Genomic DNA, 144179 nt, shown 5'->3' on the forward strand with positions numbered 1-144179 from the left:
GCCTACATCATGAGGCGTAGCGGGATGCCTGATATGATGATGCAGCTGCGCAACGAACGAGCATGTGTTGTTGGTGGGTACAGTCTGTCTGTCCTGTATTCTGTTTGGCCGAGCAGCACTACCGCTTCGCCAGTTCTAACGATATCCATGTGCTTTCCATTTAGGGGACGCTGGCTATCCCAACATGCCTTGGCTGCTGACACCTCTCCGCAACCCCATCACGCCGGCCCAGCTCCGCTACAACACCGCCCATGGCCGGACAAGGCGAGTGATAGAGAGGACGTTTGGCATGCTGAAGAGCCGATTCCGGTGCCTCCACAAGACCGGCGGCGCACTCCCATATGCCCCGGCAAAGGTTTGCAAGATCTTCATGGTCTGCTGCATGCTGCACAACATGGCAGTTGAAAGAGCTGTGCCACTCATCCTGAATCAACATGACGAGGACCATCCACCCGTGGAGGACGAAGGGCTTGGCAATGGGGCTAGTGATGTGGAGGATGTGGAGCCGCAAGAGGACATCCGGACTCGGCTCATACGCGACTTCTTTGCTTAGTGGTGAGTACCAGTGTCTGAGTGTGCACGCCTTGGTCCCCGTGTGGCATGTGTTGTGATGCGTGTCTCCACCTGCATGTATGGCACGTGAGTCAGAGGTGTGCGTGGGTGTGTCACTGGAGTGATGGTGGCAGTGATGGTAGTATTTCCCCACTCATAATTGTGACCTAGCATTTTTTCATCCATACATGTGTCGAGTCAATGCACATGCAAGTGGCTGTGCTCTTTGTGGCTGACTTCTTGTGTGTCTCTCTTCCCCAGGTACCTGCGCATGCCGTCTTCTGGTTGCATTGTTGTGGCACTGCTATTCCTCATGGACATGGCATCGTGGGCTGACTCAGCGTTACAGGCACGGACACGTTTGGAAGTCTCCATGGGGTAAGGGATGCATCTGGGGTGTATTGGGTGTGGCAGTTGTTCACGATGTGTGCACACTGGCCCGGTCGGGGTTTGGTTCCTCTGCAGACATGTGGCATCCCCATGGGACACAACATGCAGCTGGGTACACCTGAATAGATGGGCTGCCTGGTTGTCAGTCATCAGTGATGGGATAGTGGATTGTGATGAAGGCATCGATGTGTGTGACACTGCCCTCGGACACATACGGTTAACATTGTCTTGACATGGCGTGGGACTTCCACATCAGCGGATGTATGGTGTATGGCAGTCTCTCCGTGAGCAGCTGTGGGTATTTAGCTGTTAGCCGACACTTGTGTGCCAGTTCCATGGCTATCACGCATTTGTGCTGCAGAAGGGGGGTGCCAGTGTTTGAGCCACATGTTACTCCACATGATGTGTTCATGTGTACTTCAAGTTGCCTCTGCAATCCCAAAAACATGACTATTAAAGGTGTCCCTATGCCTCCAAGGTGCCTCTTCTCAGTCAATGCTGGTGTGTTGGCACGGTGCATCCTGCATGTCTGGCATGGTATTCCCAGATTGTGGCTATGTGTCAATGTGTCGAGTGGCAAGATGCAAGCTGTGTGTGTGTGCTGAGACTGTGTATTGGGCATGATGTCCATGACTGTGTGGGTAGTGTGACATGTGCCATCCCCATGCATACAACGTTGTCCAGGCCCCCATTCTCTGCATCCACCGGACTCAAGCTTGCAGGACATGGTTCTGCCACCTGTCTACACGTACCTGGGTGCCCCCCAGGACACGGGCCAGGATCCCTGACCTCTGCGCATGACTGTTGCTGTACTCAATGTGTCTGTCAGCACGGTTGTTCGGCCACCCCCTCAGCTGGTTCTGACCATCACGGGTGTGTATGGTGCTCCATGTCTGTCTTGCCTAATAAACTGTGACCCATGTGTCCTGTGCCAGACTCAGGCCCCAGGGTTTGGATGGTTGAAGTGAACAGATGACTCAGGCATGTTTAGACTGTACAAGACACATGTTAGGTAATAATGCTACCAGCAGGCATCTACTCTTAATAGTGTGATTTATTATTGGGGGGGGGGGGGACAAAGTGAGGGGCTTTCCGGGATTAGGGAATCCAAAGTTCAGTAGGGGAGTTGGTGTCCTTGCCATTGGAAATCCTCAGAGTCCATGCCACAGTCTTTGTCAACATTGGTCAGCCAGTGACCAGCAGGGCCATGTGGCAGAGAATGTCTCTTGATGCTGTGATGCTGTTGCTCCAGTGGGCCAGGTGCCAGGCCAGGTGTCCTGGGAGATGGTGATGTAGCAGCCACCCTCACGGTCCTTTACGTGGACGACCCGGCTTCCTGCGGGGAACCTCAGCAGCAGGCCGTGACGACGTCTGGGATGCTCCGTCGGATGTTTCCTCCTCCTCCTCATGATCCCTCCCTGTGGGTGGTGATGTTCTCCGCCTTCTGGCACAGGGAGGGTCGGCCATGGTGTCAGCCATCCGACGGAGTTCAGCGTGAATCCCCTGGGACGCCGTCACTTGCTCAGCCTGTCTGTCCTCCATCCTCCATTGGTGTAGCTGTAGACAGGCTATTAGCTCCGCATGTTGCTGGGCCTGCTGGACCTTGATCCCCTCGAGGACGGACACAACCTGGGCCATGCCCGTGGTGTCCTGCCGGTATGAGTCCAGGATGTTACGGACATGGGAAAATACCGGATCCCCAGCCAACTGGTCAGGCTCGCGCCTCCGCCGTCCTCCACTCCCACCACCCCTGCCCACTTGCGTCTGGCCTGCACTTGTGGGCACATCGGGTCTCCGGGACCCCTGAGGGGTGGCATTGGCGTTGTCGCCTGCCTCCTCCTGGGTGCCCGGGACACCGTGTCCCTCCTGGCGAGCCTGGCTGCATTGTGGTGTTGGGGCAGGGATCCTGGGTGTCTCCTGGGATGTGGCAGGAGTGGGGGTGGTGGTTGGCACGGTTGTACCTGACGCAGGTGCTGCAGGTGGTTGGACACCAGAGGGGCCAGGTCGGTCGGGGTCGTCCGCAGAGTGGTGAGAGTGGTCGCTGCCGGTGGGATCGGTCTCCTGCAGATCCGGGTCCTGTGAGTGTTCCCCCCCAGTGTTGGGGGGTGCAGCACGACGTTGACCTGTGTGTGAGAGAGAAAATGTTAATTTTGATCCATGCAACATCCATGTTTCATCCGTTACAAAGTTGGCACATTTCCTCTTGGAATTAGGATCTGTCTTGCATTCCACTCACAGTGCACTTGTGCATGTGTGTGTCCCTTGGGCACCAATTTGGCCCCTTTAACTATGTGTGGCACAGTCTTACTTGCTGCGTCAAGTGTGACTGCAGTCAGCAGTGGAGTGTGCATGTGTGCCGAGCTATGCATTTGCGCCTTCCTTGTAGCACTGTACATGTGCACATGGAGTGGATCCACACACTTATATGATGCAGGTGGCTGTCCTTGTGCTCGTGTACAGGTTGTGACATGGCCCTGCGTTTTGCCATGATGAAGAGGGGGGGTTCTGGCACTGGCCACCCTTGTCTACATGCACGCAGTCCACCTGCTGACGAGCAGACATTCCCACACACCACAGGACTGATTTGCTCTCCCTGTGTCTCCCTCCTTCTCTGTCCCCCTCTCCCTCCCTCTCTGTCCCCCTCTCCCTCCCTCTGTGTGTCAGCCTCCTCCCTCTGTCCATCTTCCTGTGTCTCCCTCCCTCTCTGTCCCCCTCTCCCTCCCTCTCTGTCCCCCTCTCCCTCCCTCTGTGTGTCAGCCTCCTCCCTCTGTCCATCTTCCTGTGTCTCCCTCCCTCTCTGTCCCCCTCTCCCTCCCTCTCTGTCCCCCTCTCCCTCCCTCTGTGTGTCAGCCTCCTCCCTCTGTCCGTCTCCCTCCCTCTCAGTCCCCCTCTCCCTCCCGCTGTGTCCCCCTCTCCCTCCCTCTCTGTCCCCCTCTCCCTCCCTCTGTGTGTCAGCCTCCTCCCTCTGTCCATCTTCCTGTGTCTCCCTCCCTCTCTGTCCCCCTCTCCCTCCCTCTCTGTCCCCCTCTCCCTCCCTCTGTGTGTCAGCCTCCTCCCTCTGTCCGTCTCCCTCCCTCTCAGTCCCCCTCTCCCTCCCTCTGTGTCCCCCTCTCCCTCCCTCCGTGTGTCACCCTCTGTCACCTTGGCCCAGCTTCCTGGGCACACACTGTTAGCAGATCTTTGAGTGGCCCTTGGCCTGTTGATGTGAGTTTGTTTCTGATCTCCAGGCACCCATTTTGTCTGCTGTGTGTCTGTGCGCTGCTGCTGTGGTGGTGTGTGCTGCCACTCTTTCACACTGTTGGCTGTTCATTAGCTGCTGGCATGTGCAAAACAGTGCCTTCACCCCCATGTGTTGATGCAAGGCGTCCGCCATTTGCTGGCAAGTCATTCCTGTGTTGGGACACAGTGTTTGTCTGCCTGTGACCTAGACCATATGGGCAGAGGGCATTGTTGTCTGCTTTGGAGTCGCACTATGTGATTCTTGGTGCCCAGCCTCCCGACATCCGGGTTACCGTGTCATGTGTTGTTGTCTTCTGTGGCCTGTGACTTGACATTGTCCAGCTGGGTGCATGGGGCATGGTGGCAGCAGTGGCATGTGCCGGCTCATGGAGTGTGGTTGAGTAATGCGATGGCTTGTGGTGGTTGCGTGCCTGTTATTAATTTTGGTTGTGGTTGCAGTTCCCCCCATGTGAGGTGCGTTGTTTGTGTACTCACCCGGGTCTCGGAGTCCTTCTACTCCTTCAACTGCCTCCACCGGCAGTATGGCCATCACCCTCTCCTCCCAGGGATGGTACTGTACGGCTCTGCGGGAGGGCCCTCCTCCGGTGGCGTTGGCCTGGTCGTGTTCCTCCTGTCTCTTGGCTCTGACCCTCCTCCGCAGATCGTACCACCTGTTCTGGCAATCCTGCTTGGTCCTCCTGGTGTCCGCAACAGCATTCACAGCATCGACGATGGTCTGCCACATGGCTGTTTTGGCTGCCTGGCTGGTGCTTCTGACCAATGTTCCAAAGATCTGTGGCTCGACTCTGAGGATTTGATCAACAAGGACCTCCAACTCTCGGTGACTGAACTTTGGATTCTTGGTAGTGGGCATGGTGAGGGGTGTGGGTGGGGATGGTGTGGGTGTGGGGGGTGTGTGGATGTTGGGGGGGGGTGTGGATGGTTGTGTGTGTGTGTGAATGTGATGAGAGGGTGTTTGTGAGGGTGGTCGTGTGAAGGTGTGCAAGTGTAAGATGTGGTGTCGCTTGTAGTCTGGTTCTGTGGTGTCTGGCAGCAGTGGGTCTGTTGCAAAGGCTCATGGTTTGTGTGTGTGGGCCCTTTTTATTGGTCCATGGTTGGGTGTGGCAGTGTTTGAATTTTGGGTGGGTGTGTTATAAGGAGTGGTGGTGTATTGGGCCTCTGTTTGTTTTTGACAGTTGCAGGTCAGTGATTGTGTTATTTTAGTGGTTGTTGGCCATGTTTAGTGGCTGTGTGCCTTTCGAATGGTGTATTGTTGAGTTGTTTTGTTTTGTCCTTGTTGTGTACGTGCGTTTTGAGCGTGTGTACGGTGTGTACATGGGCCATTTGGTTGTACGATTTGGTCCTTGTGTGTGGCTTTGTACGACTCGTACATGCGGTTGTGATGTTGGGGCATGGGGTGCGCTCCGTACTTAGGAGGTTGTGTTGGGGGTGCGCCAGGAACGTACTGGGGTGGGGGTACGACTGGAACGTACTGGGGTGTGGGTGGACGGGGCTATGACACGTCCTGGGGTGGGGGTGTGGCTCGCACGTACTGGGGTGTAGGTACACGGGGGGTACGACACGTACAGGGGGGGGGGTGTACATGGACGGTGGTACGACACGTACTGGGGTGGGGGGGTGTACATTGACGGTGGTACGACACGTACTGGGGTGGGGGGGTGTACATTGACGGTGGTACGACACGTACTGGGGTGGGGGTACAACAGGAACGTACTGGGGTGTGGGTAGACGGGGCTATGACACGTCCTGGGGTGGGGGTGTGGCTCGCACGTACTGGGGTGTAGGTACACGGGGGGTACGACACGTACTGGGGTGGGGGTACGACTGGAACGTACTGGGGTGTGGGTAGACGGGGCTATGACACGTCCTGGGGTGGGGGTGTGGCTCGCACGTACTGGGGTGTAGGTACACGGGGGGTACGACACGTACTGGGGTGGGGGTACGACTGGAACGTACTGGGGTGTGGGTGGACGGGGCTATGACACGTCCTGGGGTGGGGGTGTGGCTCGCACGTACTGGGGTGTAGGTACACGGGGGTACGACACGTACAGGGGGGGGGGTTTACATGGACGGTGGTACGACACGTACTGGGGTGGGGGGGTGTACATTGACGGTGGTACGACACGTACTGGGGTGGGGGTACGACTGGAACGTACTGGGGTGTGGGTAGACGGGGCTATGACACGTCCTGGGGTGGGGGTGTGGCTCGCACGTACTGGGGTGTAGGTACACGGGGGGTACGACACGTACAGGGGTGGGGGGGTGTCCATGGACGATGGTACGACACGTACTGGGGTGGGGGGGTGTACATTGACGGTGGTACGACACGTACTGGGGTGGGGGTACGACTGGAACGTACTGGGGTGTGGGTGGACGGGACTATGACACGTCCTGGGGTGGGGGTGTGGCTCGCACGTACTGGGGTGTAGGTACACGGGGGGTACGACACGTACAGGGGGGGGGTGTACATGGACGATGGTACGACACGTACTGGGGTGGGGGGGTGTACATTGACGGTGGTACGACACGTACTGGGGTGGGGGTACGACTGGAACGTACTGGGGTGTGGGTAGACGGGGCTATGACACGTCCTGGGGTGGGGGTGTGGCTCGCACGTACTGGGGTGTAGGTACACGGGGGGTACGACACGTACAGGGGTGGGGGGGTGTCCATGGACGATGGTACGACACGTACTGGGGTGGGGGGGTGTACATTGACGGTGGTACGACACGTACTGGGGTGGGGGTACAACTGGAACGTACTGGGGTGTGGGTAGACGGGGCTATGACACGTCCTGGGGTGGGGGTGTGGCTCGCACGTACTGGGGTGTAGGTACACGGGGGGTACGACACGTACAGGGGGGGGGTGTACATGGACGGTGGTACGACACGTACTGGGGTGGGGGGTGTACATTGACGGTGGTACGACACGTACTGGGGTGGGGGTTCGACTGGAACGTACTGGGGTGTACCTAGACGGGTGGGGGTATACATATACGGGGGGTACGTGTCGGACGTACGGGGGCTGGGGGGAGTGTTGGGCGCGTATGCGGGCACATGTCTCCATGGTTGCTGTAGGAGTTCGGTGCGGACGGTGTTTTTTCCATACGGTTGTAACCTCGGACGCACGGGATGGATCGTGATTCCTAGGTCGGACTTGGTTTTTCACGTTTGTAAGGTAAATCGTCCGAGGACGTGTCGGACACATTTTCCGACCCGGGGACGTGTGGGGAATGATTCCCAGTGCGGTTCGTATGGACTTTTTACCATGCGATTCGTGATTGCCAGTTCGTACGGCACTTGTACGATTCGTACGGTAAAAAGACCCGATACGAGTCGCACGGGGGAATTTTTACCGGATCGTGATCGGCACCTAAGTGTGCTGCAGAATGCAGCAGGCATAGAAAAACGAAAAACAAGGAGAAATACAATGATTTCTTCTCGTTGCTCCTCCTTATGCCTCTCCTGGGGAAGCGTAGGATTCTGACATATTCCTAGGTTTACAAAATGTTGCAAATCTGGAAATGCGTCTAGTTCCATGGATGTTCAGTGGGAACAGCAACACCCATGGAATGCCCTTTTCATGCAGAGTTATGCGTATAAGGGAAACATAGTTACAAGGCTGTGAAAAGTCACGCAGGGTGACTCTACATGGCCTTGTAAATATGGGGAAACCCATTGTGCTGCTGGTGCATCAATAAAAGTGACACACCGTCGATGCAATGGGCTTGTAAATAACCCCCTCAGTTCCAAGAGGTGGGGATGGATACCTCTATTAATTCTCTTTGCCATTAAGTGTTAGCCATAGCCTAGTCTGGGATTTTCCTCATCCAGACTACTATTTCGATGAAAATCCTGGACTCTTTTCGAAATGACTAAAGAACCCTGGGAGGAGGATACAGGAGAAGACAAAACACTAATTGAGTTTGCTGCTTAATTTAGAATTAGTCTGGCTAAACCTAGAGAGTTAGTTGTAGTAAATGTGGGAAATGCCCAAAATATTCAACAGCACTACTATGATTTCAACATCAAACATAAAGAATTAAACCTGGGGGATTGAGTGTTACTTCTCATTTGCTCCAGTGGTCAAAAACAGTTAGCACACTGGCAGGCCCCATATAAGAGACGTAAGAGTTTCAATAAAATAATGTATCAACAAAAAAAATCACCTGGTAAGAGAAATGAAAATCAAATCTTTACCGTAAATCTTCTAAACAATTGAAGGGTCCTCCTCCTCCGCCAATCACTGTAGTAGCTATACTTCATTCTCCTCCCAATGTCCTAAAATAACTATCGGATAATTTTAGTCTTAGTAAAAGCAAGAGGTTGGCCTTAGAAAACCTATTTAACATCTTTTTACAACCACTTCTCAAAAAACCCGGTAGGACCTGGATGACACAGCACTTTAATCATACAGAACCAGGCATAATCATCAAACTCCTTATCATATTTCAGAGGCTAGTGAAAAGCAATTAAGGAAGAAGTTGCGAAGATGTTAAAACTATAGGTCATTGATGGAACCCTCCAAAAGAAATTGGCGTTCCCCCTATTGTTCTCTGACTTTTAGAAAGATAAATCAGATCTCAAAATTCAAGTCACTTCCTCTCCCAAAGTTTGATCGACTTATTGAGCAATTATGCGAGGCTAGGCATATCACCCCTTGGGACTTGACAAAGAAATGCTGGCAAATTCCCCCAAACGAGTCTGTTAAAGACAAAACTACCTTTATTACCTTTAGACGCAGGGTATATCAATTTACTTTTGTACCCTTCAGGATACATGGAGCCGCTGCAACATTTTACCATTTAATGATTCTATTGATTATTAAAACATTCAAATGTTGGAAGCTTCAATGAAAGCTATTGAGTGCTCCAGGCTTTTAATGGCCAGTAGAAGCCCGGAGTGCCAACATTCCAATGTTATCCTTTACAGCTGTTGCTGTTTGCAAAGACCTCACGGAGCCCGATGGGATTGAAATCCTCTCAGGCTCCCTGATGCCTTTGTTTTATTTGTTAGAACATGCTGCCCCCTAGTAGAGGAATGTTCTAATATCCTTATAGCCCTCCGTAGCTGGACTATACCGACATTAAAGTCCTGCTCCCTTGTTAAAGGTCCTCACCTTTGGCTCGGGCCTTTACAATGGAATGGGCCTTTAATGGCCGGTATAGCCCTCTACGGCGGGCTATAAGTCTATAGTAAACACCAAGGCGAAGCTTCTGCATAGCTTGATGATATTGCTAGTTACAGTAAAACATGGTCAGAGCTCTTAGAACATTTCCACACAATCCTCAATGAGTTGAAAAATGTGGGACTCAACATCAACCCATGGAAGAGTAGAAAAGCCAAAGGACTTAGCCAAAAATCAATTAAGGTATTTCTCTCTCTCTCAGGGAATGAACAGATAAAACCCCAAGAGGAGAAAGTTGTAGCATTAGAAGCAGTACCATTCCCAAAAACAAAACAAGCATTTACAATGCAATAGGTCTCGTATATGCAAGAGTTTAAGTTACTGGCATTGTAAATGACAATGCATTTTATTTATCGGTTTTGAAAAACAACACATAAATAAAAGGCATTGTCATATACAAGGCCAATAGCGCAAACATTTGCAAATACAAGACCTATTGCATCGCAAATTACTAATAACATGCCCAAGGATTTGATGAATACAAAAAGATCTTTTCTTTAGGTGCCTTCTCTAATGCTCACAGCTGACCGTGTGGGTATGTAGATTTGCACCATGCATGTAAAATCAAAAATTACAAAATGAGAAGTAAATACATTTAGCAGTACTCATTTTATTGAATGTATAAGAAAAACAAATTGAGTTTAATGCTGTAAGGATTCAAGCTAATGTCTTGTAGCTTATGTGTAGATGTGTCACCCACTGAGTTGTGTTATGGGGACTGGAACTTGTGATCTGCTGCATAAGCAAAGATGTCAGCAATAATACAATTATTTGACCATGCTTCCCTGTTAGAAACCAAACCTGTTGCCTATAGATTTCACACAATGCTTGTTTCCGGTCCAGGGAAGATCTGGCTTGGCAGTTTGGGCTGGACCGTTCCTATGAGGCACAGGGTCAAGACTGATTTGCATATGGCTGAGTCTGAACTGGGGTGGCGAAGTGAAGTAAAGAAAGATGATGGGTTCAACCCAGATCTGTAACTGTGATGAATGTCTGAAAAGTTTCAGCACTACATCCAGCATCTCTTTGTGTTTGCTTTGTTTGCCCTAAGTTGGCAGGGTGTGCCCAGACATGGGTCTCCTGCTCACTTTGCCTCAGGATTCAAGCTAGCCTGGTTGATGAGGGGTGTTACCCTAAAACTGGTTCCAGGATGCTTGTTTCTGATCCAGGGAAGACCTGGCTTCACAGTTCGGGCTGGATTGTTCCCATGATGCACAGGCTCAAGACTGATTTGCATATGACTGGATGAGAACTGAGGTGGTGAAGTGAGCTAAAGAACGATGATGGATTCAACCCGGATCTGTAACTGGGAGTGAGTGTCTGAAGAATTTTAGCGCTTCGTTCATCATCTTTTTATGTTTGATCTTTGATACAGGAAAAAACAGCTGACCAGAATTACACCACATTAGGCAGAAAGTTAGAACTTTACTAAGAAAGCATACTTTTTGTGATTTGCTATAATTCCATTCAGATGTTTTTGAAAAATTACCATTTAAAGAGAAGCTTGGATTGGCCATGAAGTGGTTAGTGCTTAGAAAAAGTGAGGACGGTTAAAGTGCATGGTACACACAGTACCAAGAAATTAAAAAAATAGGGCCTTCTGATTGTCCGCTGGACATTTTTTACCCTGCAGTACAGAGCGATCAGATTTCCAAACTACAACTGTGAACTTTTTTTACAAAACCATGCGACTCATTACCGGCGCCCTCAAAATCTTTTGGAAAGGGTCATGATAGGGTAGGTTAGGGACATCCTGACTACAAGGCAATTCAGGGCGTTGCCAGAAGGACGCCGACCCAAGACTAAAAATTTTTGTATTTTTTTCAGGCTTTGAGGTTTGCAGTACTTTTGCAGGGCCCAGAACAGCCCTCCCGCAAGGTACCACAGTACTTCAGCAGGAGCCACTGTTTAATCTTTGCCCCATGTTAAAGCAGCACCAATGTGTTGAAGCTTGTGTGTGGGGATCTGCAGATCTGTACCAAAAACAATTTAAAAGAAGAAGGAGAAGAGACTTCAGGTTGGGTATGCTTGGCTGAAGGATGTGGCCTTTCTCCTTTTCTTTCTTTTGGAAACTTGGTACAGGACTGTGCCCTTGTTTCATCAGCCTTTCCTTATTTTGCTTATATCTTCTCAAATAATCAAGATTAAATGCTCCTCTGTCCGGCTGGACACAGGAGGAAATCACATAGGTCTCACCGAAGTCTATGTTGAATTCTTACTTCCTAACTAAAAATAAGCTAGGGACTTTTGTTAACAAAATATGGCTGAAGGATGTGGGCAGCAGAGTTTTACTGTACTCTAGGTTGGCGCAGGCCTGGCCAAAAGACAAGCCCTGCAGTCAACCCCTGCTGCACTTTTCCAAAGGTGGTGCGCAGCAGAGGTTGATCATTGGCGGTAGGCTGGGCGTGGAGCCCTAAAGGTTTAGAAAGGGGTGACCACATTAAACTCTTTGGAGGCATGTTGTTTGTGAGGTGAGTGAATAACAGTAAAAAGAAGATTATCTTCATCAAATGTAGATGAATTGTCAATGTGCTGTGTGTCCAGCTCATTTTTTAACATATGTCCATTATCGTGTTATATGAGATGTCATTGGTAAAGTGATGTCATCAATAATGTCTCTTAACATGCCATGAGTGATGTAATATGTGAAGTCATAAGCAATGCAAGGTGGGGGTTCGCTCGGTAAACTATGACTTGCCGTCATTTTATTTTTTTAATTAAATATTTATTTTTTATTTCATAGCAACACATAACTATAACTAACCTCACTTTCACTTTTGAGTTATTCATTGAATTTCTATATTTGTTTTTTACTATGATCCTATTACCATACCTTACTACAACATCAGTTTAACCTTTATTTTTATTTTTGAAGTGATATATACATATATATATATATTACAGTGGGGTAGTTATATTTAGGTCTGCATTTCTATAGGAAGAGCATTTTTCGGTTTGCTAATAACTTTGGCAATGTTTGAGGAATCTTCATGAAACTTTCAAAAAAAGTCTCATCTACCTCAGTTTTATCCTATAAACAGCAGAAAAGTTATTAACAAATCAAAAAACAGTTTCCTAAGGAAATTTGATCCTAACTATTCAGGGTCCGATTCCGGCCGCAAAACGTACCGACCGACATGGACCCGGACCGGATACCGACCGACACGGACCAGCGCCATACGACCCGTGCAGTACGATGCAACGTGTGTGAATTTCAACCGACATGTACGGAATACAAGCCGTACGACCGAGCCGTAGGGAACATAGTGATCCGGCCGGAAAACCAAAGCAAATTTCACCGACCGACCCGAACCCGGAAAGAACCCGACCGACCCGTACCCGCGATGTCCGATCCGCGCAGTACGATGCAATGCGTGGAAACTCAGACCGACTCGCAAAGAGACCAAGCCGCATGACCGACACACACAGAAAACCGGGCCCACAAGCAATAGAGACCTTTGCGACCGACGCGTATGAAACACAGAAGATAGGCAGTGTGACCGAGGAGGAGAAGCCCGCACAAGACAACATCAGCATCCGTATCCGTCAGATGAACATCTCCTTCATGCCTACAAAACCCAAAGGAAAAAAGACAAAAAAAGGACCAAACAAGCAATGACAAAGCCAATAAATACCAAATAAAAAAACCTGGGACAAAGACACACCCACAACTCCAAATATATAAAGGACTACAATCACTACCATCATTCCTTGGGGGTGTAGCCAAGAGCATGATGGCAGTCGCAGTCACAGACAATCTACACCCACTCACATGGCCCAGCAAGCATACACTGAACCATGCTCGCTTCACAGAGAGTGGGAAGGGACTGACAAGATGTCTGACACTGGGCTCTGTTGTGGGGAGCACAAGGCCCTGCTGGGAACTGGGCTACAACAAACACCAGGACTTCACAGTCAGCCATCTTGCCATTGCTGTCACACCCCCTCACAGGGAAGCAGAGTCAAGAGGGAGGAAGTATGAGCATGTTGGGAAGGGGGGTGTAGCCAAGAGCATGATGGGAGTTGCAGTCATAGACAATCCACACCCACCCACATGGCCCAGCAAGTTCCAACTGAACCATACTCGCCCCACAGGGAGTGGGAAGGGACTGACAGGATGTCTGACACTGGCCTCTGTTGTGGGGAGCACAAGGCCATGCTGGGACATGGGCAACAACAATATCAAACTCTGTCTGTGACAAGCTGGGAAAAAGCAGTGTACAGGCAGGCATCTGTTCGTACAGTAGAAAATGTCATGTTTGTGAACCATCGATGCATGTAGAAATATAACTCACATTGTGTGTCTATTCCAAACACAGGTGGTGCTGGGGCCCCAGCCCCAAATGAAGAGGATTCCCAGGCCCAGACTCTGGTGGACACTGAGCTCTCTGGTTTGACTCTGTCTCTGTCCTCTTCGGATGACGACGACCAACCTGGCCCCTCCGGTGTGAGTCATCATGCAGCACCAGCAGAATCAACATCTGCACCCCCTGTACCCATGCTTCCAGCATCTGTAAACAGACAGGGCACCCCCGCCAACATGGAGAGACCAAGGCCACTGAACACCCACAGCACAGGGACACAGGACCCCCCAGAAGCTACAGTAACCACCACCAGCAAAACCACCCAAGGGGTCCCAGTGTCACCTGTGCGTCCGGCTGCTGGTCCTGCCCGTGTGGATAGGGGTGCTGGGAGGGGTGGGAGGCAGAGGGCGCGCCTTGCAGAGGGGTCTGGACTGCATGATGACCCCCAACTGGCAGGATAGCACCGGAGGATTTGGCCAGGTAGTGGGGATCCTTATGGACATGCAACAGGAGCAGGCTGCCCACCATGCCCGCATGGAGGCCTAGTGGGATGCCCTTACTGCGGTGCATCGGGACATACTCCAATGCCTCCGCCAGATCAACACAAACCTGTCCACACCTCCCTATGTGGCCACAACATCTGTTACAACACCATCTGCCAGCGCCACAGGGAGGGAGGAGGACTCTGGCGGAGAGTCCCCTGCGCCGCAGAGGCCTGCACCTGAGGATCCCCCCCCAGGAAGAAGAGGGGTCGTCCGAAGAAGGACATGTGAGAGGCAGATGTCCCAGCACATCCCCCAGGGCCTCTAAACCTATTCTGGACAATGTTCTTTGTGCGCACCCCGTTCACCTTGTTCAATCGCACACAACTCGCCCACATGACATGGATGGTTCTGTTGGGCCAATGTAGCAGATGACTGTGGACTTTACTCTGGACATTTCATCTACCAGCACTTCCAACTCTAATGTGAACTTTGGATTCCAAAACCAATGTACAGCACCCACCATCCTGTGCACTTTCCCCACACATGTTTGAAAATAAACCCACCAGTACACCATACTTGCCTCTATTGTGATTCCAAATTGTCATGTGTCATGGAGATGTCGATCTGCTACACAACACAGTGCATGCCAAATACTGCAACAATGTGACCACCGTTAGGTCAGTCATGGTGATGTGACACGTGAGAGAGACACACCACTATGGCACCATAACACATACTCACCATGGCCATGTTACTCATCCCACACAATGATGTTGACTTGAAACACATAGGTATGCACAACCACAGCACCTATCCACAGTCAGTGGTAACAAGTCCACAGGTGAGGTAAGCAAATGTCAGTCAGATGTGGGAAGATAGGCAACACACCTAACAATAGCATAGCACAGGTTCATTACACATCAGCAACATGTTTATTCAAAAATAGTTGCAAGGCAATTGTACGTTACGGTGGACACACGGTCACAGAGTGTCTGAGAATTGTAGTCCAGGGGTGTGTGGCACATCACTTGATGTCAATTGACTACTCCCACACTGGTGTCAGATTCTGGGTGTTGGCGGTCAGTGTTGAACATACAACAGGCAAATTACCCTGTGAAGGACAGACACAAGACACAGTCAAAAGCACAGCAGAACAGGAGAGAAATGCAATACACATGCACAAAACATGTCGCAAGAAACCTACACAAAAACAAGTTAGCAGTACTACCCTATTGTGGAGTACACACTACCTGAATGGACACATCACTGCACACATCCAGTCAAGTGGCACACAGACACACTCAGACAGCAACAGAGCAGCCACAACACATTCCAGGCTAAGTCCATACATTGACATAACAACCCCGGAAACTCACATTCAGGTGAAGAAGTTGTTGATGAGCTGTGAGCGGACGTCACCCTCATCCTCATCATCACTGGCATCTTGGCCCAGGCCTGGATCCTCCACAGGTGCCGGAGGTTGGTCATCGTCATCGTCATCCTGGATGAGAGGCACCTTCTTCCACACTTCCATGTTGTGTAGCATGCAGCATACAAGGATTATTTTGCACACCTTTGCAGGCTCATATGGGAGGGCCCCTCCGGTCTTGTCCAGGCAGCGAAAGCGGCTTTTCATAAGGCTGAATGTCCACTCAAGCACCCTCCTGCTCCGACCATGTGCCTCATTGTAGTGCATCTCGGCTGGTGTCACAGGGTTCCGGAGGGGTGTCAGCAACTACGGCATGTTGGGGTATCCGGAGTCACCTACACACACAAAAATGAACAAGTAGCTGAGTTTTATAGGAGTGCGGAATACAACATTGACAAACACACACAATGATACACAGACAGTACACACCGACAAGGCAGGCATGCTGAGCTGGCATCTGAGACATCAGCGTTGCAATACGACTACTCCTCATTATGTAGGCATCGTGCGCAGAACCAGGGAACCGTGCACACACAAGTGTGATAAGCATGTCTGCAAGACATACCACCAGAGCATTGATCGAGTGGATATGTTTCCTGTTCCGGTATGCCTGCTCATGTGCCTGTGGTGGTATCAGGGACACATGTGTCCCATCAATAGATCCAATGACGTTTGGCATCCTCCCCAGTGTATAAAAGGCATCCTTTATTTCAGGGAGTTCAGCTGGGCTCGGGAACTTGATGTACAGGTCTAGGAAATGCAACATCCCCTCCAAGACATCGCGTAGCACCCGCCTAAACATAGTTTGCGACATACCACCAGCAGTAGCCACAGTGTACTGGAAGGTACCAGTAGCAAAGAAGTGCAGGGCTGCCATCACCTTCACCTCTGGCGTCAGTGCTGTAGGGTATGTCCTGTCAGGTAGCAGATGTAGAGCCAACTGCTCCGCCAACTCCTCAATCAGTGGCCTGGTGAAGCGGTACCGTCTGATGCAGTTGCATTCCTGCATGGTTGCAAGGTCTGGGAACGGTCGATGGACAGCTGGTGCCCTGCAGAACAGAGATGAACAAAGGAAGATTGTCGGTTCATCCACCCATGTAGCCATGACCAGGCTCAATATCACATGATAGATCATGACATTACACAATGTACTGAGGTGGGTGCTGTTTGGCATGGACACATATGCACATGTCCACATGAGTCCCATGTAGTGCAATGGCCAATCATCTGGCTGTGTCACCCGACCTATGTACTGCTGTGACGTTACAAACACACACCACACTGACAACTGAGGCCTGATGTCTCCCAGGCATCACAGATCTTTGCCATGCAGAAACCCAGGGTCCCTGTATTGCCACATCGACACTGGCATGGACATAGCGTATCACGTACACACCACAAGGCAAGCGTGAGTCCCACAGGTAGTGGCCACTGTTGTCCCTGCAGGCCCTACATGTACGTCTCTTAGACACACACACACCATCAAGGTTGATGCATATACCACATGGATGTGGAGACTGTCACCCATTGGGCACATTTGATCAGACACATCTGAGACACAACATGCACACAGACTGTGGGTGTACATCAGTATTGTGGCTACAGGTCTCACTGTGACGTACATGTCATCACCCCCAGGACTCAGGGTGTATGTGACATGGTCCAAACATATCCAACATAAAACTATGTCCGTGAGTCATGCCCATTACTGTACATTTGCACATGACAGTGGTAATGTGCATGACACACAAAGGATTCTGCCCCCATGTACATGTGCACAGCCTGGGAGTGGCTGCACAAAAGTTCCACCCAACAAAGCAAATGTGCCCCCCCCGCAAACACCCAGGGAATGCAGCCTTACATGCCATGGGACACTGTGTGGCCAATGCTGTAGTGTGGTAGGTGTGCACAGGTGTCCCTGGCAAGTAATTGTGTGTTCAATCCGTCGAATAGTCACACCAATGAGGTCCGACGCGGGTGACAATGCGTACGCAGTGCACGATTCATGACCGAGCCATGCGTACGCTTTGCCATTGAATGCAATGAGGTCTGACGCGGTGACAATGCGTACACATTGCATGGTTCATGACCGAGCCGTGCGTACGCTTTGCCATTGAATGCAATGAGGTCCGACGCGGGTGACAATGTGTACGCATCGCACGGCTCATGACCGAACCGTGCGTACGCTTTGCCATTGAATGCAATGAGGTTCGAGGCGGGTGACAATACGTACGTATTGCACGGTTCATGACTGAGCCGTGCGTACGCTTTGCCATTGACTGCAATGAGGTCTGATGCGGGTGACTATCATGCATACATGTCGGGCAGGCATGGTCCGAGACAGGCGTACGCCTTGGCCATTGAATCGAATGGAGGCGGGTGCATGTGTATTTTCAAACTATGCGTTGTACAGTCAGTTGACCTAAACGACCCCCCACAAGCTCCGGATCCTGGCGGTGGTCTTCCCGGGCCTGGATAGGCAGCTGAAGGCCAGACAGCAGCAGGAAGGGGGTAAGTCCATGCCTAATCTGTGTACTATGTCTGACATGCTAATTGCAGTCTTTTGGCCTGGTTACACTTCCACCCCCAATGCCTGAGATCTGACATGTGATCTGTGTGTGCCCTTGAGATGTGTTCCAATTGCTGTTCTGACTCGCCACATGTGGCTGGGGTATTCCAAACAAACCCATGCAGCAGGGGACTCCAATTTTGGGGCCTCAGGAGTATGTATATCAAGTATGTCACATTTGCTTAGCCACCTGACTACTGTCCAGGGCCAAACACTGTTTCATGTAGACCTGGGAATCATGCCTCCTCAAGGGCATTTAGAAACACTCTGTAATCCCACTCCTGTGTATCAAATTACAGGTTGTGCTTAGTGACATGTGCCTTCAGGTGTCTGAGTCTGTGTCATTATGGTGTCGCTTGTTGTTACCTACAACTGGGGTGTCCATGATTCAGAGGGTCAGCAGGACATCTGAGATGTGACTGTGAGAGACAAGACCTGTGTGACATATAGGTGTGTGATCATCTGACAGCGCACAATGGTGTAAGCAACTGTGTCCTTCAGGCAGCTGGGTTACATGCATGGCAGACTGTGATGTGTTAATGTACAGGGAGTTGTGTTTGCAGAGACTCATATGTCTGATTTGCATGATGTGGGGTCTTCTGGGTCCTGGATATGCTGTTTGCAGAGGATGGGCAAGTGCACCGGTCATCTGCAGAGTTAGCTTTACCCCTGAGCTATGATTGTGAGACAGTGCATACTGTTGTTGTCTGGATGCCCTGCCCCTGTGGCAGGAGACTAGGTTGACTAACTTTCCAGGCATGCCAGTGCCATGGCATTTAACTTGCTATGAGTGATCCTGGATTGTGTTCAAGTGTGCACCATGCACCCCACTGTGGCATTGTCCATCAGGACATGAGAACATCATAGTGTGTGTTGCTGGCATGCATCACAAGCATGTGAAATGAGTCTCTGCCCATCCCTTCATCCAGGCACCTGTACTGAGTCAGTAGCAAGAGATGTGCTGTGTGTATAGTGACATACTCCTACATGTTCACTTGCATGTACAACTAATGTGTGGGTTGTGCATGTCGGGCCATTGGGGTATTAGCATCCAACATGCAACAGACATATGTGTGCAAGTCAAGGAGGGATATGTGTGCCATGGTTGAGAATGACAATTGGCTTATTCTAAACAGTGTTGGCACTTTGAGCTGTGTTCAGCTGATGATGCCAGGGCTTGCCCTGTGGTGTGATGTACTCACTGTGGTGTGTGCAGTCAGTGCAGCTGACTGATGTTGTTCTCTTACTTCCTATTCCTATCCAGATACATCCACGGCCACAGGAGGGAACAGCTCCACGGACCAGGATGAGCCACAGAGCCTGACAGGGACAGAAGGAGAGGAGTCGGGGGGACCCAGTGGCACGGAGGGTGAGTGGAGCCACACAGAGGAGTCGTCAGCACCATCCCCCCCAGCTGAGGGCCGCAGCAGCTCTGAGGATGACTCCCTTGTGGAGGTGGGTGTCAACAGCCACCAAACCCCAACTAGCGAGGCTGTCCCCGCCACTGCCACCGCCCCCACCACCACCATCACCACCCTCCCATCGGCTCCCATCCCAGAGGTCCCTGTAGGCTCCCGTGTTTGGGAGCATGTCTCCTTTGTGCCAGGCACCGCACCCCCTGCCCCTGTGTCCCCTGCTGCCCTGAGTGAGGAGTTTGTGGACTTACTTAGACGGATCCATGTAGGGCAGACGTCGATGCTGATGGTCCTCCATGCACACACAAGTCTGTTGACGCAACTGGTGTCGTTCATGGAGGGCATTTCCTCGGGCATGTCTGCCCTACAGAGGACCAATCAGTCCATGGCCTCCTCCCTGACGGCACCAGTGTCCCTCCTCCAACAGTCCCGCACCCCTCCTACCCCTGCACCACCCACGATTCCTAGCAGCCTACCTGTCCCAAGCACACACACACCTGCACTGTCTCACAAAGCCACAGACACGGGCAGCACACAAACACCCAAACCAAGGGCTAGACGTGCACACAAGCAAGCGCAGGGGACTGATACCACACTCACAGGGGCTGGTGTGCAGACACACACACAGTCCTAAATAACAGAGGTACCCCGCCACTCCCTGGTCTGGGTTCCCCCACCCACAGATACACCATCCCCAAAATACTGAGGCCCTCCCCCCCTGCCACTTGCTCCTCCACACCTGGTCAGACGATTAGTGCCACTGATGTGGGGACCGTGTCCCCCCTCTGTCCTGCCGACCTCACCTGCACCCCATTCCGCTCACATGGATTTAGGCACTGCAGTGGAGTCCACGGCCACCCCGTCTGACTTGGGCACTGCAGTGGGGACCCAATCCACTCCATCTGACCTGCCCACTGAAGTTGTGCCGGCACCCACCCCATCTGACTTGTGCCCCACAGTTGTGACTGCACCCACCACTTCAGTCAGCTCCACTGCAGTTGCAGGAGTCTCGCCTGCATCCACCACCTCTTCACTGCCTCCTTCTGCTGCGCCCTGATCCTGTCCCTGCGATGCCTGGCCTGCCCCCATGTATGCCCCTCCGAGGGGATGTCCCCTGTCCTTAGCAGTACAGGCAAGCAACATGTGACAGTTGTCACTCTAGTTCACTCCTTGGCATTTGGAAATGGACTGGCCATTGGCCTTTTGTTTGAATGAACGTTTAACTTTTAGTATGCTGAATAAAGCTTTTTTCTTTATCCCTGTGAACTTGATTTAGCTGTACATTATGTTTATGATGTTTAACATGCCCTTGCACCTGTAATGCTTGGTTTCAAATGTTGAATACTGATGTGTTGATGTGAAGTACTCCATGTGGTCCATGAGATATGTATCCTATTCTGGTGGGTATCCATGTCATCCTTTGCAGCTACCTGGGTGTGTCATGATCAACTATTTGTGGACATCTCTGTGAACATTTCATTTGCATGGTCACGTCTCTGGCTTGCACCCATGCACATATGATGTGCTTCCCATTGTCAATTTCCCTGACTTTGTGCGCATCACCCCTGGACCTACAGGAGTGGGTATCATTGGTATAGGAGCAACTGGGTCCTCTGTGCAACTTGCTGTACATATGTTTTGTGTATGTGCAGATGACTCCCGTACCCAGGCTGTTGTGACCAGAGCCTTCATTGTGTGGTAACTGATGTCTGACTGAACACGTGTTCTGCTGACACGAGTGAGACATGCTGTGAATATGTTTGGCACAGCTGGGATTCCACAGGAGTTGGGTCCCCTCAAGTAAGTGTGTTGTCCCGTGACATAGCATGGGCCCATGGTGTGTGTTGTATGAGAATGTGTGTGTGTCCACATCCCTTTTCATACACAGGCATTGTTCCCATGATATGTTCCTGTTGTTGATGCTTGCTGAGTGGTACTGTGTTCATCCCACTACTTTGCCATGGGCTACCAGATGTGTGGGTGCATGACACACTACTGTTAATTGGTGTTTCATCATTGGGATTTGTCAGTTCTGAGTGGTGATGATGTTGTCAGACACAGATGGGACACAGTCAGGGTTCCCCAAGGCACTTGTTTATTCGCAATATCATGTAGTTGTCCCTAGGTGGTACCTTTGAGTGATTGAGACATGTGTATGTGTGTGTGACTGCTCCCACTTGTCGGGTTCAGGGCTGCAATGTTGGCAGGTGTCAGCAAGTGTGCCTTGTGGTTCTCCTTGGCTTCTGCATTGTCCTGGGACTGTGGCAGGTATTCTGAAGGTTACGTGAGCTTTGACATCATGTACCGCATACTGTGCAGTATGTCTGTCATTCACCAGGGTAGTAAACTGTCCTTGTGTGATGAGTCTGTGCACCTTAGTTCCTCCCAACATTCCTGTGTTTGTCATGGGTGCATGTGCAATGTCACCTGTCCATGTGGGCTTCACAGATGCACATTGTTGCAGTTCAGGGTGTGTGGTGTTGAGGGTGGACTGATGTAAATGTTTGCATGGATGGTCCCCTAGCTCCCGTTTGTCCATGGATGAGGGGCCATGCTGAGGGATTTGTGTTTGTGTATGTGTGATGTACGTTTGTGGAACAGGACACAGTTCTGGGTTTCCCAGTTTGTACGACCTCTGCCTTTGTCATCACAGTGGAGGTGTCATGCATGCTTGTGTCACCCCAATGCCTAGTCCCTGGGGGTAGTGCTGTTGTGTGTCAGTCTCTTGCTGTGTTAGTTGGTGTTCATTCCAGCTTGTGTCACATGTGTCTGTTGTGCTCCCTCTCATCTCCCAATGCCTGATTGCCCACTAAGGGTGTCCCAATGATCGTTTACTTTTGTATGGCACTGTGTCCACATCTGTGTCACTGTGGTTCAGCCCCCCCTCATGTGTTGTGTAGTTGCCTGGGGATACTGACACACACACACACACACATGTTGTGTCAGATGTGCAGTGTGTGGTTGCCTGTTTGTGTTTGTGTATCTGCATCAGTGCATTGGTATTGCTGTTGTGGGCCTTTGTCGGGATGCTGTTTCTGTGATTTTTCCTGCTGACCCTGTGAGTCATATCACATCATTGTGCTCATTCATCCTGGTTGTTAGGTGCCATTGCTGGCATGGAATGGGAGTTTGTGAGCTGACACCTACAGTCTACACAGGTTGTTTTGATTAGTGTGTCTATTTTCGAGATGTATGTATGCTTTGTGATGGTCACTTCTGCTCTTGTGTCATTGTACAGTGTATGCATGGTCAGCCCCCATGGGTGGTGCTTGTCTGCACATGGCCAAGAGTGTGTTAGGTTTTCACAGCACTGTTAGCCTCACCACATCTCTGTGGGTATGGGACACAACCACTACTTCACCCCAGAATTGTTTAATGTGTTGGGAGCAGGGATCATACATGCTGTTTGTTATTTGCAGCTTTGACCATGATGACACTTACCTTTTGGTCACTGTGATGAGGGGGGGTTTAGACCCCATCACCACAATGCTCGACATCTGCTGCAGTTTGGAAGCCCACACTTAACTTTTGTTCTACACAGCGAGGGGTGTTCTTTTTACATTAACACAGTGCTATAGTGATGCTTGCCTTGTGTAGGGCACACTCATTTGTTGGTCACACATGTGCCGTTAGTTACATTGTATGTTCGAAGTCATAATCACTGTTGTGGGCATTTGTCACAGACTACACACTGTTGTCATGATGTTAGGGGGGATGTATTTTGCTCACATACCTAATGTTGGAGTATGATGGATGTGTGGTGCATCACCCATCCTATGAGTGGGGGTGGCAGGAGTGATGGGCAACATAAGCCCTATGAGTGGGGTGGCAGGGGTGATAGGCAACAGGCCCCCTATGGCTGGGGGTGGCAGGGGTGATGAGCAACATAAGCCCTATGGGTGGGGGTGGCAGGGGTGATAGGCAACAGGTCCCCTATGGCTGGGGGTGGCAGGGGTGATGGGCAACAGGTCCCCTATGGGTGGGGGTTGCAGGGGTGATGGGCAACATAAGCCCTATGAGTGGGGGTGGCAGGGGTGATAGGCAATAGGTCCCCTATGGCTGGGGGTGGCAGGGGTGATGGGCAACTTAAGCCCTATGGGTGGGGGTGGCAGGGGTGATAGGCAACAGGTCCCCTATGGCGGGGGTGGCAGGGGTGATAGGCAACAGGTCCCCTATGGCTGGGGGTGGCAGGGGTGATAGGCAACAGGTCCCCTATGGCTGGGGGTGGCAGGGGTGATAGGCAATAGGTCCCCTATGGCTGAGGGTGGCAGGGGTGATGGGCAACATAAGCCCTATGGGTGGGGGTGGCAGGGGTGATAGGCAACAGGTCCCCTATGGCTGGGGGTGGCAGGGGTGATGGGCAACATAAGCCCTATGGCTGGGGGTGGCAGGGGTGATGGGCAACATAAGCACTATGAGTGGGGCTGGCAGGGGTGATAGGCAACAGGTCCCCTATGGCTGGGGGTGGCAGGGGTGATGGGCAACATATGCCCTATGGGTGGGGGTGGTAGTGGTGCTGGCCATGCAACCCCTATGGTGGCCTGTTGTTGGTGTCCAGGATGTGGATCCCCTGTGTGTGTGTGTACCATTTTGCGGGTACGTGTCGTTTGTTTGTGTGGTAGTTGTCTGACTTACTGTCTGCTTTGGTTCCTGATCCGGTCATAGATGTAGAGTACTGGTATGACCTGCGCAATGGGATTCATGATGTGCTCATGTCGTACACGCTGCTTGTTGCTCCGTCTCATACCCGCTGCAAGCTGGTCCATCTCGTAGCCGTGAATTGAGTTGTGGCGCAAATCGTAGCTGATATGCTTCTTTTCCGGATGCTGTGACGTGACGTACGTGGTGGAAGTACGCATCGTACTTGTCAGGGCGGAAACTGCTATAGATACTGCTTCCGTGCGACTCGGTTCTGCATTCGGAGTTACGGCTCGGACAGAGAATGGAGCTTGAAACACAACCTACGTGTCGGTCGTGTTTTTGACAGTTATGCGCATAGTACTTCATCTACAGGACGGACCGGCTACGGGTACGTGTCGGTCACAAGGTAAGGCTACGGACAGCTCTCAGAGAGCTGTCCGACACAGATCCAAATCGACCCCTCAGTGGTGGCTGTCACTGGGTTACATATATATATTTATAGGAATGATTTCTGCTGGTGTTGATCGTGGAAATTTCTCTCCATTGCTGGTCAAAAATGAAAACATCAAAACATAGCTATTTAACACATAGCTGGTTTATCAGTCCCCACTGACTCGCCTTAGAGTAATTAAACCTCTTGAGTATGTGCTTTTCATTACATGACATGTACGCTTTCCCCTTGGGAAAAAATCCTATACTCTCTTTACTTTCATTCCTGAACCCCCATCTGTTATTTAGTACTTACAATAAGGCCTTAATTGTGAGTTACTATTTGATTTTAATGAGTCCGGTACCATTCCCTTATAAAAACACAATGGTCAATGGTAAATCTGTGGATTCAGCATCTTTGGCTATCTCGCAGCTGTTCGCTACACGTCACTGGCTTAAGATCGTCAAAAGGTCCACCAAAAAACTACTGCTACCAAGATCAAACATTACATTTTTGCTTGATGTCCAGTGGTAACATCAGAGGGTGGGATCAAACATCGGACTTACATGTTCTTCGCCTCTGATTTGGCCTACTTATTGGTGTGCTAAAGTTAGACGGTGGAACCTTGACAATGCTTAAAATAGGACCATAAATATGGATGCACAAGTTGTGTGTGAAATGACATTGGGAACGTTTATCTTTGTGGTTGTTTTCTACCACTCCTTCGGACAACCCAGCCATGTATCACACCAAACGACCAGTGGCTATCTGCCAAACACTCAACCTATAACAGCAGAAATCCGCTCTTAATGGTCATAAGTTCCAATTGCAACAGTAAGAAAGAAGAGAGTCTGATTGCTGAGAGCGACCCGACACTGCCTCTCTCCTCCTTCGCGCTACCTCCCTGATATTTGCTTTTTGCACTGACATTTTTAAAATCAAATTAGCTTTCTCTACTGCTCATCTATTTTTTAAACATAACTGTTGTAATCATTGTATTTTTGTGTGACATTGGGGGAATTGAACCGGGGGGTTGGAGTTTTTGGAATCTTGTGTGCCGCCATTTTTCCTCCAGTTAGCGCTCTAGACGCCCTGGAGACCTTAAAAAGGACGCTGTGCTAGCGCGCACGATCCTTGCTGAGAGCGACCCGACACTGCCTCTCTCCTCCTTCGCGCTACCTCCCTGATATTTGCTTTTTGCACTGACATTTTTAAAATCAAATTAGCTTTCTCTACTGCTCATCTATTTTTTAAACATAACTGTTGTATTCATTGTATTTTTGTGTGACATTGGGGGTATTGAACCGGGGGGTTGGAGTTTTTGGAATCTTGTGTGCTGCCATTTTTCCTCCAGATAGCGCTCTAGACGCCCTGGAGACCTTAAAAAGGACGCTGTGCTAGCGCGCACGATCCTTGCTGAGAGCGACCCGACACTGCCTCTCTCCTCCTTCGCGCTACCTCCCTGATATTTGCTTTTTGCACTGACATTTTTAAAATCAAATTAGCTTTCTCTGCTGCTCATCTATTTTTTAAACATAACTGTTGTATTCATTGTATTTTTGTGTGACATTGGGGGAATTGAACCGGGGGGTTAGAGTTTTTGGAATCTTGTGTGCCGCCATTTTTCCTCCAGTTAGCGCTCTTGACGCCCTGGAGGCCTTAAAAAAGGACGCTGCGCTAGCGCGCAGCGGACGCGCGCATCGGGCGCGTCCAAGGCAAGCCCGTCTGCGCCCATCAGCGTTCCTTCAGCGTCCGGTGCAGGGAACGCTGCATCTCCCACAGGAATTAATGAGGGTGAGAGTGCGAATAGGCTGAAATATAGTAAAGACTGCCGTACTAGGATTGGAAATCTAACACTATGCTGTGCTCCCATCAATCTAGCCACGGCATCGGATAACCTGTTTTGTAACGACTGTAACTGGGAGGCCGCACCTTTAAACGTTCAAAATACGACTGATGAAGGGAATGAATTCCCTCCCAGAATACATCCTCCACTGAGTAATATAACTAGAGAAAAACTTAAAGCTCTTCTTATTAACGTCAGATCCATGAATAGGCAGGAATTTCATTTATATGACCTTCTTGTGGAGGACAAGCCGGATCTTTTATTTATTACAGAAACATGGCTCCATGAAGGGTCTAACCCCACCCTTGCGAACGCCATACCCCCGGACTACAAAATTATTAGGAAAGACCGAATTGGTAATAGAGGTGGGGGGGTAGCTATTATTTACAAGAACTCCCTCCGGTGCTCTGTTATTCCAGTGAACGATCTTGAAGGAGCAGAGGGATTAGGGTTTTATCTCTCTATCTCTGCTCACCAGTCTGTCGCAGGAATGGTCATATACAGACCACCGGGGCTGGCGGGACGTTTTTTAGAGTCTATCGGCCAGGCCAGAGCACCCATTGCCACTAGATATAACCATTGCATGGTTCTAGGTGATTTCAATTTGCATTTTGACCGGAAAGAAGATCCGAAGGTCATAATGCTATGCGAATCTTTAAATATTCTTAGTATGGCCCCGCATGTGTTTACCCAAACTCATGACAAGGGTCATATTTTAGACCAGATCTTCTCCACACACAACATTGAGTGAGACAATCCTCAACCGATTGCTTGGTCTGACCATTTCCTGCTTACCTTTTGGTTAAACATAGAGCGTCACAAGTCCTGGTCTCTGAGTACCAAACCACACAAGGTAGTCAGATCTTTTAAGGCCATTACCCCCGACTCCCTAGCAGAAAGAATAATTCATCATCCCATCCCTGTGGAAGGATTACTAGAGGACGCAGCATCTGCGCTAGAAAACTGGCTTCACAATTGGACACTACACCTTGCCCCCCCTAAGGTTCATAGGGTCGCCCGGGGAAATCCCTCGGCTCCCTGGTTTTCCGAGGAACTGAGAAAGAGCAAAAGGGTTTGTAAATGTCTCGAGCGCTCATGGAGAAAAGCTATGACCCTCAGAGCAAACTCAATTACAAACAGGCACTTAAAACACACTATACGAAGGTCCGCAATGAGAAGAAAAGTTTTCTGGCTAAAAAAATTGACTCCGCCAATAACTGCAGCAAAGAACTATTTAAGATAGTGAAAGATTTTGTTTCCCCTAACGCTACCCAGAGTCCTTTTACCCCCACTCAGGAATGGACCGTTAGCGTTGCTAAGTTCATTCATGACAAGATTAAGTCCATTCAGGATTCTTTTGATCTATCCTCATGTCCAAACTGGGCTGACGTTCCGGACTCTATAGGTTGTTTCAGGGCGGACGCTCTTGTGGAGTTTCCATCGATATCTTTGGACACTTCACTTACCATCTTGAGTGCGCTTAAATCCGGGTCACCTTCAGATCAGTGCCCTGCCAAAATAATAGCATCTGTCGCCGAGGTTTTAAATCCCGCCGCCAACCAGGTTATGAATCTTTCATTAGCCACTGGAAAAGTTCCAGCTAGATGGAAACAGGGTAAAATCCTCCCTCTTCTGAAGAAGCCCTCTGCTGACCCTGCCGTTGTTAGCAATTATAGGCCTATAACACTGCTTCCTTTTTTTGCAAAGGCATTGGAAAAACATGCGAATGCAGTCATTACCAACTATATAGAAGCTACAAATGCCCTCCATCCCAGTCAATCGGGTTTCAGAGCCAATTATCGCACCGAAACAGCCTTGCTAGAAGTTACTGAAAGCATTAAAAACAGATAGAGGAGGAAAAGCAGTTTTAATACTGCTCGATCTCTCGGCCGCTTTCGATACCGTGCCCCATGATCGTCTCCTTCAGAGACTTAGGGAATGTGGTCTTGGGGGCACGGTTCTTAGCTGGTTTTCCTCCTTTCTGAACGATCGTCAACAATCTGTTTGGTCCCCACCTTTTTCTGCGGATATTACCTCAGGGCTCTGTGTTGAGCCCGACTCTCTTTAATATCTATATGGCTCCTCTGGCATCACTCACTGAAAAATTTGGTGCTAAGATTATAACCTAGTGGCAACAATAGGGGTTCTGGCTCCAACGCAGTAAGGCTGCGCCAATACAAGAGTCAACAAAAAAATGCCAGTACTGCACTTCAATTCAATAGTTTCTGCTAATTGAGTAACAATCCTCAATTCGGAAAGACCAATCTTTTAGTCTGGTTTCTTATGAACATTTCTTTTTATTTTGGATTTTATTCCTAAAGTTTTTTTCTATTTTTTGTTGGACCTTTTTTAAACAAAAATTATTTCACAACAAATAGAGACTTGAAAGGTATATACAAAAACATCCAATATATACAAAGACATCAAAAAATGTCACAACTCACATATAATGTATATCACTTTACAAAATATTTAGTGGACACATTAAACATTCAAAGGACAACATTAAGTGCACTTAGAGACATGAACATACAAGACTAAACAAATTGACGACACATTAACAAATACAGCCTGTTCAGAAACAAGTGTAAACGCCCTGTGTTAAATAAAGTTTTTTGAGAACAGGTGCGGATACTAGTGATTAGTACAAAATTTGTTTGTTCATATTTTCATATAATAGACCATCAGATAATTCAATTTTTAAGTTGTAATCCTGGGGAGATTGGTCTATTTGAGAGAACGGAGGTAAAGAGAACAGGGGTCGACGCGTTTCGAATCCCTTATGTAGCAGGGATTCTCATCAGGACCGTGAAGATTCAATCTACAGAAAAAATAATAAAAACATTCTGTCAGTCATACTCACAACACTCGACTTCAATCAATCACGCACACTCTCAGATCATACCTGTATTTATGATTCAGTGGTCGGTCTCCCAACAAAGTGTCTAATCGTGTAGCTGTAATGTTAAGAATTCAATGGGCATAATTAGTGTTGGTTAGCCAGTAAAAGGGAAACAATGATGACGTTCGTTAATCTGGGTACTTACATAGAGATGCGGTATGACCGCGTGGTCAGTTACTTATTGTCAGTTTCTTCAAACAATTCTGTAATGAAAAAAAGAAGAAATGTCCTATTTACTTTGGCGAAAAAAGGGGGCACGCAGATGCTCATATTTAAAATGACCGGCTTAGTGGGGCGGGTATAATCGAGCTCTTAAGTTTGTTAGCACGCAGCAAGCCTGATTTCTAGGTGAGGGTGTGCCAATAAATGGAGTGGTTTGGCGTTCGGTAGCGTTCATTTAGGAAGAATGTAGAATTCACTTAGGCACTTCTGCGTTCTGTAATTCGATGGTGTGTCTATGCTCGTGTTAAATGACAGATTTCGTCAGGCGGCATTCCAAGTGCACGGATGGGTTGAAGCTTTTCGGCTGCGCGCTAAGGAAATCTTACCGGTATTAGTTTCTCAAGTCTCCTCCATACGCGTCTACGTCCATCACTGAGGCGCGTTTGTGATTATCCCGGTTGACCCGGTTGTATAAGTGATTGGAGCCTGCTGCTAAGGCTTCTGGGAATCGTAGTTTTAAGTTTTGAACATGTTGTGCTGATTGCAATATTTGTTTAGAGGTATGTAAAAGTGTGGTTTAGTCCGTTTTTGGTGGCAGGATATGCCAATTCCGTAGGTCTGGAAGTTTTTTTTGAAAAAACTTGACAGCTGTTACTTAGCAACCCGTGTAAGTGCATTGTAGATCGATTGTCTAGTGGTGGAATATGTCATTGCTCTCCAATGTATCCATGAATTCTTGCCACAGTAGATGTAAAATGGAGGGAGAGAGAAAAAACCACTATGTTCATAAGTTATAAAGTTCCGACATTTCGTTCAAGCCCTGAGTGGCCGAGTTGAATTTTAGGATCAGCATTGCTTCTCGTTGCTTTAGTTTGGTCTCTAGATCTCCGCCCCTCTGGTCATGCTCTAACTTCGAAATGACGGTCCATCTGAAGTCAAGGTCTCCGTGTGACTCGTCAATCCAATGTTGTACAAGGGGTGCTGTGGTGATTTTTTTCTTTATTCTTGATTTATGTTGAGAGATTCTCTGTCTGATTTCCTGATTTGTTTTCCCTATGTACAATTTGGGGCATGGACATAGGATGGCGTAGATCAAGTTTTTTGATTTACAATTCGTAAAGGTGTTGTGTTTCCATGAGATTCCTTCATGTTGGAATACATTCCCCTCAATTGTGGAATTACAACACATGCATGTTCCGCACTTCTTATGTCCTGTAACAGGAGGTAAATTGACAAATTCACGTATTGTGGGGGTCTTCTTGACAGGGACGGCTGCCCTAATGATTTGGTTCGCAATGCTCTTATCTTTTTTGAAGGCGAAGAGTGGTTTGGCGTTCAACTGTATGTCAATATCCTTTATTAGATGCCAGTTCTGGTGGATGACCTTTTTGAGAAAATTAGATGATGCCCCAAAGGTAGTGACACATACTGTGCGCTCGAGTTTTTTCTTTTCTTTCTTTCTCAGGAGTTCTTCTCGTGGTGTCCACCTCGCGCGTTTGATTGCTTGTTTAACCAATTTAGATGGATATCCCCGGTCTAAAAGTCTCTCCATGAGCAAGTTTGCATGGTACATATACTCGTCTTTAAATGAACAATTTCGACGTATACGGAGAAATTGGCCTATTGGTAAATTTTCTTTCAGACTGCGCGGGTGGTTACTTGAGAAATGCAAGGATTTGTTGCGGTCAGTCTCTTTTCTGAAGAGGGTGGTCACCAACTGTCCATCTGTGCAATAAACTTCCACATCTAGAAAGGAAAGTCTTGTGGGTGATGACTGGATACTGAATTTGATGTCCATTGTGCGACTGTTGAGCCATCCATGAAAGTCAGTTAATTGTTCCATTGTGCCGGACCATGTGAAAAAAATGTCGTCAATGAAACGGACCCAGCCCCCTATCCATTGTGAGAAGGGGTTGTTATTGTGTACGTATCTGTCCTCATATACACTCATAAAGAGTATAGCCAGCTCCGGGGCAAAGGGACAGCCCATGGCTACTCCCTTTATTTGGAGAAAGAAGTCCTCATGGAATTTAAAGTAGTTTTTAGTTAAAGCCATTCTAGCCAATTCCAAAATGAAGTCCGTAGGAATTCTTGCTGGACGATCTCTTTTATCCAAGAAGATTTCCACCACTTCCAAGGCCTGATCTTGGGGAATTTGGGTATATAGTGAAACTATATCCATGCTTACTAGTAAATCCTGTCCTTCGGTAAATGGTAATTGTTGTAATTTACACAGAAAATCTGAGGTGTCTCTCAAGAAAGATTGTACTGTCAATGTGAAAGGTTTAAGGAAGAAGTCAATAAACTTGGAGATGGGTTCAAAAAGTGAATCGCACCCAGATATTATGGGGCGGCCTGGTGGTGTTTTGGCATTCTTATGTACCTTCGGAAGTACATAGAACAATGGTGTTCTTGGGTGTTTGTTGACTAGATAATTGAATTCTTGTTTGCCCAAAAAACCTTGTTCAAACCCATTCTGTAGAATTTTTTCAAGTTCTCTCTGAAATTCAGTCGTTGGATCTGATCGTATTTTCCGATAGCATTCTATGTCAAGTAGCTGTCGATTGGCTTCCGCTATATATTCGTTGGTACCCCAAATAACAATCGAACCGCCTTTGTCGGCTTGCTTGACTATAATATTCTCATCATTTCTGAGAGAAAAAAGTGCATCTTTTTCCTTTTTAGACAAGTTATGTTTGGTAAAAGATTTGTTCTTTTTTTCTTCTGAGGCAATAGCTGACAACACAGTTTTCTCAAAGTATATCACTTCTTTAGGTATTTTAAAAGCTGGTGGACAAAAGGTTGATTTCCTCTTTAGACCCGTGGTTTCTGCTTGCGACATTATTTCTTTGCCTGAAAAAAATGCAATCAGACGGATCTTCCTGCAGAACTCAATGAATTCCAGTTTGAGTCTAACAAAGTCTGGAGGTTTTGCAGGGACAAAAGAGAGTCCCTTTTCCAATACACTTACTTCCGACGAGGAAAGAACTTTGTTGGAGAGATTGATAACTGATGAGGTACCTAGTTTTTGTAATTTTGTCTCCTCGTGGACATCTCCCATGGCTGGTTGTATCTTGTCTTTCCGCGAGCTTTCTGTTGGCCTTGATCTAAAAAAGGCTGTTGTTGTTGTTGTTGTTTATTTTGTTGAAAATTTTGTTGATATTGCTGCTGTTGGTAACCTCCACGTCGATTAAATTGGGGTCTATATGTGCGTGATTGATTGAAGTCGAGTGTTGTGAGTATGACTGACAGAATGTTTTTATTATTTTTTCTGTAGATTGAATCTTCACGGTCCTGATGAGAATCCCTGCTACATAAGGGATTCGAAACGCGTCGACCCCTGTTCTCTTTACCTCCGTTCTCTCAAATAGACCAATCTCCCCAGGATTACAACTTAAAATTGAATTATCTGATGGTCTATTATATGAAAATATGAACAAACAAATTTTGTACTAATCACTAGTATCCGCACCTGTTCTCAAAAAACTTTATTTAACACAGGGCGTTTACACTTGTTTCTGAACAGGCTGTATTTGTTAATGTGTCGTCAATTTGTTTAGTCTTGTATGTTCATGTCTCTAAGTGCACTTAATGTTGTCCTTTGAATGTTTAATGTGTCCACTAAATATTTTGTAAAGTGATATACATTATATGTGAGTTGTGACATTTTTTGATGTCTTTGTATATATTGGATGTTTTTGTATATACCTTTCAAGTCTCTATTTGTTGTGAAATAATTTTTGTTTAAAAAAGGTCCAACAAAAAATAGAAAAAAACTTTAGGAATAAAATCCAAAATAAAAAGAAATGTTCATAAGAAACCAGACTAAAAGATTGGTCTTTCCGAATTGAGGATTGTTACTCAATTAGCAGAAACTATTGAATTGAAGTGCAGTACTGGCATTTTTTTGTTGACTCTTGTATTGGCGCAGCCTTACTGCGTTGGAGCCAGAACCCCTATTGTTGCCACTTATTATAGCGGGTATCCACCCGCGAGGTTCTCAAAACCGCTGTTTAAGCATTGAACATTTAAACAGGTGTTCTCAGGTTCACTGTCGGATTTTTCCTCCAGTTAGAACCCCCCCCTCCCCACTCTTTCTTCTTCTTTTTTGATTCTTTTTTGATTGTTCATTTATGTTCTACTAGTGTATGATTGGAGTACGTGTATGTGTGAATGATTGCATTTGGGGCCCCTACCAAACGACTGTTGACTGACTCAACCTTTGGACTGCTAACTTAACATGTCAGAAGAACAAACCTTTGCATACAGCGAAGATCATATAAAAAATCTTCTCAAGAACCCTCCTTCTTTTGGTTCCGCTACTCTCAGCAGCACCGCACAAACAAACAACGAATCGGACAAACTTATTCGGTTAAAGAAAAAACAAATTCGGACGGATTTACATGGTCACTATCTTCTCCAACACCTCAGGTCAGGCACAATACCTACAGGCTTGATTGTCAAAAACATACCCGTGATCTTTACGGAAGATAACATCTACAAAAAAGGCTTCAGTTACATTGAAACCAAATGTAGCAGAGACCTCATGGTCTTAACCATTGAAACCGCACAAAGGTTATCCATAGCTCAATTGGAAGAAATCGAAAAATTGGAAACGGAAATTAAAGCAAACCCCTTGATTCAAGACTCTAAGATTCTTCTTGAAAAAGTTGATAAGGAAATCCTGGAATTCAAGGATTATACTGTACAACAAAAAGAAAACAATTTTGATAGAGACAAACGGAATTTTTCTTTTGAAAAGGCCTATCCTTATCTGCAACAGGATTTTTATTCTCGCCCAGAAGCGAGACGCTTCTTATCGGACAACCAAGGTCGATCAAGAACAAAATATCTAACCTTCTCGGACACATCATCGTCAGGAGGAAGCGACTCTGAACCAGGCACATATAGATCCCAATTTAATCGACGTGGAGGTTACCAACAGCAGCAATATCAACAAAATTTTCAACAAAATAAACAACAACAACAACAACAGCCTTTTTTAGATCAAGGCCAACAGAAAGCTCGCGGAAAGACAAGATACAACCAGCCATGGGAGATGTCCACGAGGAGACAAAATTACAAAAACTAGGTACCTCATCAGTTATCAATCTCTCCAACAAAGTTCTTTCCTCGTCGGAAGTAAGTGTATTGGAAAAGGGACTCTCTTTTGTCCCTGCAAAACCTCCAGACTTTGTTAGACTCAAACTGGAATTCATTGAGTTCTGCAGGAAGATCCGTCTGATTGCATTTTTTTCAGGCAAAGAAATAATGTCGCAAGCAGAAACCACGGGTCTAAAGAGGAAATCAACCTTTTGTCCACCAGCTTTTAAAATACCTAAAGAAGTGATATACTTTGAGAAAACTGTGTTGTCAGCTATTGCCTCAGAAGAAAAAAAGAACAAATCTTTTACCAAACATAACTTGTCTAAAAAGGAAAAAGATGCACTTTTTTCTCTCAGAAATGATGAGAATATTATAGTCAAGCAAGCCGACAAAGGCGGTTCGATTGTTATTTGGGGTACCAACGAATATATAGCGGAAGCCAATCGACAGCTACTTGACATAGAATGCTATCGGAAAATACGATCAGATCCAACGACTGAATTTCAGAGAGAACTTGAAAAAGTTCTACAGAATGGGTTTGAACAAGGTTTTTTGGGCAAACAAGAATTCAATTATCTAGTCAACAAACACCCAAGAACACCATTGTTCTATGTACTTCCGAAGGTACATAAGAATGCCAAAACACCACCAGGCCGCCCCATAATATCTGGGTGCGATTCACTTTTTGAACCCATCTCCAAGTTTATTGACTTCTTCCTTAAACCTTTCACATTGACAGTACAATCTTTCTTGAGAGACACCTCAGATTTTCTGTGTAAATTACAACAATTACCATTTACCGAAGGACAGGATTTACTAGTAAGCATGGATATAGTTTCACTATATACCCAAATTCCCCAAGATCAGGCCTTGGAAGTGGTGGAAATCTTCTTGGATAAAAGAGATCGTCCAGCAAGAATTCCTACGGACTTCATTTTGGAATTGGCTAGAATGGCTTTAACTAAAAACTACTTTAAATTCCATGAGGACTTCTTTCTCCAAATAAAGGGAGTAGCCATGGACTGTCCCTTTGCCCTGGAGCTGGCTATACTCTTTATGAGTGTATATGAGGACAGATACGTACACAATAACAACCCCTTCTCACAATGGATAGGGGGCTGGGTCCGTTTCATTGACGACATTCTTTTCACATGGTCCGGCACAATGGAACAATTAACTGACTTTCATGGATGGCTCAACAGTCGCACAATGGACATCAAATTCAGTATCCAGTCATCACCCACAAGACTTTCCTTTCTAGATGTGGAATTTTATTGCACAGATGGACAGTTGGTGACCACCCTCTTCAGAAAAGAGACTGACCGCAACAAATCCTTGCATTTCTCAAGTAACCACCCGCGCAGTCTGAAAGAAAATTTACCAATAGGCCAATTTCTCCGTATACGTCGAAATTGTTCATTTAAAGACGAGTATATGTACCATGCAAACTTGCTCATGGAGAGACTTTTAGACCGGGGATATCCATCTAAATTGGTTAAACAAGCAATCAAACGCGCGAGGTGGACACCACGAGAAGAACTCCTGAGAAAGAAAGAAAAGAAAAAACTCGAGCGCACAGTATGTGTCACTACCTTTGGGGCATCATCTAATTTTCTCAAAAAGGTCATCCACCAGAACTGGCATCTAATAAAGGATATTGACATACAGTTGAACGCCAAACCACTCTTCGCCTTCAAAAAAGATAAGAGCATTGCGAACCAAATCATTAGGGCAGCCGTCCCTGTCAAGAAGACCCCCACAATACGTGAATTTGTCAATTTACCTCCTGTTACAGGACATAAGAAGTGCGGAACATGCATGTGTTGTAATTCCACAATTGAGGGGAATGTATTCCAACATGAAGGAATCTCATGGAAACACAACACCTTTACGAATTGTAAATCAAAAAACTTGATCTACGCCATCCTATGTCCATGCCCCAAATTGTACATAGGGAAAACAAATCAGGAAATCAGACAGAGAATCTCTCAACATAAATCAAGAATAAAGAAAAAAATCACCACAGCACCCCTTGTACAACATTGGATTGACGAGTCACACGGAGACCTTGACTTCAGATGGACCGTCATTTCGAAGTTAGAGCATGACCAGAGGGGCGGAGATCTAGAGACCAAACTAAAGCAACGAGAAGCAATGCTGATCCTAAAATTCAACTCGGCCACTCAGGGCTTGAACGAAATGTCGGAACTTTATAACTTATGAACATAGTGGTTTTTTCTCTCTCCCTCCATTTTACATCTACTGTGGCAAGAATTCATGGATACATTGGACAGCAATGACATATTCCACCACTAGACAATCGATCTACAATGCACTTACACGGGTTGCTAAGTAACAGCTGTCAAGTTTTTTCAAAAAAAACTTCCAGACCTACGGAATTGGCATATCCTGCCACCAAAAACGGACTAAACCACACTTTTACATACCCCTAAACAAATATTGCAATCAGCACAACATGTTCAAAACTTAAAACTACGATTCCCAGAAGCCTTAGCAGCAGGCTCCAATCACTTATACAACCGGGTCAACCGGGATAATCACAAACGCGCCTCAGTGATGGACGTAGACGCGTATGGAGGAGACTTGAGAAACTAATACCGGTAAGATTTCCTTAGCGCGCAGCCGAAAAGCTTCAACCCATCCGTGCACTTGGAATGCCGCCTGACGAAATCTGTCATTTAACACGAGCATAGACACACCATCGAATTACAGAACGCAGAAGTGCCTAAGTGAATTCTACATTCTTCCTAAATGAACGCTACCGAACGCCAAACCACTCCATTTATTGGCACACCCTCACCTAGAAATCAGGCTTGCTGCGTGCTAACAAACTTAAGAGCTCGATTATACCCGCCCCACTAAGCCGGTCATTTTAAATATGAGCATCTGCGTGCCCCCTTTTTTCGCCAAAGTAAATAGGACATTTCTTCTTTTTTTCATTACAGAATTGTTTGAAGAAACTGACAATAAGTAACTGACCACGCGGTCATACCGCATCTCTATGTAAGTACCCAGATTAACGAACGTCATCATTGTTTCCCTTTTACTGGCTAACCAACACTAATTATGCCCATTGAATTCTTAACATTACAGCTACACGATTAGACACTTTGTTGGGAGACCGACCACTGAATCATAAATACAGGTATGATCTGAGAGTGTGCGTGATTGATTGAAGTCGAGTGTTGTGAGTATGACTGACAGAATGTTTTTATTATTTTTTCTGTAGATTGAATCTTCACGGTCCTGATGAGAATCCCTGCTACATAAGGGATTCGAAACGCGTCGACCCCTGTTCTCTTTACCTCCGTTCTCTCAAATAGACCAATCTCCCCAGGATTACAACTTAAAAATTGAATTATCTGATGGTCTATTATATGAAAATATGAACAAACAAATTTTGTACTAATCACTAGTATCCGCACCTGTTCTCAAAAAACTTTATTTAACACAGGGCGTTTACACTTGTTTCTGAACAGGCTGTATTTGTTAATGTGTCGTCAATTTGTTTAGTCTTGTATGTTCATGTCTCTAAGTGCACTTAATGTTGTCCTTTGAATGTTTAATGTGTCCACTAAATATTTTGTAAAGTGATATACATTATATGTGAGTTGTGACATTTTTTGATGTCTTTGTATATATTGGATGTTTTTGTATATACCTTTCAAGTCTCTATTTGTTGTGAAATAATTTTTGTTTAAAAAAGGTCCAACAAAAAATAGAAAAAAACTTTAGGAATAAAATCCAAAATAAAAAGAAATGTTCATAAGAAACCAGACTAAAAGATTGGTCTTTCCGAATTGAGGATTGTTACTCAATTAGCAGAAGATTATAACCTACGCAGACGATTCACAACTCCTGTTCACATATGGAAAGGATGAACCTTTTAATGAAAGCGAAATTAATCAATGTTTGTCCAACATCTTTGGCTGGTTTCATCGGAATCAGCTGTCCTGTAACTAGGCTAAAACCGAAATTATCTTCTTTGGACATACTCCGGGGGATGAATGGAATAACTGGTGACCCCAGGACCAACCGTCTCCCCCTAGCCCTGTCACCACTGTGAAAAATCTTGGAGTCTTGTTAGACTCGGATCTTTCTATGAAGTCGCAGGTGAAATCTGTGACTGGTACGGGCTTCCGGCTCTTATAAATGCTGAGAAATTTTCTCTCACTTCTGCCTCTGCCCCACAGACAGACGATAGTTCAAGCCTTGATCACCTCTAGACTGGACTATGCGAATGTCCTTTACCTGGGCATTCCGAAATATTTAGTAAATCGCCTCCAGCTGGTACAAAATGCGGCGGCCAGGGCTATCTTGATGGTCGGGCCTAGGACCCATTTAGCTAGTCACCTAAAAACATTACACTGGCTCCAAGTAAAGAACAGAATTAACTTCAAGGCGTTGGTTCTAGCTTTCAAGGCCTTACACAACAGTGGAGCCTTGTATCTCAGAAAGAGAATCACTCCCTACTGTCCGGGCAGGACGCTAAGATCTTCAACCCAACACCTGCTAGTGGTGCCAAAATCTTTTTTAGCAAGGAAGGGAGGTCGGTCCTTCCAGGTGATCGTAAGTAGATTATGGAACTCGCTCCCTTATTCCCTCAGAAGTGATCCTGAACTTCTCCATTTCAGACGTCAACTTAAGACCTGGTTGTTCCATCAATAATCTTTGACTTGTAGGAATGATAGCATGTCGAATCTCTCTCTTCTCGAGGTATTACTTCAGCGACTGGACACTCTTTTTAAGTAGCCGTGCGCTCCATAAATCCCCCATAACATTGTATGGTTCATGAATCAGATCTACATTTGTGTCTTTGGATGACACTTTTTGAGCATCTGTGAACAACGTAGGCAGCAAAAAGAGTGATATACATGAGGGCATAATGTGTTAATTTGCTTCTTAATGGCAAGGAGAAAATAAAATACCATGAGATCATGTAGCAATCAATGTGAAATAAACTGGCTCTATAGAGGGCTTAGCATGTTCAAAACATTTAACCTCCTTTTATTGTAATTTCATAACAATAACATTAACTGCTTCCTTTCTGATGTAATTGTAATGGATGAAATTACTATTGTTCTTATTAACATGATATTCCTTTATGAACATCTTCTTGTATATTTATTTCATTTTTACATGAATTGTATTGGTCATATTGTCTCTACCTGCTTCGTGGGAGAATCCCGTTCAGAAGTGACGACACATATTCCTAAATGCACACAAATAATTAGAAATATCCAGATATTTAAATCAATCCGCACCAAATGTCAGTGTAGGAATACTAACGTGCACTCGCAGTTTTGCATAATAATTGTCATTTTTCTCCCAACTTCAAACACCGACTCATAGTAATCGTAAATTAAAACACACAGCATCTGAACAGTTTTCAATACATTGTGTACTCTATTGCTTTAAAAAAAATCCATCATGAAAACCTCTCCATGTTATCAAAGAATATATAATGACATTCATTGATGTCCTATTTTGGGATTATTTGGACTGTCCAACCTTGCTCAATTTTCGACCCATTTTCACATCACTCAAAGTATAAGCCGTTTATCTTTGTTCATTTGTATGCAATCACGATTAGTGAAGAGGATACCTTAATGATTGGTTAAGGCAAAGATACGTCACAGTGATGATAATTATGTGGTTGGGGTGGATCCTCATGATAATTGATATAAGGTTTTTGTTTGTGCTAAAATATGGAAACGAAAGAGCATGGGTATCCTGCTGGTAAGAATACCTCCATTTAAGACAAACGAATGCTATTGAATATGACAAATCAAGGTCCATAGATCTCTTTCCCAAATAAATTCAGGGAAGAGCAGACCTGGCTAAAAGAAGCAATGTAGCACTTATTTCTCCAGGGAAACTTCCCCCTAAATTAAAGAAATCCTATCTACCTGCCTTGTTTGTAGTCACTGACTTTTAAGCATTTATGTTTGACCATCTGTCTATTGTGCACCCTAGACTGATAGATTATCTGTAGTATCCCATAGATAACATATCCTGAAAAAATTTGACCAACAAACTAGTGTTAGAATCAGGTTCTCCTTTGTACTGTATCATGTCTAGTTCAATGTTTTTACTTAACATTTCTTAAATAACAGTGTGTACTGATGGTTCAACCTGCCATTGACCTGGCCAGTTAAATATATTTTTGCAGTTTTATTATTGGGGGTATCCAGAGACCTGGCTCAGTAATGTTTCACCACCAATTATGACCTCACTCCTTCAAACATAAAACGCCATTTTTATGGTTAATAAATGATATTTAAAAGGTGTTTCTGTTATCCACAGGCCCATTTACAACATGTACATGGTTTTAGTTCTTTAGCACCCTACTGTTGAAAAAGCAGCATGTTAAAGAATTGGTGAGTCCATAAAGCACATACTCCACTGTCATAATCCACAGTACCTTCTTTCACTACAGATACATTTCAAAACTCAACATGGTATGGAAAGTATCAAATTAGGTCACAGTCAACTCTACACTGAAGGAAGATATTGCTGTTAACTTCAAATGTTTGTAAAGAAAGTTCTGCAAGAATTACCAGTTTAATTCGAAACAAAATGGATTCTGTTTGAAAAAACTAAGATCCTCCCACTTTTTTCCAATTAGCACTGATAGAGTTTATATAACCCTTTCATTGCCTGCTATCACAAGAGAGGTATTGAACCCTTTTCCTTCTCATACACATCTATCCATGATTTGTATAGTATTCAGCTCTCATATACTGCATAATAAACTGTCTATATGGCAACATGACTGTTTTAGATTTTTTTATGTCATCCTTTTATAATTTTTGATGTCTGTTTAAGTGGTTTTTTTTTCAATCCCTTTTTATTCTTTTAATGTCTATAGAAATGTGATGTTCTTAACAGATTATTCAAGCTATGTTTTAGAATGGCCTTCTGCTAACATCGGACCCTTTCAGGCATTGTAGCTCCACAAAAATATAATAATCTGTGACTGACTGACTGCCAAGGCAAGGTGCCAGTTCTAAATGCCCCAAATCCTTATTGTCAAATCATATTTGCTCAGTGCTACAGACAATTGCCTGCTTGCTTAGTTCATGCCTTTTGATGTAATTTTTATATTTGATGTATTAAAACTTGTGCATAAGTACTTCCACATCTTGAGCAGAGTGTTTCTATTTTTAAATGATGATTGTTGTCCTGGTATGATGTTGTATGCTTGATATAAGGGTAAAAAGTGCTACTATTTCTATAAGGAATATGTTGAACTGTTCCAAAGGGAATCTTGTTTTTTAATTATTTTATTTGGCACTACTCCACCTATACGTTCACCATCGAATCCAGCATTGAAATAGGGCCGTAGCAATAGGGAGCCTCACAACTGCCCTTTTTAAACACTGGTACTATTATCACCGACCCACATGACTGAGGGACCCCTGCTGTACATGCAGAGTTAACAGTATTTGCCAAAACGGACACCCATAGATCAACCATGACCTTGTACAAGTCCACTGGGCCTCCTTCGATGCCAGGAACTTTATTTGAAGGACTTCTGTTAATAGCGTATACCACTTTATGTATATGGAATTCTATGGACAGTTGTCCCTGAGAGGTGGGTGCTGCAACACGTCTCAAAGCTGTTGTGAATTCTGGTCTTTTCATAAATGTGTTTTTTAGCAATTCACTATGTTCCTTTGGAGATAATTTACAAAGTTGTCACCTGTATGCAAATAATGTTTTTGTAGGATGAGGTGAGTTTGGAGACATGAGTACACCTAATGTGCAACACCATTTGTATTTGTAAAAGCAGTTTGTGAGGCTGCATCTTTTTCTGGGGGTGGGGATTTTTGTATGGCTGCATCGTCCATAGGCGCCTGATGGTTTTGTGGGGTTTTCAGCTTATGCAATTTGCAAAGTTTTTGACAACAGAGGATGTATTTTTGGGGTGCATTTTTTCCATTGCCGGGGCTGGTAATATGTACACAAGTTTTAAAAGGCCTAGTGGTTTGTAGATATATTTGTCACCAGTTTGAGTTTGGTGTATTCTGCTTCACTTTTGTTTTGAACAACTGAGATCTTTTGGTAATGGTCAAAACACTCTCCACTTCTGCATGTCTTGTGTTTCTATGCTGGTGATTGGAGAGAGAAAACATTGCCTTTGTGTTTTCTGCACTACACCATGCTGTGCCAGTTATCACGAGCCACACCTTTAGTTTTTCACTTGTTTGTTTATGTTTACAGTGACACATTAGGAACCTCTGCATGTCATGTTCATAATGGCGCATGTTTACAAGGCTGTTCTTCTGAGCATGCTGGGTTCAAGAAAACTCTTAGCAAAATAGAATTATATATGGGATAGTGGACCCCTGCCATACATTATAAGGATATTGCATGTCACTGAGGAATTCCATAACCATATAGAGGAACAAGGCAGAAGGTGAGTTTTCTAAAATTGTGGAACTCCGAGGTGACTTTTAATATCCTTATTATGTACGCGAGGAGGTACTCTATCCTATATATTACATGGTCACACCATCACCTTTCCCACAAACCACTTAAAACCTTCGTGCGTAGCTCTTTCGTATGAAAGAGCAAGCATGTTTGCAAACATGAAGAATAAAATTATAACCTCTAGTGCAAATTTAGACACATGAGAAACCTGCTGGATATTTGTTTCAAAGAGATATTTGAAACAGTTCATTAGAAGTATGTTTGAGAAAAAAGGCCGCAGTGGCTTAACATGCAGAAAGATTCTGGCTTTTCTCTAACTGTCTAAGGAGTGCAAAAAATAAACTTGTTCTCTCTGCTTGTCATTGTAAGCTAGAAAAAATAAAGCAGATGAAAGAAAAGCAATGTTCGGTTTTCGTTGCTTTAAACAGCTGCTTCAGTTATGCTCCGTGAACTGACCTGCCTTTCTTCTCCCCTGCTGACTCTAACAGTAGGCATTGTGATGACAGAACTCAACTGTAATAACTTATAATAGTCAAATTCTAACATTTTTTCTTTATAGCCCCAACTGGGTGTGTCACAAGTCACCAACTATCAAGAAATTAGGGCCTGACCTTTATACATGGGATTACAGAATCCCATGTATTATAGATGGGTAACAGAGCTGCCCTGACAGGCCCTGTGAGAGCTCTGCCAGAGCAGCCTTGAATTCCTTTATGAAGTAGCAACAGTGGGTAACTGCTTTTGTTAACTACTCTTGTTACCTCAGAGCACTGAATTATCAAATTTAGAATCTGGCATTCACAAAAGTGTCTCTCAGTGAGAACCAAATACAGTTCAGATCAGAAAACTTTATTTCGGCCAATGTGACCATAGAAGTATATATACAGTACAATACATTTCATTCGATTCAAGAATAAAACCAAAAAACGAAAATCCATTCTTCTCACGACAGTCCATGTGCAACACGTAGGTATAACATAAAGACAATCTATGTTTCGATCAGCCCAAATCCAATAACTTCATTAAAGTGCATGTGCAATACATGTGCAATATGTAAAGCCGGGAAAAGTAAGCACAAGCTCAAGCCCACTGGGCATCCATTGCAATAGCTTTTTATAAAGGGCTTGTGCCTATCAACTAGAAACTGTAAACGTGAGCATGCGCCCTAACCCAAAAACCACCATTCAACTTGTTGGTAGTTTTACGCACATGTACAATATTCATAAAACCAAATATACATTGATAATATAATAAAAAAAGCTTGTAAAAAGGTCATAAATATGACATACAGCTAAAAAGACATCCAAAGTGCAATTGAGGTTCTGTCTCGATCCAAACCCGTGTGTTCGGTATCGTAGCACTGACACGATCTTAGTACCAGTGAACCATTATAATATGTGACAGTGTTTTCGCTGTGCTACGAGCATGGATTCACTGAGAAATAGGGCATTCCGTTGTAACTTCATGGCATCCATCTTAGATACGGCATCCATCTTGTTTCTTGCCCTCACATAGTCAATGGACAGGCAATGACCCTGGCTGAATCACCTTGTTAAGGACACGTAAGCGTTAGTCCAAGGAAGCTGATGCTGCGTGACTAGGCAGAAGCTGCCTCCCTCGCCTGAGGCCAATCGTGCTATACTGGTTCTTGCGTTCGTTGGCCTGATCACGATTAGGAGGCCGAAGCCAGTAGCCATGCCCGTTTATGACCCACAAGCATCTCTTATCCTACTTATCAATCTTTCCCACCTGGCTCCGCTCCTCTCCTTCTGGGCTTTTACTATGGGGAGGATACAATTTTTATGATGGGGAGGATCGTCGAAGAATGGAAAACTGACATGAAGACTTGATCGAACACTGGAAACTTACAAATAATTATCGTTTGGTATATGTTTATTGTTTGTTTGGGATACCGGGCTAGGCATGAAAGATATTTTTGCAACGTTGCCTGAGGACACATTTGGTGTATTTAAGGAGCGACCCACTTTATACAATTCGAACAGTCTCCTAGATTCTGCCTTTGTGTGGTTCCTACGACTTCTGTGTCCCTGCAGTAAATAAACCTTGTGTCTGACGCCACCATCGAGAAGCCCGTGTCTCTGTTTATTTGTGCACCAAGGCAGGAAGGAACTCAGGGGTCTTTTGGGTGTTGTTCCCCTGACACCTCTGGACTCTAGAAAAGTCCAGAACCTCATTTGGCGCCGAGCGTGGGGCGACGTCAACCGGTACCGGTCCAAAGCCTGAAGATTTCGAGGAGCTTCGTGTGAAGATTCCGGAGGGGGGTACCCCACTTCATCGATCCCTGTATGTCGTAAAAGTGGCCCGACGATCTCTTCCACGAGGGTTCCCGCTCCCAGACGGCTACGGAGGACCACTGCCCTGACTGTCGCCCTGTCTTGGACCCGAGGTGCAGACCTTAGTACGGCGAGACGTAAGCGGGTTCTCCTTGGTGACGTCTTCGACATCTCAGTTAAGTATTAAGTGGGTCGCGCCCAGTCTGATTGCTCTTAGTTGCTCTTGTAAGGATTTATCACTGGTTGTTCTTGTTCGGATAATCCTTTTTGCTCTCTGGATACGTTTGTTTCGGATTTGTAGATTATCACTGGTTGCTCTCGTTAAGATAATCTTTGGTTTGGTATTGGTTCATTTGGTAGGCCTAAGTTCTTTGTGCATTTTGGTTAAAATTTGTCTTCAGTTCGTAATGGCTAACCGTAGTAATTGTTTCTTGTCCTGGTTAAGTTGCAGCAGGGATTCCCGGTTGGAGGACTCGTGTCCGGTTCCTCCATCGGAACTCCTACATATGAGCTCTATTGTAAACATGGTGTGAGTCCTATCACTTATAATGGAGTGTGGGTCCGTTACACCAGGAAAGATGGTGTCCTTAGTTGGCCACCACATGGTAGCTTTGAAACTAAAATTCTAGACAATCTAGAAGTGAAGTTGTTTAAAAAGGAAAGCCTGGCCGGCAATGTTCGATTCTTTTCGCTTTTGGCGGAAAGAAGCTAGACAGAGAGAAATTAGAAAAATAAAAAAGGAACAGAATGAGAAAGGGTTGACTTTAATGCAGTCTGCTAGGCAGTTGCATGTCAACGAAACTGAAAAAGCAATAGAGGTAGCAAATAGAGAACATAATTTGGCGATTGACAAGTGCTACCCTGCCTTGCCATCGTGTCCTGCTAAGCCAATAGAGGACTGTGAAAAGGATCCCCTGTTGTCTTACCTATTGAGATCACCTCCACCGTACGTACAGGGTATTGCAGCACCACAGTTACCACCTGTTGTGCAACCGGCTGCTGGTCAGCCTGGAATAGTTGTTCCTTTTCCTTTGATTCAAGCTCCTATTCTTCCTGTGGTTAATGTTCCTTCGGCACCCCCTCTGCCTGGGTTGCCTATTCCGCCTTTGCCTGCCGTTTCGCAAACTGCTTTACCTACTACTTCTACTACTTCTACCCCTACAATTTCATCTGCTCCAGCTTCCTTGTCCCCGAACCCTGTAGACATTCTGACTCCGCTTTCTGTTCGTCGGAAAATAACCGACTCTGTAACTAATATCTTAACTCCTCTCTACAGGTCTTTAATTAAGACACCCGTTTCTGACTCTACACAGAGACGTAGTCAACTTCCTGGTCCCCATGAGCGAGAAATATTAGATTCGACAGCTCTTAGGTGGATGTCGAAAGCTGTGAAGTATGATGCACGAAGAGTGTTGAATACATTTATGCAATGGAATGAACCAACTCAGCGTTATGTCTTTGACGTGATGTGTTCCCTTTTGCGTGAGGAATGGGATGATGATGACTTAGATTCCGTTCCCACTGACTTGATACATATTCAGAGAAGGTTCGCTGCAGGAATGGTAATAGGTTCAGAAGTAAAGGAAGCGATAGAACTGATTCTAGCATACAGGTCTGATTCTCCTCTTCGAGCACCAAGGGACTCTGATGGTTCTCCGATTACTAGGAAGAAGCGAGGTCAGTATCCGATGAGGGAAGTTTCGCCGATATGGCGCGATGCAGTTCAAGCTGATGCGGCTAATAATATTTTAGCTGCCCCAGCACATTTCCATAGAGTGTGGATACACATCCCTTGGAAGCGGGCCGAAGTATTAGCAGTAAAACAGGCGTTGCTGGACCCGCGTAAGAATCCTGCTGGGTATTATAAAGAGTTAACCCAGACAGTTCAAGCATGCGTCATGAATTTGGCAGACATCGAAATGCTATTTGGCAACGTAGTGCCACAGCCTATATGGGCCAAAATTCGCCATGAGAATCACCCAGTTGCTTTAGGGGGTGATTGGCCAGCTATTGTAGCAGCAGATGCACAACAAGTTGGTGGTGCTAAACCTGAGCCTCTGATTGCTGCTTTGCCTGGCAGAATAATCAATTTGATGAAAACACTGATGGCAGCGTTACGGGTCAACTGGGATAAATTATCAGCATGCAAGCAAAAGAAGGACAAAAGCGTCTCTGATTTCTTCACTAGATTTGAAGAGACCTTCGTAGACCACAGTGGGCAAGATATGAGTACTGAGGGAGGTCAGAGGTTGTTTGTCGACAAGTTTGTGTTTAATTTATTGCCTGAGCTTAGTAACAAGTTGAAGGATTCTGAGAGTGCATGGGCGGTATCGACGACAGCACAGATACTCGCAACTGCTCAGTATTACGAAAATAGAGAAAAAGAAGAGAAGGAAAAGTCAGAAAAGAAGACAAAAGACTTGAAAACTAAAGTTCTTTTGCAACAAGCGTATCCGTCTCGCTCGAATCAGTCGGACTCGCAGCAACGACCTCAGTTTCAGCAACAGCCACAATTCCAGCAAGGGATGTCCCAAAGATCTGACTATGGTTTTCCCCGACAACAGTTAGCATGGAATCAGTGTGCCTATTGTAAAAAGGAGGGTCACTATAAGAATGAGTGTCCAGTTCTGCACTCACAAACTAGTGGTGTCCCAGCTCAGAGAGGTCGTGGTGGGTCTATGCAAGCTCTTAGAGGTAGAGGACATGGTACTATGCCTCCACAGACTGATCGCCCATCTAATTATTTCGATCAGCGAAATGCACAATCTACACAATCAGGTAGATCTCCCCAATACCATGTCGAGGATTACTATGAAGGTAGTGAAGAAGTTCAGCACAGTGAGTACTAGGACAGCCACAGGCAGGGAGAGGGAGTAGTATCCGTTCCAGTTGATCAGAGTGGACCTTATGTCGCAGTAGCTACATCAGGCGTGATTGAACCGTTTCTGTTGGATACTGGTGCAGCAAAAAGTTCAATTATGCACGCGAAACTCCCTGGCGCACCTTTGTCTGGCTCAACGAACATTTCAGTAGGTTTCTCAGGCGCCCCTGTTCACAACCCCGTTTCTGGTCCTTTGTCAATTTCTGTTGGGCCATGTCAACTAGAAGCACCCCTTATTCTGACGACCGGTTGTAATGAGAATTTGCTTGGTTTAGATCTGTTGAAACGCCTGCATGCGACATTGTACTGTTCTCCTTCGGGAGTACAGCTCACGTTGGGCAAGAGAGTCATCTCTCCAATGTACTTGTCGATGGATAAGCTCCCACCGGAGCTGCGTTCTCTCCCTGATAACCTTTGGGCGACTGGTCCTAATGATGTAGGCCTTCTGGAAATCCCCCCTTATGTAGTGAGTCTGAAGGCAAATGTTAGATACCCACGAATCCCACAGTATCGAATTTCAAATGAAGGTGAACGTGCGCTTTTACTGATCGTGCAAGATTTGATACAGAAAGATGTGATAGAAGAAACTAGAGGAAACGTCTGCAATAGTCCTGTTCTGCCGATTTTGAAACGCACTGACCCTTCCAAACCTCCAATCTACAGATTTGTGATTGACCTCAGAGAGGTTAATAAAATAGTGGTCCCACAGTTTCCGGTGGTCCCAGATATCACTGCATTATTGACGTTGATTCCTGCCTCAGCTACATGGTTTACAGTGATCGACTTGAAGAATGCCTTTTTCAGCATTCCGATAGGGATATTTTTGGTTTCTCCTTAGGTGGCCGTAGTTTCAGATTCAAGCGCGCCCCACAAGGTTATTGTGAAAGCCCTTCAATTTACAGCCAAGCATTAAAAAGTCAATTAGATGCTTTTGTACTTCCACCCGGTGTTGCTCTGAATATGTAGATGATCTTTTAATAGCTGCTGACGACAAGGAAACTTGCAAAATAGCTACAATTTCTTTGCTGCGTCATTTATCAGACTTGCATCATAAGGTTTCACCTTCTAAACTACAATATTGTTGCCAAGAAGTGACCTACTTAGGTCATCTTTTGTCAAAGGAGGGAAGAAGGCTGACCCCAGAGAGAATCAAAGCAATTTCACAGATGACTGTACCAAGCACACAGAGAGAAGTGCGGGCGTTCTTGGGTATTACGTCATATTGCAGACAATGGATCCCAAATTTTTCTCTCATGGCAAAACCATTGGTGGCTCTGACTGGGAAAGGTGTTCCGAGTCCTTTGCCATGGTCTGATGAATGTCAACAGAGCTTCTCGGAATTGCGTGATGCGTTATGCTCAGCTCCCGTGTTAGGTACTCCCGACTACGGTAAGCCGTTTACACTATATGTCCATGAAAGAGAGGGTTGTGCGTTGAGTGTCTTGACGCAACAATTTGGTGGCAAACAGCGACCTTGTGCGTATTTCTCATCCACATTAGACCCGGTAGCCAGAGCATTGCCAAGTTGTTTGAGAGCTACAGCAGCAGCTGCAGTGTCTATTCGACAGTCCGCTGGATTGGTCATGAACAACATGTTAGTAGTCATGGTCCCACATGCTGTGGATACACTCATGAATCGAACGAAAACTCAGCACCTCACCAGTGCTAGACTATCAGGCTATGAGCTGACACTTTTGGCAAGTCACATTCAGATCAAGCGATGCAGCATATTGAATCCAGCAACGCTGTTGCCGACTACTCAGGAGTCGAGTGATTCAGAGCCCCATGACTGTTGTTTTAGAACTGAGGAAGAGACAAAAGGTAGGATTGATTTAAAAGATACTCCGTTACCGGATCCAGATGGTACTTTGTATGTCGATGGATCGTGTTTCAAGCTACAGACTGGTGATGTGACGGCTGCGTATGCAGTTACGACTTTGAGTACGGTTGTCGAGACTGCAAGAGTGAGTCAGAATTCTGCCCAAGCTGCAGAATTAATTGCATTGACAAGGGCGTGTATTCTAGCTGAGGGAAAGAGAGTGAATGTGTTTACTGACAGCCAGTATGCCTTCGGCGTAGCACATAGTTTCGGTCGCTTATGGAAAGAAAGAGGTTTTCTCACGTCCCATGGGACTAGGATCCAACATGGACAGTTAGTCAATGACCTGTTGGAATCTCTGACCTTACCGAATGAAGTTGCGATTGTGAAATGCAGTGCACACCGGAAGATTACGGATGATGTTGGCCGTGGGAATGCGTTCGCTGATGAGGTCGCCAAAGAGACGGCCAAGAACATGATGAGCCGAATGTACGTTGCAACGTCTGCAAGATGGATTGCTGAATCAGGAATGTGTGAGAACACGATTGAAAGTGTGAAGGCAATCCAGAATGAAGCAACTGAAAATGAGAAGAATGCATGGAGGGAGAAAACGGGTAAAATGGATTCGAGTGGATGTTGGGTTGATTTGTCTGAGCATCAGCGTTGGATGCTATCTGACGCGTATGTACTTGCGGTAGTCACTATGGCGCATGGAGCGGCGCACATCAGCTCGAAAGGGATCTGTAAGATGTTAGCTCCAGTATGGAAGAACGATGGAATTAATAAATGCACGGAGAGAGTGGTGAAAAATTGCATGGTATGCCTGATGCATACTCCTGGCAAGGGAACCCCAACCCCAGCTGGTCACTTTGCCCCCCCTTCTTGTCCCTTTGAAGTTATTCAGTTGGACTTTATCCACATGGACAGATGTAATAATCTCAAATATGTCCTAGTGGTAGTCTGTGCTTTTTCAAGATGGATTGAAGCGTATCCGTTAAAGGATAACACTGCTATGTCCACTGCCAAAATCCTCCTCAAAGAGTACTTCCCCAGGTATGGTATGCCACGGATTGTATGGTCGGACAATGGAAGTGAGTTCGTAGGGAAAGTTATGCAGAGTGTGTGTACGGGTTTGGGAATCAAGCAAAAATTCCATAGCGCGAATCACCCACAGGCAGCAGGTTTGGTTGAGGGGTACAATGGTACCTTGAAGCTGAAACTTGCTAAAATCCAAGCTTCCACTGGTTTATCTTGGCCAGACGCACTGCCTTTGGCTTTATTGTTCACCAGAGCGACTGTACACTCTCGAGTAGGGCTTAGCCCATATGAGATTGTGTTTGGTCGCCCTGCTAATGTCTGGGGAGTCCCTAGGCCCAGGGAGTTCAAACAGATCGAATATCCAATGTTGATCGATTACCTTTTTGACCTGACTGCTAAATTGAGTCTTATTCACCAACAGGTATTTGAATCCTTGCCTAAGCTGCCAGAGAGTCCAGGTCACACATTGAAACCCGGTGATCTGGTTGTGGTGCGGAACTTTGGACGGACCGGGAACCTCCAGCCAAGATTCGTGGGTCCGTTTCAGGTGCTCCTGGCCACGAGAACTGCTGTACGCCTGGCTGGCAGGAAGAATTGGGTGCACGCTACCCATACGAAGCGTGTGCCTCTCCCACTCCCCTACGACAACTGGGTTAGACAGGGATTTGGTGTATCCGAAACAGAACCTGTTCCTAGGCTTATCCCGTTCAGTGATGCAGAGTACATGACGGACAAACGGTCTGAAACACAGAACTCTGATACTGCACCGGGAACGTTTCCGTTGAACCCTGAACAGAGTGTTGTACAAAGTGAACAATTGCCACCTGCGGATTTGAACATTACTGCACCTGCGGATCCGCTGTTTCAAGATCAGACAAGACCCGGAAAGTACAGATATAACCTACGTTCTCATTCCATGAACCAATAACATTGCATAATCACCTTTCCGTTTGAAAAATGTTTTGATCTTATCACGTTGCATTCAGTCAGGAAGTTTGCTCTATAATTTTTGTCCTTTTGTTTTTGTTGTTCTCTCGCCTTGCCATCTGGGTTGCCGTAGGGTCGTAACGTGTGCCTTGTTTTAACTTGCAGGGGGCCAGACACAAGGTCGGTCTCTTCTGTTTATTTTGGGAACTCCCAGGGTAAGCAGAGGCAATTTTTCACCAGGTACAAACCATCCGTTACGAACGGTTGTAGAAGATGGAGCTTCCTGAACTGCGACGAGCTAACGTCATAAATGCTCGTAAGAAAAAACTGTATAAAATTTTGCATAGCAAATGTTTCATGATGCAATGCGCTCTAACCTTTCTGATTGTTTTAATAACTTTGATAGGCGGAATCGTTTTTGGTATCCAACTGATTTTTGCACCTGTTACATCTACAGTGCCTCCCCATGTTTCTGTTTCTCCGACTGTTGATTCTCTTCATTCTTTTCACCCTTTTCCTGCACACAAGCAAGCGCGACGCTCTGAGTTTATAAATAACACTTTCATTCAGCTCTTGCACCAACACCAACTAGTAGTAAATACAACGAACTGCTGGGTGTGTGGTCTGATACCACATACCATGAACAAGGGTATCCCCTATCTGGTTCTGCCCTTTAGTTATAATGGATCATTTTGGGCATTTCAGACCATGTTCGCCTATGCTCTAGAGACCTATCCCCCGCGGCCTCCGCGTTCCACTAGGTATAACTCTGCTAATAGAGCCTTGGTAAAGGGAATTACTGACATGGTTAGAGATGTCAATGACACTCCGTTTATTCCCAAGGATGAGTTACGAGTTTATATGGGTTGGAATGCTACGGAGTACGGCATTAGTTTGGGTGAAAACAAGCGTAAAAGCTCGACTCCGATTTGGGTCGTACCTCACCAAGGTCAGGTCTGTTTACAAGGGAATGGGAGGAATCCGAGAGCTCGACTAGGGAAGAGTGACTGTACTGAAACGTACGTTTTTCCATCACAGTCTTCCCCTGCATTTTTGGCTGCTAAGGGTACCTATTTTGTCTGCAAAGACAGAGCATATACATGGCTGCCTGCTGACTTTTCAGGCTCATGTTATATTGCCCGACTATTACCTCCGACATACACTGCCGCACCGGATTATCACAAGACTAGAGTTGTGAGAGGTGTCTTCGACAAGGAAGATACAGCTGGCCAAGAAGCAGGAGACTTTTTCAAAGGTTTCCTTCCATTCTGGGGGGCCATGGCCAACAGTAGGAACTTGCGTCAACTAACACGGGTAGTTGAATCCACCATTACTGAAACTGCTGGTGCCCTTAGTAACCTGACAGCTGAGCTTCAAGCGGATCGCCTCATGACGTTGCAGAACCGTATGGTCCTTGACGTATTACTTGCAGATCAAGGTGGAGTATGTAAGATGATCCAATCGAGTTGCTGTGTCTTTATCCCAAATAATGCGCCAACAGTATATGAGGCCATTTCTAAATTACACAAGATCACTGACTCTATTCATGTAGACAAAGGTGATTGGTCACTGATGGGATGGTTCTGGAATCTGTTATCTGCGTGGGGATGGAAGGTTCTGATAGTCATTGGTGTTTTGTTGGTATTTCTATTCTCATGCTGTCTCATCGTTCAGTGTGGTCCTGCCTTATGTGGCCTCTGTGCTGCAACCTGCGTAAGAAGACCACCGGTTTTAGGAGATACGCCACGGGATAGAATAATGCTCCAACAACATATCAGTGACCTGATGAATATAGAAATGGATTCTGACTAGAGTAAGTTATTGCCTATGTAAGGGCAAAAGGACGGTCTGAGGTTCTGTCTCGATCCAAACCCGTGTGTTCGGTATCGTAGCACTGACACGATCTTAGTACCAGTGAACCGTAAATGATCCATTATAATATGTGACAGTGTTTTCGCTGTGCTACGAGCATGGATTCACTGAGAAAAAGGGCATTCCGTTGTAACTTCATGGCATCCATCTTAGATACGGCATCCATCTTGTTTCTTGCCCTCACATAGTCAATGGACAGGCAATGACCCTGGCTGAATCACCTTGTTAAGGACACGTAAGCGTTAGTCCAAGGAAGCTGATGCTGCGTGACTAGGCAGAAGCTGCCTCCCTCGCCTGAGGCCAATCGTGCTATACTGGTTCTTGCGTTCGTTGGCCTGATCACGATTAGGAGGCCGAAGCCAGTAGCCATGCCCGTTTATGACCCACAAGCATCTCTTATCCTACTTATCAATCTTTCCCACCTGGCTCCGCTCCTCTCCTTCTGGGCTTTTACTATGGGGAGGATACAATTTTTATGATGGGGAGGATCGTCGAAGTGGTATATGTTTATTGTTTGTTTGGGATACCGGGCTAGGCATGAAAGATATTTTTGCAACGTTGCCTGAGGACACATTTGGTGTATTTAAGGAGCGACCCACTTTATACAATTCGAACAGTGTCCTAGATTCTGCCTTTGTGTGGTTCCTACGACTTCTGTGTCCCTGCAGTAAATAAACCTTGTGTCTGACGCCACCATCGAGAAGCCCGTGACTCTGTTTATTTGTGCACCAAGGCAGGAAGGAACTCAGGGGTCTTTTGGGTGTTGTTCCCCTGACACCTCTGGACTCTAGAAAAGTCCAGAACCTCACAATGAAAATATTATAAAATAATCAGCCAAAATCTATGGGGGTCAACTTCAAGAAAGCTCTGCGTGTGCCCCACATAGAGAATAAAAAGCCTGCTAACGAAAATGCTACAGGGAGACACATGTCATATTCAATATCCTAAAAGCCTCTATGCAGTGCCTCGTTCCCAAGTTTCTGCGTAGCTGGATCAGCCATTGTTTTCTCGCCTTCATGTATCCTGGGCAGAAAAAAAAACATGATATTCTGTCTCTGCTGCGTTATTACAGGCGGGGCAACCCAAAATTTGTGATCTCGCCCATAAGTTTGTGAAAACATACAGTGGCAGTATCTCATGCCTAAACTGCAGGTATAACTTCCTCGCAGCAGCTGGTTTAATGTCATCCAGTACGGGCTCTAATCTGTACTGTTCTTTAATTTCTAAAAACCCTATGGTAAGCTTGCCTGCTGTAGAGCTCCCCTGGAGGTGGGCCAGTTTATTCTCCCAGTAGTTCTTTCAGATCTTTCCTTGATACTATAGGACAAGCTACTTCTGGATTGTGCCACAAATTGCCCCTTAACATGGTCAAAAAGGTATCTCGGATTAAAGCCAGCCATGGTAGTTTCCCTACCCCTTGTATACTCAGCACCTCTTTCAGTTCTTCCCTGTACTCAACCAGTTGTGGGGTGACCCACAGACATTGCCAGAATAGAAGTGGTCTAAGGGCATATTCTTCCGAGATTGATCTGACCCCAAGGTCTAGGCGAAGCGGTGTAAGGAGGGAGCTACGAGGGAGGCTACATAATTACCTGACAAAAGTGTTCTCGACTTTTACTAAGTTGCCAGGTGGACAGTGTCTCCAGATTTCAGCCCCATACAAGGCAGCACCTCTAGCTTGTGCTTTGTATATTGGATGGAATTTTGAAATACCTTTGTCAGGCCCCCCGTTGTCTGGGCTAGCTTCAAACTGGCTTTTTAAATTTGTTCTGTAATCGTGATGCCAAGGTATTCAAAAACAGACACCCTCTCTAGAGGTCAGCCTTCCAAACACGGATTTGTCCGGCTACTATTACCTGAGTTGAACACCATGTGGCAGATTTACAATAACTGGCGCATCCCTGCATATCATGGCTCCGCCACCATGGATGCACCGCATTTACAATGCGGCGCACCATGGGGCAAAAATGGACAGATGCGTGACGCATCTGCTGCCGTAAAGGCGGCGCATTGCTGGAGTTGCGTTGCAAGCGCAATGCAGCTCCAGCAAGGCACGGGGGTACCCTATCTTTAAAATGCTGCGTCAATCCTTACGCCTGTTTCAAGCAGGCGCAGGGTTTTGACGCAACATGGCCTTAAAAGTGGCTGAGTGAAATCTTGTAGATTTCACTCAGCCACTTTTAGGAGGCGTTCCTGTGCCGGAACGCCCCCCCCCCCTGCGCTGGAACGCCTACATGTGGCGCGGGGCATTACAACGTGACGCATCTCCCAGATGCGTCACGTTGTAAGTACCCAGCACCATGACGCTGGCTTTGCGCCGCCACTGCATCACAAAAGTGACGCAACAGCGGCGTAAAAGAGGTGCAAGGGGCTTGTAAATCTGCCCCCATAAATTTAGTTTTCTGCAAATTAATCTCAAGCCCCCTCTCCTTACCAAAGACGTCAAACTTATCAAGGACCCTATGTATAACCATAGATGTTTTTGAAAGTAGCAGAGTGTCGTCAGCGAACATCATGGCTGGAATTTTGCAGTTTTCCATCTTGGGGGCGTCCATGTCCTTCCCTGTAATTAAAGCGTTAGCTAATCCGTTTATAAATAGACAAAAGAGAGTCGCGGCAAGGACACAGCCCTGGCGGACACCTCTCTCTACGGGTGTGGGCGTAGTAAGTTCTCTGTGTTTGCCAAACCTAATTTGGGCAAAATTACCTTCGTGTAATCACTTCAGAAGTTGGCAGAGTTACACTGAGCCCCCAGGATTCAGCAGGGTTGCCCACAATTTGTCTCTCGGTGCCAGATCAAAAGCAGATTTTAGATCCACAAATATTAAATAGAGACTGCCATCCTTCATGCACACAGTGTTCCAGTTTAATAATTGGAGCCTAAAAATGTAATCTAGTGTGGACGTCTTTTCTCTAAACCCCGCTTGAAACAGGTTAAGTACATCATGCTCCTCCATCCAACTCTGTAGGAGACCCAGCAGCACTCTAGCAAATATTTTTTGACTAAAGGCAATGAGGTTTAATGGTCTGTAATTTGTGGGAAGAAGAGGTGAGCCCATTTTATAAACAGGTAAGAATTCTGCACCTGCCCAAGTGGCAGGATTCGCCATTCCTAACAGGATGGCATTGAACAGGGTCCACAATTAGGGTGCCCAGATGGTAGGTTCCTTGCCGAAGAGGTTTACGGGAATCTTGTCAAGCCCTAGGGCTTTAGATGGTGCTACTTTGCTCAGGGCTGCAGTTATCTTTTAAGTGTTATCACAGGTTTATCTGCTATCTCCTTAGAGGTTATCGTGTGTGCCTCAGTACATTTGGCCTGTGGGGGGGTAGGCTCATTATCTACTGCACTATCTACTGCCTCTGCCCTTGAGTAGAGGGACTCAAAATGATCCCTCCCCACGTCCGCCCCTAAGTTAGGTTCTATCGGCGGTTTGCCTTCAGAACTGCCCGTGTTTACCATGTTATAAAAGGTCCTCATATCATGAATGCTCAGTGAACTTCTTAGGGTATCCCACTTGTCGCATTCCCACCCTTTTGTAGCCTCATCCATATTGTTTCTACAGGCCGCCCTATTTTTCTTTAATTAGCGGCATATCCTTGGCCTTAATGGCAGAGATCGGAGCTGATTTGGCCATATGACAGCTTTCATTAAGCAGGGGTGTTGGTGTTTTATTATTCCCTGATTCTTTTATTGGAGTAAAAGAAATTGGCCATAGTAGTTGTTAATGTAATGTGGTACTCAGCAACTTTCAGGAGTGCAATTGAGGTACAGTCAACCAGAACTGATTGCATCTTAATCGTGAGCATCAGGATGATGGTTTGACATAGGGAGGACAATGTTTCTTGGGATTGGCATATGTCCACCTATCGAACTCTCTTCCTACAGTTGGTGAGGGTTAGTCTATCATCAGCTGGATATACCGGACCAGATACACTTTCAGGGCATGGCAAAACCATCTCTAGAATCAGGGCATTGTGTTCGCTATCATGACGAGACATAATCTTAAAATCTATTACCCTGTGCCAGGATTTTGTATCTATTAAGATATATTCTAGAATGGAAGCATGCCCAATTCTGTTAAAAGTATGATTGCCTGATGAATTCGAGTTTGTTCGGCCATTACTTGCCCTCAGTGAGTGTTTTAATGTATGGGAATTCATCTAAAGCACCAATGGGGTCCAGACACTCGCTGACGGAATGTTAGTCTGTGGGATAGTGTTGATCTTCTTCACTGGGATTGCCTCTGTTCAGGCTGTCCAGGGGCTCATATTGGCAATTAAAGTCTCCACCAAGAATCACCAGGAAGTTATCAGGGATGGTAGACAAGAAGGCTGTTAACTCATCGAGAGTCCTTGACTCTTGGCTGCGGCTAACCGGTCTAGAGTAGACCTTGATTAAAGCAATTGTAATCCTTGATGGAAAATAGGGACGGATACATAAGATGTAATTTGAGAGTGTCTTCATCTGTTTTACTACACAACCCAAATGTACACCGACCCAAGTGCAAAGCCCCCTTGAGGGCCTCCCCTTCCCCCCGATGTAGCAGCTACACTAAACGATGCGTAGCCTGATCTAGAAGTGTCCACCCTAGCCCAGGTTTCCTGGAACATACAGGCTGCATGTTGTTCTATGAATACCCCCCATTCAGTGTTATCCATCTTAGCCACAAGTCCAGCTACGTTCCAAGATAGTACCCGCAACCTTGGTGGGCCTAAACGGCCCACCAAGGCCTCTACTGTACTTTAGTCTGGCGCCTGCACAATCTTGTTGGGTAAGTTTGAAGATGATCTGGTTGTTGTAGTCCTGTGGTACCTGTCAACTCCTTCCATTTCATTGCCACACGCTTTTCCATAGGTCCCACCCCACCTAGATGGCGTACTCTGTTCGGGGACCTCCCCTAGTTGGAGAATTCTCCCATGTTGCTCCCTCCGTTGATGGAAATTCTTGAGCGGATGCCTTTCATGTGCGAGTCTGTGCATTCCCTCTATGACCCCATATCTATTTGTTGTTGGTATGTTAAAAAGTAGCTTCCTGGGTCGTTCATGATCTGAATTGACAGGTTGATAGGTCTGGTTCAGCATTGCCCTCTCCCATCCATTCTGCCATCTAGTTTGCGGGGCTCTCCCAGGAAAGTAAAAACAGCCAACGGAAGGGCCCTTATGTCCCCTCCTGTCTATAATCATCCCTGCCTAAGATTTCCCAGACAACCGATGGATTTCTGAAGCTGATCACAATACAGTCCCCCTGTACATCTTTTGGTCTCCAGCCCACCCAACCAACTCTGCGTGTCAGGAGGATCTCACATGCATCCTTATAGGAAAATTGCCTCTGTTTAGCTAGCCAGAACATGCATTTGTTTTTTAATTCCTTATGTGATTCTCTGTGCCTCTTCAAAAGCTCTGGTACACCTGTTAAGACAATGACATATGGGGTTGCGGTGGGTGGGAGAATAATGCATGGCAGGGCTAGCCTTTCTTCACTGGCTTCTGTACATCAAGCGGATCCTCCCCCCCTGTTGTCTGTGCTCCTTGCATTGCCTATTGTCATGTGCCAGCGGGGTGATTGGATTAGCCCTACTTGCATTTGTGGAGCAACGGGTAGATTGATTTAGGGCAGTAATAGTAGTTCTTTTTTGTACAAGTGGGGAATCATTCCTGTTAGTGCTGGGTACAGCCTGCTGTGCTTCCTGCTGATTGGCATTCTCATTCCACCCAGTTGTTACCCCTCGATTGCCTACCCAAGCCTCGACCAGCAATGCCAACGAGTCCACCCGTGCTATTAGAGATTTGAGCTCATCCTTCACAATGGCCCTAACTTGTGCTTGTAAGTCCACCACCAAGTTTGTTACCCATGCTGGGTTTTGTTGTCTATTGCTAGGCAACTAGCTGGTCCTCCCTCCCCAGTGTCACTGGTGTCCGTGGAGCAACCCACAGATGTAAATCAGCGTTAGGTTGTCCACCTGTAGTCACACGCCCCTCCAGCTGAACCTTGGGGGAATCACTAGCCTGGGTTACTGAAGCACGTGTCGCGTCAAGGTCTGTCAAGGGAAAGTCTAAGTTCGGAGTTAATGATAACCACCTTTCAGTCAGTTCGATTTCAGTAGCTACCACTCCTAAAGCCCTCTGAAGCATCCTGTCAATAGAAGTGGGATGGACCGAGGACATGGTTTGCGGAAGTATCACTTGCTTCTTGTCAACGCAGGTTCACTTCCCCATTGTTCTGCTTGCTTACAATACGTTAAAATATGTGGGGTCGCCTCTTGTATTTCAAACTCTAACACTTATCAGATATCAACAGGGGGCCAGCTGGTAGACAGGACTTGCAGTGTACCACACAATTTAAAAAAAGAAATAAATAAAAAAAGGGGGCTTGGCGGCACAATATGTGCACTACAGGGGATTAAAACACTAACCTCAACCCATACAATGTCTACGCGCCATGTTCAGCCAGATCCGAGGGCAAAACTTAGGGTGGTGGCCCTGCCCCACCCTTGTCCGGCTGCGGGAGCCCTGAGCAACTTTTATGGCGCCTCCTGGCACGTTGGAACACTAGCGTGGCTCCTGCCACGAGGTTGGCCGGGGGATGGAGTCCCCATTTCAGGCAGACAGGCAACGGTGATGCTGTGATGAGCTCCTGCGCCGCAGGAGCCCTGAGCAACTTTTATGGTGCCTCCTGTCGTGTCAGAACACAATGGTGATGCAGTGATGGGCTCCCAGCGAGTAAGCCCCAGACTACTTGCAATTGATAAGTCTCTAACTGGCCCAGGTGCCAAAAGGTAGAGGCTGGGATCACCTCGCCGTGTGTCGCGGGCCCACCTCTCATGCGGATGCATGTTTAATGTGGAGAAGATAGAAGGAGGGGGGACTGCCACAGATAACGTCCTCCTCGGGTCTTCCCGATTCTCACCCTCCTGGTTTGCGGCCACACTGTTGAGACTTTCCAGGGCTTCTGCTCACTTAAGCATGTAAGTTGTAGCTCCAGGATGGAAAAGCTGCACTGCTGCTGTATCTTCTGATCTGCTTCTGATGCATAATGACCGGCCAAGAGGATAGGCCCAGTCCGGCTTCAGTCAGCCGCGAATAGGCGCAGACGGGCCCACCCTTGGCCCGGACTTTGCCCACACACATCCTGAGCACACCCACGCGCATCTCGAGCTGTGAGAGTCCTGTGCCAATTTCAAGCGCCTCCATGCACGGGAATGCGGGCATTGGCTGCGTGCAGCCACTGGCACACTGGTGCTTATGGTCCCGGCCCCTCCTTGCGGCAAAAACAGAAGTCCACGGTCTCCCAAATACAACTATGCAGTTGCTCACTGCGCCAGGTCCACTTGTATGGAATCTATAAAGTACAAATTAAAGTATAACCTTATTTTCTATCTACTCAATCAAAGCCTACATTAATTCCTTTATCTAATTATGAATATATACTATTCTGCTATTTAAACGTATGTTAATATACAAATTATTTCACTTACGACAATCACTTTAACATACCCTCGAGTAATATCTGTTGTGTAGAAAAAAATAAAAAATACGCAGTTTATTATCTGTAAGAATGTAAAGGTAAGCTGGGTCACTGGGTTTTCTGTTCAATGCAGAAATCTGCCTAAAACCGTAGAACACACATTCAAATTATGGCAAGACTGGACCAACATTTCACCTTTCTGATGTCGACTAAATGATTGTGATTGAGTGGAGTTATAGCATCAGCTATTATTTCACAAGCAAGAGACAGTTAGATGCGTACTCTACACTACATAAATGACCAACACCACGACATTCACAGGCATGAAATATTCTGATATGTTTGTGTATAGATTGTTTTTTTTAAATGTAGTATTAGATGGGAATCTTTATGTATAGTTTTGACGCTGAAAACTGCTGAGTTTATAACTAGCGATTCCACTTTCTTAGTACACTTTTAATCGGCAAAGAACTGATTGCTATCCTTATTCACACACCGAAGCCTTTATCGAGAGCATTGACAGTGTGATGAAATCTGAATGCAAAGAACTGGTTAATTTGTCATGTCCCCTTTTTAATGTAGGAACTAAGTGAGTTTTTGTTTCAAACGATGTCGTTAGGTATCATATAAAAGCTGAACTATCTATTATTTTCTGAAAAAAGAACATGAAACCTTTCCATAGGTAAACTTATTTTTAGAAGAGCATTTACATGTGTATGTCTGATAATATCCAATATATTTGTTGTCTTAGTAAAGTGCTCACATAGTCATAACAAGGCATGGTCCTTATGTATCAACACATCTCACATCAACACTGAATACGGAAAACCTTAAAAACACCAGGACCATGACCGCAAATCACTGTGGTTTGTGAATAGAAAACTATTGTGCTCAATGGCATAGAAAGGAAGATTTATAGGAGGAACGGATGACTGGAGATAGAAAAATAAAAAGCTGAAGGGAAGAGGAGAATGTAAAGATGACTTCACGAAAGAGAAGTAGAGAAATATGCTGTTCTGTATATTTGTAAAGCACACTGTCACTAGCGAGAGTAACTTGGCGCTAAGCGGATCACTGACAGAATATCGGAAACAGAAATATTGTGTGAACATAATATCATTTCAATAATATCGAGGACAAAAACATTAAGAAGATAAGTGCAAATAGGTAAGTATAGATTTACTATCCTTAACTCCACATCTACGCACCTTGATGATATATATATTGTCGAAGTACATATATGTGGAGTCAGATGCTTGGGTTCATGGTTATCATATACAGCTTTCACAGACCCTGGTTCAGCCCCTCCCCCTCCATTTTTCATAAAATTCATGACTTTTATAGATTTAGAGATTGAGGAACTCCTGAATAAACAAGCTATTGCCCCTACTCAGCCTCATCCCCATGGTTCTCCAGCAATGTCTTTCAGGTCCAAAAGAAAGGTAGAGGCCAGAGACTGGTACTCAATCTGTGACAGTTCAATCAGTGGATGATTTACCACCACTTCAAGATACAAGGGATACATCTCCTTCACAATTTGCTCCAGGAAAAAGACTGACTGGTGCATCTGGATCTCAAGGACGCCTACCTCACTGTTCCCATTGTTCTCCCTCACAGGTGGTTTCTTCAGTTCCAGTGATGGAACCAATACTTCAACTTCATGCCCCTTCCCTTCAGATTGTCATCAGCCCCTTAAGTGTCCATAAAACCTTTCAAACCTGTGGTCAAAAGGCTGAGGGAAATGGTAGTTTGAATGATTGTATTGATGCAGCGCGAGACAGGGGAAACGGGGAATAACCTTTACCAATACCCTCCCTGCGTCGCAGACCCGACGTCACACGGATTCATTTACACACATATTCGCTGGTGGGGCCCATAACACCAACACTCACACGTCTCTCTCTTTACTGTGTCTGCACACACAGGAGGGATGAGTAATTCAAGCGCCGGACATGTAGGGGAAGTACCTTATAACCTATAGGGAAGGAAAAGACATTTACAAATATACATTAACGCCCTTTTGCCTACAGATCCTCAATCCCAAAAACATCAAGACACTCCTCCCACTTCAGTCAATGGACCAAATTAGTTGGATTGGTTGATGGTGATTTTAGAACCAGCTAAAACACATTTTAAGATTCAGAATCCTTTCCTCCTTAATGGAAAAACCACAAACTCATTAATTCTTGTTAATCAATAACAGTTTATCTAAAATTATCATAGGAAATTTATATTTGCATTTGTCTCGTTAAAGTTCAGAATTTCTTGATTAATTCATATAAATCGCGGAACATCATATTTACCTAATCTGGCAAAAGCTTAGAGTTCTTAGCTCAGCACGCTACAGTCCCAAAATATCAAAGGACCAGAAGCCGTGCAAGCATTTAGCATAGCCCGTAGATTTTGGAAAGTTGCAGTCATCGGACAGCATCTAGGTCATCAAGGAGGCAGGCGTCAGTTCGTCAGTCAGTCCATCAAAGTGATAGATAGGAAAAAGATGAAGAGAGTTTTTTTTCCCTGTCCTGCTAGTCTTGTTTTATAGGAAAATGTTAACATATAAGTAACAACTTTACAAAAGGGTGGTCCTGATTGGTTGGTTTAGAACGTCCGATCAGTTCCCAGGATGTTCAGTACAGTTCAAGGGGGTGAAGTCACCGGTAAAAATGTATCGAGATATTCCGGTTCTCTACAAGAGCTATTGTTCCTCTTCCTTGGAAGGCGTCCAATGTACCATCCTTGTTGGGGTACTGTGTTCAGAGGTCACTGGGAGGATCATGGAAGCTCTCGCGCAGGCGCTGTTCACCCCGCGCCAAATGAGAAAATGGCCACCTCTTCGTGGTGTCTCGGCAGCCATCGTTGGTTTAGGCCCAAATGCTAATTTAAGCGAAACAAACACAAAAGAGTAATTAATATAAAGAAATAATAAATCCAATGTTTTCCCCTTACTAATCCCTTTATGTGCTTGTATTTATCTAGCGTATAGCAACATTTAAAGCATTTATATTCACCATTTTGATCATCCTTAGGGCAACATTACAAAACATCACAAAAGCAACATATATCATGCAATTTTCTAATTATTACATTTACTATTGTTAATATGCGTTCATATTTTAGTTATATAAGTTATTTTAGCCATGCAATTGCAAATCCCACGAGTAATTCTATATTAATAAATGTTGATTAAGAAACATGCAAACTCATTTAGTAATATTATAATTAATAGATTATTTAATTAGTATTTTCATGCAGAAATGGGGGAGGTATACTACATTTTGTACAACCTGCTCCATCAATCCCCCCTTTGGTGATTTTATCACCACACCATAAAATTTTGTATCAATTTATCATAGAAAACGAAATGAATTCTTTAGATTTGTTCACATCTCTGTTTCCCCAAATTCTTCTCTTCTAGCTGTTTTATACATGCTGTCTTTCATCTCTTCTAATTCTACCTCTTCATATTCCCTCTCTTGTTTCTTATTCTGTCTTCTTTTCAAATTTTCTCTTTTTAAATGTTTCTGTATTTTCTTTCTTTTACAACATAAGCATCCTAATCTTAATATTGATACTAGAAAAATCACACATGTTAATGGAATTAAAATGTTACCTATAAATGTACTACCTAGGTCAAATAAGAAATCTTTAATGGGAGAAAGTTTCTTTCTAATCTTATCCCAAACACTTTCAACCTCCAGTGGTACAATTTCCTCATGCAATTCACTTATATTTTTGATATAGATTTTCAGATCTTTACTTTTGTCTGGAATGTAAGTACAACAATGTTGGACCTTCAGCATTCCACAGACTCCACCCTCTTTTGCCAATATTATATCAAGGGCAAGTCGATTTTGCATCACCATAGCATGCATGGCAACCATTTCAGTATTTACCAATAAGAATCCTCCAGCGGTGCTTGTTGACAAGCGATCCACTACTGTTGATAATTTCCTAATTTTATGTGCATTCAGAGATATTTCCACTGCTGGTATCAATGCTCCAAAGTTGTCTCCTACAATTTCTGACCAGAACTCTCTTTTTCTACGAGTTAGTAGACTACTTAACTTATGTACACCATCTTCTCCTCTTCCCATGTGGAATATCTTTGGAAAAACCAGACCTACATAACATGTGCCATACCAATGATCTGGCAAACGATAATATTCCTTTTTCCCGCAGATAAAATACAATCCAGGAAAGACTGGATCATTTCCACCTTTAAATCCCCATCCACCCATGATTCAATATGTATCATGGCAATCACTGTTACCTACAAAGTAATTATCATAGGCAGTTTGATTCCTTCTAATACAAAACTTTCCTTTCTGGGGCCAATCTAAAGCCATTGTTAGACTAGCTTCTCCTCTCAAATGCTTTTCCTTTTCAACATCCCAGACTGTCTTTTCTTCACTTCCATCAGGCACTTTCATTTGCATTTTCAATCTCCTTTCTTCAACCATATCCAAAAACACTTTCTCTTCTTCCTTTAAACTACAAGTTAGATTATTTCTAAATATAGATTGTAATGTTAATTCTTTAGTTTCTAAGAGAAATTCGCCTAATACCTTTGCAGGTTTTACTTTATTCATTTTGTTAATTACAGGTACTTGTGAAAATATGTTATCTACATCTGAGAAATAATATTCTAGTTTCCCTATTTTATAAAACAAACTTGCTATTACACTACATGTTATTCCATATGTTACTGGAAGGTGATGGTATGTCACTCCCTCAGATACAGATGCAGGTAACTGCATACAGACGTAGCAATCCCTCACATCCATTGTCTTTACAATAATTTTGTCTGTACAATAATTTTGAAAATACATTGTTAGAAAAATCATTTATAGACCTATCTTGGTGTAAGTAATTTCTATCTATTTTAGTTGGATTTACTTTCTGAAACTTTTCTACATTAGTTTTATTCTCACTATGTCCTTCTATTGTATCTAAGGTAACTTTAAATGAATTAATCAAAGCTAAAATATTTCATAGAAGCATTAGTAATCCTGTACAACAACAACACATTTTAAACCACCTTTTAAGAAAACTACATTAAGTATTTCTATTCTCTGTGTTTGCCATTTCGAAAAATGAACAGTGTCTTTTGACTTAGCCTCTTCTACTTTACAACTAGTTTTGTCTGACCCAAGGCTCTAAGCGCCTACTTGGTTCTAACAGTTATGTCTACTCCAGTATTTTGTTGTCTTTCCAACGATATTTCTTTTGGTCTCTTCAGTTTGGCATTTGATCGTCTTTCACTTTCCTTTCATAGTTGTGATACAGAACTTCCTGAACATCCATCTCTTCTCCAATATCGGACAAGATAACTCTCAGGATTTCCGATTCTTCGTCTTCCTCAACCACTTCTTGTACAGTCACCTCTGGGTTTCCTTGGCTGTCTGCCTCTTCTTTGATTTCAGGCAAAGCCACATACGACCATTCTGGCAACTTATACTTCTGGTTAGGTTTCCTTGTTCTCTTGTTCTCTTCCGCTGTAATTATTTCCTCACTTTTCGATTTTTCTTGACTGGATACTTCATTCACTTGTTCTGCTCTTGATGAATTCCCTCGTGTTAGTCGATATCTCAATCTCTTTATCTTGTTTGGCCAGATTTCAATCTTTTGCTGATCTTTTCGAATTATTCCCTTTATTATTCTTTTCAGCTCTCCATGCTCTCTTTCTTAAGACTCGACCTTCTGGTATCTCTTCATCACTATCTTCTGTTTCTGTTTCAACTTGCTTTTTGCTTTCAGCTGTTTCCCTTTCCACCACTTCATTGTTCCCTACTTCTGTCCCTCCTCGTGGTTCTTGCACACAATCTTCCTGCTGACTAACTATCCCTTCCTCTAACTGGGTGTTTGCATTCCCTACAACTCCTCGGGGGTCTTCTGCAAGAATCTTTCCCTTACTCTCTGTATCTGGCACCTGTCCATCTATTTCTTTTATTTCGGGTGGAATTTCTCTCAGCTTTCCATCAGGAATTTCTTTATCAAGAATCTCCTTTATTATCTCTTCACTGTTTTTCTCTTGCCCAGTACGTGCTTGTCTCTGTTCTGTTTCCGAGTCTGAGCTGGTATCTGAAATCTGTAATTTTCTGCTCACGGGAATATTTTCTGGGGCTACTATCACATCTGGTTCTGATTCCCCCATTTCAGGGTTCTCTCTTGTTCTGTTGTCTTCAGTATAAGATTCAGAGCTTGATTCTGATTCCTCAAAATATTCTCCTTCTTTATTGTCTACTGGATTTGGAATTCGCAGTGTATGACTAGCATGGATCCAGTTCTTTATTCCAGCACATTTTACAGCTATGGTTGTAGTCTAAATCACTTGTCGTGGTTTTCCCCAACGTGGGACCAGACAGTTCCTTCTTCTGTGTACTTTGAGTCTCACCCAGTCTCCTGGGCTCAGATCATGAGCTTGCTTCTTTTCAAGGGTGGTGGCATCCGATCCAACCTGATGAAACACAGAATGAACTGCGTCAGCCAGTCCCTTACTGTAATCCAACACCAAGTCATCAGTTATAGGCAACAGCTTGTTGACTGGAATGAAAACATGTCGCATTGCTCTTCCCATGACAATTTCATGTGGACTCAGACCTGTGGTTCTATCTGGAATAGATCTAATAGTCATGAGTACCAGAGGCAAGACATCAGGCCATTTCAAACCTGTGGCTAAACACATTTTTCCCAATCTGTTTTTAATAGTGCCATTCATTTGTTCCACCACACCAGAAGCCTTTGGGCGATAGGCACAATGTAGTTTCTGTTGTACATTCAATGCTTCACAAATCAATTTCATGATATCATTATGGAAATGCTTTCCTCTATCTGATTAAATTGTGACTGGGAACCCAAATCTAGGGATGAATTCCCTCAAAAGTAATTTTGCTACTGTGATTCCATCACTTCTTCTTGTGGGATATGCTTCTACACATCTAGAAAACAAGCAGACCATCACTAGAACATACCTCAACCTGTTACAAGGAGGCATCTCAATGAAATCAATCTGCATTCTGGTGAAAGGCCCTCCTTCTCGACCTATTGTTCCTAGACTCACCACTGTCTTCCTTCCAGGATTGAACTGCTGACATATTAGGCATCTTTGACAAAGTCTCTCAGCTACAAGTCTAAACTTTTCATTGTACCACGTTTGCTTAAACGACCTAATCATGGCATCTCTCCCTATGTTTGCTTGTCCATGATACATTCGTGCCATGGCAGACACCATACTGTCAGGCATGACTGGTCTTCCATCTTTATAAACCCACACGTGATCTGTTTCTCTTGGTGCACATCCTGCTTTTACCCACTGTCTCATTTCCTCATCTCCTGCTTCTTCCTGCAACTGCCTTACTTCTTCCCAGGTACCCACAATGTTAGGAAACAATAGGGGCCAAGAATTCATTTCCTTCTCTTTCGCTCTGTTTATCGAATTATGATTACGGGCACAATATTGAGCCACATCATTGGCATACTTATTACCAACTGCGACATAATCTCCCATATTTGAATGTGCAGCACACTTCACAACAGCCAATTGCCTAGGCAGATGTATCGCCTCTAGCAACTTTCCAACCACTTCAGCATTCTATATAGGAGTTCCACTTGAGGTCAGAAATCCTCTCTGCAGCCATATCTGGCCAAAATCATGCACAACACCAAAGCCATACTGACTATCAGTTATCACAGTCACTCTCACATTCTTTCCTATCTTGCATGCTCTAGTCAAGGCTACTAGTTCAGCAACCTGGGCTGATTTTACTCCCTTCAGATAGGATGCTTCCATCGCTGCTGCAACTGTGCATACTGCATATGCGACACTTAGCATTCCTTCTTCTGTTCTCAAACATGACCCTTCCAAAAACATCACAAAATCACTTTCTGTCAATGGTACATCTTTTATATCAGGACGGGGTTTTGTACAAAAATCAAGCACATCCAAGCAACCATGATCCACTTCCTCTCTGACTTCCACATTCTCTGCATCAGGCAATAACGTTGAAGGATTTACATTCAAGCATCTCGTCAGGCTCACATTTGTTGCACCTAAAATGACTTTCTCATATCTAGTCAGCCGACTATGTGTCATGAACTGGGTGCGGCTCCTTGTTAAAAGGATTGCCACATCATGAGGTACAAACATTCGCACAGGGTATCCCATCACAATTCCTTCACTCCAGACTCTTACAAGTAGCAGCTACTGCTTTCATACAACCTGGTAATGCTACAGCTACAGGGTCTAGCATGGTTGAAAAATATGCAATTGGTCTTCTCAATTTTCCATGTTTCTGTATTAGTATAGAAAGTGCACATCCATTCCTTTCACTGCAGTACAACTCAGACTCCTTCTCATAATCAGGCATTCCCAAGGCTGGGGCTTCACACAAACTGTCTCTCAACTGCTTAAAAGCTGCTTCTTCTTCTTTATTCAAATCAATGGGGTATTTTACATCACTTCTCGTCAGGCGTATCGAAGGATTGCAATCAGAGAAAAATGACTTATCCACTGTCGACAATATCCAACCATTCCAAGAAACATTCTCACTTCTCTTTGTGTCATTGGGGCTCTCATTCCTTTTATTATCTTGATTCAATCTACAGTTATCTTCCTTAGTCCTTTTTCAATCTTATGTCCTAAATATTGTACTTCTTTCTGACAAAATTGTAGTTTCGATGGGGATACCTTAAGTTCTCCATCTACCAAATGGTTCAACAATGCTACTGTGTCCATTACACAGGCTTCTCGAGTTTTTGATGCTACAAGCAAATCGTCGATATACTGAACTAGCACTGAATTCGCATTTGCAAATCTTCTAAAGACTTTTTCAATATCTGATTAAATATCGAGGGGCTTTCTGTATATCCCTGTGGGATTCGGCACCATGCCAAAATACGTTCACCAAAACAGAACGCAAAAATTTGTTGGCTATCATGATGTAATGGGATGGAAAAGAAAGCGTGACACAAATTAATCACTGTATACCATTCTGCATCATGTGGAATCTGATACAAAATCACAGATGGATTTGGTACAATAGGACAACATGACACAACGATTTTGTTTATCTTTCTTGCACTATTCTGAACTTTCCATTAGGCTTTTTTAGACCCATAATTGGTGAATTACATGGACTACTGATTATTTATCTCAAAATACCTTGTTTAACCATTTTCTCAATTATAGGAGTAACTCCTTCAATTATCTCAGGTGTTAATTTATATTGGGGTAGCTTATTCCTTCGTTTAGTGTTATTTTTACAGGATCCACATTTCTCATTAATCCTACATCCCCTCCTGTGAAATCCCAGACTTCTACTTTTACTGAGTTTTTCAATTCTTGTGGTAGTTTGTCAGGTTTGAATACTGCAAAGGCCTCAGTAATCTCAGGTTCCATATGAGCTATTGTCATTTTATACAGTACATCTTCATCAGGGGTCTCAAATGCTATACCATCAGGGGTACAAAATATAGTGCAAGTCATCTTGCACAGTAAGTCTCTCCCTAACAAATTTACAGGACTTGAATCGCACACAACAAAGCGGTGCATTTCGGAAAATTTCCCTATACTGACTTTTACTGGTTCTGTGAGATACGTTTTAATTTGTCTGTTGGATACTCCAACCACTTGGATTGTTTCATCCGAGACAGGAAGATTTTTAACATCAGCTGTCCTAATAGTCGATCGAGTAGCACCAGTATCAACTGGGAAAGTAATATTTTCAGCATTTACCTTTCCCTCTACAAAAGGGCCTGTCTGGTCTACTTCTAGAGTTGCGCCAAGTACGCACTCTTCTTCCTCCCTTCGGCACTGTCAATAGCCTTCTTCTGATTCACTCTCATCGCGTTTTAGCCAATACTGCGAAACAGCGCTGGCACGCGGCAGCTTATTTACCTGTTCTTTGTTGTAGAATCCTGTCTCATTACTGTATTTCTGTGAATTTACGCTCTGTGGAAAAGGCGGTTTTGGCGCCTGATTCTGTTGGGTAACAACCTGCTGCTGTCGCTGCGGTTGACAACTCACCTCTTTCTGCACCTGCGGATTCAATGATGCATTATCATTATTAGTATTTGGGGGAAATTTACACTCGGATTTCCAAGGCCCTATTCTTCCGCAATTATGACAAGGCCATTTCTTTTTGGCTTCTTCTATATTAAATTGTCCTTTTCCTTTTATTTATTTATTTATGTCATTTATAAAGCGCATGAATCACTCCGGGTGGGGTATCTCCGCACTGTGGACGAGTAGGGAGAAAGCTGAATGGGTTTAGAAGAGAGTTGATTTCAGTTTTTTTCTAAAAGACAAGTAGTTATTGCAGAGCCGGATATCCAGGGGTAGCTGATTCCAAAGTTGGGGGGCAAGGTAGGAGAATTAAATTTTGGTTTCTCACCTGTACCATTGGCTTGTTCAATCAATTGTGCTTCCTGTCTTTCTGCTACTTTGACTTGTGCCCACATTGCTTTTTCTTTCAATTTACGTTGTTTGGCTTCAATTTCATCACTAAAATACATTGCATGTCTCAATACTTCATCTATTTTCTTGTTTTCCAATCTACTGTATGCTGTTTAGTCATCTCACTTATTTCTGGTCGTAGTCCATATACCAATCTGTATACAAAGTGACTTAAATCCTTTTCACTTAAGTTTTCATCACCACTAAATTGCTTAAAGGCAAGAATCAACCTTTCATAATAGGCATGTACCGATTCCTTAGCTTCCTGATGAGTCCTGTCAATTTTTACCCAATCAATTTCCTTGGGAGGTACCTTGTTTTTCAGGAACACAATTACTTGTTCATATTTTTTCATAACCTCAGGATCAGGGGCTCCTGTTTTTGGGTCTCTAGGATATTCCTGTGTAGGCCAGTTAATCATCAACTTGCACTCTGTCCATAGGTCTGCTGGTACTATAATGTCAAAAAGGCTGTTTAAATCAATCCATAAGACTTTTGATAATTCCACGAATCTATCCACTTGCCTTTACCACTCGACTGGCTTTTCACGTAGTCGAGGGAAATCATTGGTAAATGACAAAATATCTTGTCTAGTCCAAGGAACATGTACATATCCTCCTCCTGGAATTTCTCTCATGGGACATTCTGTTACTACCTTTTCTTTTTCTCTTACGGGGAAAGCTGCAAAAGTTTTGTCCAAGGCATCATCTCGTTTCCTGAACCACCTACTCTTCCATTTATCTACATCTCCCCATTTTCTTAACAAAATGATTATGTCCTTGATCTGGGTCATTCTTCCTGTGGTGTTCATATTTTCAATATCCTTTTCAGAAAAATCTACTCTATATGGTTTCTGTAAAGCCCTTACCTTTTCAAAGTCTATACCCATTTCATTTGCCACTTCTTCTAGTCTTTCGTGTAGATTCTTTGCTCTCCATGTTATGCTCTTGCAGTAATTCTTCATCCTGATAATTTTTAAGCTTTTCAGTTGGGATAGTTTCTACTATTAGCTCTTCTAAAGTCATTCTTAGCTTAGCTACATCTATAGATTGGGTTTCTGTATCTTTTTGCTGTAAACTCCTTAGCCATTCACTCAATTCATCTAAAGTAATCCCTACACTATCTTTCCCAGAATGTTGTTGTGTTAATCTCTCTGGTGTTCCTGAAACTGATTCTGTCGTCATTATCATCCTGTCTGCTAAACTTTGATTTACTGTCAAGTTTTTGGGAGTACTCTGTTCTAACATACTTAGTCTCCAGGGATTTTGATCTATATTCTTTTCTAAGCTTTCAGTGTGTTTATTACTGTTATAAGGAATCGTCAAACAATGCTCACTATCCTTTTGTTTATCAAAAATAGGCATTACTGGTCCTATTGTTACTGGAACAGTTACGGCTTCCAAATTTTTAGTTAATTCCCTAATCTTCTCAGTTAATTCTAAAGTGGTTTTTGCTAATTCAGTGGAATTTTCATTTCCCATCTTACCATGTTGGGTTTGCTCCACTTCTTTAAAAGGATTGTTCCTCCCTATCTCTGGTAATACCAATTCAAATTTAATGGTCTGTAAAGTGTCTCTCATTGAGGCACTTGGTATCAACATATTAGAATCTGACTAATAAGGGGGTGGATTTTTATAAAACATGTCGTCAAGAACATCATCCTCCAATTCATGCACACCATACCCTTTTGACTCCATATTATTTCTTTTCTCCGCACATTTTCTATTGCTAGCCTCTTCAGCATGTCTTACCGGGAACAGACCATCAGCTATATTCGCACTTTGCCATCTCCTCATTCTATCATCATGATTCTCCTGTCCATACGATCTACCAAACATATATTTATATCTTCCGCCACTTCTCTGTCTTTCTCTGTCATGCATCTCATCTTCCAATTCTGTCAATGCTTCAAATTGTGTCGGTCTAGGCCTTGGTTCTAGATTCATCATTCTCTCTCTCAAATTTCTCAAAACCACTAAATTAAATGAACCATGTTCCGGAAATGCCAAAACTTCATCATCTTTAGTATACTTCGCCCAATTGTCCAACCAAATACAAGTATGGTATCCATATTTTGCAACCATAAAGAATACGGGCGATTTCGGTGGAGGAAGCAATTGTCCCTCTCTAGTCCTAATCGGTTTGTCCTTTTTAAGTAAACGTCTTATTTTCCCAAACCAGGTCTTTTTCTGTTTTTCTGGTGGATCGTAATACATCATTTTGTCTTTCGTGAAACGCTAGACTTCTCTACGACTATTCTGCTGTTTTAACCAATCGTAGCGCGCCTCACATTAACGCTCCAATCAGGAGCGTCTACGTCACCCTTTAATTCTCCACTCCTAGCGCGGTGTTCCCTAACGCACCAATCCGGAGCGTCTTAGCTTCTTCCTCACTAGCCAATCCCAGCGCGGTCTTTCTGACATCAGCTTTTCTCGCTACTCCTGCTTCTGCTGACCCCTTCTTTACAAAATTTATCGGCAAACTTTTCTTACGTTTTTCTGACTTACAAATCTCTTAGTAACGACTTAAATACGCCACCATTATCTGTTTCGCTAACCAAGTATATTAATGACCTTTCTTACGAGAATTCCGTCTTTCCCGAGAGCAGCGCTTACCTCTGCCCTACTACGGAATTGTTACTTCCGTTGATAAAGTAGCACATCCCTCTACCTTACCCTTCTAACAAGCATCAGCTAACCGTTTCTCCAGAATTAAGACACCTAGGGGCATATTATCAAGAAACGGCGTTAAAATTATCGCCGCTTTAGCGGCCGAAAAGTGATGCTAAAGCGGCGATAATGAGCTTGATAATATGGCGCAGAGAATTCCCATAGAAGCTCATGTTCTGGTGTCAACATGGGCTTCTATGGGAATTCTCTGTGGCATATTATCAAGCCCATTATCGCCGCTTTAGCAGCAGTTTTCTGCCGCTAAAGCGGCGATAATTTTAACGCAGTGCTTGATAATATGCCCCCTAGTTGGATACCCAATGCTCCTGAGAAATAAAACCAGAGTTTCACAAATAACCTGAATGCTATTTCATTCACGCACTTTCATAAGGAAAATGTAGTTCATTCTCACAGAATTCTGTCTTTCCCGAGAACAGCGAACAGTCTGTCCTACCACAGAATTATGACACTTGTTAATAAAGTAGCACTTCCCTCTACTTTATCCTTCTAGCAAGCTTAGGGAACACCTATTACCTTTCCAGTGATAAGCATAATCAGAGTGCCTTCTGGACTCCTGGTACCTAAGACCAAAATTTCACAGGTGACCTTCGCTACCATACACTTCTCTCATACAGAAAATGTCTCTAATGGCAACACACGACGATGTTCCCGAATCGAACCCAGACAATGCGTCGTGCAACTCCAATCATCACACGTTTTCCCCGTACATTTACAGGGCAACAACAATTCCGTCTTTCCCGAGAGCAGCGCTTACTTCTGCTCTACTATGGAACCGTTACAAACTTCCGACTTCCTACATCCCAGAAGCCGTCAAACAACATAGAGCTCAAAGCGACTCAACATAGTGTTAATACATAAACCAATTATTATCCACAACCAATAATCAATAAGCTATTTACAAGCAATATTCACCAAACCAAAACAATAAAAACCATCATCCTGCTACCAGAAAAACTGATGCAGCGCGAGACCGGGGAAACGGGGAATAACCTTTACCAATACCCTCCCTGAGTCGCAGACCCGACGTCACACGGATTCATTTACACACACATTCACTGGTGGGGCCCATAACACCAACACTCACACGTCTCTCTCTTTACTGAGTCTGCACACACAGGAGGGATGAGTAATTCAAGCGCCGGACATGTGGGGGAAGTACCTTATAACCTATAGGGAAGGAAAAGACATTTACAAATATACATTAACTCCCTTTCGCCTACAGATCCTCAATCCCAAAAACATCAAGACACTCCTCTCACTTCAGTCAATGGATCAAATTAGTTGGATTGGTTGATGGTGATTTTAGAACCAGCTAAAACACATTTTAAGATTTAGAATCCTTTCCTCCTTAATGGAAAAACCACAAACTCATTAATTCTTGTTAATCAATAATAGTTTATCTAAAATGATCATAGGAAATTTATATTTGCATTTGTCTCGTTAAAGTTCAGAATTTCTTGATTAATTCATATAAATCGCCGAACATCATATTTACCTAATCTGGCAAAAGCTTAGAGTTCTTAGCTCAGCACGCTACAGTCCCAAAATATCAAAGGACCAGAAGCCGTGCAAGCATTTAGCATAGACCGTAGATTTTGGAAAGTTGCAGTCATCGGACAGCATCTAGGTCATCAAGGAGGCAGGCGTCAGTTCGTCAGTCAGTCCATCAAAGTGATAGATAGGAAAAAGATGAAGAGAGGTTTATTTTCCCTGTCCTGCTAGTCTTGTTTTATAAGAAAATTTTAACATATAAGTGACAATTTTACGTAAAGGGTGGTCCTGATTGGTTGGTTTAGAACGTCCGATCAGTTCCCAGGATTTTCAGTACAGTTCAAGGGGGTGAAGTCACCGGTAAAAATGTATTGAGATATTCCGGTTCTCTACAAGAGCTATTGTTCCTCTTCCTTGGAAGGCGTCCAATGTACCATCCTTGTTGGGGTACTGTGTTCAGAGGTCACTGCGAGGATCATGGAAGCTCTCGCGCAGGCGCTGTTCGCTCCGCGGCACATGAGAAAATGGCCACTTCGTCGTGGTGTCTCGGCAGCCATATTTGATTAAGGCCCAAATGCTAATTTAAGCAAAACAAACACAAAAGAGTAATTAATATAAAGAAATAATAAATCTAATGTTTTCCCCTTACTAATCCCTTTATGTGCTTGTATTTATCTAGCGTATAGCAACATTTAAAGCATTTATATTCATCATTTCGATCATCCTTAGGGCAACATTACAAAACATCACAAAAGCAACATATATCATGCAATTTTCTAATTATTACATTTACTATTGTTAATATGCATTCATATTTTAGTTATATAAGTTATTTTAGCCATGCAATTGCAAATCCCAAGTGTAATTCTATATTAATAAATGTTGATTAATAAACATGCAAACTCATTTAGTAATATTATAATTAATAGTATTTTCATGCAGAAATGGGGGAGGTATACAACATTTTGTACAACCTGCTCCATCAGTATACCTAGACGATATGCTTCGGTTGGCTCAAGAAGAGGACAAGCTCCTCACACATCTGTCCTGGACTATATCCCTTCTGCAACAATTGCCGTTTATAATCAATCTCAAGAAGTCAGTGATGATTCTTGCCCAACAAATGGAATTTGTGGGCTTCTAATTCGATTGCCTCAAGGCTCAACTGCTTCTCCCACACAAGAAGATAAAATCCATCAAAAAAGAGTTAAAAGCAGTACTGTGTAAACAGCGGGTGTCTTTGAAGTTCCTAGCTCGTATACTGGGTCTATTAGCTTCTTCTATTCTAGCATTTATATTACAGGGCATTGCAGAGACTGAAAATTCACTATCTCTAACTGGGTTTGACCTACAATTACCAAGTCCCTCTCTCTCCTGATCCACGAACACAACTCAACTGGTGGTTGCAACACATGGAAATGTGGAATGGTAGAGACATTTTAGGGCCTGTTCTGGATATTGTCATCAAATCCGATGCCATCCGATGGGGAGAAAAGTGCAAGGAATTTTCTACCAGAGGTCAGCGGTCTTCCGAAGAACTCAGTCTACACATAAACTGTTTGGAACTTCTCGCAGGTTCATTTGCAATCAAATCTCTTTCCCCCAAGAAAAGCAATTGTTGCATCCTTCTCTGGATGGACAATGTATTCACGATTCGGTACATCAGCTGATTGGTGGCACCAGATCTTGCCTTCTGGCGGGCATCACCAAGGAATTTGGGCATTTCTGCTTCGCAAGAAGATCATGGTGGTGGCAGAATTTTTTCCAGGAAAGGTCAACATCGTAGTGGATTGAAATTGCAGGTTCCTGGTGGGCCACAGTGATGGGAAACTCCATCCTCAAGTTTTTTGGATGATCCTTTAGACCATGGACCTTTGCCTAGTAGATCTGTTCACATCTACACTTGAACTGTCAGTTGAAAGAATACTACAGCTGGACACGGCAGTAACCACGTATGCTTTGCTTCAGGACTGGTCACCTTATGTCAATTTTGTGTTTCTGCCTTTTGTGACCATTCCCAGGGTTGCAGCTCAGGTCCGGCTTCAACAGGCAACATTGGTCATGGTGACCCCCACCTGGAAAACCCAATCTTGGTTACCGGCCCTTCTGGAGTTGTCTATCACTCCTCCCCTTCTTCTTCCAGTATTCCTGGCTTTCCTGTCAAACTCGGTGGGCTTGTCTCATCCCCTTCACCTTAAAGGCCAGCTGGGTCTAATGGCCTGGGAAATATCAGGAGACATGGCCAAATCCACTCATTTCAGCAGAAGCTGCCAGCTTCAAACGACAAGCTTGAGCTCCATCTACCCACAACTAATATTCTTCCACATGGTAAACAATAGGTATGCATCTTTGGTATGTAAAGTGCTGAAAGGAATTAGAGTTGCTAGCCCTTCAAAACCTAGGTATGCCCAACTGTGGGATGTGAATTGTGTTCTGTATCTTTTTGAAAATTGGCCGAATAATGCAGATTTATCCATGAAACAAATGTCAGCTAAATTGACCATACCACTACGTTTCATTTCTTGTTAGAGAGTATCAGAAGTGAGAGCTTTCGACCTAGCAGGTAGGTTATTTTCTCCTGAAGGTGTTCCTTTTGTTAGATCAATGAAAACAAAGATTATGTCCAGATCTTTTGATTATCCAGCTCTTCCACATAATGAGAAATTATGTGTTGTTAAGTGTTTGAAAACATACAAAGAAGGCATGTTAAATTGTCATACAGAACCTTTTGGACCTTTAATTTTGGCGCTGCAAACACTACATAAACCAGTATCTGCTGTATTTGGATTGCTGGGTCCATTGGATCATGGTGGAAGCCGGCATTGATGTTTTAACTATGGGACTCACTCAGCTCGGAGGACTATGTCATCCTAAACCTTTGTGTTGGGTTCCAGGTCGGACAATATTTTACGTGCAGCTGATTTCCCATCTGTTTGTGTTTAAAGCATTTTATTATAAACATATTGTTAATGCATCTTTTGTTGTGGCTATTCAGCTTTGAACCAGCATAATCTGAGCCTCCGGTCCCACCATAGAATTGAAAATGTTCTAACTTTTGCAACAAGAATTTTTGATTCTATAAACGATGCGGAGGGGAGGATTATCCCACCTATTGGGAACAGGTAAGTTGTTTCATAACCACTTGTGTTATTAATGATACGAATCAGCGTCTTACGTTTTTGGTGTTATTTCCTACCCTTATTATTATTGCTTTTCGTGAAGTATGGTTCATACCACTTATTTCTGGTTTCAGGCTTGGATCCAAAGAAGGAATGTAATGTCTTGGGATGCATGCTTCCTTGTGATGTCAGTGGGCCTCTGCAGTTCATGGAGCAAGTTCTCATTGGTCTTGGATCACGTTTCCAGTTTGATTCAGATTCCTGGATATTAAGTCCCCTGTATCAGCATTTAGTTGGACTGTTGTATTTCCCTTGTGTTAATTTATATTTACTAAAGGGACTTTGCATGACTTAGTAAATAACAAAAAGTATTTTGTGTCAGGGCTACGCCACATCAGTGATGCAACCCTGATGCAAAATCATACTAAATCTGCCCCTTGGTTCTGTCCAAGGAAACTGTGTTTTAGCCTTGTTGGCAAAAGTGAATGGGGTTCCTTTAATGGAAATTTGTAGAGCTGCAACCTGGTCATCAGAAGGGACTTTTGTAAAACACTATAGATTAGACCTGAATGATTCTAATAATGTTGGTCTGTGTGTCCTGAAGTCTGATATGGTGCAATGAAGATTGCTTGTAAGTAATGTTTTTCAAACCACAGCCCCACACCTCATTTGGAGGGGGCGGAACTGCTGTGCTTCTAAAGGCAGCTTGCTCTACCATCAGACACCTTTAGCTTTTGGTCCTTCCATCTAAGGCCTACGAGTGTCTATCTGTTGGAAGGCTTCTCGTTTAAGGCCCTCCATCTGAAAGAAGACATGGAGGCCGCTGGAAGGGAGAGAACAAGAACATCCTTGGAGAAAAAATGGAGAAAACTGAGCCACACCATGAACATTTGTTTTTTGAGAAATAACCTTCCTCAACCCAAAGGATTCTCTCTTGTGATAATTCTAGTCTAATGGCCATTGACGGACTTGAATCCTCTCATCGACCAAGCCTCCCTAATGCCATCAGCAGGGATGATAGCGCAAACCTATCACCCAATGAGGTCAATGTTGTAAGCAATAATGAACAACATTGACTTTAAGATGCAAAGATGGGTAATGCACAAAATAATCTTGCACCATTACAATGTTTTTAAGTCTTTTGTTCCAATAACACCAAACAATTCCTCCTGGCACATGAGCCGTATCGTATATGAACTGTAAATGCAGACAGTAAATGTGTTTTCTAAACATTTTATTATAAAATAAAACTGCTACTCGCACAAGAGACAGCAGCAACAATGGAAGGGCAGTGTGTTTCTAGGCTGCTCTTCCCTCCTGTCTCTGATAACACGCTTTGTGATGGGAGGCTAGATTTGTTGGCTGGATTTCTTGGCCCAGTGACAGAGGAAATCTGTTGTGCATCATGAACCCAGAGTGAAAATAGCATGTGACCTCCAATACTCCTGGTACCCAGTGCCAGCTGGTTCTACGGAGAGCAGTGAGAAGGGTAATAAACACCTCAGTGAAAGGAAGTTGTTGGATTGTAATTAACACACGCCGTGTGTGGCTGGCGCTCTGGCCAGACAGCAGACAGGCTGAACCCCCACACAAACACAAATAAATGTGTGCTTGCCTGGACTGCAGAGAGGAGAATGGGAGATGAATCCATTGTGCGCGTCTAGTGCTGTCAGCAGCTTTGGATCACAGCGACTCCACGTAACAAAACAGCACCGGCCATTGTGTTCTGGAACAGTAATGACGCTTTTGCAATCCCTTTTATATATTAATAAACCTCTCATCACGCTTGTTTACCTTCCACTTAACACGAACAGCATCCAGCATCGGTGAAATGCTTTTTATTCTGTGTCTAGAAAAAAAAGTAGTCCGTGTTTAAAAAACACAGCAGACTATTAAACGAGCATTTTTACAGTCCTTGTTGTAGCACATTACACTTTAGACTCACACTTTCCCTAACAGGTGACGTTGGTATAACCGGCTTTACCTGATAGGAGGTCTGAAGCTAGGAATGCAGGGCTAGATGTTTGAAGAAATAGCGACTCGCAAATCAGTCGCAAAGTAGATTGCGTATGTGATTTCCGAAAACTATTCACAAATCAAATTTTGTGATGCAGCTGTTTTGCGTTTCGGGAATTTTTGCGACCCAAAATAGCGAACTGAAATTATAGAATCCCTAATTGCGATTTGCCAACATAATGTCTGAGGCTTTGGCAATTTGCAACTAGTTGAAAAAAGGCCCGTTTGTAAATGCAATTTAAACCAGGTAGTAACTCTGTGCACACTATAAAAGCTGGCCCAGAATGCATCAGGGGTTTCCACAATGGCTGCTCTGTAAGTGATTGCAAGGAGGATGTGAAAACTGGCTGCTAAGCAGAGGAGGATGCGGAGACAAGAGAGGATTTTCAGGGTCAGACTGACCATTTTTCAACAAACAGAGAATGAAGTATTTGATAAGTACAGGCTAAATAGTAGTGTCATATTGGAGATGATTGCCCTTGAAGCCACATCTACAAAGCATTACTCTGGGCAGCAATTCTATCCCATCCATGTAGAGGCGTTGTGCTCGTTGCACCTTTCAGTCTCTGGCAGTTCCCAGGGTGTGATTGCTGTTGCAGGAGGGGTATCTCAAAGTGCGCTTTCATGTTTTTTCAATGTATTCCTAGATACCATGCTTCTCCAAATGTACCACCACATATACCTACCCAGGAATGCCCAGGAAATGCAAAGTACCAAATTACAATTTTACAGCATCACTAAATTTCCCCAAGTCAGAGTGTGTATAAATGGGACACATGCGCCTATACATCCTCGATTCCATCTTGAATATTTTTTACGGAACAGGAAAAATACACATTCCCCCAATATTCAAATGCTTTGTGATGCCCACCATATAATAACTGAAATTGCGTCACAATATCCAGGACGCACCCATGACCAATATTGCCACCAACAGAGGCCTACACATCGCTGTTTCAAAATCATATTCAGAGGATCAAGATCCGGGGCCACCAGTTCAGCAGCCTATAGATGAGAGTCGAGCAGTGGAGGGGAGAAGGCGCAAGGACCACATTGCCACACATTACTTCTCAAGGTAAGTCACATCTGAATCTACAAGATGTAAATGATTTATTTGATGTGCCTAAGTGAAGATCCCTTTATTGACAGGCATTTTCCAACTGTTCTGAAAAAATCTGAAACTGCCATGTGAAATGCACCATAATGTCAATATGGAACTCGGTTATAGCACCGACATTGTTAAAGTACAGCAATGCAGGCACTCCCTGACCTGTGCCCGTCAATGCTTCTTTGGACTTTGTCCAAAATGAGATGTGCCATCATGTTGAGGTGCAGGAGTACGTCTGCTGCTGCATCACAGCACGCCTGCATCTGTAGCAGAGATGCTGCTGACACTGGACAACTCCTCACTATCAGGAGGTTCTGCAGATACCCGACTTGCAATTTGGGCAGTTTGTATAACTTCTTTGCAGTGGTAACCTGCCCTAAGCCCATTTCCACCTGTAGCGTTACAGTCTGCCTTGATAAGGTTGAGGTGGCAAGTGCCAGCCTCCTAGTTGATCTTGTTAAGGCATCCATAAATGCAGCACTGCTTCTCTCTCTTTTCCTTTGATTGGCATTGTCCTCTGCCATTTGTTGGCATAATTTCTCTAGGGCACTTGTTAAATTGTTCTTTTTAGTGTCCATCCTAGATTGATTGTCTGCCAATTGATTGGACACAGGATTCAAAGACACAGAGATGGTTTACTGCATGGTCTGCAATTTCTTGGAAACAATTTTAATTTGTTTATGCTGCAGATGCTGAACTTGCAGCTTGGAAGCCTCAAGCCCACCAAACAACACTGGATTATCTGCAGTTGGCTGAGTTGCAGAAGATTGGATGGCAAGAGATGTATCACAGCACCTACAAGCACTCACTGTGAGACGCTGCTGTGAGGGCCTAACAACTGCCTGCAGGATTGGTGTAGGATGACTGTATGGCGTCATCATTCTCCACTGATGGGGGCTGTGTTGAAAACACACACTGCTAGAGTGGCTATGAGGTGTAGTAGGCTCACTCTCCTGCAAGATTGGAACTTCTTCCCTCAACATTTCTGCCTCTCCTTCTCCCTCAACGCTTGTGACATCATCTTCCTCAGGTGCATCAGTTTGAATAATGCACATACTAATAATGTTATTACATGGGGAACATATTTATATTTAGTTGGTGTCAATTCTTGTCTATATGTCTGACAATGAGTACTGTCAGTTACTTCTAAACTACATGTCCCATGTTTCACTATAAAGGGTGCTTTTGCTAAAGAAATATCCCGTACTAGTACGTCTGTATTAGGTTAAATTATACATGCATGTAGAAGAGTTTTAAGTTCAGAAACGTTCACATTACAACAATATGCACTTACTTTGCGATGTTGTAGGTGCAGAGGCGCAATATTGGCAAAACCAACAACTGCCTCTAGCTACAAGGTTGTCTCCACCACTGCCTCCAGTGTAGTGGACCACCTCATGTTGCCTGGGACTCACTCTGGTGCATTGCAACTTTTTCTTTCGTGCAAAATGGGAGGTCATACCACCTCTTTGTCAGAGCACTGTGCCACACCCACAGCACTTATTTTCTGCTGCATCTCCTGCCAGATTTTACGCTTTTGTGCCTCCAACACAGTCATGGATGACCAACCAAACAGGAGGTCATGATTATTGCAGCACTCCTCCATAAGTAACTCCAGGTCTTTTTGGGAAAAATTAAGTTTTCACTTTCTTCCCCCTGCCTCCTTCTCTGGGTGTTGGCTAGCCATTCCTGTTGTTGGCAGTTGTTCCTTAGGGTCCGCATATCAATTTCCAACTACAGCAGTTCTCCACTTCCACTCTGGCTGCTTTCCAGCCTTGAGATGGCCACCACTTCCTGGTTGTGAGCTCCTCACCATGAACCAGGAAGCAATTTTTCACGTTTGCGACTGTGGGCCATATGTATGAAGCCAAATTGCGATTGCAGTTTGCGATCGCAATTTAGGCAGTGTGCAATGTAGCACACAAAAACCCAGTCGCAAAATAAGGAATCGCAAAATTTGTGATTCCCTATTTTGCGACTGCATTTAAGGAATCCCAAATTGTGATTACTTAAATGCAATGTAGGAAGCACCCAAGTTGTGCGATTTTGGCTTAAGGAATCGCACATTTCTACCAATTTCAGGTTGGAGGTAATTTGCGATTTCTCTGAAAAATGCACTTTTTTGCATTTTTCAAAGTACCATGTTGCGCACATACATGCCCTTAGGGCATGTATGTGCGCAACATGTGCACACATGCTTATTTCAGGGGTGCAACCTTGAAATTGCATTCTCAATTTGCGATTCTCTAATCGGGAATCGCAAATTGAGAATGTCTTTCCCATTCATTCCTATGGGCTTTCTAGCCCATAGGAATGAATGGGAAGGAATTCCTTATTTGCGAGACTCAATTTGCGATTCGCAAATAAGGAATATATAGGATTTGCTAAATATTTAGCAAAACCTACATACATCGCATTTTGCGATTCTCTAATTGCGATTCCCTAAAAATCACAATTTGAGAATCGCAAAACGCGTTTTTCATACATATGGCCCTTTGTTTGCTATTTGTAACTGTGTTCGCAATTTAGGAAATCGCTAAATGCAATTTTCTAAATAAATAAGCAACTCATTTGCATGTCACTGATTTTACGTGGCCAACATATGTACATTCTGATTTGCGATTAGCTAATATTCCCAATTAGGTAATCGTATATCAAGAGTGGGTGCAACCTAAAAGTAATTTTGTGGTGCGACCTAATAAGTTGCACCACAAAATGTACATGCGAAGGGTTTCGTAGACCGACCGCCCTAATAATTAGTTGTTTGCAACTCCCACGTGATCGGCTATGAACACAGTAGGTAATGTTCCTGTTGCGTAGAGCTGCATGTAATCTGCAATGCATCAATCTAAATGCTTGCAAGCTTTGATTCAAGTTTTTACTTTTATAAGTTTGATATAATGAATATAATTAAGATAGGTGCTAATTAACACCAAAATCGATCACTATTGCTGTAGTTATGCACACAGACCTACACATCTTACATGCGTATAATTCGCATACACCTATACAAGCCTTACATACTGAGGGGCTTATTTACAAGCGCCTTGCGCCGCCGGTACATCACTTTTTTACATTTTAAAAGTGACGCACCGGAGGCACAAGAGGCTTGTAAATAATCCCCTGATTGTGAGAAAGTAAAATGCATTCGTATCTCCGTTTCTCTCTTGGCCGGTTTGAGAAGTGACCCACTTAGTGCAGCTGTGGTTCCCCTGACAGCTGCTAAGTCTGGAGGGGAGGTGTGGCAGTGTCCAGCAGTGCTGCACTTGCCTTCAACACCTACTCCAATCCTGGATTAAAAATAGACAAGGATGTATATGATATCGCTCGTCTAATCTTTATTTTACTTTTCCTTCTCCTCTTTATCCTTTCTTTTTTCTTTCCTTTGGCTTCTCTTCTTCTTTCACTACTGATCACTTGGGTTTGCCTCTTGATACTCTCATAGGAGTAATAACCTTACTGTATGCTTTTATACACGTTATACTTTTGCTTTACATATATGATATACTAACCCTGATACAGTATTACTGTTTGTATCTTTCTTATGGAAATCAATAAAGTATTTTGAAATGAAAAAAGAAAAAGACAAAAGGAATGGTTGATGTGAGGCATTTATAGCTGGAAGTAGGAGGGTGGTATTGAACGATCCTTCAATCCACCAAAGCCATTATTAGTATACTTGAATCAATGATTGCAACAAATAAATTATCTCTTTCAATGGAATAAACATATTAATTAATGCTGTTCGCCAAAGTATGCAATAGAAACCCTAACCATTCTTTCGCATATGCCTTCTAAATCAATCACATTATAAAGGAACAATCAGCATTCCTCCTATCAACTGCAACCATCGATATTGTTATCCAGCCACAAAAGTAAGGAATCATAATGTTACCATTGAGGTCTCTGAGGTATTGATTATGAACTGTAATCGGTAGAAAGCTATTTACATAGTAAGACAGTCATGTATTCAGGTGTATGTCAGATGAACGAGTAGGGCTTTTTGTTGGACTAAGAAACAAATGAGACCCTCAGGGAACAACTGTCCATTAGTACAGCATTTTCAAAAATATGAACATCAAGAGAACAACACTAAGGTGCCGATTCCGATCCGGGTAAAACATTTTGCGTACAACTCGTATCCGCACATTTTCACGTGCGAATCGTACAAGTACCGTACAAACTGCGAAGTACGATTCGTACGTGAAACATACATATGAATTGCGTCGGGAAAATGGTCCGAGAGGGAGCCGTAAAGTTTTACGTCCGAATAGCGTCGGGAAAAGTGTCCGATAGGGAGCCGGACATTTTTACGTGCAAATCGTAAAACAGAAGTCCGAGCGCGCAAGTACGATCCGTACCGCCCATCCGAATACACAACTGCATGTAAAAGGCCCCGTACGGAGCGAACGCTGTAGCACACATGTACACGGGTAAACTTGTGCCCGGATACGAGTCGTACAGCCTCCCCCTCACCCCGCACATGTCAGCATCGTACCCCCCTCAGCACCATACCCCAACACCGTAGCACAGCCCCGCACCTGTACGCGCCGCACCCCAGGCCCGTCTCCCAGCCCCGCACCTGTATGCCCCGTACCCCAGGACTGTACCCCAGCCCCCCACCTGTACGCGCCGCACCCCAGGCCCGTCTCCCAGCCCCATACCTGTACGCACCGTACCCCAACACCGTAGACCAGCCCAGCCCCGTACCTGTACGCACCGTACCCCAACACCCTAGCACAGCCCCGCACCTGTACGCACCGTACCCCAACACCGTACCCCAGCACCCTCACCCAGCATCGCGTATGTACGGACCTTACCTACGCGAAAAATACTCGTACAGAACCAGGACACTGTAAAACAGCACAAGGAGGGTCAATTCGACTCGCACAACACCACAAAACACGTCAACATGACAAAATACATCTCTATGACTGACCTGGCACATCCAAACAGGCAAACAATGGCCCTAAATCACAACCACCTCTTATAACACACCCACCACAAATTCAAACCCAGCCACACCCACAAATGGACCAATAAAAAGGGCCCACACACACAACCCATGAGGCTTTGCAACAGACCCACTGCTGACAGACCCCACAGACAAACAACTGCACCTTACTTACACCTTAACTACACCTTAACTTATACACCTTCACACAACCTCATTCACAGGATTGTCGATAAGGTGAATGCTGTTGCGCCCATCCGAAGGACCAGGCATGAATGCCAAGCCAGGTGGTACGATCTGCGCAGGGCAGTCAAGAGGAAAATGAACGAGGAATACGCCCAGAGTAACATCACTGGAGGCGGGCTGCCCCGCAGACCCGTACATTACCATCCCTGGGAGGAGAAGGTGATGGCCATGCTTCCGCCGGTGGGTGTACACGGAGTCGAAGGAGTCGCAGAGCCTGGTGAGTACACAAACAACTCACGTAACATGGGGGGAATGCCATCCACACCACAAATACACAAAATGCACGCAACTTCCCCCAAGCCCTCACCGCACACAACCAGACTCAAAAACCACGCTCATGCCACTAACGTCTCCATGCCCCATTCACAAAAATGCCATGTCCCAGGCCACACCAACCACAAACCCAAGACTGGTTGTCCGGGATGCTGGGAGGGTGGGGCTCACACAACACATTGTGCAACTAAGAAGCAGACACCAATGCCCTCAGCCCATATGGCCTAGGTACATACCCATGCACCATGCCAAATGCACAGGGACTGGCAAAGTACTGACAAGGTAGCTGACACTTGGCCCTGCTGTATGCAGCACAAGGCCCTCCTGTGACCACTGTACACTCAAACACCAACTACACCAGCTCAGATATCTAGCACAGGCACTCAAACTCACTGTCATGCCAGCATGCACCATGAGGGGACAGACACATCACCTGGGAGACCCAATGACAAATCACACTACACCCAACAGCAGGCCCGGTCACACACCCCCCTCACACAAGCACACACCCCCGGGTCAGGCAACGGATTTACCCACTCTCACAATGGACATGTGACACAACAAGACCAATCCATCGCCAAATAAGCATCCAAGCCAAAATTCTACTGGTCAAACACTCAGGAGAACATACCAATCTGTCCCCCGCAACATATCCATCCCCAAGTGGACATTGAGAGGAATGCTAGGCACATCCAACTACCTGGAGGATCTGTGACAACTTGAATATGTATGAAACATGGATGTGGCATGAAACAGCATTAACATTGTCTCTCACACACAGGGCAACGTCATCGACCTCCCCCCAACAATGGGGGGGAACAATCACAGTCCCAGGCTCAGCGTGAAGATGATCCCACCGGCAGCGATGACTTTCACCACTCCGTGGATGACCCCGACCAACCTGGCCCCTCTGGTGCCCAAGCCCCTGCAGTACCTGCGTCAGGTACATCTATGCCAACCCCCACCCCCATTCCTGCCACATCCCAGGAGACACCCAGGAGCCCTGCTCGCACTGAACAACAGAGCCAGTCTGACCAGGAGGGACAAGGTTCTCCGGGCACCCAGGAGGAGGCAGACAACCCCGCAAATGCCATCCCTCAGGGATCCCGTAGACCCGATGTGCCCACAATGGCAGGCCAGGCTCATGTGGGCAGGGGTGGTGGGAGTGGGGGCAGGCGGAGGCGCGAACCTGACCAGCCAGCTGAGGGAACCGGTATGTCACACATACGCCACATCCTGGACACATACCGGTGTGACACCAGGGGCATCAGCCAGGTAGTGTCGAGCCTCACAGAGATGAAGGGGACCCTCGACGAGATGAAGAACCTGCAGGCCGAACAACATGCCAGTCAACAACAACACCAAGGACGGATGGAGGCAAGACTGGCTGAGCTCCTAGCGGTGCAAACGGACATGAGCCGTTCACTCCGTCTGATCGCCGACAACATGGGCAACCCTCCCTGTGCCACCAGGCGAAGACCACCACCCGCCACAGGGAGGGAGGAGGAGGAGGATTCGTCCGACGGAGCATCACAAGCATCGTCAAGGCCTGCATCTGAGGGTCCCCCCAGGAAGGTGGGTTGTCCACCGAAAAGACCGTGAGAGTCAGCGGACCATCCACATCTCCCAGGTCACCTGGCCCTCTGGCGCAACAGCAGCACCTCATCCAATGACATTCTCTGCCACATGGACTTGCTGGTCACAGTCTGACCAATGATGACCAACACTGTGGTCTGGACTCTGATGACTCCAACTGACAAGGATGCCATCCCCCCCTGTGAACTTTGGATTTTATGCACCCGGTAGAGCACCTTAGTACATCTACCAAAAGACTTACCCCACCAAAAATAAAATATTTTTTTTTTCATGAGATGTTGCTGTCATTTGGCATTAGTCCACAACATATGTGTGTGTAAATGTCAAACTATGCCTGAGTGTTGAACTAACTCCAGCCATCCATACCCTGGGATCTGAGTCTGGTACAGGACACACATGGGTCACAATTTATCAGTCAATGCAGACATGGAGCACAATGCTCACCTGTGATGGCATCAAGCTGCTGAGGGGTTGCTTGCAATACTGTGCGGACAGATCTATTTGGAAGAGTATCATTAGGCGTAAAGGTCATGCCTCATTTGGAGGTTCCCGGGGAGGGAGTCCCAGGTATGTGTTCCCAGGTGGGAGAACTATGTCCTGCATGCTGGAGTACGGTGGATCTGAAGAATGGTGGCCAGGTCAAGGTTGGATGCACGGAGATGGCACTACGGGTTCTCGGATGACAGTGGTACAAGGTTGGTGTTGGGTCGGGGTTGTGGCCTGCCTCCTGAGTGTGGGTGGGGAGTCTGAAGGTCATCCTGCAGCACACAGTGATCCATTGCAGCTGTCTCTGCTGGACGGTGATGTGGCTGGGGCGCGGGATGTTGCAGCTGAGGTGTGCAGATGCAGCCTGGATGTGGACAAGTGTTTGGATGTGGCTGCCCCGTAGAGGGCAGGGCAGTATTTGACACGATTGTTGTCGTGGACCTGGGGGATGGTCCGTCTTTCCTTGGAGTGGATCTATCTGGAGATCATGGGCATAATGCAGAGGGTGTTGCAGTCTGAGGCACAGATGCTGGTGATTACCATGGCAAATGTGAGCAAGCAATCCATGATGCACACCATCTTGTGTGCATGGACACTGGGTGCTTGTGCGGGGCTTCTGCCGGTGGGACACAAGCAGTTGACCCCGCTGTAAGGGGACAATCCTCAGATGTTGACCTCAGTCCTGTACAAGTCCAGCCTCAGGTGGCTGCTGTTCTGCCATTCATCAATGGATCTCATGCAATCTAGAATATTGGAACTGGCAATGTCTGCGTCCTTGGTGAGGGTGAGGAGCACCAGGCTGTCAATGGCATACGAGTTGATGATGAGGTTGTGTGCGCATGTGATGGTGGAGAGGGGGGTCCTGGACACATTGTAGATTGACACGATGAGAGATGATTCCTCTGCCATGTGCCTCACAACGACAGCATACTACATGCAGAAGCCTTGAGTCCCACTCCCATGGCCTTGCCGGGGTACAGAGCCGGTGGGGAGTAGGAGGGACATGACCTGGTGGGTGTGACAGGGTCTGGAAGGTATGGCAGCGCTGTGTAGGCAGTCGGAGTTGCACACTCATCATGCAAAGGTGTTGTGTGTGTGCTTAGTGTATGCCTGAGAGCTGGCGGCAGATGTGTGGATGGACATTGCTTGGAGGGTGGCTGCAACATCAGACTGTAGTGTGATGTGGGTCATGCAAGGACATGAGGCTTGTGCAATGTGCACCTTGCATGTGCAGACGGTCCAGCCTTTGGCACCGCGTGGCCGCAACTGTGGCACAGACAAGCTGATGACAGCCAAATGAATGGGTTGATGGAGGAAGGGAGGAGCATCTTTGATGTGTGTGTGTTGCCAAATCAGGAAACTTCGTGTGCCCTTGCTGCAGTGGCTGCAACAGCAGGCGGCATGTCCTGGGAACTATGCCACAATTTCCACACAAAGACTAGGATGTCAGAAAGGACTACTGCAACAGGTGTATGTCAAGGAAGGAGTGACCGGTTTTCAATGGCACACCCAGAGACAAAGGATGCACAATCCCCAAAGATGACTGACACCGGATCATGAAACTGAAGGCCAAGCTGCGCACAGGAAACACACCCCAGATGGTGTTGACGACCGGTTGTGGGGACCAACATACCAAAACACATACACAGCCATGGACTTCATGCACAATAGAGAATCAAATACATGTAGAACAGCATGCAGGTTGCTAATCTACACATAGACTCATATGCACAATCCTTGACAACCATGCCAGAGATGGCGCATGCGCAGTGGCAAGAGACCTGCATTGACAGAGATGAGGCACCTTGGAGGCTGAGGAACAGCTTTATTACTCAGGCCCACACCTATGGAAATGCATCAATATTAACAGACTCACAGGTCTTTTGGATTAACATGTGGGACCTACACTGGACACCCCCTTCGTGCCACAGATGCTGTAAATCCATGGGAGTGGCACACAAGTGAAGGGGGTGAGCCAAACATCCCCTGCTGCACACGGAGAGGCTGCAATTCCCCATTGAGCCTCTTATGGGGATGTCCCGCAATATGTCCACCCGTAGCCTCCCGTATGTTTCCGAGGGAAGTTGTACACACATTGATGCCTTCATCAAAAACCACAATCCCACAACAGATGACTGTCACAAAGTGTTACTATCAATTCATGTGAGTCATGCTACATGTCATGTGCCCCATGGTGAGTCGACATGTATGCATAGTAACAAAACCTGCACAGGAGCAGTGCCCACACATTACAAACAACTACCACACCCAAAATGCCTTGCTGCAATCCTTACCCAAAGGAGACTTTTCACCATGTCCGTGCATGTAACGCTGATTCAGCACACGTTGCATTACTCATGAGGAATAGCAGGAGCACAACGATGCTACGAGCAGACAGCATGCGCAACTACCTGGGGATGAGAGACACACAAGAAGTCAGGAAAAACATTGGGCCCGATTCACAGAACTAACTTAAGACAAAATCCTAAACTTACTACCATTTTGGTATTCACAGAAGGCACTTACTCATTTTGTTATTTACAGAAGGCACTTAGTCATTTCGGTATTCACAGAAGTTAGGAGTCCTAACTTTAGGACTCCTAAATGCATTCTGTGAATACCGAAAATCTTAAAATTGGGATTTTTCTTAGTTTAGTAGTAGTATAGTTAGGACTCCTAACTTTAGGACTCCTAAATGCCTTCTGTGAATACCGAAAGTCTTAAAATTAGGATTTCTCTCAGTTTAGGAGTCCTAAAGTTAGTAGTCCTAACTTTACTACTACTAAACTGAGAAAAATCCTAATTTTAAGACTTTTGGTGTTCACAGAAGGCATTTAGGAGTCCTAAAGTTAGGAGTCCTAACTATACTACTACTAAACTGAGAAAAATCCTAATTTTAAGACTTTCGATATTCACAGAAGGCATTTAGGAGTCCTAAAGTTAGGACTCCTAACTTCTGTGAATACCGAAGTGAGTAAGTGCCTTCTGTGAATACCAAAATGAGTAAGTGCCTTCTGTGAATACCAAAATGGTAGTAAGTTTAGGATTTTGTCTTAAGTTAGTTCTGTGAATCGGGCCCATAGTCATCCGCATGCATGGTCATGTACTCTACATGAATAAGGTTGACACCATGCTAGTTGTCAATTGAGTGTGTCAGCTAAAATGTGTGGAATGACATCAGCACTCGAGTGACACATCAGCACACACCTCAAAGTCACTTAGCATACAGTCAGCTGGACACACACATTGCAGCACATGCCACACAAGGCTCCAAGCGTGCACAACCAGACCCAGGGACTCACCATTATGAGAAGAAGTTGCGTATGAGCTGACTCCGGATGTCCTCCTTCTCCTCCTCCTCACTTGCCTCGTGACCAAGGCCGTCATCCTCCACAGGTGGATGTTCCTGCTCATCGGGATCCAGGATGAGTGGCACAGCTTTCTCCACTGCCATGTTGTGCAGCATGCAGCACACGAGGAAGATTTTGCAGACCTTCACCGGTGCATATAGGAGGGAGCCGCCGGTCTTGTGGAGGCAACGAAATCGGCTCTTCAGGAGGCCAAACGTCCTTTCAATCACTCGCCTGGTCTGCCCATGGGCGTTGTTGTAACGGTGATCTGCAGATGTTCTCGGGTTGCGGAGAGGCGTCACCAGCCATGGCATGTTGAGATAGCCAGAGTCCCCTACATGGAAACATCATGTAAAGAAGTGGGTCAGGAGATACCGTCACATACTAAGATACCGCTGAATACTGGACAAACAGAGTCTACCCACCAACAAGACATGCTCGTTCGTTGTGCAGCTGCAGCATCATTTCTGGCACCCTGCTACGCCTCATGATGTAGACATCGTGTGCTGACCCTGGAAAACGTGCACAGACATGGGAAATCACCATGTTAGCAAGACACACCACAAGGGCATTAATGGAGTGATAATGTTTACGGTTATGAAAGGCTACCTCCTGTGCCTGTGGTGGTACCAAAGCCACATGTGTCCCATCAATGGACCCAATTACATGGGGCATCCCTCCCAGGGCATAGAACTCACCCTTGATACCTGTCAACTGCTCAGGAGTTGGAAAATGGATGAATTCATCCAGGTGCTCCAACATGGCTTCTAAAACATCATGCAGGACACGGCTGAACATGGTCTGGGACATGCCACCCACATCAGCTATGGTCAATTGAAACGTACCGGTGGCAAAGAAATGTAGGGCTGACATCACCTTCATCTTGGGGGTCAGCGCAGTCGGATAACTGTGTCGCGGTTGGAGGTGTGGTGCCAGCCTGTTTGTCAGGTTCACAATTAACTGTTGGGGGAATCTGTAGCGGCGCATGCAGTCACGTTCCCTCATGGCAGCCAAGTCTGGCATTGGTCGGGGGAGAGGCGGTGCCCTGCAGAAATTAGGAAGGAATAACCAAGATTGAGTACATAACTACACCAATGTCAATGAACTGAGCACATGTTCAACAGCTAATACACATATGCTACATACAGAGTCTGGCCTGTGCAATACATCCTGCACACGTATGGCAGCAAGTTGATACTCCTACCAAGAGACAGCTACAAACGTGGATTGTCAAGGTCTACATGACATGCCATCAAAGTAGCTGTGGGCCAGTGTGAGTGAACAGCCAGACACATTACAGGAGTGACATACATCCACATATGTGCATTTGAAGGATGTTATCTCATACAGACAGCTGCCGGCAAGCTAGATGCACAGGTCACATGTCATGGAAAAAGGACAGACCACACACCTTGCCATGAAGGGGTACATGTCAAAAATCATCACACAGACATTGAGACTACGCAGATATGTCCTAAGCTCGCAAGTCCCTGTTCGATGCATACAGACACACGTTACGTGTTATTCCACATGTGTCCTGGTGCGCGTAATAGTATGACTTGGGCACTACACACAGACACATGTTGGATGCAGCTACAGCAGATGCCGTTGATGGAACACCAACAGCAAGATCATGGGAACACATGACACACACATGACATAGTCACATCGGGGCACGCTGGTTGTGAGATGTCAGGTGTCATCATCCGTGTACCTGGCATCAGGGGACAGTTGCGGGTGTTGGTCACTGTGCCGTGCCAGTGATGCAGTGCTTGACAAGTTTGAACTACATGCACACATGTAAAAGGTGTGAAGGGGAAGTGCGCAACATAGTGCCCCATCACACATGACATGTGTACACAGGTCATAACACAACTATTAAAACATGAGGAGACATGTGCCACTTCACTGCCTGACACACCTGGGCCCTACACATGAAAGACTGCACTGACAATGACTTGATGTCTATCCTTGTGCGAGTCAGACACCTCCATTCCTTTCCTGTGCGCCTCCTATCACCAGTGTAAGCTGTGAAACGCACCGTACACATGCTCTGGGCGCGTGGGTACGGTCGTATCACTATATGGGGTTTGGGTAGGAGTACGCGTGTGTGTATGGACCGTACACACGGTCCATACACACACGTGTACACACTGGTCCTATCCCTATGGGTGTGTCGCCGTAGGCGTACGCCATAGAGATACGGCTCGTACACGCGTGTGTAGGGCCCGTAGTACTATGGTAGTGTTGGCGTAGGCATACGCTATAGTGCTACAGGCCGTACCCGCGTGTGTACGGCCCGTAGCACTATGGTGTATGCCTATGCCAACACTACCATAGTGCTACGGGCCGTACACACGCGTGTACGGCCCATAGCACTATGGCGTATGCCTACGGCAACACTACCATAGTGCTACGGGCCGTACACACGCGTGTCCGGCCCGTAGCACTATGGCGTACGCCTACGGCAGCACTACCATAGTGCTACGGGCCATACACACGCGTGTCCGGCCCGTAGCACTATGGCGCATGCCTACGGCAACACTACCATAGTGCTATGGGCCGTACACCCGCGTGTACAGCCCGTAGCACTATGGCGCACGCCTACGGTAACACTACCATAGTGCTACGGTTATTATGTGCACAATAAACGGTATTTCCTGGCATTTCTCATGTGGCATAAGACTGAACTGAATGGCACAATCAACCTTAACAATTATGCTCCAGTGGGCAATTTATAGATTGCACCCATTCTAATACATATGGAGAAATCATATCATTATGCCCCAATGGGAAAACTAAAAGGAACCCTGATTCAAGGTAAAAAGTACTTAATACATGTTGTAAAAGACAGTATTCTACATTGGATAAAGCCCAGAATCGTACATGCAACCTCTGCAGACAGTGTGTCATAAACAGAATATAATCATTAAGAAAACATAATATAAAAATAAAGAATAAAATATAAAACAATAATAATCCATATGGAATGCCATATATGTGAGTTCACAGCTTGCATTTTATAGGGAATATCCAGAATATATACTTTACCCGGCAAGAAAAAGCAGAGGTACCAGTATATCAGAGACATACTTTTATATTAATGATCAAATATACTGCACAGAGATAGGTTTAGCCTAAATGTATTTCCAGCTCTTCATTCTTTTTAAGACCTAGAGAATGTTTTGTTTTTAGGCCAAGAATATATCTTTATTCCAAATTTCTTGAACAACCTCATTCTGTTACCCCCACGGATATTCTTACTGATTCTATAGATAGCAAAATCTTTGAGTTGCTATACATCACACTGGTGGCCCAGAAAAGTGCCTTGCAACCAGATAGGATGCATCCACATTTCTAATTGCTCTTTGATGCTCAAGGATACGTTTCCTGAGTGCAAATGTGGTACTACCTATATACATAATATTGCACGGTAATTGTTAAAAATTGGGTGTTATACTTCTTATGTCCACCAGGTGACATATACCCCTCCTTATTTATTAAAATACACATGCCCTTGGGACCTGGCCTAAACGGGGGCAATATTAAAAGCAAGCTCAGGAGCACCAGACCTAGGTGGTCAGGGTATTCCTACCCTGCCCCCTTATCTTTTTTTCAACTTTTTTTGTGGGATTTGGCTGAAGCCAAGTCCCAAGATGGCTGCCAGCTCTTCCTGGTTTAAGTGTTGCCAGCCAATCAGAGCTCTGCAGATCTCTGCACAAGCTTGTTATTATTCGCGAAGGTTTAATGACTCCAGATATACAAATCTAGATTTCCGTTAATTTCTTGCAACCTACCGAATGAATTTCCACTGGACAACTGAAAGCGTGATCTGTGAACCAAAAGTTTCCTTTCTGCCAAATTCGGTGCAATTACATCCAGTGGTTTGGACTGTAGTCGTGTTCAAAACTCCTATGCAAATTAACATGGGAAGCGCACTTTTTTTGGTCCCCCCTTCTCTTTGGACCACGCTTGACAGATTGCTCGGAACCTTTCCATGCAGAACTAGAATCACCTGAGAAATCTTTGTGAAGATTCGTCAAATGGTCCCACAGTAATAGGCAAGTCAAAAAACGTTTTTTCTATGGACACATGGTCCTAACTATAACTACCTACTGGTGACCACAAGTAGGATATATATATGTATATATACCAGTCGGTCATTATAGCTGGGAACTAGTTTCCATAGGAAAAGCCCATTTGTCTTTTGCCAATAACTTTGACCCCATCTGATGAATCCTCACAAAATTTTCCAAACTACTTTGCCACTCACTTCAGCTGCTGTGCTCAAAGTTTTGGGCCGATCTGTCAAGCGGGGACCGAGGAAAAGGGGGGGTACCAAAATGTGCTTTCCCCGTGCAATTTACTATAGGGATTTTAGACACGGCTACAGACTGAACCGCTGAACGGAATTGTACCAACTTTGGCAGAAAGGTAGATATTGGTCCAGAGAAGTACCTTTTTCTGATTTTGTGTAAATCTATTCTGTGGTTTTTGAGAAATCCAAATTTATATCTATGGGGACATGGATCCTCCAAGAAACCAACAATCGCCTTGGTGAAATCTGATTGGCTGCAAACACTTCAACCAAGATGTGTTGGCAGTCATCATGGAACTCAGCTTCAGCCAAATCCCACAAAAAAAGTTGAAAAAAAGATAAGGGGGCAGGGTAGGAATACCCTGACCACCTAGGTCTCGGGGGGGGTGTCCACAGAGACCCAGCCTAGGGCAAGAAAGCATTTTTTTTCAAGTTTAGTCAGAAGCCGCGCTGGATGCGTGACTCCTGCCAGAAAAAAGTGTGTCTCCCGTGCTTTTGTAATGTCGGGCCCCCGGGTGGGCCAGGTCCCGGGTGCATGAGAAATTATATAAAGGAGGGGGTGCACAGGGCCCCTCCTAGTGTTTATGAAAGCCCCAGGGACTGCCACCTCCCTGGGACACTGCTTTTTATGTATGCAGGGGTTCCTGTGTGGCATCCCCTGTGCCCGGTGGGCTGCCACCTCCCCAGGGCAAATCTCTATAAATAAATGCAGGGGCCCAAACGCCCTCCCACCTCAGCCCCGGCGACCTCCACGTCCCTGCCCAAATAAAAATATGTATGCAGGTTGGCCATCTGGGTGCCAGGCCCCCGGAGACCACCACCCCCCTGGGGCAAAACAGTAACTATTAATGTGTTTGGCCCATACACCGTCCCCTGCGGCCTCAGGGGTCGCCACCGCCCTGGTGATAAACCCAAAATGAATGCAGGGGGCCCGAGTGCTCCCCTTCAGCCTCAGGGAACATTACATCCTCAGAGCATTTGCTCGCCCCGCTGCAGCTCTGGGGACCACCACCTCCCCGGGGTTACCTACTACAGTGAAGAGGGGCTGCACCACCTCCTCGTAGAGCCATTGATGGCCCTGTGGACAGCCACCCCCCCAGGTCTGGCTCCTGCTACCTCCCGAGATACCCACCCTCGGGAGGTAACTGCTTGCTTTTGCTTAGTGGTAACTGACTGCTCCCACCAGGCAAAAGCAAACATAACTCTACTTTCTGCAAGCAGGAGCTGCTAAACAGCTCCTGCTTGCAGAAAGCAGAGTTTTTATTTTTTCCCTAGTTGCAAATATGCATGCAGGGAAACATGAAAATATTGCTCCCGCATTAAGGGAGCTACATTTCCACTAGTTCCCTGCATGCTCAAGCAATGCTGACTCCAGCAGAAGGGCTGGAACCAACTGGGATTACAGGGGCCTTGAGGCTCCCCCTGTGGTCCTGGCGGGAAAAAAGAGAAAGAGGCAAAATAAAGGCCAGAAGTGAAGAGTAATATGCAGAATAAAGGTCATAAATGAGCAGAAAGAGATAGGATAAAGGTGAGAAACGGGGAGAAAGAGGCAGAATAATGGTCAGAAAGAAGCAGAATAAAGGTTAGCAATGAGCAGAAAGAGGCAAGATAAAAGTGAGAAACAAGAAGAAAGAGGCAGAATAAAGGTCAGAAACAAGCAGTAAGAGGCAGAATAAATGTCAGCAACGATCAAAAAGAGGAAAGATAAAGGTTAGAAACAAGCATCAAGAGGCTGAATAAAGGTCAGAATGAGGAAAAATAGAAGTCAGAAACGAACAAAAAGAAGCAAAATTAAGGTCAGAAGGGAGCTGAGAGAGTCAGAATAAAGGTCAGCAATGAGCAGAAAGAGGCAAACTAAAGGGGGTGGCGCCTCCAATGAGGTCTTAGCAATCCCAATGTGGGGGACTCACTTATGGCAACAATAGGGGTTCATGGCCCCCAACGATCGTCAGCAGACAAGGGAAGTTCATCCTCCAACCAGTAGTGCGCCAGGCGGTGAATTTGCAGAGTGGTTGAGAAAGGGACCGGGGCTTCCGATGAGGTCTCAGCAGTCCTACTGTGGGGAACTTACTTGTGGCAACAATAGAGGGTTCTTTGCCCCCATCGACCCTCAGCAGCCAGGGGGAATTCATCCCCCAACCAGTAGTGCACCAGGAGGCCACTTTACAGAGTTGTTGAGAAAGGGGCAGGCCTCTAATGAGGTCTCAGCAATCCTGTTGTGGGGACTTACTTGTGGGACAATAGAGGTTCTTGGCCCCAACAACCTTCAGTAGCCAAGGGGAGTTCATTCTCCAGCGAGTAGTGTACCAGGAGGCGCGTTTACAGAATGGTGGAGGAAGGAGACGGGCCTGCGACCAGCTCTTAGCAATCCCGCTGTGTGGGACTTACTATTGGTAACAGGAGGGTTTCTTGGCCCCCAAGGACCCTAAGCATCCAAAGGGACTTCATCCCCCAACAAGTAGTGCACCCGGTGGTGCGTCTTCAGAGTGATTGAGAAAGGGGGTGGGGCCTCCATTGAATTCCACCAGGGACCGGCTTTTAAAAAAAAACATTATTAGGCGATTTCAGCCTGGGGACTCCATCCCCAGGTCACTCCTTTTATTTTATTTTAAAATTTGAATAAAGAAGAGGGTTTCGTGGTCCTCCTCTCTGAGTTGATTTTGGCCCCAGGGATCCCTTCCCCGTGCCAATGGGGGCGTGGGCTACTCATCCCCCTCCCTGGGCCAATTTCGGCCCTGGGAACTCCATCCCCCTGGGCCTAGCCTCTTTATTCTGAATGCCTTGGTCCCACCCAGGGCACCCAGTTGCCTCCATTTTGGACTGCGGTGGGGGAGCCTCAAGGCCCCCACAGTCCCTGCTGGCTCCTCGCTTCTTGTGGGGGCCAACATTGCTTTGACACACAGCTCCCTGTGTGTCAAATCAATTGTCCTCTGTTTCCCTGCCCCCATCTCTATGGGCAGGGAAACAGACAAAACCTCAGGTCTCAGCAAATGGAAAGGTTTTACAGTTCTCACTTGCTGACAGCAGAGTGTTTGCTCTGATTTGGCCGGAACTGTCAAAGCTCCCATCAAGTCAAAGCAAACTGCTATGTCCTGGGGTGGACACCTCGGGACATAGCAGGAGCCGGCCCTGATGGGGTAGTGGTGCCCAGGGCAATTATTGGCTCCAGGAGGGAAGTCCGCGTGGCCTGTCTCCTTTTTTTCCGTTTGCCCCGAGGAGGTAGTGGTCCGAGGGCTCACGGGGGTCCGTGCGGCCCCCTCGCCTCATAATTTTAAAAAGCCCCAGGGAGGTGGTGGTCCCGGGAGCTCAGGGGTACGTGCAGCCCCTGCATCATAATTTAAAACAGGCCCTAGAGAGGTAGTGGTCCTCGGGGGTCCATACGGCCTACCACCACTAAAAATTGAAAAAAGCCCTGGAGAGTTGGTGGTCTCCAGGGCGGCAGGTGAGGCTGTACTGGCCTTCGGCATTATTACTTTGTTTTGCCATGTGGAGGTGGCAGTCCCCGGGCTGCAGGGGGGACGCGTGGGCCCCCCCTTTTTTTGCCCCAGGGAAATGGCGGTCCCTGGGTTGAGGAGAGGGGTGCAGGGGGCTTTATAATAAGTCCAGGGACAGCCTCCTCCCGGGGAACTTTTTTTTATTTATGCAGGGGCTGTGCAGCCCCCTCATAGCTCTGGAGAGTGCCACTTCCCCAGGGCACTTAAAATAAAAAGTTTGCAGCCAATCCCCCCCACACAACCCTAGGGACTGCCACCCTGGGGGTTAATTTTTAAATGTGTGGGGGGCCTCCAAGGCCCCCCCAAGCCTCGGGGACCACCACCTCACTGGGCCACTAAGATGCAAATGTGGGGGTACGTTACTGACCCCCAAGCCCTGGGGACCACCACCCCCAGGGCTTTGCAAACGTTGCGAGGGGGGCTGCGCGGCCCCCCTCTTGGAGCCCTCCCTGGCCCTGGCCCTGGGGACCGCCACCCCCCGGGGCCGGCTCCTGCAGTGTCCCGGGGTGCCCACCCCTAGGACACTGCTGTTTGCTATGGCAGGACGGGAGCCATGCGGCTCCTGCCCTGTCATAGCAAACTTTGGTTTGGATTTTGTAAGCGACAGCAGGTTTCCTGCTCTCGCTTACAAAATTCAAACCACATTGCTTTTCCATGAGGGGAGCTGCATGACAGCAGCTACCCTTGTGGAAAAGCGATGCCGGCTCCTGCACGGCGGGACCGTGGGGGAATTGGGGCTCCCCCCATGGTCCCAACGAAGAGGCCAGGCCCCCGGGGATGTGCTCCCCGGGGTTAGAAGTGGCCGGGAGGGGGGCCACGCGGCTCCCCTCCCCTATGTATAATACATTTTTTTTTTTAAACGGAGAGGCCAGGCCCCAGGGGATGGGGTCGCCGGGGCCTATTTGGCCTGAGGAGGGGGCCACGCGGCCCCCTCCCAAAAAAAAGGATGCTCAGGCCCTGGGGGATGGTGTCACTGGGGCCAGAATAAAAAAAATATATATAAAGGTTGGCCCCGGGGGATGGGGTCCTCGGGGTCAATAGAGGCCTCGGGAGGGGGGCCACGCAGCCCCCCTTCCTATAAAAAAAGATATGTGGCCATGCCCCGGGAAATGGGGTCTTCAGGACCGGAATTGGCCAAGGGAGGGGGGCTCAATCGGCCCCCCTCCTGTTTATATTTTTTTTAAAAAGGGGGCCAGACCCTGCTGAATGGAGTCCCCAGGGCCCAAAAAAGGCAAGAGAAGGGGGACCACACATCCCCCTTCTTAATTTTTTTTTTTTTAAAGCCGGCATCGCGGCTAGGCCCTCCCCCTCCCTGCAGCACTCAGCAAACACGCCCCTTGGCCCATTGTAAGTTGGCGCTTACTGGACGTATCTGGTGGGCTAGTTGGCCCCCAGGGACCCTCAAGATTCAAGGGGACTTAATTCTCCAACTTAAAAAGCACCACAGGGCGCGTTTGCACACATGTCACATCAGACCTCATCCCCTCCCTGCACCACTGTGCAAACGCTCCCCTGGCGCATTGTAAATTGGGGAATTAATTCCCCTTCAGTTATGAGGGTCCCTGAGGACCAACAAGCACACCAGGTACCTCCAGTAAGCGCCACAGAGCTGCATTGCAGAGAGGTGTAAAAAGGGGCATACTGGAGGTTCCTGGTGGGCTAGTTGGCCCCCAGGGACCCTCAGTATTCAAGGGGAATTAATTCCCCAATTTACAACGCGCCAGGGGTGCGTTTGCACAGTGGTGCAGGGAGTAGGGGTGGGCGGAATTTGCGTAACCGCGTTACGCAAATCTCCGCGAAACGGTAAAAAATCTCCGCGAACACGCAGAAATTCCGCGAACACGCGGAATTGCTTGTTCGCGATACTTTTTGCCTGTTCGCGATCGCTGTTTGCGTGCTCGGGGTGAAATATCTCGCGAACACGCATATTGAGAACGCGAACAAGCAAAAAATTTCGCGAAGTCGCGGAACGCAGATTTTTGGGCAATTTCGCGTTCTCCGCGGAACGCGAAATTACCCAAATTCCGCAAATTCTGCGAACGGAACGAAATTTACCGCCCAGGCCTAGCAGGGAGGGGAGGAGGTCTGATGTGACAAGTGTTCAAACGCGCCCTGTGGCGCATTTTAAGTTGGAGAATTAAGTCCCCTTGAATCTTGAGGGTCCCTGGGGGCCAACTAGCCCACCAGGTACGTCCAGTAAGCGCCACAGTGTTGCGTTGCAGAGAGGTGTAAAAAGGGGCATGGCCTCTGACCACCTCTCTGCAACGCAGCTCTGTGGTGCTTACTGGAGGTACCTGGTGGGCTAGTTGTCCCCCAGCGACCCTCAGGATTCAGGGGGACTTAATTCCCCAACTTAAAACGCACCAGGGGGTGCGTTTGCACAGTGGTGAAGGGAGGGGGCTGGGCCTGAAGTGACGTGTGTACTTATGCAATCAAAACCCAAGCACTTATAAATTCACCATGCACTCTCCTTGCAGCACTTCAATCATCCAGTCACTACCCATGCACTCATGCAATGACCCATGCACTAACTCATGCACTGCTACAATACTCTGAGCAGTACCCATGCAGTCCAACCATCGCTCTGTCACTACCCATGCACTCCTCCAATCACCCAGCACGCACCATGTACTTATCCAATCACTCTGCCAAAACCCAGGCACCTATAAATTCACCATGCACTGTCCTTGCAGTACTCTATTCATCCAGTCACTACTCATGTACTCATGCACTAACTCATGGCAAATACAGAGGAGGTCATGCTAATTACAGGGTTACCCCAACGCATAGTGTTCCCTAGTGTATGTAGGTGTTTTTACTATATTCTAAGTGTCTTTTAGCATAGCACTGGCTCCGGTTCTGGTAATTAAGTCAGTTACCACCACTACCTGACAGTAAAAAGCTGGGGGAACCGGAGGACTTTCTGCTTCTCTGTGGGTTCTTTCTGCACATATCTTGCTTCTTCCTGCACTTTTCTTCATCTTTCTGTACTTCTGTTGTCTCTTTCTGCATTTGTCTTGCTTCTTTCTGCGCTTTTCTTCCTCTTTTTTTACATGTCCTAACTTTGTAGGCATAGTTAGAAACTAGCATTTAAAAAAACATTGAAATTCACTGAAAAAAACATAGGTTTCAGGCACGTTATAGTTAGATATTAGCATTTAAAAAACCTTAGAAATTCACTGAAAAAAACATAGGTTTCAGGTACATTATAGCTAGTTGGACATTTCACTCATACAAAACTAGAATAATTATAGTTAGTTCAGCTAACTATAACTCGAGCCCCCGCAATGCTGATGACGTTACATATTACATCATTCATGACATGGTCAGTAACATCACTGATGACCTCACTGATGACATCTTAAATGACTTCACTGATGACTCGGATCGCAACACAAGGGAAAAGGCGACAGACCAGTGCGTTTCGAAATTACAAATTCCTTGATCACGATCCAGGAATTTGTAAGTCGGAGGATTGTGAGTTAATATTGTAGCAGCGAGGTTCTGCCGCAGGATTCCGCACCCATAATGAACGCCACAAACAACCCGACAAAGATGAACCAGCTTTATGGATATATATGTCACACTCTTCCGTGTGTTGCAGGATTGCCTCCAGAGATGGACACGGACCCAAAGATGGTTCGAAAACGATGGTTTATTACTCCTCACCAGTCGCCATTACGCGTTTCGGCTCGCTTGAGCCTTGATCACATGACAGTGGCAAGTTGAAACAGTGCAATATTTAAAGCGATAGTGCTTAATTTGATGAACCTGGAAGACAGACTAGAAACATTCCTATTCCTGTTATCGTTATGATACAATTCTCAGATCATTAAATGTTATTTTCAGTACCGAGTAAAACTCATTCTAAAAAACATCTTGATAATTGAGACAGTAAAATCACAAGTTCATTATGTACATAGGGACCTATTCAATATCGGTAAAATACATTGTATTGTTTTGCTCTACTTTAATTGTAAATAACCGAGTAGTCAATCACAGGTTAAATCCCTATTGCTGAGTTTGATCTTCCTACGTTCCATATTTCCATCTGGCAACAGTGAGAATTAATACCCAATAGTGCAAAATGTAAATTAAAGTGCTTTGTGATGTGCTAAATTAGCAAAAAGATGTGCATACAGTTCAAAGTTTAATCTATTTCTTTCTCTTAAACTTATAACATGGTCGCATATCTTTACCTATTTTTTCATTTGTTCTGCAACTATTCAGTTGTTAAATGTATCCGGTATTGATGGCATATTTATTGACGATATCTATCATTTGACTTTGTTCTCTTGTGATTTCAACCACCCCTTGTGTCATAATGGACCAATGGTATTGCCCCGGCATATTCAAAATATATATATATATATATCTATTCACTGAAAAAACCATAGGTTTCACACATGTTATAGTTAGCTGGACATTTCACTCGTACAAAACCATTGAAATTGCCCCGTTATAGTTAGTTCAGCTAACTATAACTCGCGCAACCGCAATCCACTGCTGATGACGTCACATATTACATCACTCATGACATGCTCAGTGACATCACTCATGACATCACTGATGACATCTCAAATGACATCACTGATGACATCACTGATGACATCATCCAGTGAATATATGTCTTTCTGAAAAATAAATATTTTTTATATATGTATATCTAAAGGTTAATGGAAGAATAAATGGGTAAATAAGTGTCTAAATGGATGTTTGTTTTTGTAAAATTAATTGTATAACAGACTTATTAACAGTATCTTAGTGAATACAAGTATCAGTGTCTCACTTTGTGTATATGTAGCTGCATGGGTTGGTGAGTAGCTACATGAGTGTGTATATGGGTTATTAGTTCGTTTTTAGAGTGCTAATTCCTAACTATAACGTGTGTGAAACCTATGGTTTTTTCAGTGAATTTGCAAGGTTTTTTAAATGCTAATTCCTAACTATAACATGTGTGAAACCTATGGTTTTTTAAGTGAATTTGCAAGGTTTTTCAAATGCTAATTCCTAACTATAACGTGTGTGAAACCTATAGTTTTTTCAGTGAATTTCAAAGCTTTTTTACATGCTAATTTATGAATGTATTATTATATTTTTTAAATATTTATTTTACAATAAGCTACCTATGTATATAGTTATAGATTGACTGTATCCTGTAATATGGAATGGCTCAGCTCTTTTTTTTTTTTTAATTTGGATAAAGTTGAACAGCATAGTTAATATCTTCTATAAACTTATAAACAGTTTAATTTTTAGGGTTTTTGACGGTGCGCACGAGTATGTGCTCCATGTGCGCATGCGTACGTGCTCCGTGTGCGCATGCGTACGTCCTGCGTGCTCCGTGCGCGGGTGCTCCTTATGCGCATGCGTGCGTGCTCCGTGCGCGCATAGTGCACGCACGGTGCGCGCACGGCAAGTCATGTGATTACGAAACAACACTTTCCATTGGTTCATAGTAGTTTCAGTTCCAGAATCTTCCAACACCACACCCACTCCCCTCATTATTTCTTCTGATTCCCTGGGAGAAGGAGCTGAGCAGCTTTTCCAGTACTCCAGTACTTGAAAATGGCAGAGCTGCAGTCATCTTCTGGGAGTGAGGAGGAGAGCTTTGTGCCACCAAGACAGAGGAAACAAAAAGACTCATTTATTTGGAAATATTTTACTTTTCCAGAGGGCCAGAAGAAGGTGAATGCTCCTAAAGTCACCTGCACTGTTTGTGGAGTGGTCTTATCAAGAGGAGATCCTAAAAAAAAATACTCTTTTAGTATCTACTCTATGTTAAGGCACTTTAGTGGAGTACATCCTGTGGCTTATGCTCGGGAGTGTACTCGAGCTGCAAGAGACAACCCTCCAGCAGCTCAGCCAGCAGCTCAGCCGAGCACTTCATCTGCGGCCGCAGCTTCACCTTCTTCTCGACCTCTGGATATCCACCCTCTGTTCCAGAGGGTTCATATACGGTGCAATATGTGCAATGCTTTTCTCTCTTATGGTGACACCAGCATTAACCTAATAGAGACCAAGATAAAGCAGCACACATGCCCCACCCCAATTTTGTTCCTCTGTTCCTCAATTAACACAACGGCTCTTTTTTGAGCCACCCAACATCTAAACACTTACACTTGATTTTTAATTCTATTTTTTTTAATGATTTTTTTCTGCCGTGCGCGCACCGAGATTTAAAAAAAAAAAATTAAATGTTTTTTTCACCCTTCGGGGTCCTTCAGGGACCCCCTGACAAAGGCTAGGGGGTCAGGAACTCTCTACCCTGCCCCCTTTTCACGTTCTCCACCTTTCTTTTTCCTGTCACACACACAACACACAAAATGGCGGCCGACACTTCCTCCTTTCGACCGATTCGAATGTTGACTGACATGTAACCACCAATCAGAATTACGCTCGCGCACGTTATGGTGCGCGCACCGTGCCCGCACCGTGCGCGCACGGTGCGCGGCTATAGATATTTATGTACTTTTAACTGCAATTTTCTCAGGAATTACTGAACAGATTGACACCATATATGCAAAAGGCACATGCCTGACCTGAGGACTACCTCTTTGCCAAATTTCAACTAATTCTGTTCAGCCGTTCGGGCTGTACCTTCGACTAAAGGTCCTATGGGAAAATGCATGGGGAAAACGCGTTTTGGGACCCCCTTTTTTCTCAGCCCCCACTTGACGAATCACCCCGAGACTTTCGGGGTAGGAGCTGAGCGGAGCGCCCCATTAGTTTTGAAAATTTCGTGAGGATTCGTCAACCGGCACCAAAGTTATTCAAAATAGAATTTTGAGATTTCCTATGGAAACTCGGGCCTAACTATAACTATCTACTGGCGACCGCCAGTAGATAATATATCTATATATATATATATCATTCGCAAAATGAAATTAAAAAAATACTTCACTATCAAAAATTCTAAAAAAATCCCTGATAGCACTGACACTTTGAGCATTTCCAATTTGGAGTCTGTGTCTACATTAACAGTTTCAGACATCCCTAATTTACGAACTATGGATGACTCACTTAATGGAAATCAAGATGATAACATTATACCAACACAGGAAATGATCCGAGATTTGGGTGTCAGTTCCTCCACAGTGTCTAAATCCCCCTTCAAACCTATGTCGACCTTTGTGCCTATTAAGAGGTCAAGAAACTTCGGTTAAAGGTTAAAAGCCGAAGAGAAGGCACAAAATTCAAGTATAAAAAATACAAAGATCTAATCAAAAAGCTACAAAACCATAGCGAAATAATTATCAAACAATCAGACAAAGGGGGGAATATAGTCCTATGGCCAAGACAGGACTATCTAATTGAAGCAACTAAACATCTAACTGATGAGAACTGTTACAAAAAATCAGATTTCCAACAACTCCTGAAACTGAATGCTCTATGTCTAAAAAACTTAAACAAATGGAAACGTGAAAACCAACTCAGTAAGGATGAATTTAATTATTTACTAACCGAATTTCCAGTTATTCCTATAATGTATTTCATACCCAAAATACATAAGATGATCACTCCAGTCCCAGAAAGACCCATTATTAATGCCAGAGGAAGGCTATTAGAAAAAATATCTACATATGTAGATTTTTATGTGCAGGATCTGGTCACCGCCCTCCCGTCATACATTAAAGATACCAACCACTTCCTGGAGAAGATTCAAGATATTAGTTTAAAAAATGACTATTTGCTGATTACTATGGACATTTGTGCGTTATATACCAGTATTAATCATACTGATGGTATGGAAGCAGTTCAATATTTTCTGAAAAACAAGTCCATATAACTATATCAACATGGGAAGACGATTATTGAAATGATTGCTTTTTGCCTCCACAACAACTTCTTTATGTTCAATAAAGATATATACCATCAAATTAGAGGAGTTGCGATGGGAGCCTGCTTCTCCCTCAGCTACGCGTGTTTACACGTGGGCTGGTGGGAGGAGCAGGTTCTTAAGGTCACATTTAAGAAACTCTGGGATGAACGCATCGTCTGTTGGATGCGTTTCATTGATGATATTTTTTTCATTTGGAACGGTACGAAGGAAATGGCCTGTGATTTTATTAAATCTTTAAATGACAACAAATTGAATCTTCAATTTACAGTCTCCATTGATGAGACTGCTATTGATTTTTTAGATGTACATGTGTACATTGACAACAACTCTATAGAAACCACTTTACACAGAAAAAGTACGACTGGGAACTCCATGCTACATGCGTCAAGTTTCCACCCAACCTATCTAATTAGAAGCATCCCCTATGGGGAGTTCCTGAGGATACGCAGAATATGTAGTTCTGAAGTGAGTTTCAACAAATGCATCAAAGAGAGCAGTCTCAGATTTCTAGCACGAGGCTACAAAGAAAAAGACATTAAACTAGCCCTGGCCAAAGTTAAAATGAAATCCAGAGATGATTTATTTAAAACCAATGTGACTTCGACCACCATTGATACAGCAAATCAACATAACTTGAATGAGGCAGACCAAGTAATGAGATTTGTAACCACCTACAGTTGTCAGCATAAGAAAATCAGGACCATAATTAACAAACACTGGCCCATTATCCAAACTGATTTAGTCTTATACCAAATGTTTCCGACCCCTCCATCCTTGACCTTTAGGAAACCTAAATCTATGTATAATGCCCTTGTCAAATCTAGCCCCGAGCTGATTAGCAATCCAGTTCAACCCAAAAATATGTGGCTAGCTCCCCGTAATGGTATTATCAAATGCAACACATGTAGGGCATGCAAGTTTGGGGTCAATACGTCACAATACATGACCATGTATGGCCCCACGACCAGCAAGCTCAAGGCTAGGTATACGTGCCGCACCGAATATGCAGTTTATGTGTTGCGTTGCACCTGCGGGCTTCAATACGTGGGTAGCACCAAACTGCAGGTGCACGTACGTATTTTGCAGCATCTCTGAGCTATAGTCAATTCGGATATGACTTATCCGGTAGCCAGGCATTTTAAGGCTATACATAACAACAAACTGGAGGATCTGAGATATTTTGATACAGCTGCAGTACCACCTATGAGAAGGGGAGGAAACAGGGAAAGGATTTTGAGACAATTGGAGGTCAGGTTTATACTTGAATTAGATACCTGTACCCCAAATGGACTGAACAATGGGGAGGAATTATATAACTTTTTATAATTATTTATTGATATTTATAATTGTTTAAAGTTCTATATTTATTAGGGTCCTTTTAGTTTTAACTTATTGTGGACATCAATTGTTTTTACAATAAATAACTATTAACTGATTTTTACTATTTAACTAGTTATATTACTATTTTAGCGGGTTTCAATTTCAGTTTGTTAATGGTCACCTAAAAATGAACGTATCATTTAGCTGACATCTTAGACGATTATCAAATTCTAGTATATTTTTTGTGGTTCATTACAAGTAATCCTGATTATGTGATAATACATAAAATAAAGAGACAACAAGCGACAGAGAGAAGAAGGTAAATAAAAAAAAGAGAGAAAAAAATAGAAAAAAGAGGATAAATAGACAGTCTATAACATTTTGTTATAACCGCCCAAGTTCAAATCATTAATGTTTTTTTTAAAATGTGGTTTTATGGCACAGTCACTCTAATGCACTTGTTTTACGCTCCACATGGAACTAGATTAGGAAACAGCCATTCTGAGATGTCATCAGTGATGTCATCACTGACCATGTCATGAATGATGTAATATGTGATGTCATCAGCAGTGCATTGCAGGGGCGCGAGTTATAGTTAGCTGAACTAACTATAAGAGACAAATTTCTCTGGTTTTGTATGAGTGAAATGTCCAACTAACTATAACGTCCCTGAAACCTGTGTTTTTTTCAGTGAATTTCTAAGGTTTTTTAAATGCTAATTTCTAACTATAACATCCCTGAAACCTGTGTTTTTTTCAGTGAATTTCTAAGGATTTTTAAATGCTAATTTCTAACTATAACATCCCTGAAACCTATGCTTTTGTCAGTGAATTTTCAAAGGTTTTCTAAATGCTAATTTCTAACCATGCCTACAGAGGTACGATGTGCAGAAAGAGGAAGAAAGGCGCAGAAAGAAGCCTTGTTGCAAAGTCATCCTGTGCCCCCAACTTTTTGCTGACGGGTACTGGTGGTAACTGACTCTGACTATCCATGCAGTGCAGTTCTAATATTCAGAGTATGTGGACAATGGTAGCTCCCGCATGTAAAAGGGTAGCTCCCAGGTAAAAAACATGTGTTTATGCTCAATGTTTCCAACCTGCGCTGTTTGCATTCATGCATTAGCTCAGAAATTTCAAGCTATAGCTGTGAACTTTAGACACCTCAAAAACAAAAAAGATGCAGAACCTTTCACTGAGCAAGTAGAGGTCTGCTTAATAAAGACCCCAGCTAGCAAAGCTGCATGCACTTGCTACTCATCACATTGCTTTGATGTATATATGATGTCCATGCCTGTAACTCCAGGGTGCAGCACGTGTGCCACTAGTAACTCCTGGTGTAGACTGTGTGTCTCTTGTACCTCTGAGATTCAGAACATGTGAGCTCTGCTAAGTCTAAGGTGCAGAGAGTGTGTGTGCATCCGTAATTCAGTGGTGCACAGCGTTTTCGCTTGTAACTCTGAGGTGCAGAGCATGTGTACACCTGTATTCCGAGGTGCACAGTGTGTGCACTTGTAACTCTTAGGTGCAGAGCTTGTGTGCAGTGCAGAGATCGTGGCCCTCGTTACTCCAAGGTGTGCAGCGAGTGTGCTTGTAACTCCCGGGTAGAGAGCTGGTATGCGCCTGTAACTCTGAGGTCAGTGCATGCGTGCACTTGTAACTCTGAGGTGCAAACGTGTGCGCAGTGCACAGATCTTGTGCCCTTGTTACTTTGGGGTGCAGAACGCGTGTGCCCTCGTTACTCTGGGGTGCACAGCATGTGCGCTTGTAACTCGCGGGTGGAGAGCGGTATGTGCCTGTAACTCTGAGGTTCAGACCGTGTGTGTACTTGTATTCCGAGGTGCACAGCGTGTATGCACTTGTAACTCTGAGTTGCACAGCCTGTGGGCAGTAGTGACTCTGAGGTGCACAGCGTGTCTGCAGTAGTGACTCTGAGGTGCACAGCGTGTGTGCAGTAGTGACTCTGAGGTGCACAGCGCTTGTGCAGTAGTGGCTCTGTAGTGCCGAGCACATGTGCCCTTGTTACTCCAGGGTGCAGAGCGGGTGTACGGCGTGCGCCTGCAGCTCTCGAGTCTACGTCTTGCACTCTGTGTCTACTCAGTTCACCTCTGAGAGCGATATCTCCCAGAAAACTCATGTAAAACATAAAAGAGGGCCCCACTGTGCGTGCCGCCACCATTCTCCTAAGTTGCAGATCATTGAGCTTTAAGCTGCTCCAGGATCTTCAACACTCCCACCCAAATGTCTTTTTTGGGAGTGTGCCTCTGCCCCAAGGCTTGTCATGTGGTGGCCCCTTTTTTCCCTCCTTTAATAGACTAATAAAGCTCAAACAAGTAGGTTTAGCTCTGTGATAGCTCACGTGCCTACATGGGCCCCACGCTGCCATTGGCAGAGGGTAATTACAGCCACGCTCCCGAGAGGGCACAGACACGCATTATGCAAATGCATGGAGGGCAGCACGGGGCAGACCTGAGGCCTGCATTCATGCACCGTACCGGGCAGCGGGGACCCGGGGGGACCCGGGGGCTATTGTTTTACAGAGTATATAAGGTGTCTAAGGCCGGGCGTGTGCTAGACTCACTGCTTGCACGAGCTGACACCAGCAGTGATCACTTAGCAGACAAGAGGAGTTGCGTGCCCCTTGTGGGACATCAAGACCTGAAGCCTGCCTGACTCATACTGGAAGCACTTGGAGAAAACTTGGGCGGACAGCACAACTTTACGAGAATGTAGGTATAAAGGAGCACAGTAGTGTGCACGCGTGTGTGTGTGCGTGCAGTGCCCACAGTTCCCACCAGTCCTTAACTGCTCCGTTTGGTATACATATATACTGTAGATATTGCCACGATGCTCAGGGGAGCCAGAAGGCTCGGGCACAAGCACGTTTAATATTACACTCAGGTATAATACAATGATGGATTAGTCATGTTAAAATAAAGAAAATACCAATAAAGAAATAAAAAAAAAAGTAATAATACAATGCTGGACTTATCTGGGCTATACAATTAAACAGGTACAGTTTTCATCCGGCCCTTTAAATCTCCCCTTCCACATTTCTGAGCGCCTCCCTGTGTTACTTTACATTTCTCAGACCGTAGAAAGGGGGGGCGCGGCGGCCTGGATGCTGCTCCTCATTATGCACCGAGCCCTCGCTAAGGATTGAGTGCGGCCTTTCGCTTCGGAGCTGAGGGCATTTCTAAAGATGCCGGTAAAGGCTCTATTTGTGTGCCCTGCATGGGGTCTCTCCTATCCCTCTGTCGGTGCACATGTCCGGTATCGAGCAGTGATTTACCTGTTAAAGCAGGAACAGGCAGCACGAGGGCACACATGGCCGAAACACAAAGTACCTCAGACACCCAATGAAACGGGGAGCCATGACATGTCCAGACTCACAATCGAGAAACAAAAGAAAGCAAAAAGCAGGAGGCGTGCCCTCTTGCTGTGTGTATCAAGTTCTATAAAATCCTCCTCAGTAATATTAGCCTCAGCCGCCACTCCTACAGTTCAGAAAGGAGCAGCAAATAATTTGTTTCAGAGCACACCAGGGACCAGTTATCAATATAGATCCTCCAGATGTCAGGGGTTTCCTGCTCCCACCTCCCTACTTACTGTACACCATCATGGCTGGAACCTGTCCCTCCTAAAAATAGTCTTTCAGTTAAAAAACACATATTTGATAAGAAGTCAAACTGTATTGTTTTTAAACTACAACTCCCAGATTTGAAGTCTCATCACAAGTATTCTTAAAGTGGCAGACCACTAATATCTTCCTCTTCAATGTCCCCCTGGGCCCTTAAACAGCCTCTCTCACCCAGAAAGGGACTCCTACAAGCGTCACTGACTGCTCAGGCTCACGGCAGGAGGTCTGCCTAACGGTCACCAAGATATTGGATTCAGTTTTTTTATCATGGAAATTTTATGTTCCGAGCATTTTAGGCTTGCAAGAGTTTAGATTTTCGAAAAAGTGGAACGACATCCAAATTTTGAGACACAGAGTTGTATTGGCTCCAGAGTCAAGCTCCTGGCACTTTGCTTATGTTTCTGTTCTGTCCCCTTCCTATATGATCAGCGCACTGTAGTTCTAACAGCTATGTAGGTGCACACTGTTTTTGAAGGGGGGAGACCACACTCATCATCATGGACACTGTTTGTGGCCTTAGTCTCAAATGCATTCTGGGAGTTGCAGTCTTAGTTTGTTGCCATTAAACAAATTAGCCTTAAACACATTAAAAAAATAATAATGGGTTTAAAAACAAGGACTGGAACCAGTGTGGGTGAGAACCTGGTCCCCTAATATGACGATGGCGTAAATTCCAAACCCCGCGCAAACAAGGGCGCGCTATGGACTGGAATTCTGGACAATGCGGAAGTGACAGCACCCCCAAACATCTGCCACAGGCAAACTCAGGCAGGTCAATCCTGCTGAAATATACTGCAGGGAAATGTGCAACGAATTATGTCAAATGCAGAATTCAGCACAGGAAAACTGAGCTTCCACTTGTATTTTCTCACTTTCCAGCTGAAAACTCAGAATATGAGCCATTTATGTACTCTGTAATTACCGTGCCCTGAGGTATCGGTATATACAGAGAGCAGTAAATACCTTCACCGCTCACTTCGTCATCAAGGCCACTGAGCAAGGTTTGCAACATATTGTTGTTTTAGTCACCAAAGCAGTGATATTCCAATCGTCACACAGGGGACACTGGCCCTGTTGCAGGCAGGCCTTGTAGCTGTGTAAACAGGACACTGCAGACGCCGGGCTCAACTGCAGCCCCCTCCATCCTCAGGCCCCGGGGAGGCCAGAGGGGCGCTGAGTCAGAGCAGAGGGTTACTCACGCTGCAAGGATTCGGGTACAGCAGGGCTCGGGTGAATCTGTTTTGTTTAGGGCGAGGAATGTTCTGAATGAATGCAATTGAGAAATGCAGTATAGAAAATACTTCTTGCAGCAACAAGCACTGCAATTGCACTCTGTTGCTGAATGGCGTTAACGAGCGTAGGGCTGGTGGGGAAAAACTTCAGTGTCCTGTCGCTTGTTGATAAGGGGTGTGGTGTTACACTGGCTTCTGGTGCATAGCTATACAAGCCACCTGTTAAAAAGTGCACGGTACCGACGCCTTATAACAGTGATAAAGTAAAAGTAATTATTACTTAAAAAGCACTTGCGGTTCAGCCATACATTTTAATGTTTTTTTTCTAAGCCCTCCGGTGAGAGGCACGCCGTGAAACCCGCTCCAAATCCACACAGGGCGCCTGCTGCCAGAGGAGCCAAAGCCTGTTTAATCCTTCGCAGCCAACTGCCCGCCTCGCTCCCTGCCGCTCTCTGCCGCCTGCTATAATCAATAAGCCCCAGGGAGGTGGCGGTCCCCGGGGCTGCGGGAGCCCCCGCAGGCCCCCACAAATGAATTTGTGAGTGCCCCCAGGACCTGGCCCACCCGGGGGCTTTCAAAAACTACTCCCTTGCTTCATTTTTGTAATAATTTTGGCGGGATTCGCGACCCCAATGCGAATCCTGCCGAAATTATTTTAAAAAAATGATTTTTGTTGGTCCTGTGAGCAGGCCTAGGGTGTCAGGGTGTTTCTACCCTGCACCATTTTCATGTTTTTTATCTTTGTTTTACTGTTTTCTTCTGACTGGGTTCTACCGAGTCACAATATGGCTGCCAACACTTCCTGGTTTGGAGTGTTGGCAGCCAATCAGAGTGAAGCTCGTGCCCGGGAGGGTTCACGAACCCATCGCACCCACAGTTATCAATATTCTTTTCTTTTTCTATCTTCTCAGGAACTGCTGAACAGATTTAAACCATTTTTAAAAAAGGGCTTTTTCTGAGCCAAGGGTTCACTTTTTGCCAAATTTGGTGTAATTCCGTTCCGCAGTTCGGGCTGTAGCTTTGTCTAAAGTTTCCTATGGATATTAACATAGGGAAAATGTGTTTTGGGATACCCCTTTTTTCTCGGCCCCCGCTTGATGAATCATCCCAAAACTTTCAAGACAGGAGCTGACCGGAGCACCCCACTAGTTTTGAAAATTTCACAAAGATTCATCAACCGGCACCAAAGTTATTGGGAAAAGAAAAAATGCTTTTTGAATAGAAACGAGGTCCTAACTATAACTACCTACTGGTGACCGCCAGTAGGTAATATATATATATATATATATTCACATAAAAAACCATAGGTTTCACACACGTTATAGTTAGGAATTAGCATTTAAAAAACCTTGCAAATTCACTTAAAAAACCCTAGGTTTCACACATGTTATAGTCAGTCAGTCAGTCAAAGAACTTTATTCGGTTACTAAAAACCATAAAAGCAGTACAAAATACATAAAACAAGGTTAAAATTCAATAAAACAGATTAAAAAGTGATTGCAAATCCTAAATAAAAGAAACGTATCAGAGATATAAGGAGTACCATATTTACAAGTGTCAGGTTTGGTGGTTGATCTTTGGGGCCAGACTGGTTTTCTTTTTTCTAGCGGCGGCTACCAAAAAACACGCTACACCATATGTGACCTGTACCGAGTTCAACATCTGTAAATATAATAGAGCCGGCCGTACCTGAGCAAAGTTTAAGTCTTTCAGGATGGGGAAAAGAAATTTTTTACGGGCCACCAAATAATGTTCACAAAGCATAACTAGGTGCAGAGTATCCTGTGTAGAGAAGAAATCGCAGGTGCAGGGTGGGGAATCTTCTGGGATGCCCCACTTTGTATACGAGCCAAGCACAAGATGTATCAGGTTGAACCTGAACCTTATGAGTAGAAAACGATGATATGGTTTGGTAACATATTTTAAATAAGGTTCCATGGCCAAAGACGACGAAAGTTGGTAAAATGATCTTACCATTGGTTTACAAAGCTCAACCGTTTCCCTCTCAGCTTCCAACATATTTTGAAAGTGCTGCTTGACCCACCTTACATCTTCTTTTTTAAGATTCTGTGGAAAAGAGTACATATCCGGGCGTCCTAGCCTAGCGCATGCCGCTCTAACATACGCTAGCCACGGTATGCTATCTGCTTTATCCAAAGTCATACAATCTTTGAGAATGCAGTGGTTCAATGTAATCTCCTCGTTTGTCCAAGTTTTAATCCAACATAACAGTGGGGACATTTTTAAGAGATCAGTGACATAACCCAAGCCTATTTCGTTATGAATTGAATATGTGGGGGATGATTTCGGGAGTGATAACAAGGCTCGTATAAAGTTGTTTTCTACGATTTGGATGCCTGGGGCTGAAACGTAGCCCCAAATATCTGCCCCATAGGTTGCAATTGCCACACATTTGGCTCTATAAATACGAGTCATGGCTTCCATCGGTCTCGAACCCAATCTTTTAGCAAAATGCATAAGAGCTGTGGTAGATCTGCTTACGCCATTCTCCTTTAACTTCAGTTGGGCACCCCAAGTTCCTTTCTCATCAAAAGTGACTCCTAAGTAACAAAAAAAGGGTACCCTCGAGATTGGAGAATTGTTACAGCTGAAGGACCTAACCTTCATATTTTTCCTCCGTGAGCCTGTAACCATAACATGGGATTTAGCAGTGTTGATCTTTAGGTCCAAGTCTTCCATGAAACCACCAAAATGATCTAATAATCTTTGCAGGCCCGTACCAGTCCGAGCTATAAGAACGGCGTCGTCCGCGTATAGGAGGACCGGAATAGGTAGCCCCCCCATACGCGGTATGTCCAAGGTAGCTGAATTCAGAGATTTCCCCAAGGAGTTAATATACAGTGTGAAGAGGAGAGGTGCCAGAATGCAGCCTTGTCTGACCCCTCTCCCTGACCTAAACTTTGTCGTGCATCTTCCTTCCCTTGTTACCCTAACCGAGGCGGACAAATTTTGGTGAAGGTCATGCAAAAAGTTAACCAAAGTGCTGTCCAAACCCAAGTCTCGCAAAATAATCCAAAGTTTTGAACGGTTTACCAAATCGAAAGCAGAAGATAAGTCCATAAATCCCAAATAAAGAAGCCCCCCCTTCGCCACAGTGTATTTGCTAATGATAAGGTGAAGGTTTAAACATTGGTCCATGGTCCCTCTATGTGCTCTGAAACCGTACTGTAGATCCGAGAGGGTCCCGCTCTCCACTAGCCAATCCCCCATTCTTTGCAAGATTACTCTGCCCAAGATCTTAACGGCAGAGTCCAACAGGGAGATTGGTCTATAGCAGGCAGGGTTCCCCCTATTCCCTTTCTTAAAAATGGGCACAATAATAGAGGTAGACCAGGAGGAAGGAAAACCAGCTGCAGGTATCGCATTAAATACATTGGTTAATATTTTTGACCAAAATTGCGGATACTGGATGTAGAGATCTGCGGGGACCCCATCAGGACCCGGGGCCTTGAGTTTACTTGTGTCTTTAATCGCCCTCTCAACCTCAGTGGTATTAAACTTCAGGTGAGGTGTACCATGGGCACTGACTGGTGAAGTTAATGCTGTGGATTCATAAATCTGTTTAAAGTGGCCTAGCCATCTTCCATCTTCGATCACACAGTCCATATCAGTTTTCCCATCCTCGGAGAAAAAAGGCTGGTTCACCAAGGCCCAAAACTTTTTGCTATCTCTCAATACATCAATGGATAGTAAACTATCCCAAGCTTCCTCCTTAATTTGGGTTTTGCGATTGGTGACTGCAATTTTGTATTCCTTCCTTAGGTTAGTCACTAAGGGCCTGTCTCTGGGTTTATGTTTTAATGCTTTCAACAAGGCACTGTGTTTTAGCGAACAATCCTTGTTAAACCATTTAAAAATCTTCTTGTTCCTTAGTGCACCTGGCCTTGGCTCCAAGTTCTTAGAGATCCTTGTACATATTTCCTCATACGCAGCCATAACGTCAGAGCCAAGGGCAGTTGGATCTAAGCACACTACCAAGTTAGCCTCCGCCTCTTGGGCTAATGTTTGGAAGAATTGCTCAGGGACGATCATCCCCCACTTAAGACGCCTTCCCTGGTCCTTAGTTGTCAAAACATTTGGAGCTGCCACACTTGTCAATCTACTAATCCGGAAACAGTCTAGGTCCAGCATTAAGAGGACGGGGTGATGATCACTGAAACTAGCAGTAACAACCCTATACTCCCGTGCCCTTGACAGGACCCCGGATGATACAAAAATATAGTCTATGACGGTGTTGGCGTCTCTCCCTATAAAAGTTGGGGCTCTGGGTTCATTTTTGCCCTTCTCAATTTCAAATAGATTTAAGTTCGCAAGGAAAGTCTCGAGGCACTCACCCTCATTTGTATGTTCAAAATGGGGAATGCCCTCGGTCGGTAAGCCCCCATATCTATCGTTAAAACAGTCTCCCTCACAAGGATGAATGTTAAAATCACCCAGGATTACCATCTCTGGGGCGGAACTGCAATCTTGTCTATAGACTGACAGGAAGTCTAACAAAGAGGTCAAATGCTCATTCGCATAAGAAACCTCCTTGGAATTATAAAAATTAATGAGCAAGAAAATTTTAGTATCAGATAAAGTCCACTCCACAACTAACGTGTTCATGGGTGCGGAATCTAATTTTTTAAAAACCCCCACTAAGTCCAGAGAACATAGTGTGAGTAGGCCACCCTTTGCTCTCCCTCTTGCTCCTGGGACTGCTGGAGTAGAAAAACTACAGAAACCATCCAATGAGAAACTTGTAGTGATATCCCATGTTTCTTGGATTGCCAGGACGTCATATTGTTTTACAAACCCTTGCCATATGGGGTCTAGAGCCTTTACATTTAAACCCGCCACGTTCCAGGTGAGAAATTTACAATATGGTGAATCTGCGTTAAGAGGGGTAAGCGCACCCCGGCGATCACCCTCCACTGGGTCTTTATCGGGCGTATGAGAAAGGTTTAATTTAGTCGAGTCCTCCGTAGCAACAACCTTACTTGGTTGAGTAGGGATAATCTGGAAGCTCCGTCCAAATTCCGAGCTCTGTGTTTGTCAGTCAACCCAATCTGTGGTTGACAGGCATTCAAAACGATTGGCTATTGGAAAGTGCAAGGGATTATCTAGACCATTTGTAAACTGTTGGTAATGATAGGGTTGACTGTAATGTGGACCAACAAGAGGGCCGCCTTGACGCGGTCTACCTCTTCTGCTCCTTACCTGGTTCCATCCCGCATTCCACCCCTCCTCCCACCCAAGGGGTTGTATCTCCCAGGGAGGATTGAGTCTCTGTCTAAATTTACTGTCATGGGGTCCTTTTAACCAACTCCATCGATTGTCAGCTTGATTTTGTGGGAGATAAAAATAAGACAGAGGTCTAGCAGCCACCGTACTCGTCTGGAATCTAGGGGATCCACTACTACAAATGAACTCTACAACCTCAGTATTCTCGAAAGTGACCACTACACAGTCCCCTTGAAGGTTTTTTCTGTTGCCTCCCACCCACGGAGCTCTCTCAATCATTAGGATATTGCACGGTATATTTGGCGGGAGGGGATAGTTTTTGGATAGCCAGTAACATACTTTATTTTTAAGGGCCTGATACGATTCTACTTCTGATGGAGAGATTTCAGTGACACCAGTGAGAATAATCACGTAGGGGCAGGCATCAGGGGGAAGGTGAATGTTTCTACGGGCCATGCCCTTGGCTCTGTCGGGTGCATCAAAGTTTAAAGGCTGTGATAATCGATCACTTAATGTAGCCTGAGCGGTTGAATTGATTTTAGTTGTTGTCAGAGATTGATCTGTTTTCTGAGTTTGGTCAGTTCTGGGGGCCTTTATTGTGGTGCCAACCTGGTTTGTAGTGTTACTGGAATTCTTGGGGGCCACTTTTATAGTCTCCAGCGATCTGTTAACAGCCACCGCAGGCTTATTGGCCTTTTTAGCTGGAATAGTAACCTGGGCAATTTTGTTATTCAAGGTAAAACTAGGGGCACTTATATCCTTATGTATGTTTTTTAGGACAGTTTCCAGGCAGCGTAGTCTAGCCTCTAAGGGTTCCAGCAATACTTTTAACATATTAAAAATAGTGGTGTTACTCATGCTTGAACCATAGCCCTCCTGTAATGGAGATTTTACTGAATTACCAACTTCCCCAGTCAACTCCAGGATTTCCTCCAGGCTTTGGTCGATAATAGTATCGTCTGGAAGGCTCAGGGGTAAGCCACTCTTGATAACATGCGGTCCCTCTGTGGAACTGGGTAAAGCTACTGGCAATTTATCCATGTTAGGGAGGTTAGGGGGAATTCGAACCTTCTTTCCTTTATGAATGGATGGTTTATTAGTTTTTCGAATTTGCTTAGGGATAGCCCCTTCTGTCCGACCCCTTTCTTTTGTAACGGATATATTGTTAGAGGTATTTGACTCACTTTGTTGCACTCCACGTTCTGATAGGAAATGAAGGTTAGGAGAAGCCTCCAGGTCCTGTAAAGTGTTTGAGGCATCAAGATCCCCGGTCTCTCCAGTACTATGTACTAGGGCCTGTATATCTGTCCGAGAATCAGTGTTGGGTGTCTGTGCCTGTGCAATAAGGCCCAAGGAGGATCGTTTGGCCATGGCCAGGTCTTGGGACACTCTCCTATCCATTAATGTTATACCCTCGTCAATTAGCGCATGAGTGCGGGTGATAAAATCATCCAAGGTTCCGGTAAGTTTTTTAGCTCCTACAGCGGCCATACTTCTGGTTTCGCGACAGTTCATGGCCTATAATCCTATCAGTAAAAGCACAGGGGAGCCAAGTATAACCGACTAGGGTTTGTGGCCCAGTCCAGCCTCTTCTGGCCTCTGAGGGCCACAGAGGGCCCGCCCTTTGCCCGGGCTTCGCTCGGCGTCCCGCTCGCGTCCCGCTATGCGGAGGCACGCTGTTCTTAAAGGTGGCGTTGCGGCCGGGGGCGTGTCTTGCTGGGGGCGCGGCCGTGCACACCTGTGCAGCGCAGGGACTCCTGGTCTAGAGAGTCCCTGCAGCACGCGCCCTCTGATACCTCCCGCAGTTATTCCGTCCTCGTTCCGGGCACTCTCCGGCACCCCTGCAGCCTCAACCCCACGCCAAATGCCGCGCAGCGGCACCCGCGAAGCGGGTGCTGCAAGTTGTTAACTGGCGGTATGGCGGTCAATCCCTCCAGGGACACGGGGAGGCCACAAGACGAGTCGGCGTTCTCCCAGCTCACCCAGTCGGCAAGTGGCGGCGTCCAGGTAAAGTTTCTTGTGATTAAGGCTCCCACAACACTTAGGGAATCTTCACGATTTAAAGCTTGGTCGGCCGGGGGCGTGTCTTGCTGGGGGCGCGGCCGTGCACACCTGTGCAGCGCAGGGACTCCTGGTCTAGAGAGTCCCTGCAGCACGCGCCCTCTGATACCTCCCGCAGTTATTCCGTCCTCGTTCCGGGCACTCTCCGGCACCCCTGCAGCCTCAACCCCACGCCAAATGCCGCGCAGCGGCACCCGCGAAGCGGGTGCTGCAAGTTGTTAACTGGCGGTATGGCGGTCAATCCCTCCAGGGACACGGGGAGGCCACAAGACGAGTCGGCGTTCTCCCAGCTCACCCAGTCGGCAAGTGGCGGCGTCCAGGTAAAGTTTCTTGTGATTAAGGCGCCCACAATCCACTGCTCATGACGTCACATATTACATCACTCATGACATGGTCAGTGGCATCACTCATGACATCACTGATGACATCATCCTTGTGATAGAGTGGCGGTCGCGCGAGTTATAGTTATCTGAACTAACTATAACGGGGGAATTTCAATGGTTTTTTACGAGTGAAATGTCAAGCTAACTATAACATGGGTGAAACCTATGGTTTTTTAAGTGAATTTGCAAGGTTTTTTAAATGCTAAGTCCTAACTATCACGTGTGTGAAACCTATGGTTTTTTAAGTGAATTTGTAAGGTTTTTTAAATGCTAAGTTATGTATGTCTTATTATATTTTTTATATAAATTTATTTTACAATAAACTACCGATGTATATAGTTATAGATTGACTGTATCCTGTAATATGGAATGGCTTGTTTAAATATGTATATATATTTTTTGAGGATTTTCACGGTGCGCGCACGGTGCGCACACCCTGCGATTTTTTGAAACAAAAAAATAAAATGTTTTTTTCATCCTTCTGGATCCTTCAGGGACCCTCTGACAAAGGCTAGGGGGTCAGGAACTCTCTACCCTGCCCCCTTTTCACGTTCTCCACCTTTCTTTTTCACTATCACACAACCAAAACACAGAAAATGGCGGCCGACACTTCCTGATTTCAACCGATTCGAACGTTGACTGACATGTAACCACCAATCAGAATTACGCTCGCGCACGTTAGGGTGCGCGCACGGTGCGCGCACGGTGCGCGCCTATAGATATTTATGTGCTTTTAACTGCAATTTTCTCAGGAAGTACTGAACAGATTGACACCATATATGCAAAAGGCACATGCCTGACCTGAGGACTACCTCTCTGCCAAATTTCAAGTAATTCTGTTCAGCCGTTCGGGCTGTATCTTCGACTAAAGGTCCTATGGGAAAATGCATGGGGAAAACGCGTTTTGGGACCCCCCTTTTTTCTCAGCCCCCGCTTGACGAATCACCCCGAGACTTTCATGGTAGGAGCTGAGCGGAGCGCCCCATTAGTTTTGAAAATTTCGCGAGGATTCGTCAACCGGCGCCAAAGTTATTCAAAATAGAATTTTCAGATTTCCTATGGAAACACGGTCCTAACTATAACTATCTACTGGCGACCGCCAGTAGATAATATATATATATATATATATATCTCACCACAGAAATCCTCCGAGTACAGGAGCCCCCAACCCTTCAGGGCAGCCTCTTAAAACAATGGGCAGGGAGCAGCCCATCTATTTCACAAACATGAAGCAGCAGACAGAGGCCCAATACTGGAGAAGTTAGCATTTATTCATGGCACAGCAGCACAAGAATTCTCCGTCTCCTTACTCGTTTCGGTGATCAATGCCACCTTGCTCACAGGTGGAAGCAATATCAAATGCAAAGTGCAAGCGTGCATGCTTAAAAACCATTGAGTCACATGACCAGTTTGTTAAAAATACATATCCCATAATGCAGGTTAAGTTCTGTTGTAAATACAGGTAGGGAAATCCTTTTCACATTTTACCTGCACGATGTTAGTGTGGAAAATATAATTGCAACTGTTCCTGTGTATTCATAGTTGTTGCTTAGTGCTCAATTGTTCAGAAGTGCCATGAAAATGCCCGTCTCCGGCACGATCAGAAAAGATGTCTTCCTTCCCGAATCCCTTCCATGAACTCTCACAATTCGCTCGGTTTAGCATTTCCTTTGATAGGTCATGAGAGGGCAAGTGGGTCATGCTCCCAATTTAACATCACCACAGAAATCCTCCAAGTACAGGAGCCCCAACCCTTCAGGGCGGCTTCTTAAAACAATGGGCACGGAGCAGCCCATCTATTTCACAAACATTAAGCAGCAGACAGAGGCCCAATACTGGAGAAGTTTGCATTTTATTCATTGCACAGCAGCACAAGAAAGCCTCCGTCTCCTTACGCGCTTCGGTGATCAATGCCACCTTGCTCACAGATGGAAGCAATATCAAATACAAAGTGCAAGCGTGCATGCTTAAAAACCATTGAGTCACATGACCAGTGTGTTAAAAATACATTTCCCATAATGCAGGTTAAGTTCTGTTGTAAATACAGGTAGGGAAATCCTTTTCACATTTACCTGCACGATGTTTGTGTGGAAAATATAATTGCAACTGTTCCTGTGTATTCATAGTTGTTGCTTAGTGCTCAATTGCTCAGAAGTGCCATGAAAATGCCCGTCTCCAGCACGATCAGAAAGGATGTCTTCCTTCCCGAATCCCTTCCATGCACTCTCACAATTCGCTTGGTTTAGCATTTCTTTCATAGGTCATGAGAGGGCAAGTGGGTCATGCTCCCAATTTAACATCACCACAGAAATCCTCCGAGTACAGGAGCCCCCAACCCTTCAGGTTGAGATGTCATCAGTGATGTCACTGACCATGTCATGAATGATGTAATATGTGAAATCATCAGCAGTGGATTGCGGGCGCGCTAGATGTAGTTAGTACAACTAACTATATCAGACACAAACACAATGCAACATTGAGCTCAATGTGAATTTCTAGTCAAATGCAATTAGTTACTTTATGGATTACTTTTCTAACCACAGGACTGGATCCTTGATTCAATCCTTGGACATCTCCTGTAAACAGTAGAGTAAAAGCGTTTTGGTTACAGTAGTGGTTTTTAAGGAATATTATTGTATTTTAAAAGTTGACAGAGTTTTTTCACATAGAATCACCAATGTTATCCTATGGCAGAAAATTCACTTAGCAGGTAAGTAGTGTTATCGTTACTTTTTCTTACTCAGTGGTGGATCCTGGATCCAGCACTGGTAAATCTCCTGTAAACAGTTGAAAGCATGTGTTTAAGTCATATAGACGATTTTTTAGGAATATTTTCAGTTTGTGAAAATAGACACTTAGAAACTTTTCTGCAGAAAACCACACAATGGAGTCCGATGGAAGGAAATACAGGTTACTGGTAAGTACGCTTAGAATTAATTTTCAGGGTCAGTGCTGGGCTAAAAGATGCAAAAACCAAAGGAAATGATGGACGGAGTGTTGAACGTTGCAAGCACTCACCCCCAGTCAACTGATCTGGGTTTAATCCATCACCGTTCTTTAGCCCACTCTGCCACCCCAGTTCAGACATGGCCATATGCAAATCAGTCTGACCCTGTGCCTCATGGGAACAGTCCAGCCCGAACTGCCAAGCCATGTCTTCCCTGGACCGGAAACAAGCTTCCTAGGACCGGTTTCTGGCATTTCAGCCGTCTTCAGCCAGGCTTGCTTGAATCCAGTGGCAAAGTGAGCAAGGGACTCACGTCTGAGCATACCCTGCCAACTTAAGGCGAACAAAGCAAAAACCAAAGGAAATGATGGACGGAGTGTTGAACGTTGCAAGCACTCACCCCCAGTCAACTGATCTGGGTTTAATCCATCACCGTTCTTTAGCCCACTCTGCCACCCCAGTTCAGACATGGCCATCTGCAAATCAGTCTGACCCTGTGCCTCATGGGAACAGTCCAGCCCGAACTGCCAAGCCATGTCTTCCCTGGACCGGAAACAAGCTTCCTAGGACCGGTTTCTGGCATTTCAGCCGTCTTCAGCAAGGCTTGCTTGAATCCAGTGGCAACGTGAGCAAGGGACTCACGTCTGAGCATACCCTGCCAACTTATGGCGAACAAAGCAAAAACCAAAGGAAATGATGGACGGAGTGTTGAACGTTGCAAGCACTCACCCCCAGTCAACTGATCTGGGTTTAATCCATCACAGTTCTTTAGCCCACTCTGCCACCCCAGTTCAGACATGGCCATATGCAAATCAGTCTGACCCTGTGCCTCATGGGAACAGTCCAGCCTGAACTGCCAAGCCATGTCTTCCCTGGACCGGAAACAAGCTTCCTAGGACCGGTTTCTGGCATTTCAGCCGTCTTCAGCCAGGCTTGCTTGAATCCAGTGGCAAAGTGAGCAAGGGACTCACGTCTGAGCATACCCTGCCCACTTATGGCGAACAAAGCAAAAACCAAAGGAAATGATGGACGGAGTGTTGAACGTTGCAAGCACTCACCCCCAGTCAACTGATCTGGGTTTAATCCATCACCGTTCTTTAGCCCACTCTGCCACCCCAGTTCAGACATGGCCATATGCAAATCAGTCTGACCCTGTGCCTCATGGGAACAGTCCAGCCCGAACTGCCAAGCCATGTCTTCCCTGGATCCGGAAACAAGCTTCCTAGGACCGGTTTCTGGCATTTCAGCCGTCTTCAGCCAGGCTTGCTTGAATCCAGTGGCAAAGTGAGCAAGGGACTCACGTCTGAGCATACCCTGCCCACTTATGGCGAACAAAGCAAAAACCAAAGGAAATGATGGACGGAGTGTTGAACGTTGCAAGCACTCACCCCCAGTCAACTGATCTGGGTTTAATCCATCACCGTTCTTTAGCCCACTCTGCCACCCCAGTTCAGACATGGCCATATGCAAATCAGTCTGACCCTGTGCCTCATGGGAACAGTCCAGCCCGAACTGCCAAGCCATGTCTTCCCTGGACCGGAAACAAGCTTCCTAGGACCGGTTTCTGGCATTTCAGCCGTCTTCAGCCAGGCTTGCTTGAATCCAGTGGCAAAGTGAGCAAGGGACTCACGTCTGAGCATACCCTGCCAACTTATGGCGTACAAAGCAAAAACCAAAGGAAATGATGGACGGAGTGTTGAACGTTGCAAGCACTCACCCCCAGTCAACTGATCTGGGTTTAATCCATCACCGTTCTTTAGCCCACTCTGCCACCCCAGTTCAGACATGGCCATATGCAAATCAGTCTGACCCTGTGCCTCATGGGAACAGTCCAGCCTGAACTGCCAAGCCATGTCTTCCCTGGACCGGAAACAAGCTTCCTAGGACCGGTTTCTGGCATTTCAGCCGTCTTCAGCCAGGCTTGCTTGAATCCAATGGCAAAGTGAGCAAGGGACTCACGTCTGAGCATACCCTGCCCACTTATGGCGAACAAAGCAAAAACCAAAGGAAATGATGGACGGAGTGTTGAACGTTGCAAGCACTCACCCCCAGTCAACTGATCTGGGTTTAATCCATCACCGTTCTTTAGCCCACTCTGCCACCCCAGTTCAGACATGGCCATATGCAAATCAGTCTGACCCTGTGCCTCATGGGAACAGTCCAGCCCGAACTGCCAAGCCATGTCTTCCCTGGACCGGAAACAATCTTCCTAGGACCGGTTTCTGGCATTTCAGCCGTCTTCAGCCAGGCTTGCTTGAATCCAGTGGCAAAGTGAGCAAGGGACTCACGTCTGAGCATACCCTGCCAACTTATGACGAACAAAGCAAAAACCAAAGGAAATGATGGACGGAGTGTTGAACGTTGCAAGCACACACCCCCAGTCAACTGATCTGGGTTTAATCCATCACCGTTCTTTAGCCCACTCTGCCACCCCAGTTCAGACATGGCCATATGCAAATCAGTCTGACCCTGTGCCTCATGGGAACAGTCCTGCCCGAACTGCCAAGCAATGTCTTCCCTGGACCGGAAACAAGCTTCCTAGGACCGGTTTCTGGCATTTCAGCCGTCTTCAGCCAGGCTTGCTTGAATCCAGTGGCAAAGTGAGCAAGGGACTCACGTCTGAGCATACCCTGCCAACTTATGGCGTACAAAGCAAAAACCAAAGGAAATGATGGACGGAGTGTTGAACGTTGCAAGCACTCACCCCCAGTCAACTGATCTGGGTTTAATCCATCACCGTTCTTTAGCCCACTCTGCCACCCCAGTTCAGACATGGCCATATGCAAATCAGTCTGACCCTGTGCCTCATGGGAACAGTCCAGCCCGAACTGCCAAGCCATGTCTTGCCTGGACCGGAAACAAGCTTCCTAGGACCCGTTTCTGGCATTTCAGCCGTCTTCAGCCAGGCTTGCTTGAATCCAGTGGCAAAGTGAGCAAGGGACTCACGTCTGAGCATACCCTGCCAACTTATGGCGAACAAAGCAAAAACCAAAGGAAGACACGGCTTGGCAGTTCGGGCTTGACTGTTCCCATGAGGCACAGGGTCAAGACTGATTTGCATATGGCCATGTCTGAACTGGGGTGGCGTAGTGGGCAGAAGAACGATGGATTTAACCCAGATCTCTTGACTGGGGGAGAATGTCTGCATTGTCAGCATTCCGTCCATCATTTGTTTGTTGTAACGCTTTTCGCCCTAAGTGGGATGGGTATTCCCAGACGTGGGACCCGTGCTCACTACGCCACTGGAGTCAAGCTATCCTGGCTGATGACGGCTGATAGCCAGAAACCGGTCCTAGGATGCTTGATTCCGGTCCAGGGAAGACATGGCTTGGCAGTTCGGGCTGGACTGTTCCCATGAAGCACAGGGTCAAGACTGATTTGCATATGGCCATGTCTGAACTGGGGTGGCGTAGTGGGCAAAAGAACGATGGATTTAACCCAGATCTCTTGACTGGGGGAGAATGTCTGCATTGTCAGCATTCCGTCCATCATTTGTTTGTTGTAACGCTTTTCGCCCTAAGTGGGATGGGTATTCCCAGACGTGGGACCCGTGCTCACTACACCACTGGAGTCAAGCTATCCTGGCTGATGACGGCTGATAGCCAGAAACCGGTCCTAGGATGCTTGATTCCGGTCCAGGAAAGACATGGCTTGGCAGTTCGGGCTGGACTGTTCCCATGAGGCACAGGGTCAAGACTGATTTGCATATGGCCATGTCTGAACTGGGGTGGCGTAGTGGGCAAAAGAACGATGGATTTAACCCAGATCTCTTGACTGGGGGAGAATGTCTGCATTGTCAGCATTCCGTCCATCATTTGTTTGTTGTAACGCTTTTCGCCCTAAGTGGGATGGGTATTCCCAGACGTGGGACCCGTGCTCACTACGCCACTGGAGTCAAGCTATCCTGGCTGATGACGGCTGATAGCCAGAAACCGGTCCTAGGATGCTTGATTCCGGTCCAGGGAAGACATGGCTTGGCAGTTCGGGCTGGACTATTCCCATGAGGCACAGGGTCAAGACTGATTTGCATATGGCCATGTCTGAACTGGGGTGGCGTAGTGGGCAAAAGAACGATGGATTTAACCCAGATCTCTTGACTGGGGGAGAATGTCTGCATTGTCAGCATTCCGTCCATCATTTGTTTGTTGTAACGCTTTTCGCCCTAAGTGGGATGGGTATTCCCAGACGTGGGACCCGTGCTCACTACGCCACTGGAATCAAGCTATCCTGGCTGATGACGGCTGATAGCCAGAAACCGGTCCTAGGATGCCTGATTCCGGTCCAGGGAAGACATGGCTTGGCAGTTCGGGCTGGACTGTTCCCATGAGGCACAGGGTCAAGACTGATTTGCATATGGCCATGTCTGAACTGGGGTGGCGTAGTGGGAAAAAGAACGATGGATTTAACCCAGATCTCTTGACTGGGGGAGAATGTCTGCATTGTCAGCATTCCGTCCATCATTTGTTTGTTGTAACGCTTTTCGCCCTAAGTGGGATGGGTATTCCCAGACGTGGGACCCGTGCTCTCTACGCCACTGGAGTCAAGCTATCCTGGCTGATGACGGCTGATAGCCAGAAACCGGTCCTAGGATGCTTGATTCCGGTCCAGGGAAGACATGGCTTGGCAGTTTGGGCTGGACTGTTCCCATGAGGCACAGGGTCAAGACTGATTTGCATATGGCCATGTCTGAACTGGGGTGGCGTAGTGGGCAAAAGAACGATGGATTTAACCCAGATCTCTTGACTGGGGGAGAATGTCTGCATTGTCAGCATTCCGTCCATCATTTGTTTGTTGTAACGCTTTTCGCCCTAAGTGGGATGGGTATTCCCAGACGTGGGACCCGTGCTCACTATGCCACTGGAGTCGAGCTATCCTGGCTGATGACGGCTGATAGCCAGAAACCAGTCCTAGGATGCTTGATTCCGGTCCAGGGAAGACATGGCTTGGCAGTTCGGGCTGGACTGTCCCCATGAGGCACAGGGTCAAGACTGATTTGCATATGGCCATGTCTGAACTGGGGTGGCGTAGTGGGCAAAAGAACGATGGATTTAACCCAGATCTCTTGACTGGGGGAGAATGTCTGCATTGTCAGCATTCCGTCCATCATTTGTTTGTTGTAGGGCTAAAAGATGCAGCACTGGGTTCTCTCCTGATAACAGGTGAGTAAATTGGAATTCGTAGTTCAACTGATTTTTAGAGAAATATTTGTATGTTTCAAAAATCAACACAGAAACTTTTCTGTTGAAAACCACACAATGGATTCCTATGGAAGGAAATACAAGTTACTGGTAAGTACACTTAGAATTACTTTTCAGGGTCAGTGCTGGGCTAAAAGATGCAGCACTGGGTTCTCTCCTGATAACAGGTGAGTAAATTACCTCACAGCCCCGGGGACCGCCACCCTGGGGCTTTACTTAAATATGCATGGGAGCACACAGCTCCTCCACTGCCCCGGGGACCGCCACCTCCCCGGGGCTTTCTTCAATTATTTGTGAGGGGCCCTTTGGGCCACACCAAGCCCCGGGGACCCCCACCTCCCTGGGGCTGTGCAAATGATGGAAAGGAGGCCGTGCGGCCCCCCTCCAGGAGCCCTTAATTGCCCTGGGGACCACCACCCCCCAGGGCCAGCTCCTGCAATGTCCTGGGGTGCCCACCCCCAGGACATTGCCGTTTGCTATGGCAGGGCGGGAGCACGGCTCCCATCCTGTCATAGCAAACTCTGCTTGACGGCTCCCCCAAGGTTCCCAGCGGTCAGGCCAGCTCCCAAGGGATGGGGTCCCCGGGGCTAGAAGTGGACCAGGAGGGGGGCCATATGGCCCCCCTCCCACAAAATACAAAATAAAAAAACAAGGCCAGGATCCAGGGGATGGGGTCCACGGGGCCAATAGTGGCCCAGGGAAGGGGGGGCCACGCAGCCCCCCTCCCGTAAAATAAGACAAAAAAAAGAAAAAAGAAACGGGCAACTCGCCGGAGACCGCACCCCCTCCCTGCAGCACTCTGCAAACATGCCCCCTGCCACATTCTAAGTTGGGGAATTAAGTCCCATTGAATACTGAGGGTCCCTGTGGCCAACTAGCCCACCAGGTACCTCCAGTAAGCGTCACATAGCTGCCTTGCAGAGAGGTGGTCCGAAGCCACGCCCCTTTTTTCACCTCTCAGCAATGCAGCTCTGTGTTGCTTATTGAAGGTACCTGGTGGGCTAGTTGGCCCCCAGGGACCCTCAGGATTCAAGGGGACGTAATCCCCCAACTTACCATGCGCCAGGGGGCGCGTTTGCGCAGTGGTGCAAAGAGGGGGCAGGTCCCGATATCAGAAGTGTGCAAAAGCACCCCATGGCGCGTTGTAAATTAGGGGAGTAAGTCCGCTTTAATCCTGAGGGTCCCTGGGTGCAAACTAGCCCACCAGGTACCTCCAGTATGTGTCACAGAGCTGCGTTGCTGAGAGGTGGGCCGAGGCCACGCCCCTTTTTACACCACTCTGCAAGAGTGGCTTCTGGTGCACTGCTGGTGGGGTAATGAGGTCCTCTTGTGTCCTGAACTAACTATAATGGCCGAATTTCACTGGTTTTGTACGAGTGAAATGTCCAACTAACTATAACTTCCCTGTGTTCTTTTCAGTGAAAAATATATATATATATTTATTTATAAATATATATTTTTTTTATTTCAAACAAAGAGTTGCCCCTCGATGAGATAGCACTTGCAGGAGGTTGAGTGCTAAAACCAAAGAGCAACACTCACAGACAAAAACCTCTATTGGGATCCTCCTGCCGACATGTTTTGAGCATTGCGCTCTTCCTCCTGGGCAGTTTATGCGGATGACAGCAAAAGGAGACTCTCAGTGTAATCCCTCATTTATTTTGCCTTTGCAGTCAGGCGATTTCAACCATGGAATTCTGGGACTGGAAGCCCTGTAATACCCCAGTAGGTCGCTGACAACATGTGCATTAAAACAGTTCTTAAAAAAAAGGCATTCAAGTGTCTCAAAAGGTCGCTCCTGTTATGAAAAGCATCTCCTGCTCTGCTAGGTGCTGCACCAATAAACAGCAGCGGACTCCCATTCATCCTGTGGTGGTGCTATCTCGTGGCCTGGGCAGACCACATTAATTTTCAAACAAAGAGTTGCCCCTCAATGAGATAGCACTCGCAGGAGGTTGAGTGCTAAAAACAAAGAGCAATACTCACAGACAAAAACCTCTATCGTGATCCTCCTGCCGACGTGTTTCGAGCATTACGCTCTTCCTCCTGGGCAGTTTATGCGAATGACAGCAAACGTAAACTCTCAGTGTAATCCCTCATTTATTTTGCCTTTGCGGTCAGGTGATTTCAACCATGGAATTCTGGGACTGGAAGTCCTGTAATACCCCAATGGGTCGCTGACATCATGCACATTAAAAACAGTTCTTAAAAAGGCATTCAAATGTCTCAAAAGATCCCTCCTGTTATGAAAAGCACCTCCTACTCCGCTAGGTGCTGCTCCAATAAACAGCAGCGGACCCCCATTCATCCTGTGGTGGTGCTATCTCGTGGCCTGGGTCGACCACATTAATTTTCAAACAAAGATTTGCCCCTCGATGAGATAGCACTCGCAGGAGGTTGAGTGCTAAAAACAAAGAGCAACACTCCCAGACAAAAACCTCTATCGTGATCCTCCTGCCGACACGTTTCGAGCATTACGCTCTTCCTCCTGAGCAGTTTATGCGAATGACAGCAAACAGAGACTCTCAGTGTAATCCCTCATTTATTTTGCCTTTGCGGTCAGATGATTTCAACCATGGAATTCTGGGACTGGAAGTCCTGTAATACCCCAGTGGGTCGCTGACATCATGCACTTTAAACACAGTTCTTAAAAAGGCATTCAAATGTCTCAAAAGGTCGCTCCTGTTATGAAAAGCACCTCCTACTCTGCTAGGTGCTGCTCCAATAAACAGCAGCGGACCCCCATTCATCCGGTGGTGGTGCTATCTCGTGGCCTGGGTCGACCACATTAATTTTCAAACAAAGAGTTGTCCCTCGATGAGATAGCATTCGCAGGAGGTTGAGTGCTAAAAACAAAGAGCAACACTCACAGACAAAAACCTCTATCGTGATCCTCCTGCCGACGCGTTTCGAGCATTACGCTCTTCCTCCTGGGCAGTTTATGCGAATGACAGCAAACGGAGACTCTCATTGTAATCCCTCATTTATTTTGCCTTTGCGGTCAGGTGATTTCAACCATGGAATTCTGGGACTGAAAGTTATGTAATACCCCAGTGGGTTGCTGACATCATGCGCATTAAAAACAGTTCTTAAAAAAGCATTCAAATGTCTCAAAAGGTTGCTCCTGTAATGAAAAGCACCTCCTGCTCCGTTAGGTGCTGCACTGATAAACAGCAGCGGACCCCCATTCTTCCTGTGGTGGTGCTATCTCGTGGCCGGGACCAACCACATTAATTTTCAAACAAAGAGTTGACCCTCGATGAGATAGCACTCGCAGGAGGTTGAGTACTAAAAACAAAGAGCAACACGCCCAGACAAAAACCTCTATTGTGATCCTCCTGTCGACACGTCCCAGAATTCCATGGTTGAAATCAACTGACCGCAAAGGCAAGAGTTCAAACTGGAATGGCATGGTGGGCAAATAGTGATGGATTTAGGCCCAGATCTCTGTACTGGGGTGAATGTATGACATTGTTCTGCATTCTGTCCATCAATTATTCTTGTTGCATTTGTCACCCCGAGTGGGACGGTTATGCCCAGAAGTGGATCCCGTGCTCTCCATGCCACTGGAGTCAAGCTATCCTGGCTGATGAGTGGAGAAATCCCGAAACCGGTCTTAGGATGCTTGGTTCCAGTCCAGGGAGGACCTGGCCTGGCAGTTCGGGCTGGACTGTTCCCATGAGGCACAGGGTCAAGATAGATTTGCATATGGCTGGGTTCAAACTGGAATGGCATGGTGAGCAAAAAACCGATGGTTTTAGGCCCAGATTTCTGTACTGGGGTGAATATATGACATTGTTCTGCATTCCGATCATCAATTGTTCTTTTTGCACTTATTGATCAAAACCTTTAGGGCCATATTTATGACCCGTTCTTTGTCCCTCTTGCACCACGCAAGGTGGTGCAAGAGCGACACAAACCGTAAGTCATATTTTTTAAGCAATGCAAAGCCACTCTGCATGACTTTGAATTGCTTAAAAAATATGCAGTAATGCAATGCAGTGCAAATTGCTGCGTTTCAGTACTCTGCTCAGGGGAGGCATTCAATGGGTCCTGTGTGGGTGTTCCCACACATCTTTATTATTATCATTAAATGTATTTGTTAGGCACACAAATCATCCCTGAGGGGATCTCTCGGCACTGAAGCTGTCAGATAAAGGTCTCAATTCCATACAGTGATTAAAGATCGAACAACCATTTTTTCAGGAGTTTCTTGAAGAGGATTAGGCCTGAGCAAGAACGCAGGGGCAAGGGTAGCTGATTCTAGTATTTGCGAGCCAAGAAAAAAAAGGAGCGGCCACCATATCTAGCTGTCTGGATACGTTTGGGGCATAGCAGTAGTAGCTCACTGGATCTGAGCCAGCGTACCGGGATATAAGGCTGCAGTTTGTTTTTAAGATAACATGGTCCCTTCCCATGCAGTGATTTAAAGACCAAACACATAAGTTTGAAGAACCCACACCTTTTCATTGGAAGCAAATGAAGGGAGTGTAATAATGGTTCAGATGGAGATCCCGGAGGAAAATTACAGACTAGGCCTGGGTGGTAAATTCCGTTCCACTCGCGGAATTTGCAGAATTTGGGCAATTCCGCGTTCCGCGGGGAACGCGGAATTGCCCAAAATTCCGCCATCCACAGCGTCGCAGAAATTTTCCCTTGTTCCCGCTTTTAAAATGCGTGTTCGCACGCATGGGAGTGACATACCGGGAGCCCTGCATTCGCCGACGAGTTTTCCTATCCTTATGTGTGCGCCACGATATTTTGGAAGCCGGCTGCGTGATCCGGCGAGAGTGTGTGATCGCGGACACGTCATTCGCGAACAGGAAACACGCATCGCAAGCGGGCGGGACAAGTGAAAGAAGATGACCGCGCCAATTGGCGACCGCATTGACAAGTTCGCGAGATATTTCCCCCAGAGCATGCAAACAGCATTCGCAAACAGGAAAAACGCATCGCGAATGGGCGGAACTCTGCGTGCTCGCGGAGATTTTTTACCGTTTCACGGAGCTTTGCATAGCGCGACTACGCAAATTCCACCCATCCTTATTACAGACGAGGCGCGCTGCTGTGTTCTGTACCACCTGAAAAGGCCTTCATTCATTGAGACCAGAAGGGAATTCTCATAGTCCAGACGGCTCACTATCAATGCCTGGACTAGGGTTTTCCTACCATGCAGGAGGGCCCAATGAAAAGCCTTCCTAAGCATGCGCACCAGGCCAAAACAGGTTCCAGGGATAGATTTAGCATGCTTATTCATAGAGAGATTATTGTCCAAAAAGGCACCCAAATTTTAACAAATGTTTTTGGTGTCGAGGGGGATCCAAGTTTGGATGGCCACCAATCAGTGGACCAGATTGAATGACCCTTCCCAAAAAGTAGGATCTCCGTCTTACTAGTGTGGAGCTGAAGGAAATTTGCAGTCATCCATGATGCAAGTTTTTAACATACAGTGCTTGAATTTGACTTTGGTAATTTCCGGATTAGGATCCATGGTGATGACAAGTTGTCTGTCATCAGCACATGAGATTGTATCAAAACCACACAACCTGATAAGTCTGGCCAGGGGAGCCGCATATGTTAAAAAGAGTAGGGCTCAGGATAAATCCCAAAGGCACCCCCTTGTCCAGATCCATGGATTTAGAATGGTAAGGATCCATATGTACTATATGAGTTCGTTCTGATGAAAAAAGTTCCACCCATTTCAGTGCTTTGCTGCTGACATCAATTTCCTAAAATCTTTGAATTAGAATTGGGTGGGAGATGGTATCAAATGCTGCTGATAGATCAAGGAGAATCAGCATAGCTGAATTCCCCTTAACCTAGAGCGAGTTTGATTGTGTCGGTGAACTCCATTAATGCTGACTCCGTGCTATAAGAAGCATGGAAGCGTGACTGGGAGGGGTCCAACAAGCATTTGGAACCTAAAAAATACATCAATTGGTGGTTTACCAATGACTATGAAACTTTGGTGATGAAATGGAGCTGTGAAATAGGGCTATAAATTTGCATATCCGTAGGGTCAGCAATAGGTTTTTTAAGAATGGATCTGATATGTGCAGTTTTCCATTTAGATTAAAGAATTGTCAGCTTAAGCAAAAGATTGCATAGATCTGTGATGGGGCATGAGGAACTGGAGCCAGAGTGGTAATGACGTAAGAGGGGGCAGGATCCAGCGGGGATCCAGATGTCTACTTATCTGATCCAGATGGTTATTCAGCCGATTCAAGACTTGATATGGGGTGGCAAAATTAAGAAGCTCCAGGGTGGAGGACTTTGTGTTAGATGGGACTTCAGAAGAAGCTAGTTTGTCAGTGCCACATTATTTGAAAGAGATTGGTAAATATTATTGATCTTTTTTTCAAAATGCACTGCAAGACCTTCACAGAGTGTCTGAGATGCTGGGATGGTAGAACTACAAGTGGTCAGATTGGCGAATTCTTTTAGAATTTTAAAGATCTCTTTTGAGGAATTCTTTGCAGAGTTAATTCTGTCAACAATGTGGGTCCTTCTTGCAGTATTGCAGTTTTTTAGATATTTTCTTAATGCAATTTTATAGATAAGTTTTTCCTCATCTAATTTAGACTTTCTCCATTTGCGCTTATGTGTCCTACATATAGATTTTTTCTTTCTTAGAGATTCAGTATACCAAGGAGCGAGAAGATTTTTTGTTTTGATTTTCCTCAATGTCAGGGGAGCAATGGTGTCTAAGGCCTTTGTAAATGAGTCCTCGAAAACCTTTAAAGCGAGATCCATATCTTCATAGTCCCTCAATATAGGAGGAGTAAAGTCGGGGGAGAAAATAGAATGAACTACCTTCCTCCAAGGTTTGGTGAGTTTCAAGACTTTGGAATACACAGAACTGGATTTCTGAAAGGCTAAATGAAAATTTAGAGAGAAGTGGTCAGTCCACACCAGGACAGCAGGGGGATCAACCACTAAATCAGGGGCATTGGTGAATACTACATCCAGGGTATTTCCGGCGATGTGGGTGGGACCAACTACCTTTTGATAGAGACCAAGGGATTATAGATCTGCGAGAAGACGGATAGAATCAGAATCAGATTGATTTTCCACAAGATAGTCAAAATCCCCTGAGAGCAAAAAATGGGCTGATGCTAAAATATGTGGGGCTAACCATTCCATAAGCACAGAGCTGAAATCTTTCTTTTCGCCAGGAGGGCAATAGACAAAAGCCCCTTTCGAGGTTAAATTTGAGGTGGTTTCTAGTTGAAAAATAATAATTTCCAACCATGTAGTGGAGCAGGAATCCAAGCATTTAATCTTTAATGGGCTTCGTGCAGCGATAACCATTCCACTCCCCATTTTTAACTGCCTGTCAAGTCTAGTTAAATTACAATCATCGGGGAATGCAACTGCAAGAGATGGGGAAGTGGTAGAGTGCAGCCAAGTTTCAGTGATAAAGCATAAATCTGGTTTTGTAGTGTCTAAAAGGTCCCAGAGCTCCGAAGCATGCTTTGGGATGGAGCACGCATTAAGATGTAAGTAGTGTAACTTAGAGGAGGTACACCTAAAGGAATCGGGAGATATACTATTTCTACAAATTGAAGGGCTATGCCCTGTGGTACAGAGAAACTCAGACTTGGTCTGGGAAGGGGGGGGAGCACAAGAAAAATTGCACATGTTGCAGTGCCATGGACCTTCCTCACCCAATGGAGGTAATACCCCTTTAAAAAAGGCACTAGAATTTCGATTCCTTATCTTTGTTAGCTCAGAACTGGTATAGGATAAGTGGGACATAGTTTACCAAATACAAAATACAGCCTTTCTGGAGGCTGGCGCCATCCAGGTGCAGATGGGGCCAGACAGGTTTGTCAATGGCACGCCTTCGGCTTGCCAGTGGCGCGCCCGCTGCGGTTCGTGTCGGGGCTCCGCTTAAATAACTATGGGAAAGCTCAGGAAAAGAAGTATGTTGAAAAATAGACCATCAACTGCCCAAGATGGCGATAGCCGACGATCTAAAGATTAGCCTGTCTGATGCTTCCTCTCTCCGCTCAAACGGCACAAGCTGTGGCGGAACAGAGAGCAGCACAGTAAATACAATGAGGTAAGTAAGTGTTCTTTTCAAAAAGCATTTTAACCATTATAAAACCGCCGATAACATCAGTGCCAAATGCAGTGAGGTAGTGAAGAAATAAAATCCCTCTTAGAGCTATTTTTCATAAAAAATGGTATACAACCATAACCTGTACCCGCTGCCATGGTTTTTGAAGCATTCCCAGATTTACAAAACCTGGTAAACCTGGGAATGTGGCACAAAGATGTTCTGCAACACTCATAGAAAGAGGAAATCCTGCCTACAATACAGGCACTATGCAAGGGTGCCTGTGTTGGCGCTAGGCTGGAAAAATAGAACAAGTGCAAGGGGAAAGGACAGGAATGCGCTGCATTAGATAAATACAGTGTATTCCTACCCTGTCCCAACACCCGACCCATAAACAACTCCCCGCGCCAGCAAAGTCAGCCAGCCCACAATCTCATCCTGGACCCCAGTCACCACCGACAACACTACTTCGACCATGAAAGACATCCACTCCCCCACGGACCCCTGCCCACCGGACATCTTCCACCTAGCAGCTACCGCCATCGCTCCGGAACTACGATGCACCATCAACGCTACCCTCAAGACCGGCATCTTTTCCAAAGACTGGAAACGTGCAGAAGTCAGACCCCTGCTCAAGAAGCCAAGTCTAATTGGTCGCACACTGCTCCACCTACCAAGCGTGTTACCCCAATGAAAAATGGTCCCTGAGGTCAGCATCGGCGGGTACGCCTATGCCAGTGTAATGCATGCAAGTATGAGTAGTGTTAGCCATCCCTGGACACGTGTTTCGAGGTAGTTGCCTCTCGTCAGCAGGGAGTAGGAAAGTGTGTAGGGTTGCTGTGTAAGCTTCTAAAATCGTTATCAGGTAAAGTACCTCTCGTAGCGCGCAGGTGCGTAACCATGAGCCCGTCAGCTCCACCGGCTCAAGGGAGCCTGAAAATAAAGTTAAGTCTAATTGGTTGCACACTGCTCCACCTACCAAGCGTGTTACCCCAATGAAAAATGGTCCCTGAGGTCAGCGTCGGCGGGTACGCCTATGCCCGTGTAATGCATGCAAGTATGAGTAGCGTTAGCCATCCCTGGACACGTGTTTCGAGGTAGTTGCCTCTCGTCAGCAGGGAGTAGGAAAGTGTGTAGGGTTGCTGTGTAAGCTGCTAAAATCGTTATCAGGTAAAGTACCTCTCGTAGAGAGAGGTGGGCCGAGGCCATGCCCCTTTTTACACCACTCTGCAAAAGTGGCTTCTGGTGCACTGCTGGTGGGGTATTGAGGTCCTCTTGTGTCCTGAACTAACTATAATGGCCGAATTTCACTGGTTTTGTACGAGTGAAATGTCCAACTAACTATAACGTCCCTGTGTTCTTTTCAGTGAAAAATATATATATATATTTATTTATAAATATATATTTTTTTTAGTTCAAACAAAGAGTTGCCCCTCGATGAGATAGCACTTGCAGGAGGTTGAGTGCTAAAACCAAAGAGCAACACTCACAGACAAAAACCTCTATTGGGATCCTCCTGCCGACATGTTTTGAGCATTGCGCTCTTCCTCCTGGGCAGTTTATGCGGATGACAGCAAAAGGAGACTCTCAGTGTAATCCCTCATTTATTTTGCCTTTGCAGTCAGGCGATTTCAACCATGGAATTCTGGGACTGGAAGCCCTGTAATACCCCAGTAGGTCGCTGACAACATGTGCATTAAAACAGTTCTTAAAAAAAAGGCATTCAAGTGTCTCAAAAGGTCGCTCCTGTTATGAAAAGCATCTCCTGCTCTGCTAGGTGCTGCACCAATAAACAGCAGCGGACTCCCATTCATCCTGTGGTGGTGCTAACTCGTGGCGTGGGCAGACCACATTAATTTTCAAACAAAGAGTTTCCCCTCAATGAGATAGCACTCGCAGGAGGTTGAGTGCTAAAAACAAAGAGCAACACTCACAGACAAAAACCTCTATCGTGATCCTCCTGCCGACGCGTTTCGAGCATTACGCTCTTCCTCCTGGGCAGTTTATGCGAATGACAGCGAACGTAAACTCTCAGTGTAATCCCTCATTTATTTTGCCTTTGCGGTCAGGTGATTTCAACCATGGAATTCTGGGACTGGAAGTCCTGTAATACCCCAATGGGTCGCTGACATCATGCACATTAAAAACAGTTCTTAAAAAGGCATTCAAATGTCTCAAAAGGTCGCTCCTGTTATGAAAAGCACCTCCTACTCCGCTAGGTGCTGCTCCAATAAACAGCAGCGGACCCCCATTCATCCTGTGGTGGTGCTATCTCGTGGCCTGGGTCGACCACATTAATTTTCAAACAAAGATTTGCCCCTCGATGAGATAGCACTCGCAGGAGGTTGAGTGCTAAAAACAAAGAGCAACACTCACAGACAAAAACCTCTATCGTGATCCTCCTGCCGACGCGTTTCGAGCATTACGCTCTTCCTCCTGAGCAGTTTATGCGAATGACAGCAAACAGAGACTCTCAGTGTAATCCCTCATTTATTTTGCCTTTGCGGTCAGATGATTTCAACCATGGAATTCTGGGACTGGAAGTCCTGTAATACCCCAGTGGGTCGCTGACATCATGCACTTTAAACACAGTTCTTAAAAAGGCATTCAAATGTCTCAAAAGGTCGCTCCTGTTATGAAAAGCACCTCCTACTCCGCTAGGTGCTGCTCCAATAAACAGCAGCGGACCCCCATTCATCCGGTGGTGGTGCTATCTCGTGGCCTGGGTCGACCACATTAATTTTCAAACAAAGAGTTGTCCCTCGATGAGATAGCATTCGCAGGAGGTTGAGTGCTAAAAACAAAGAGCAACACTCACAGACAAAAACCTCTATCGTGATCCTCCTGCCGACGCGTTTCGAGCATTACGCTCTTCCTCCTGGGCAGTTTATGCGAATGACAGCAAACGGAGACTCTCATTGTAATCCCTCATTTATTTTGCCTTTGCGGTCAGGTGATTTCAACCATGGAATTCTGGGACTGGAAGTTCTGTAATACCCCAGTGGGTCGCTGACATCATGCGCATTAAAAACAGTTCTTATAAAAGCATTCAAATGTCTCAAAAGGTTGCTCCTGTAATGAAAAGCACCTCCTGCTCCGTTAGGTGCTGCACCGATAAACAGCAGCGGACCCCCATTCTTCCTGTGGTGGTGCTATCTCGTGGCCGGGACCGACCACATTAATTTTCAAACAAAGAGTTGACCCTCGATGAGATAGCACTCGCAGGAGGTTGAGTACTAAAAACAAAGAGCAACACGCCCAGACAAAAACCTCTATTGTGATCCTCCTGTCGACACGTCCCAGAATTCCATGGTTGAAATCAACTGACCGCAAAGGCAAGAGTTCAAACTGGAATGGCATGGTGGGCAAATAGTGATGGATTTAGGCCCAGATCTCTGTACTGGGGTGAATGTATGACATTGTTCTGCATTCTGTCCATCAATTATTCTTGTTGCATTTGTCACCCCGAGTGGGACGGTTATGCCCAGACGTGGATCCCGTGCTCTCCATGCCACTGGAGTCAAGCTATCCTGGCTGATGAGGGGAGAAATCCCGAAACCGGTCTTAGGATGCTTGGTTCCAGTCCAGGGAGGACCTGGCCTGGCAGTTCAGGCTGGACTGTTCCCATGAGGCACAGGGTCAAGACAGATTTGCATATGGCTGGGTTCAAACTGGAATGGCATGGTGAGCAAAAAACCGATGGTTTTAGGCCCAGATTTCTGTACTGGGGTGAATATATGACATTGTTCTGCATTCCGATCATCAATTGTTCTTTTTGCACTTATTGATCAAAACCTTTACGGCCATATTTATGACCCGTTCTTTGTCCCTCTTGCACCACGCAAGGTGGTGCAAGAGCGACACAAACCGTAAGTCATATTTTTTAAGCAATGCAAAGCCACTCTGCATGACTTTGAATTGCTTAAAAAATATGGAGTAATGCAATGCAGTGCAAATTGCTGCGTTTCAGTACTCTGCTCAGGGGCGGCATTCAATGGGTCCTGTGTGGGTGTTTCCACACATCTTTATTATTATCATTAAATGTATTTGTTAGGCACACAAATCATCCCTGAGGGGATCTCTCGGCACCGAAGCTGTCAGATAAAGGTCTCAATTCCATACAGTGATTAAAGATCGAACAACCATTTTTTCAGGAGTTTCTTGAAGAGGATTAGGCCTGAGCAAGAACGCAGGGGCAAGGGTAGCTGATTCTAGTATTTGCGAGCCAAGAAAAAAAAGGAGCGGCCACCATATCTAGCTGTCTGGATACGTTTGGGGCATAGCAGTAGTAGCTCACTGGATCTGAGCCGGCGTACCGGGATATAAGGCTGCAGTTTGTTTTTAAGATAACATGGTCCCTTCCCATGCAGTGATTTAAAGACCAAACACATAAGTTTGAAGAACCCACGCCTTTTCATTGGAAGCAAATGAAGGGAGTGTAATAATGGTTCAGATGGAGATCCCGGAGGAAAATTACAGACTAGGCCTGGGTGGTAAATTCCGTTCCACTCGCGGAATTTGCAGAATTTGGGCAATTCCGCGTTCCGCGGGGAACGCGGAATTGCCCAAAATTCCGCCATCCACAGCGTCGCAGAAATTTTCCCTTGTTCCCACTTTTAAAATGCGTGTTCGCACGCATGGGAGTGACATACCGGGAGCCCTGCGTTCGCCGACGAGTTTTCCTATCCTTATGCGTGCGCCACGATATTTTGGTAGCCGGCTGCGCGATCCGGCGAGAGTGTGTGATCGCGGACACGTCATTCGCGAACAGGAAACACGCATCGCGAGCTGGCAGGACAAGTGAAAGAAGATGACCGCGCCAATTGGCGACCGCATTGACAAGTTCGTGAGATATTTCCCCCCGAGCATGCAAACAGCATTCGCAAACAGGAAAAACGCATCACGAATGGGCGGAACTCTGCGTGCTCGCGGAGATTTTTTACCGTTTCACGGAGCTTTGCATAGCGCGACTACGCAAATTCCGCCCACCCTTATTACAGACGAGGCGCGCTGCTGTGTTCTGTACCACCTGAAAAGGCCTTCATTCATTGAGACCAGAAGGGAATTCTCATAGTCCAGACGGCTCACTATCAATGCCTGGACTAGGGTTTTCCTACCATGCAGGAGGGCCCAATGAAAAGCCTTCCTAAGCATGCGCACCAGGCCAAAACAGGTTCCAGGGATAGATTTAGCATGCTTATTCATAGAGAGATTATTGTCCAAAAAGGCACCCAAATTTTAACAAATG

Source organism: Triturus cristatus, chromosome 8 (genome assembly GCF_964204655.1).
Source record: "Triturus cristatus chromosome 8, aTriCri1.1, whole genome shotgun sequence".
NCBI classification, from domain to species: Eukaryota; Metazoa; Chordata; class Amphibia; order Caudata; family Salamandridae; genus Triturus; species Triturus cristatus.